Raw genomic sequence first — 127,171 nt, forward strand, 5'->3', positions numbered from 1 at the left:
CTCAGCTCGTCCATCACCGCCGGAGGCTGCCGCTCAGGCCCTGCTGGGCCGATTTTCATCAAATAAAGAGCAGCACACGCAGCCGGCACTTTGCCAGCCGCGTGTGCTGCCCGATCGCCGCCGCTCTGCGGCGATCCGCCGCGAGCAGCGGCGAAAGAGGGTCCCCCCAGCCGCCTGAGCCCAGCGTAGCCGGAACAAAAAGTTCCGGCCAGCGCTAAGGGCTGGATCGGAGGCGGCTGACGTCAGGACGTCGGCTGACGTCCATGACGTCACTCCGCTCGTCGCTATGGCGACGATGTAAGCAAAACAAGGAAGGCCGCTCATTGCCAACTTTCAGTTGGCTGCATGAAATAGTTTTTTTTTTATTTAAAAAAAACCCTCCCGCAGCCGCCCTGGCGATCTTAATAGAACGCCAGGGTGGTTAATTGTCCTTTTCCACTATAGCAGTTGCTGTCAGTTATGACTGAAAGGGCAACTGATGTACAAGGTAACGTTCATGTTTCCCTATAGCCTCTTTCACACTATATGCTAAAAAACTGAAAGCTTTCCACAATGTACTGCTATGGAAATGTAAAATGCATACGTATTTAAGTGTTTAGTGTCAAAGAGGCCTAAAGGGAAATCTTTTGTGTTTGTAACTTCTGTGTCATTGTGTCGGAAGCATATCAATAAGTGTCACAGATTTTGATTATCAAAAGAATTACAAGAGTTATTTCTGAGTTGTGTTTAGATCGTATTTCCTTTAAAAAACATATGTTGACATATCTGTGTGTTTAAGGGTAAGGGTGATCAGAGTAGACCATATTGCCCAAGACATGGTACATATGAAAGCAATGCAAAGGGGTGAACAGAAAAAAACATGCATGCACGCAGCTATGGAGATCCCAATCTCCACACAAAAATATGTAAACGGCGCTTAAAGAGAATCTGTATTGTTAAAATCACACAAAAGTAAACATACCAGTGTGTTAGGGGACATCTCCTATTACCCTCTGTCACAATTTTGCCGTTCCTCGCCGCATTAAAAGTAGTCAAAAACAGTTTTAAAAAGTTTGTTTGTAAACAAACAGAATGGCCACCAAAACAGGAAGTAGGTTGATGTACAGTATGTCCACACATAGAAAATACATCCATACACAAGCAGGCTGTATACACCCTTCCTTTTGAATCTCAAGAGATCATTTGTGTGTTTCTTTCCCCCTGCAGCTCACTGAAGAGTTACAAGCTGATTGTTTACTCTTGCAGGCAGCTCTGCCCAATTGTCTGTAATTCTGCAGTATGTGACTCATCAGTATGTGAACAGAGGATTTAACCAGCTTGTAAAAGATAAGAGAGCAGAGAAAAGCTGGCTAATGTAAATAACACACACACACAGGGGAGTGTGCATAGAGGACAGGGGGCTTGCATAGCAGATCACACTGAAGAGTTGGCAGCCTTCCAGACACAGGACGACAAGTCCAACAGGGGAAAGATAAGCTGATTTATTACAGAGACAGTGATAGTATAAAGTGCTGCAGTAAGCCAGAGCACATTATAATAGGTTTAGGAACCTGTAGGATGGTAGAAAACACAATGACATTTTTGTTACAGAGTCCCTTTAAGCTGAAAGCGTCTCAAGGAAAGGAGCTATTAACCACATCAGTAAATACTTTTAGCAATGCTTTAGTATATCAGATAGATGGCAGCGCTTTCAAACAAAACGTATACCTCCTGAATGATTTGTTTGCATTGATGTGCAGAGCTCCAATAACTACTGGACTAAATTACACACCTAGCACTCATTACAGGCAAAGGGGGGTGCTAGCTTCAGTGATAATATGTGCACAGATTATTACCTAATAGACTTCCCCACGGCAGTGACGTACCCCCTCGGAGAAGACCTCTGCACATTAATGCAAACAAATCATTCTGGTTAAGGTTTTTTTTAAAGCACTGCCATGTCTCCCGCTGTGCAAATTGAATGTAAGTATACTAGTGGCCAGCTACATTCACTTTTCACTTCACGTTTCAAATTCACTTTCAAAAAATCTTAGATTAGAATTAGCACACAATTTGCATCTGTTTTGCATTCAAGGCATGTATTCAGTTCCAGAAGGGCTCAGCAATGCCTCGGTTGGCTTACAATTCAGATGCATCCTTGAGCGCCGTCACTTGTCTGTCTATTGGTTTTATGAAATGTGTATACCATTTTTATGATTAGCAGCACGGGGAATATTGTGTTTTTATCGCTAAATTAGCGTTAGGTCTTCCCCGAGGGGGTACGTCACCGCCGTGGGGAAGTCTATTAGGTAATAATCTATGCACATATTATCACTGAAGCTAACACCCTCCTTTGCCTGTAGTTAGTGCTATGTGTGTAATTTAGTCCAGTAGTTATTGGAGCTCTGCACATCAATGCAGATACATTTTTCAGGTATAAATTCACCCCTCACTGAAGCTATGCCCCCCAACCCTCCTTTTTGCCTTAAAATATCAGCTTTAGGAGCATGTTTTCAGCAAGTAACTCACCGTTTATTTAACCCGAGTTAGAATAATTTGATCCGTTACAACACAGTACTGTGAACAGGCCCATAGTCGAGTTGTATGGGCAGTGAGTTGGCATGCAGAATTATTCTGCAATGCAACTGACCAAAGTGAACTTTACTGATTTTACCTGTTATTTACTTTAATTTTAGTTTTGTTTTTTAACTTTCATTTTTAGCGCCTATCACAAGGTGCTTGCTTGGCCTCTATAGGAAAATATGTCCAAGTGAATAGTTTTCTTGGTGGTCAGATTGGACCCCTGGTGTCCTACCTGTCTATGATGGACATCATAAATTCACAACTCCTAAACTACTCTAGGTCTGGCACCCACTAGCAGCACTTTCCTAAATGCTTGTAATTTGAAAAGCTCTTGCTAATGTAATGCTATGGGTGTGAACCCACTTGAGGGATGTGATCTTTCAAAAATTACTCATAGCATTACATTAGTAAGAGCTTTACAAATCACAAGTGCTTAGAAAAAGCCCTCCCAATGGGTCCCAGGCCTGACATCGCTGCAGTCACATCATTGAGGTTGACCAGGAAATGCACAGGACAGTACTTTCAGGTTCCAAAGTAGAAGGTGCAACTCAGGGCCGGGCCGAGGCATAGGCTGGAGAGGCTCCAGCCTCAGGGCGCAGTGTAGGAGGGGGCGCACAATTCATTCAGCTGTCATTCCTAATTGTGTTTGAAGCAGAAAGAAATAAGAAAATGGATACATAGCAGTGACTGCAAGCCAGATAACTAGATATTAAGGTGTTGGGGAGGTTGTGGGCCCTGGGGCACCTCTTAGTCTAATAGCAATCAGTGTGTGACGGCTAGGGTGGGAGGGATGGAGGGGTGCACTTTGGTGTCTCAGCCTTGGGTGCTGGAGGACCTTGTCCCACCTCTGGTGCAACTTGAAGCGTTTGAGAGGAGTTGATGCCGGTGATGTGTCTGATTGAGCTGCCTGTAATTTTGCGCTACCCTGTCTGCGCAATAAGAGCCTGTGCTGACACACTTCCTATTTAATTATGCTGCTTGTGCTACCCTCTCTCCCCAAATATCTCCGAAGCCATGACTCCTACACTTCCCAAATGCTGCCCGGAAGCTACCTACCACACTGAGTAGCACGCATGTTCAGTGGGAACTCAAACATAAACCCCAGAAATATCTCTGCAGCCACGTCTCCTACACTTCCCAAATTTTCAGGGTAGGAAGGGGACCCCCTGAACTACCTCTGTGCCAAATTGCAGATAGGTTTCTGAAATATATTTCGGGAATCAGCAGGGCTTGGGGGCTGCAATTTGCCACAGAGGTAGTTGGTGGGGTCCCCTGTCAACCATGAAAATTTGGGAAGTGTAGGAGACGTGGCTGTAGAGATATTTCTGGGGGTTTATGCTTAAGTTCCCACCGAGCATGCGTGATACTAAGCGTGGTAGACAGCTTTCGGGCAGCACGATCAGACATTACACCGTCATAAGTTTCTTTTAACCCATAATTAGTGGTTGCCACAGAGATGGTAAGGAACAAAATATTAATGGCAGCTAAGGAGTTAAGACATGTGCAGGATAGGAGATGGGATTACTAGAGTCTTGAAAGAGTCTTTTTCCTTGTTTGTAAAGCTGTGCAATATATGCAGTATAATTTGTCAGACAGAATCCCATTTCCTCTTCCTTCCGAAGCACTGCAGAGCATTCTTCTCCTCTTCCTGCAGAGCCGGCTGCCATACATGCTTTCTCATTTACTCACCTACATGTTTATCTTTTCTCACAAATATTTGTTTGATGCCCTGTTCAGTAAATACACTCTGGGGAGAAAGCAATACATGGCAAGGATGTGTTCTTATTTATAGCCACACTGCTGGTAATTTGTCCTCACAAAGTGCTGAGCTTTAGACATGTCTCCATCTCAGAATAACCTGTCATTCCTTTACAATAGCTCATGTAAAATACAACATGCATGATCAGTTCCAGCTTACTGTGCAGGTGCAGTATGGCTGTGCTTGTGCTTGGAGTGTGGCCCCGATCAGATGACCAACAAGTCCTTGTCAGTAATCTTTGGAGGGTCCGTGAGCGGCAGCGGGGGCCAGAAGATGCCATGGGAAGCCTCATTAGGATCCAGAGGCTTCCTTCTTCTTAGGTAGGTATGTAATTTTGTACCTGAGCTTCGGGTTGGGTACACTTTAAGGCAGTATTACTGTCAATATTACCCCAGCCCCAAACGATTGGCCATACTTTAATAGCTATCACTAAATATACTGCTTGTAAAAAAGTGCCTGAAATGGATAAAAATTACTTTCACAGTCTCCTGGAGCCTTGTAGTATGACTGCACAGATAAGGCGTACACAAAGCAGAGAGTAGGAAGTAGAGTTGCTTAGGAAGTAGAGCAGAGATAATACCATGATGACAGCTGCAGTGATCAGTAGCAGCAGAAAGCTTTTTTTCACTCTCATCCACGGCTCTCTGATTTAACTGTATCTGATTTATCATGTAATATAGCTGCTTCCAGAATTAGCTGTAACATATGCTGGGAGAATTGTGATGTCTACACAGATGACATAAAAGCCTGTATACATGCCAGAGAGTTCTCAGTTCGGTCTATCTCTGCCTAGAATATAGTATGTGTAAAGCCACCTCAACCAAGAGCTCTGGAGTGCTGGATTGTCTTGGGCGAGCACAGTGTTCCCTTCCTTGTGCCTCCCACTGCCACACAGCTTGTCTGTCCTCCTTCCCTTCCATAGCATCACGACGTCACACAGCTACAAGCTGTAGGGGACTTAGCCCAGAAATGCAGGGACATGTGTACACAGCTAAAAGAAAGGATGACTATAGAGGTAATAAGCATTTGGGAGATTTTATTACTGTATGCTATACCACATTGTAATTATGCTTTGAATAGCAACTATCAATACATGTTTTTTAAATTGGGAATAGCTTCTCAAAGTGTTAAGTACTATTGTAAATCTATCCCTGCTTATCTTCCTTTCATGTTATAAAAGACTTATGAAAGACCCCATTTCGTTCACTGACAGCGCGTCAGACCAGAGGATCAGCCTCTTTGATAATTTCTTTCCCATACAGGGCATACTTGGAGAATATTGAGCCTGATCCATTTCACTTCTTCTCCTGGGTGATATTTCATATCTTATTAATAAAATTCCTTTTAAGCCACCAGAAAGCAAGAAAATGAAACATTATCTCCTAAGAGAAAACATTGGAGAAAAAGTGAACTGGATTGAGACCAATGTCTTTTAAAGGATACACAATCTAATAATGTTGAGAAACACCGCTGTAGAGAAATGGTGAGCTCAAAGAGGATCTCAGAAGCTTCCCGGTACTTAGGCAAGTATCCAGCTTCACCCCCACCTTGTAACAGGTTTGATTTAAAGAGACTCTGAAGCCAGTTTAAAAACGGCTTTTTACCTTATATTTATCTGAGGCATATTTGCCCCTGCTAAAACGCCGCTATCCCGTGACATAACGAGAGGTCTTTACCCCCCAAATCCCCTGGGGCAGACTCGGAGAGCGCTTCCTGTAGAGGCAGAGCTTTCAGCAGAAGCTCGGCCTCTACACGCATCTATCAGCGCGTATCTTCGCCTCTCCCGCCCTTCTCAGTCTTCCTTCACTGAGAGGGGCGGGGGAGAGGCGGAGATCCGCTAGCTGATAGACGCGCATGGAGGCAGAGCTGCAACCGAAAGCTCTGCCTCCATGAGCAGCAAAATCCACAACCAAGAAAGTTGTGGAGTTTGCAGGGGGGATTTGGGGGATAAAGACCCCTCGTTCTGCCACGGGATAGCGGCGTTTTAACAAGGGCAAACATGCCTCAGATAAATAAAAGGGAAAAAGCCATTTTTAAACTGGCTTCAGTGTTTCTTTAAAGTAAATCTGTAGCGAAAATATGTATAAGCAGACAGAGGCGCCAAAAGGATAAAATATTCTAAAACGTTTAAAATGAGAGGAGGCAGAGGTGGACTTACCTCCTCCAAGCAGAGACACACGAGTGTTGTGTATATTCAAAACAACAAATGTATTTATATACTCCAGAAAGTGCAAGTGCAATGCGTTTTGCGGGCATCTCCCGCCTCATCAGGCAATAGAAATGGAGCATAAAACTCAAATAGGTCTGGTTCAAAGCTCAGCGCCTCACCTGCTGATATACTGGTTACCTGGATGGTAACCCATGTTTGTGAGTATAAATAGATACTTACTTGTCATATCCACATACCAGTACATACTACACTATATTGGGCTCTCAGGGTCTCTATTCTCTGTAGCGAAGATAGACTGATGAGATAAATAAATGTATCTCTCTTAATCATGAATAATCCTTCCCTGTAATCCCATATTTTAGTTTAAAAGTTTAAAAATGCAACCTTAAAGAGACTCTGTAACACAACTTTCAGCCTTATTTCTTCTATCCTGTAAGTTCCTATACCTGTTCTAATGTGGTCTGTCTTACTGCAGCCTTTCCTAGTTGCACAGTGGCTGTATTATCTCTGTTATATAATCTAATCTTCTTTCCTTTGCCGGCTCAGGCAGGAATGTGCTGCTCTGCTGTGATAGGTAGAAGTTATACACACCTTCTCCACGCCCCCTCCAGGCTCTGTATGAGTCACAGACTGAGCTTCTCTCAGCCTATCACATGCTGGTTAGCAGGCATGTTTTTTGTTTGTAAACACTGCCTAAAACTGGCAATTACAAGCCAGGATTGCAACAGGAAGTGGCAGAAACAGCAGAGGGGCCCAGGAGAACATAATGAATGGAATGGTATGCTTTTTATTGTAAGAATTTTAGAGTACAGATTATCTTTAAAGTTTTGACTGCCTCAAGTGAATGATGATGTTTATTCAGCTCCTATACAGACAAATCTTGAACCTTCAACCTTGTATCTGTTCCCTGAGCTTACAAGTGTTTTCTCGGCCACACAGGAGTTTTATGACCTATAATTATTAATCACTGAGAGTTACACTGTTCTGAATGCAATCAGACTTCAAGACAAGACAAGACACAGAACATTTATATCAGACTTTTCTTCTGGTGGACTCAAAGCGCCAGAGCTGCAGCCACTTAGGGTGCATTCTGCGGGCGACCAGGATCATTAGAGAGCCTTGCCCAAAGACACCTTACTGTTTTACGTACTGGCTTGAGCCGGGGTTCGAAGCCTGGTCAAACCCTTACCAGTACACTATCCAGCTGACCGAGAAATTGTCAGCTATAACACTGGATTCTTAACACTTACAGTGATAAAAAAAAACATATTAGCACAGACAAGATCTACGTAGGATTGGGACTGTACACATACATTTATTTCCTTATGTCATGTGTTATTTCAGGGAACCTTTAAGCAGATACTGTACATTAATATACACCAACCGCTCAGAAAATAATTATTTGTAAAAATATTTTTATTTTACATTTGAATTAAAACTACTTCTTACAACAAACTGAATTCACATACATTTTAACAAAGGCTAACGGTTCTTGATGATAAATGATGTAAATATTCACTAAATATAGCTTATCTGAAATGCAGCATCAACATTCCACTTATCGCAAAATAATAATAACTACACTATGCTGTACACATGTATGACTTTCTCATCCATCAGCTGTTACATGTAAGATGTTATTACATTCGGAAGCTTAACGTTTAATGAGCTTAAAAGTGAAATACAAATAGTTCCATGAAACAGATGTACCTGTAATATTCACAAGTAGTATAATACAGTAGTTATGCAACAATTATTGAAGACATTTCATATCAGGAAGCTTGGTCTGTATTGCAGAATCATATTCCTTATAGCAATGTCTTCATTTTTCACCTATACAGCTACACATGTAGATGCTTATAAGGCTTTGAACAGAAACGTATGCTGTGGCCTTCCTTATTACTGCATCAAAGGGAAGCTTTTATTTTAGTGCTAGATATCTTAACTATCATATAGAGGAATAATTCAGCCTACCTGTTTTATTTTAAAAAAAGTGGTTTTTTTTAATTAATATTAAAAAAATTAACTATGGCGCAAGTTTGTAGATCATGATCTCCTTCTCAGGGACCTACAGCTGCTCAGCTCACTACCAGTTTGTCTGAAGCACTCCCCCTTTAGTAACATGGACATGCAGGTAGAGATACCGTAGTTATTGCCCTGTCTCTCTGCAGGATTCTGACTGATTGGGGGGAAGGGGAGGGTAACAATATCAGCTGGTATTTTACATTTTTTTTACTTTGCTACTACAACATTTTTTTATAGAAAACATTTTATATGTAACTGAATTACAGCAGCGTACTGTTAAGTGCATATAATAACTGTTCCTTGGCTTTGATCCAGGTACGCCACAAATCCACATAGACTATTTTTGGTGCACATGGGCCCATATGCAATTATCTTTTTCTCCTGAGTTTTCTCCGAAGAGATCATTTTTCATCTTGTATGTAAAATAATTTTTCAGCACTCTGCAATTAAGAAAGTACCAAAGTAGGTGAAAAAGTACTATCAACATTATAAGTATTTTCTTGCTTGTTGATGGCTTAAAAAGTATTTTGACAAGATATGAAAATATTACCTAGGAGAAAACTCAGGAAAAATAGTGAATTGCGTTTGGGCCCTGGGCCTATATGCAATTCACTTTTTCACCTAGGTGATATTATCTCCTAGGTGATATTTTTAAACTTGTCAATAAAATGCCTTTTAAAGAGAACCCGAGGTGGGGTTCTCACAACAAAATCCCCATACAGAGGCTGGCTCTGCCTATCGAGCCCAGCCTCTGTTGCTAATCAGATCCCCCCTAAATCCCACCTGCACTCAGCCAGACCCCATAAATCATAGCCGCGCTATGCGGCTATGTTTACCTTCCTAACGTCAGTCTCGGCGCTCCCCCCGCCTCCTGCAAAGCTCCGGTCCCCGCCCGCCCGCGTCTCTTCCCTCCAATCAGCGTGGAGGGAAGGGACGTGGGCGGGGACCGGAGCGATACAGGAGGTGGGGGAGAGCGGAGACTGACGTTAGGAAGCTAAACACAGCCCGCTGCGACACGCTGCGTGTCGGCAGCGCGGCTGAGATTTATGGGGTCTGGCTGAGTGCAGGGGGGATCTGATTAGCAACAGAGGCTGGGCTCGATAGGCAGAGCCAGCCTCTGTATGGGGATTTTGTTGTGAGAACCCCACCTCGGGTTCTCTTTAAGCCATCAACAAGCAAGAAAATACTCAAAATAATTTTTATAGTACTAATTTTTCACCTACTTTTTGGTACTTTTTTAGTTGATAAGAGCTGGAAAGTTATTTTAAATCGAAGATGAAAAATTATCTCCAAGGAGAAAACCCAGGAAAAGAGTGATTAGCATATGGACCCTGGTGTTTAGAGCGACGTGAACGTGCATTGATGATGCAACTCTTTCACAATGCATCAAAAACAGTAAGTCCCCCCCCAAGGGAACCATATCTACAGGTCTGCAGCAAATACTGCTATAGAGCTATTTGCATTTAGATTCACTCAACACATTGGAAATAAAAATACAATTATAACTGTTAAAACCATTGAAATGGCAATACCATTAATAAATATTTCAATTAGTCTAGATATTTACAAATAAGGCACTCTCATCCTTACATTCATAAATTACATATATTACATTGCCTGCCATTAGACTGATCTATTAAACATGGTTTTTATTGACTTAGCTAGAAAATGTTGACATACATTTCATATTGAATTATAGCAAAGTTATTGTATGGGTATATGTATATGTTTGTACCTATTTAACAGGCACCTCAGTCATAAGTGCCTTGCTTCATTTGGCACTAGCATTTCTTATTTACATATGGCAAACGTTCTGTAACTCCCAGTGTCTCTGTATTCTATACAGTGCTGCAGTTGGGGGCTACAATGGTTTGTGACATTTTGTAGTGGAGCTACCACAGTTTGTTAATGATTTGAGTTATACCATTGAAAGAGTACAGGAAGTACACAGCTAACTAAAAGCTCTTTTGTATGGCATGCAAATATAAACATAAATAAATGGACCTTGCATAGTATTTAAAGTGAACCTATCTTTTCCACTTTCCCTGAGTAACAAGTAACAGTAAAGGCTGCATCCAAGCAGGCTAAATGTTACTCTCTGCTGCCTCCCACCACTTACATAAGGGGGAATCCATGGCTCCAACTCTTCTCCCCACTAGTTCTTTACAAGCTGCACATCTGCCCACAGCCTGAGCATACAAGCAGCACATACATCCGCCCACAGCCTGAGCATATGAGCAGCATATACTTCCGCCCACAACCTGAGCATATGAGCAGCATATACTTCCGCCCACAACCTGAGCATACAAGCAGCACATCCTTCCGCCCACAGCCTGAGCATATTAGCAGCATATATTTCCGCCCACAACCTGAGCATATGAGCGGCACACACTTCCGCCCACAACCTGAGCATACAAGCAGCACATCCTTCTGCCCACAGCCTAAGCATACGAGCAGCATATACTTCCGCCCACAGCCTGAGCATATGAGCAGCACATCCTTATGGCCACAGCCTGAGCATACAAGCAGCGCATACTTCCGCCCACAGCCTGAGCATATGAGCAGCACATCCTTATGGCCACAGCCTGAGCATACAAGCAGCACATCCTTATGGCCACAACCTGAGCATACGAGCAGCACATACTTCCACTCACAGCCTGAGCATACAAGCAGAACATACTTCTCCCCACAGCCTGAGCATACAAGCAGCACATACTTCTGCCCACAGCCTGAGCATACCAGCAGCACACACTTCTGCCCACAGCCTGAGCATACAAGCAGCACATACTTCCACCCACAGCCTGAGCATACAAGCAGCACATACTTCCGCTCACAGCCTGAGGATACAAGCAGAACATATTTCCGCCCAAAGCCTGAGCATACAAGCAGCACATACTTCCGCCCACAGCCAGAACATGAATGATAGGGATAGGAGTGGTGTAAGGCGAGTGAGCAAGGAGCATGGTCATGTGGGGAGAAGGGGAAAAGCCACCTCAGCTCAGTTCAGTGGCTCTCTTGTTATTTAGACGGAGGAGCCATGGAGGTACATTGATTTTATCTTTCTCTACGTTTGTTGCATTTTAACACTAAACATCCCCTTTATTTGCCAGCCAAGAAGTGTAAGCAGAATCAGTATAGGTACACGTTAAAGAGACAATTTTACTTTAAAAGGCCCTATTGTTTTATAACATTAAGTTAAGAGTTATGGTAGCGTTAGCTGTATATTTCGCATCTCTCACTTTGCTTATATAATGTATCACTGCACTGAACAGGCATACAACACGTCATTAAGCAGAAGAAACTTTAGTGACCAGTAAATGCCCAGCCCTAACTTTATCCCCTTCTAACCAGTGTATACAGGTTGCCTAAATCACTGCAGTCATTTGACCATGTGAAGATAAGCATGTACCCAGTGTATTACAGCTGACTCCTGTTCCATGACTGACGACAACACACAGATAGGCTTATGTAATAACATTGCACTGAGAGAATGTGGCTGATGAATAACGTGGTGCCAAAAATAGTTCAAGTTGCTGATTGGCAGATCTTTTGGGACCTTCTTGGAATTCTTGCAAGTCACATGATCCACCTATAGTAGATGACGTTATATTTCTATAACTGTGTGATGTAACAAGCGGGAAATTACACTCCGTCATTACAGAAGGGTTGCTTTCCGAGCATTTAGCAAATTGATAAAAATCACGTGACATACTAGAGGTCCACTCAGTAAGAGATTAATTTGATTGGCTATATGGTTCAGTGGAGTAAAGCATAAATGCTTCTTTGGGCACTGATCTGCTCAGCAAAAAGGGTCAGTTCACATTGACGTTTACATGGGAGTAGACGACTGCCATGTCGTATGTTGTTTAAGCGCTGGCTACAAAATCTGAGCCTGTTATAAACGGCAACTGGCAAAACCTTGTGTATACTCTCTAATAGAGCAAAAAGTATAATGGTGAGTTACCCCCCCCCCCCCCCCTCCTCCCCCAATGGAAGCCACTTTTATCTACAATGCCTAAAGTTATTAGATAAGCCTAGTTGACCTATTTTACAAGATATTTACAGACGAGCTGCACTGTGAATATTAGAATAAATGTGATATATCTGTGGTTGGGTATATAACTAACAAAACAATCAAAAATCAACATTCTGTATATACAGATATTATTAGCATGGGTTTCCAGGAAAACTTTACCACAGCGGTGCTTGTTTTGGTGCCGTCTGCGCTTTATAATGTCCATCTGTGGTCAACATGTGGATGGCGGTTATTATGCAAGCACACTGCTAGCCTCTCCAGTCTTAAGGAAACCTTGTTGGCAGACACTCAGTGTCCAAATATTACATATGGCTCGCAACACTCCATACCCTGTTTCTTTAACAGCATAGTAATGTCTCATCACCATCATTAAGGCAATGCTTGGCGTGAAAGCACACTCAATGCTCATAGCCCCATTCAGAAGTATTAATGTGCTCTCCATAGTTACTCCACTGAAGAGTAGATTCTGTATATTCAGTCTATGTTAGTGCATTGCGTAAAGGCAACAGACAAGGTTCTGAATGTCTATACGTCAGTGCTTAGCTGGATGACAGCCTGATGGGGGATGGCTTCCAAGTAGTGGATGTCAGATGAACTCTCCCTTTTAAGCAGTTGTGTTTTTTCACTGGTGTCATTGGCAGTTTCTGTGTCTTCGGAATGGTACCCAGACTGATAATCACTGGTTTGGTTTGAAGATCCTGATGTCACAGATTCCTTGCTTTTACTAGGCATCAGAATGCTGAAATGAACAAGAAATACGGTTTTGGTAAGTTGGTAGCTGGCACTTAGCTTTCTGTGTTCAGCCTAATTTGAAGGCCGTCGGGTCTCATAACAAGGATAAAACGTATTAAACAAGATCGGTCACACGGCTGGGTAATGGAACCATTTAGTAGGTGTCACTCTCTTGCGCAAATAATTTTAATGTGCGTACAAGAAGGCAGACCGGGCATCAGTCCCTTAAAGTTTCTTTAATGCAGCATCTTGCCAGAAAGAGTATTGCAGTGATACATTCATATATGGTCACAAACGGATGGATCAAACCTGCATTGTTGAGGGTGTTCAGGGAGTGCTGGGTACGGGTGACCAGGGGTAGATGGACGGCACTACAGCCGTTTCGCGCTCAGCTGGCGCTTGCTCACGTGCTCGCGTCCTTGGGCAAATAATTTTAATTTTAAATAATGTTTGTTTATTGAGAATTCTAATCCAGTATGCCTAGGCTAAACTTCAGTAGGAGGGCAAGGCTACATACCAATATACAGGAAGTGTTTTTGATGCTGAAACCAGGATATTTAACGTAAAAGTGGGTAAGTCCTTATGGTTCCTTAAAGAGACTCTGTAACAAAATGTTCATTCTTATTTCTTCTATCCTATAAGTTCTAATGTGCTCTGTCTAACTGCAGCCTTTCTTATTTGCACAGTGGCTGTATTATCTCTGTTGTATGATCTAATCTACTCTCCTCTGTCAGCTCTGTTGGGCTGATGCAGTCAAGCTGGAATGTGCTGTGCTGCTTGTGATTGGCTAGAGTACAGATTCTCTTTAAAATCTAACTCTAGGGAAAAATAGAGAAATAGGTTTTAGACAGTATGGGAATGGGTTACAAGTTATTTTATGGTTTTATTACTGTCTGTGCCCCCATTGGGGAAATTGTTCCTGATTTCCTGTTCCTTAGACCTCCATGACTATAAATGTGAATCAGAGTGACCGTGAGACAGAAAATAAAGGGCAGCATTACTGGCCTCCTGGATGGGGACACAGACCCCATCACAAACTTTAACCACTTTCTACCTAAAACATTTGTCTTTCCTGGATTTGCCCTTTAATCAGTTTAATATCAGTATGAAATAAAAGGATGGATGGAGGCCGGACAGGAGAAGAGGGTACATAAACAGCATAGAAACAATCTTTTATAGAAAAAGATCAATTATGGGAGGTAATAAAGTTTATTGAAGAGAATTCCCTCCAATAAATGCCCATCTACAAATAGATCTGAATTTCCTGAGCAGACTGTTATTTTGGCACTTGGCTACTACATTTTTGAAGTGCTGACGCTCAGGGTATCAAACAAGGAGGTTTCATTTAAATGGGGTGAACAGGTGGGGGGGAGGTTTGGGGTTAGTTGTCAATAAAGTTTAAAGTCAGGAGTGGGGGTATTAGGTTGGGCATTTGGATTGGTCAATGTTGAGGGAAGGTTAAAGTTAGGCATCAGTTACATGGCTTTTGTTACACGGGATTGGTTATGTTAGAACAATGGTAAAAAAAAAACCTTCGGCCTGTATTCAATTAATTTTTTATTTTAAGTTTTCTGCTAAGTGATATTTTCACACCTTATCACTAAATGCCTTTTAAGCTACCAGTAAGTACAAAAATACTTTGACAGTACTTTTTCACCTACTTTTTGGTACGTTTTCTGTTGCAGTGCGCTGAGAATCTCTCAGGAAAAAACGTGAATTGAATAAAGGCCATATCTCTTTCACTATAGCATACACATAGCTGAAACGCAGCACTGAAGTCAAAGTTAATTACATATTATGTGGAATGTGAATGAAGTAGGATGTTTTGAATAAAGTTTATCTACCTAAAGAACTGGGTTTCATTCTGCGTGTCTAGAGCCCTCAACTCTTCAGATGGAAGAATCATCCCGCTGTCTGTCTGGTTGTCCTACAATGAGAACATGAGAACAGCAGGTTCAGTAATCCATGAACAATGAAAGAAATACTGTAATATATCAATCAGCTTGTAGCAATAAGTCATCCTTACATCACAGGCTACCATCACTGTCGGCTCCACAGGGATATCCTCAAAAGTCTTCACACTCACAGGTCGGCTATTCCTCTTTGTGTTCTGCAGTATCCTGTAGATAATAATCAATATTAAATAAAGTGTCAATTAATAAGGTGTATGTATATGCAACCCAATAAAGCAATTATGTGTTGCTCCCTGCAAGTTATGGCCTGATTTCCTGGTGACCTCCTGAGCTGGAGAACATTGGGGAATATCAATGGTCCCACAAAACTAGACTGTGAAAGGTTGTCTGCTATTAGGTGGCAAGGTTTGCGAATCCTGACACATGGAGGGTTGCTGAAGGTTGGCAACCTTCAAGAGCAAACATTTTCTCAAATATTCTCCAGCTCAATAGTAAATCAGGCCCAACATGTAACAGTAAAATAGAGTCTTCTGGAAGAAGCCTTGTTTATTAATAAATCATCGTGTAGCCTGCGGCTTGACCTATACCAGCTTTCACCATGAAAAATGTAACTTTGCCTAAGTGGTGAGAAGGAAGCAAGCGATTGGATGTACTGACAGCCAATCAGCTAGCTTCACTTCTGGATCACATTTAATGAACTTTACACTAATCATTATCTCAATCTATTTAATGAAAGGAACTGGTCTTAGTCTATACGTACATCTGTATAAAATGTATTACAAAACAAAAAGAAGTAAAACATCTCAAATGGAAAAATAATCAAAAGCTTTATTTATAACCTAGGGTGGAGTGAGGCAGGAAGGATTTGAAACCCTATTAGGTTTTCATTGTTGCTGTGCCAGTGTAGGGATAGACAAGTACGACAGGGAGAGAGCATGTCACTGCTATCATGCTACAGTATTTGTATTATATATTTTTTTAATTATATTTTTTAAAGGGGAACTGTAGTGAAAATAATGAATAAAATTGCTTATTTTTTTAACATATTAATTTATAGATTATTTAGGCAGTGTTTGCCCGTTGTAAAATGTTCCTCACCCTGATTTACATCCTGAAATTTATCACAGGAGGCGACATCTTTACTGCGGTTAGGTGAACTCTGCTAAATGTTTGTTTACTGAGAGTTCCAAAGCCAGTAGAAATATACTTAAAATGCTGGTTGAAGGGCGGGATTTACGCAGATCTAATCAGCTAAGCATCACTGGGAGGGCGGGGCTACATTTGATACACCACTATAGACAGATAAAGGAAGCGTTTCTGGTGCTGAAACCAGGAAAATTACAGTAAAAGTGGGTATCCTGATTAATGTACTGCATTGTAATATGTGTCACTAAAGTGCCTCTTTAAGGTTCTCTAAAGATTTAAATTAAATTCATAAAACATTGTTAGTGATCGGTCACAGCATTGAACCGTGGTCTGTCTTTCTTGAACTCTAAGGTACATACACACGTCGGACTTTTCCAAACGACCCGTCTTTGGACGTCCAAACGACCGGCCGTTTGGACGTCAAATAACTGACTGTACACACGCCCGATTTGACGTTCAATTTAGAAGCCCTTACAGACATTGAGCAGCAGTTAAAGAGAGTCTGAAGCGAGAATAAATCTCGCTTCAGAGCTCATATTCAGCAGGGGCATGTGTGCCCCTGCTAAAACGTCGCTATCCCGCGGCTAAATGGGGGTCCCTTACCTCCCCAATCCCCTTGTGGAGTCCTGGGCAGCGCTTCCGCATTGAGGCATGGCAAATGGCCGCAGCCCTGCATCAAGCGCGTATCTCCGCCTCTCCCCCGCTCCTCTCAGTCTACCTTCACTGAGATGGGCGGGGGAGAGGCGGCGATGCGCCGCTGATAGACGGCGCTGAGAGGCAGGGCTGCAGCCGTTAGCCCTGCCTCAACAGCAGCAAAATCTACAACCAAATTGGTCGTAGATTTTGCAGAGGGGGATTTGGGGGGTAAGGGACGCCTGTTTAGCTGCGGCATAGCGGCGTTTTAGCAGGGGCACACATGCACCTGCTGAAAATAAACACTGAAGCGAGATTTATTCTCGCTTCAGTGTCTCTTTAAGACCATCTGCTTGACATAATCAATTTGTGCAGTATGTAGGATGTGCAGGTTATATTTAGGTCAGTACCGTGTTCCAGCTGCATTGACATAGTGGAATTTCGCATCACACATTGCCTCCCCTTCTATACAGGAAGCAGGTGACGTCGGCACTGAGAGCCCAGAATCGTCTTCAATGTTTAAAATCGCTGTAAGTGGAATATAGTCTTTCCCATCCTAAAGTAAAAATGGGACACATTTTACTAATGTCTCAAGTGCAGTTCTGTTTTAAGCAATTATTACATACTTTCTGTCATTGGTTCTTATTGATTTAAGATTCTGCATTTAAACAAATTGTGGAATTGGTCAATATAAAAAAATATTTACCAGCTGAACATTTGCTTGCAAAACATTTCCCAGATGTTCGACTAATTCGGAAAAGGTGGGTCTTTGTAGGGGGTCTCCCTGCCAGCAGTCAAGCATTGTCTGGTATCTGGAATGACAAAATCATGTCAGTAAAAGGCACGTTTCTCTGAATTAGATGCCTCAGCTCACTGTGAGTCACAAATCCCCACTGCTGGCCAAGTGACTTACATTTCCACTGTTGCATAATCTGGTGCTCTCATCCGTGTCCCCTCTTTTAGCCGTCTGCAAAAATCTTCATCAATCTGCACCCCTGGATATGGAGAACCCCCTAAACAAGAGCATTTATCATCAGAACTGTGTAGTCTTTTTATATAATGTGTATGTTACACAGTTTCATATTGTACTCCAATTCCAGCAAAATTTAAGAAACCCTATCGATTAACAAGTTTTTTTAACCTGGGATTAAGAGAGTTCTGGAAGTGCTAGTAAATAATGATGCATACATTTCACCTGCTAATCTCTTTTGTTTACTATATCAAATTCCTTTCACTCTTAACTGAGGGTAAGTCTGGCTAAATTTGGCAGAGTGAACCATAAGGAGAGGGGGAATTCCCTCACAGTGCATCTGTTACCCTATATGTGAGAGAAAGCTCTCAGCAGCTGCAGCTGCCTGTGTCCTGTGTCTCTGACTGAAGTGTCTGAAGAAAGCAGAGGAAATATAAGATTATTATTATAAACATTTGTAATTGTCTGTGATACCTGACACCACAGATTTTCATTATTTTTTTCTTGCTTTCAGAGAAAAATACTCTGTAGTTTGATATGCAAAAAAACAACACTGGCTGTGCATTGAAACAGACACTTTTTGAGGATGATTTGTTCTACACATGAGGAATTAAAGCTTTTGCCTCTGATATTTAACATGGAAAGTAGGGAAATGTTTACACAGCTACTTAGACATCATTTGTACATTGTCATTTTAGAACACTTGGTTTGATAGTGTTCCTTTAACTAAAAAAAATGGACAGAATAGTAAGGAGTTATGTCTAACTGCAGTGTTCTCCCCAGGCTCTTTTAGCCGGGTGCTCCACCCGGCTAGATTTGGTGACCACCCGGCTGTCATCGGCTCACCTCTTCACCTCCTCCTATGCTGTAAGCAGAGTTGCCCTGCATTTTCATCTCACCCCACCCGGCTACTTTTTCATACCACCCGGCTACTATTTCATGCCACCCGGCTGGAAAAAAATTCTGGGGAGAACACTGAACTGATATCTCTCTTTCCAAAGGGATAATTGCTTGTACTGTCTTGGCAGGGCCAGATTTCTGCAAAGGTGACCCAAAGGACATTGGGAAACAACAACACAAGGAAGATAGGATCTGCTGCTGGAGGGAGCTGAACATGAAAGAGGGGACTGCTATACATGCATGTTACACATAGAATGGGAGGGGACTGCTGTACATCCTTCTCATCCGGTCATGTGCTGAATTAGTATCAGTAACCAATAGTTATAAGTAGTATCATAAGTATTATAAGTAGTGATTGTCAGGCAGATAATCTGCATAGGTACACAGCAGGAACCTAGCAGCTGTCAGGAACGTGTATGGCTGTAAGAAAGTCCTGCAGACTGGAATGGCATAGGTGGAGTGAGCTGGCTTTTCAAATGAATACATTATATCATTGCTTACTCTATACAAAATGTTATGTGCCAAAATACTAATAATAGGCATTACCTTGTGGGCAGAAATCATAATAGACACTATAGTATTGTGAAATCTGTCACTGGGCTACGCTGGTACAAAATACAACACTGCAGTTCCATACATAGGGAGTAACACTACTACTGTCTGTTGCCAGAAGTAACTGTGTATACATCATTAAAGTGAACCAGAGACGAAGCACCCTCATGTATTTTACTATATATCTCAGTGGGAACATTAGAGAAAACACCTACCCTGCTCTCTGTTTAATCCTTCACTGCTCACTCAGCCTGCATGTTATCAGCCCTTATAAAATTCCTGACTGAGCATTCAGTCTGGCTTTGCTCAGGAATCATTATAGCTGAGTCTGTCTTCTCTGATGTCTTTTCAAGCCCAAGCCTGCCAATACTGGCTCTGCTATAATGACATAGCTATAATGCTTCCTGAGCAAAGCCAGACTGAATGCTCAGTCGGGGATTTTGTCAGGGCTAATTAGAAGCAGGCTGAGCGGTGAAGGATTAAACAGAGAGCAGGGTAGGTGTTTTCTCTAATGTTCCCACTGATATATATGGTAAAATACATGAGGGTGCTTCGTTTCTGGTTCACTTTAAAGGGAACCTGAGCAGATGCCGTTGGGATGCATATAAGCATACGCATGGTTATTTGGTTAAGAGGAGACACTCACCGGTGCCTTAGGTAAGCGGCCCTGCTCCCGGGCTAGCCACTATCATAACCATTGAATCTGGCGACTCTGCCGAAAGTCGCACTGCGACTCTGAAACGGGAAGCCTGCGGGACCTCTCTGCGCATGTGCAGGCTTCTTCCTCGCCTCCGTGCGTAAACCGCAATATGACGCGTGCCAGAGGGAAGAAAGCTGGAAGTCTGTGCATGCATAGAGAGTACCCGCGGGCTTCCTATTCCAAGGTCACAACGTGACTTTTGGCAGAGTTGACAGATTCAATGTATATGATAGCGGCCAGCCCAGTAGCAAGAGTGCTTACCTAAGGGGCCGGTGAGTGTCTCCTCTCAACCAGCTCAGGGTCCCTTTAAGTCTAGAAAGCAAGCAATAATACAGTGTCTGAAAAACTAAGTGTTAGAAACATAAACATAGAGCTGAAAAAAATCTTTCTGCCTTAAATGTTCTCTACTAAATAATAATAATAAAAAATTCCAACATTTGTATATCGCTTTTCTCCTATTGGAGTTAAACCACTTAAGAGCTGCAGCCACTATTTATGTGCTCAATGGGCCACCAGGGAGTGTTAGGGATTCTTGCCCAAGGACTCCTTACTGAATAGGTGCTGGCTTACTGAATAGGACTTTTGACTGCATCTAGGAAGTCCGTGAAGAATGATATACAGTATCAGAAAATTAAAGTTGCAAACAATTCTTGGTTTGTGCATTTTTTTTCAAAAGGCGCAAAACCTGCTCATGAAACTCACCTAATGAGAAGATTTCCCACAGCAAGACTCCAAATGACCACACGTCACTTTGAGTTGTGTACACTCTATCAAAAATAGTCTCTGGTGCCATCCACTTCAAGGGAAGACGGGCCTACAGGAGAAACAGCACATTTCAGAACTTACACAACCTTAAATTGGCTCTAGAAAGCGGTGTAAGATCACAGAATGGAATTACTTACATCGCCCTTCCGGACATAGTCTGGATCTTTATAGACATCCCGCGCCAGTCCAAAGTCACAAATTTTTACTACATTGTTTTCAGCCAGGAGTATGTTACGAGCTGCCAGGTCCCGGTGAATACACTGCAAAGATAGAACAACATAGTATTTATTTGTGTCTAGAGATAAGTACTTCTCTTGTATAAAATGTCAGCCACTGTGAGAGGTGGAATCAGAGGAAAAGGAATGGTTTGATAATGATGACCACCATTCAATGCACAAGCAAAGGTGACCATCACCACTACAGCACTAATAAAGAGCTAATGTAGTGACTGGAAGAGGAATCCACATTGGACCAATATGTTGGGAACACACCATGAGATATTTTGGTAGCAGAAAAAAAGGCTGAGGGTGGAAAAAAGGGGCGCCGCCATAGACTTTAATGTAATTATCGTTATGGCGAAAAAAGCAGAAAAACGGGCGCCACGAAAAATGTTATTCATAACATTAGAACATTATAGTTTTTTAGGTAGTTATCGTTTTAGAAGTTTACAACGCTATCGTTTTTGTCATATTATGTCGTTAATAAGTACAGATTTTACATTTTCAATATATTCAATAACACGTTAATATATGTAAAAGGGTGTTTCTGCAGAGGGAGTGGTTAGGGTTAGGCACCACCAGGGAGAGTGGTTAGGGTTAGGCACCACCAGGGGGAGTGGTTAGGGTTAGGCACCACCAGGGGGAGTGGTTAGGGTTAGGCACCAACAGTGGGAATATTTATTTGTTATTATATCTCATTTCTTTTTTGCAACAGTAAATACAGTTATTAAAGCTTGACAACGATGGTTCTCGTTATCAAATTTCGTTAATACCTGGTGCCAAATTCGTTAATAAGTCGGGCCCTTTTTTCACGGCGCCCTTTTTTCATGCACGCTATTTTTTAGCAGATAGATAGTTCGATAGATAATTTCCGACAGGTCCGATCTTATTTTCGATTGTTTTTCTAAACGATTTTTCATAGAAGTGATTGTAAATTGATAAGAAAATCAATCGGAAAATCGATCGGACAGTAAATCTGCCTAAAATTCTCATCATGTATTCCCAGCATTAGGTCCAGCAGCCCAGGCGTGGTTGCAGTCTGCATTCTCTATTGCTATGCTCTATATCTTTGTAATATTAGCCTTAATCCAGGCGGCCCAGGAACACAGCGAAAGAGCAAACAGCCTGAAGGGGGCCAGACGAAGCCCCAGGTATGTATATATTTTTGTATTCCCCTCACCTCAGCTTTTCTTTAATTGCAAACATCTCTACACATTTATATTTCTTCCTTTCACTTCAATCTAAATAAAATAGATAGTTACATAGTTACATAGTTACTTTGGTTGAAAAAAGACATACGTCCATCGAGTTCAACCAGTACAAAGTACAACTCCAGCCTGCTCCCTCACATATCCCTGTTGATCATAAAATCCCTGGATTAACATCATTGGCATTACCTAGTAATTGTAGCCATGGATGTCATTCAACGCAAGGAAAGCATCTAAGCCCCCTTTAAATGCAGGTATAGAGTTTGCCATAACGACTTCCTGTGGCAATGCATTCCACATCTTAATCACTCTTACTGTAAAGAACCCTTTCCTAAATAAATGGCTAAAACGTTTTTCCTCCATGCGCAGATCATGTCCTCTAGTCCTTTGAGAAGGCCTAGGGACAAAAAGCTCATCCGCCAAGCTATTATATTGCCCTCTGATGTATTTATACATGTTAATTAGATCTCCTCTAAGGCGTCTTTTCTCTAGACTAAATAAACCCAGTTTATCTAACCTTTCTTGGTAAGTGAGACCTTCCATCCCACGTATCAATTTTGTTGCTCGTCTCTGCACCTGCTCTAAAACTGCAATATAGGGTGTGCTTCTTTAAAGTAAACCTGTCAGAAACCTAGAAGATAATAACTGAGAATTATATAATAATAAAATACAAAATCAACAGTTACGTTCAACAAAAAATGCCCATCAAAAATGACCAGCATAATAATGATCAATGTAACACAAAATTAATTTGAGCGGAAGAGATCTTGATTTCTGTTACATAGTTGGGTTTAAAAAGACATTCAGCCAGAAGGTAAGGTACTAGCATAACACTAGCTTGCACCCTACATATCCCCGCTAATATGTTGTTGGTCAACAAAGCCACACATAAAATTACTGGAACAACAGGAGTATTTGAATAAGGCGGAGATCAACTTGACCTTCCCATGAAAATGCATATATGACTACAATTGGGCAAGACGGTAAGGTAGTGGATAGCACTCTCGCCTTGCAGCGCTGGGTCCCTGGTTTGAATCCCAGCCAGGGCACTATCTACAAGTAGTTTTATGTTCTCCCTGTATCTGTGTGGGTTTCCTCCGGGCACTCTGGTTTCGCTCCACATCCCAAAAACAGATAAGTTAATTGGTTTCCCCCTAAAATTGGCCCTAGACTATGATGGACATATGGCTATGGTAGGGATTAGATTGTAAGCCCCTCTGAGGGACAGTTCAGTGACAAGACTTAATACTCTGTACAGCGCTGCAGAAGATGTTGATGCTATATAAATACTAAACAATAATAAAATAATAATTGTTGCAGCAGTGTGTATCTGAGAAACAGCCACTTTGGCACTCTTTTGAAGAGATAATAGAATACTTACTTTACGTGAGGCCATATACTCCATGCCCCGGGCCACCTGGAAGCTGTATGAGATGAGCTCCTCCATGCTCAGCTGACTCTTACACACTTCTTCAACTTCACAAAGGAAAAAGGACATATTAAAGAGGGATAACATTCAGTAAAAACATACACAAGTATTATTGTCTGCTTACAAATTACAAGTTCCCAAAGTACAGTTTATCTGCACTGAAAGCTGCCATTGTGTTTTATTGCATAGCTACTGTATTTATATATTACAATGTATCCAGTGAGAATGTGTCTTCTCCTGTGTACAACGCTGGCTTGAATTCAGCTGATACACTGCTAGCAGTGTTTGTTTTCTAATGAGCTACTATTGTAATCTCTTTTTCAAGTTCGTCAACTGAGCTTCCCACTGAAGAAAAAGTGCTGTGTTTAATTGTTTGAATGCTGTTCTGCCACCTGTTTTTTTTTCTGGTACAGTAGTACCTTTTCTGGCTGTAAAGAATCTTACAGAGCAAAGAAGAAATTGAGTTCCATACTACTTCTCTCTATACTTCTGATGTACAATTATGCCTTTCCAATCTTACATGCACCAAAAGAACTATACTATAAGTGACTGGTTTATATTCAAATGTACGCAGGACGTATTGCTCATTACTGTCAAATTAATATTTGTTATGCATTCGAATGAGGCAATGTCTTACTTTCTTCCTCCTCCACATCACTGAGAGATTTCTCCTCTGCAAATCCAGAACTAGCTGAGCTCTGGCTGCTGGCAATGCTGTCCAGTCTCTTCTTCAGATCTCTGGGTGTTTCTACATAGTGCTGTCTGGCCTGCCTGTACCGTACTGACTTGGTCTGCCAGGGGAAAACATAGCATTGTCATTTAGTAGTCACAAAGACTTGCCATTGTGTTATACTAATGGTTCAAGCAACAGTTACCAAATATTTACAATACTTTAATATGACATAGTGCACAGCGCATTCTATTAACCACTTCACCACTGAGGGGTTTTACCCCCTGAGCACCAGAGCAATTTTCACCTTTCAGCGCTCCTTCCATTCATTCGTCTATAACTTTATTATTACTTATCGCAATGAAATGAACTATATCTTGTTTTTTTCGCCACCAATTAGGCTTTCTTTAGGTGGGACATTATGCCAAGAATTATTTTTTTCTAAATGTGTTTTAATGGGAAAATAGGAAAAATGTGGGGAAAAAAATAATTATTTTTCAGTTTTCGGCCATTATAGTTTTTAAATAATGCATGCTACTGTAATTAAAACCCATGAAACGTATTTGCCCTTTTGTCCCGGTTATAAAACCATTTAAATTATGTCCCTATCACTATGTTTGGCGCCAATATTTTATTTGGAAATAAAGGTGCATTTTTTTCAGTTTTGCGTCCATCCCTAATTACAAGCCCATAGTTTATAAAGTAACAGTGTTATACCCTCTTGACATAAATATTTAAAAAGTTCAGTCCCTAAGGTAACTATTTATGTATTTTTTTTAATTGTAAATTTTTTAATTTTTTTTTAATTACAAAAAAAAAAAAAATGGGGAGTGTGGGAGGTAATGAGTTAATTTTATGTGTAAAAGTCATTTATTTGTATGTGAAAAATGTGTAGGGTGTAGTTTACTATTTGGCCACAAGATGGCCACAGTAACTTTTTGTTTTAATGCGACCTCCAAGCTTCCTTCCGGAAGCTTGGAGGAAGTATAATGAGCATGGACACGTGAGTTTTTTCTCACAATGATCGCGCTGCCCATAGGAGAGCAGCTGATCATTGCGGGGCTTAGATCAACGAACGGGAATGGATTTTCCCGTTCATTGATCTCTGGGCGAGCGGGCGGCGGCGGTTTTACTAGCGGCGGGCGGCGTGTTTACGAGCGGGAGCGCGGGCAGCGTCGGGAACGCGGAAAGTACGTGTTTCTCCGTCCCTGGTTTTTAAAGGATGGAAAAAGGGGCGGAGAAATACGTACGCGCGGGGGTAAAGTGGTTAATGTCTAGTAATACCTACCATATATACGCGACTGTAAGTTTATAAATGTAGGTCTGACTCACTAAATAAAAGTATAGGGGTCGACTTGTACACGAGATGGTATCAACTTATACACAAGGTCGACTTATCTTCGATCATATACAGGTATTTCCATGCGGTGGTGTTGTGGGTGAATGTTTAGCAATTCTGCCTTGTAGCTCTGGAGTCTTGGTATCTACTTCTACTAGAGGCATGATCATGGAGTTTGCATATTATCTAATTGCTTTTATAACTTTTCCCCCACAGTCTAAAAGCATACTTAAAGCGGATCCGAGATGAAAAACTAACTATAACAAGTAACTTGTCCAAATATCTTATCTAAAGTTTAGATAGTTTACACAGCAAATCTAGCTGCAAACAGATTTAATAGAAAATGATTATTTCTTCCTGTGATACAATGACAGCGGCCATGTTGTTTGTAAACATTACACAGAGGCAGGCTTATCTGTATCTTGATCACTAAGCCTGTGAACAAAAAAACGAATCCACTCCCTCCTCCCCTCTGCCTCTGAAATCAATGGCTAGTAACACCTCCTCCTCCTCCTGCCCAGACTGAGCTCCCATGAGCCCTTGCTACTGCCAAGGCTCTCTGAAAACCTGTGGGCGTGGTTTATTTAGTTTATAGGGAATTAGAGTATTAAAACAAAAACAAAAAAGTATTTGGCTTGAGGAATGCTCTATAAACAATAGGAAAGGAACACAATTATGCAATGAGTAAAAGTTCATCTCGGATCCACTTTAAGGGGAAGGTTCAGGGACTGTTAACAAAAAATAAAAATCCGCATCCACTTACCTGGGGCTTCCTCCAGCCCGTGGCAGGCAGGAGGTGCCCTCGGCGCCGCTCCGCAGGCTCCCGGTGGTCTCCGGTGGCCGACCCGACCTGGCCAGGCCTGCGGCCAGGTCGGGCTCCTTCCGCGTTCCAAAATGCTCCTCACTGCGGCGCGCTGACGTCATCGGACGTCCTCCGGGCTTTACTGCGCAGGCTCAGAACTACTGAGCCTGCGCAGTACAGCCCGGAGGACGTCCGATGACATCAGCGCGCCGCCGTGAGGCGCATTTAGGAACGCGGAAGGAGCCCGACCTGGCCGCCGGCCTGGCCAGGTCGAGTCGGCCACCGGAGATACCGGGAGCCTGCGGAGCGGCGCCGAGGGCACCTCCTGCCTCCCACGGGCTGGAGGAAGCCCTAGGTAAGTGGATGCGGATTTTTATTTTTTGTTAACAGTCCCTGAACCTTCCCTTTAAGGTTTTTACCAAAATGGGTGCAGTATGCAAATTTGTGTGACTGTGCAGGAAAGTTTTATTGTCAACTCTACCGAGACAGAAGTGAATGGTTCTATGTATGCAGGAAAGACATTAGACATAAAATGCTCTGAAGCTGAGGTATATATTTTTTTGCACAAGAAATTTGATTTATGGATACCTTGTCAGTGGTCTCATTGTCTCTTGCAGTATTCGAGAGAAAGCAAACAAAGAAAGCAGGAAAGCTGGCACTGCTGCAAGTGTTCAATTTATTTTAGTAAAGGTAAAGTGCAAACGTGCAACATCTTGCAAAAGTGGCATGGAGTGAAACACATACCCTTGTGAGAGGAGGCGTAGGTGGTGGGTGCTGGGCACAGGATGCCTCACAGCCGTTTCGCGCTAAGCAGCGCTTTTACCGAGGCTGCCTCCGTAGAAGCGCTGTTTAGCGCGAAACGGCTGTCAGGCATCCTGTGCCCAGCACCCACCACCACCTACGCCTCCTCTCACAAGGGTATGTGTTTTACTCCATGCCACTTTTGCAAGATGTTGCACGTTTGCACTTTACCTTTACTACAATAAATTGAACACTTGCAGCAGTGCCAGCTTTCCTGCTTTCTTTGTTTGCTTGCTACATGATGTCTTTGCTTGAGCACGCTGAAGAGGTTCCAGAGAAGAGGTGTATTTAAGTCCTCCTGTGCATACTGCATGTTGCTTAAGCTGATTTATGCATGTCATACCGCTGTAGTGCCAACCGTTTGTTCTCTTTTGGTTTAGTATTCGAGAGAATGCTGGAGCTGGGCGATCATTCAGGCAGACTTATTTTCAATTATATAGCTTTATCTATAACCATGCATCAGACTGTCCACACTCTGGCCAATATGCAACTGCATTTTCACACCTGGTCATAAAATGCCTTTTAAACCACCAGCAAGCAAGAAAATACTCAAAATAATTTTGACAGTACTTTTTTTTTTACACCAACTTGTGTGTACTTTTTCAGTTGCAAAATGCTAAAAAGGTATTTTAAACAAAATATGAAATGTATCTCCTAGGAGATAACTGGGGAGAAAAAGTACACATATGGGCCTTTTAAGCTGTTAAACAAAGCAGAAGTAATGACCCTTTGAACTTTCCTGCAGTAAAACCTTATCACAAGCAGTTTCTCACTGCTTCTTGGCTGTTTAAGGCCTGTACACACGTCTGACCTAAAGGGGCATTATGGCGAAAAATTTTAAAATGTAAAATATGTGCAAACATAGACAAATAAGAAATACATTTTTTTCCAGAGTAAAATGAGCCATACATTACTTTTCTCTTATGTTGCTGTCACTTACAGTAGGTAGTAGAAATCTAACAGAAGCAACAGGTTTTGGACTAGTCCATCTCTTCATAGGGTATTCTCAGCAAGGATTTTATTCTTTATTAGGCGACCCAAGCCCATTTAAAAACGGGCTCAAGGTCTGTCACCGCCGTATGTCAACGCGCATGTGCGCTCGCCTGCCCGGCCCCCCGGCAAGTCCCCGCATCCTGTCCCAACTGCTGTCAGTGCAGCACATGCGCAGTAGCGCAAAAGCACTGACACAGGGACATGGGATGCAGAGACACTTGCAAGTTATTATATAGGATAAAGATATTCCCTAAAATGGTTTTAAACAATGATGCTGGCCAGCTTCCCTGCTCTCTGCACAGATTTTTGGCCGTTGGACAGACCAACTGCCATTCATTAAGTGCTTTTGAAAATAAATAAATAAATCCATGAGAATCCCTTCAATCCCTTTTGTCAGATTTCTACTACCTACTGTAAGGGCTCGTTTCCACCATAGCGAATCCGCATGCGGCGACGAGATGCGGATTCGCTTGTTACACTGAAGTGGCCGGGGCTGTTTCCACATGTGCGGCGTGCGGGAGCGATTTGGCGGCGGGCCAAATCTGCACGACGGGACCCACAGAATTCGCCTGCGTCGGGAATCCGTGCGAATCGCCGCTAATGTATTTAATAGTAAAAACGCATGCGTTTGTTACATGCGTTTTTACCCGCGATTTCGCGTGCGATTTCGCACCTTTTTCAATGTTATTTTGCCCTGGCAGGGTCATGGTTAATTTCGCATGGCACCCTGCCATGCGAAATCGCACGCGAAATCGCGGGTAAAAACGCATGCGGAAACGCATCCGCATGCGTTTTTACAAGCGTCGGAATGCCGGCGAAATCGAGTCGCAACAGTGGAAACGAGCCCTAAGTGACAGCAACATAGGAGAAAAGTGATTTATGGCTCATTTTACTCTGGACAAAATGTACTTCTTATGTGTATTTGTTTGCACATATTTTACATTTTACTATTTTTCACAATAGTGCCCCTTTAAATAGTTACTGCAATTTAGTACCTTTATTCAGCTACTTTGTGGTTTGTAAATGCAACAGTCTACCAAATTTCTGGTAGGTATGATTACTGTACCACAAGCACCTATGCATAGCTCCAGGTTAAAGTGAATCTGTCGTGACATGTGACATGATGAGATAAACATGTTCATGTATGGGTACTAGGCCTACCAAGAAATTATGTCCTTTTCTGTTTTCCAGTATAAGAAGAGTTGAGTTGTTAAGATGAAAATCTATGCAAAAGAGCTTCTCTGAGCTAGTCGACCAACTTGGTTGAACTCAGTCAGCTTTGAAGGTGCATACACACCTTTGACGAATGTCGCCCTTCGGGGATCAGGAGCTGGTTCATTTGAGCAACATTGCTGGCTGGGCCTGGCTGCACACATGCATGTGAGATGTGTAACTGACAACATGCTGTGTTGCTATGGAGTTGTGAGGGAGTGGTGCAAGCAATGGGATCGGCGTGGCTGGGGGTGAGTAGATCCTCCTGGCAGAACGCTCATGGGTTAGGGGTTAGATGCTGCCGTACACATGCCTGATTATCGGCTGAGGCTGCGGATAACAACCATCTCAGCCTAAAGGTGGCCACACACCATACAATTTTTTAAATATCTGTTCAATTTAAGAATTGCAATCAATTTGACTGATTGTAACATTTCAAAAATCTGACCAATGTACCACACACCTATGTTCAATTTTTTACCAATTTTTATGATAAAAATAATTGGAAACTCTGAGAAAATTGTGTGTGTGTGTATATGTAAATAAATTGACAATCTAACACACACCATACAATCCTTAGAGAAATTGAAGAAAAATATCTGGCATCCTGGATAGATAAAAATCGAAAAAAATGGGAAATTCGATCGGATTTTTCAGTCGAATGAAAAAAAAAAGCTTTCGATTTTATTTGGAGATACAATCGTTTTTATCAAATTGCCGTAAAATCGGATCATTTTATTGTATGGTGTGTGGCCACCTTTAAATTTAACAAAGATAAAACGCAAATGCTGGGGAAGACTGTTTAAAGGCAATACAGAATGATACATTAGGTGGGTAGCAGAATACATTTGTTGGCAACAAAGAGAAAAAAAATGCATGCATGAAAAAAATCCATATTAAACAAGGTGGTTCTGTGTCACCCACCGCCAGTGCCCTCTCTCTATGGCTATGACCCTGCAGTCTGATCCTTGTGATGACACAACTCTGCTCCCTGTGTGTGGCACCAGGCGGTGCAGACAGGAAGGAGCCCATGTAGAGTACAGTAATTAAGTACAATGATTTTAACAAGCTAAAGAATGTAAACAGGTTTTATGATTAAAAGAGCAAGAAATGCTATTGTGCACAATTAAATGAACTCAGAAATACCTTGTACACTACAAAATCATTCCTTTTACTTCTTAAATATGCTGAGAGGTTTCCAAACCGACAGTATTCAACAATCACCATCAACGGGCCTGCAAGAAAGACGATTTGTATGAAATCTCCCCATACTGTAAATATACTTGTATAAAATGTATTAAATTTGGATATTAAAGACAGCTGCAGTCTTATTACAGAAGCAAAGACAATTCTTAAAGGAAATCTAAAGGCAAAAAAAGAAGAAAACATTCAGTTTAACTTACCTGGGGCTTCTTGCAGCCCCCTGGACTCGTCCTGTGCCCGTGCGATCCTTCCGAGACCCACCGGCCAGCACAGGCTACCCCCTCAAAGCTGGCTAGCCAGGAGGGGTCCGTGCATGCGCAGTTCGTGAAAATCACTGCTGCGCAGAGCGTTTCCGGCAAGGGAGGAGCCTCTGACTGCCCATGACCGGCCAGCTTTGAGGTGGTCCCTGCTGCTCTCTGGAGGGTACAGGATAACTCCAGGTGGCTGAAATTATTTTTTTAGTAACCATTTAAGCTTGGATCTTGGGAGAAAAGTGAAATTAAATGGATCCATTTTCCAGCAGCATAAATCTGCATACAGAATTTGTATAATCCTGCATATAATGTTTTTACATCTCATTGACCATCCCTAACCAATTCCAAACTGCATACAATTTACATGGATTTTGCATGCAAGGTGAGATTATTTGCATTTTATTGAATCCCTATAATCTGCAAATTTGAAGTGCAATACAGGAGAAGCAAATAAGCAACTTTAAGCTCTTGTGTTTTTATTTTCTTTTGCCGTTCCATCTACTGGCTGCAAATGGCAAAAATTATATAATCATAATGTCATATTTACCTAATCATGAAAACGGTAAATAAAATAGCACTGAGATCAGTGCCGGATTTGTACTTTTTATTGCCCAAAGCCACTATCACCAGCCTCCCCCCTGACACACAGCAAACCCCCTATTCACACACACACACTTTTATTGATCCCAGTAATGAATGTATTTAAAGATGCTTGTACAAATTTACTGAATAATCAACCTTCCGATTGATTGGATTGGACAGTGTTGATGGTGCCAATTGACTACAAACAACCAATTTGTAAATTATCAGTTGTTTTATCAGTCTGTTTTGTGGACCGATTACAGCTGAAATGATCAGAATGCGTATCATTTTCATTCCATTTATGGGCTAAATCAATGCTTTCCGCTTCCGATTGGAGCTGGGTGGAGGGCGGAGTTGGACTTGAAGAGCGGCTGACGGTGATGATGAGTGACAGCTCAGGTCACAAACAATAAGCTGCACATGTCTGCTGCCCCATTCATTCCCAAGTCTTAGACACTTGCCCGACTGCTGCATTTCACACGTTTGGCAGCTTGTCTGCATGAGTATGTCACCCCGCCCCTTGCTTCCTGCTGCCCTAGATCATGGCCTCTGTGGCCTTGCCTGAAATCCGCCCATGAGTGAGATGACATAGGCCTAGTGCACACTGGGTGGATCCGCCGGCCGCATCCGCCTGAAAATCCGCATGGCTAATGTATCTCTATGGGCTGGTGCACACCGGTGGTTTAAGGTTTTTAGCAAGCCGCAAACGTGCCTCTTGCTGCATGTTTGCGGTTTGCTAAAAACCTCAAACCGCCGGTGTGCACCAGCCCATAGAGATACATTAGCCATGCGGATGCTGATGCGGCCGGTAAACACCCGGCGGATCGCATCAAGATCCGGCCGGTGTGCACTGGGACTAAACTCTGTCATCCGCACCCAAAGCCGCTAGCGTTTTGTGGATCTGCTAGCGGTTTTGGTGTGCACTAGGCCATACTGTTATTTCTGTCTGGTGACAATAGGCCAGGAGAGGAGCACTCACCTCCTGGTTTGGTGCAGGCCCCAAGCAAGTTCACCACATTCAGATGATGTCCAATGTGACTGAGTATTTTCAGCTCTGACATCAGTGCCCTGTATTCACTGTCAGTTGCACCTTCTGTGAAAGTAAAAGATATACAGTCACACACAAAAAATATCTTTTAAGATATTTTAATTTTTAACCTTCAGATTCGTGATTTACCTTTCAGCATTTTCACTGCCACCGTTTTGCAGGTACCCGTTTTGTCAATTCCAAATGCATCTGCTTCCATGACCTGCCCGAAAGCCCCACGGCCGAGAGGTTTACCTGTACGGTGCAACAGATTTATTTAGTTGTGGATAAAGGGGACCTCTACCAGAATTGGTGGCTGGTAATCAGTGCGCAGAGATGGCTGATGCACTGCTAATAATTTCATCTTACATTCAAATCTAATGCAAACTGTATGCATCTTAGAAATGGACCAATTCAACACTTTTTGATCTTTACTGGCCCAGTTCAAAGCTGCATACAATCTGCACTAAATTAGCATGCAAGTCAGAAATATTAGCATCTCTTTACCAATGAGACACTCATTTTTGTATGCAGTTAAAGTGAAACCAAACTCTGCATTTTTCCTCTGCTTTAAAAGATTAGCCCCAGCATGATAACCTTCATGGGCAAGAAAAAAATCTTTAATACAATTAATGGAAATCCTAAAATATTTACATTTAGAATTTGGTTTCACTTTGCAGTGAGCACTGAAGGGGTTAAAGAGACACTGAAGCGGAAAAAATGATATTATGATTTGTATGTGTAGCACAGCTAAGAAATAAAACATTAAGATCAGATATATCAGTGTAATTGTTTCCAGTACAGGAAGAGTTGAGAAACTCCAGTTGTTATCTCTATGCAAACAAGCCATTAAGCTCTCCGACTAAGTTAGTCGTGGAGAGGACTGTTATCTGACTTTTATTATCTCAACTGTTCCTGGACTATTTACTTTTCCTCTGCTAGAGGAGAGGTCATTACATCACAGACTGCTCTGAAAGACTCATTTTGAATGCTGAGTGTTGTGTAATCTGCACATATTATAGAATGATGCAATGTTAGAAAAAACACTATATACCTGAAAATAAAAGTATGAGAATATTTTCTTTACTGCTAATCTTCTAGTAATTATTCATAGTACACAACCAATTCACTATATCATATTTTTTTTCCGCTTCACTGTCTCTTTAAGGCTCACTATTTACTGCATGGGGAGAGCTGCCTCAGCAGTGCTCCGGCAGTCTATTCACAGTGGCTAAGAACTAATTAGGCACTTTGATCTGGCTAAGCAACCACAGAACACAGAGCAGTGGATTTCTTCAGCAACAATATGTGGAATAAACACTTTTCACTGTGGGTTGTGCAAGAGTTCAGTTCTGCTTTAAGAAATGAGCCAGGAAGTGTGTTTGATTGGCCCATTTCCAAGCCATGAAAGATTTGAACACATGTCAGAAAAATGAGAATCTTAGTGAGGGCTGAATGTAAAGCAAGACAGTCGGGAGAACGGTGCCATTCACTCAGCCATAAGTAAGACACAGTGCCACCAAAAACACAAAGAGAAAAAATCAATACTGCAGGCTAATTACAACATTGGTTGGGGCACTTTCAAAATATCTTATGGAAATGCTTTACAGGTGCTCTTATCCTTTAACAACCGTAATAATAATTATTAGACTGTTCTATTTGAGTGAACCTGAGGTGAGAGTGATGTGGAGGCTGCCATATGTATTCCCTTTTAAACAATGCCAGTTGCCTGGCAGTCCTGTTGATCTTCTGGCTGCAGTAGTGTCTGAATCCCAACCCTGAAACAAGCATGTGGCTAATCCAGCCAGACTTGAGTTAGAGCAACTGATCTGCATACTTTTTCAGTGTCTACGGCTTAAAGTATTACAGACATGGGATCAGGGAACAGCCAGGCAACTTGAATTGTTTAAAAGGAAATAAATATGACAACCTCTATATCACTCTCACCTCGAGTTCCCTTTTAAATAAACCTGAAGCGAGGACACTCACTTCAAGTTTGTTAGTTACCTATGAAGAGGGAAAGCTCTGGATCCTATAGAGCCATCCGGTCCTCCTGGTTATCCCCGCTGTCCCCCGTTCAAATGTATCACCAGCTGTGTGTCAGGGCCTACTCAGGGAGGCTTCAGATGTACTCGAGTCTCCAATTACTAAGCCTTCTGAGGAGACCCAAAGGATTGTTTGACGTTAAAGTCAAAGGCTCACAGTGCAATGTCTTTTAGCTACGACTAAGGACACGGTCAGGAATGCTGCCATGCTCTGTGTTAACTTTTATTGATATTCCAATAAAGCAATTAGATTTTATTCTACAGAAGGAAATGCAGAAGTTTTGCGTTTACTGGAACTTGCTTTGGACTGGCTATTTGTGTTTCACCACTCTTCAATGCTACACACAGCACGTTAGTGTACGGTGTGGTAGAGCTGTCATGTTTTGACAGACCCAAAGGCTTGTTTGACGTTAAAGTCAGACTACAACAATAGTGGGCCCAGCAGAGGAACCAGGGGAGGCAGAGAAGACCAGGAAGGTTCTATGGTATCCCGAGCCTTACCTCTTCTTAGGTAAGTATGTAACTTTTTTTTTGGGGGGGGGGGGGGGGGGGGGGGGGGGGCTACAGGTATCCTTTAAGGGAACACACCTAAATTGAGGCGTTCTCTTGGGAACTCCCATATCGCTGAGTCATAGAGAAGTCTTTCACACTGTTCATCCAGAGGGACTTCACTGGGGTCCATAATTATAGATAAATAGCCGGCCTTGAGTTCCTCTTCATTGGGCTGGAAAAAAAACATCTGGTCAACTTTTCATAACAGTAAGATTTTTTTTTTCTTTCAGAAATGCCCTTTTGTGCTACAGTGTATTGCAACAAGCAGTGATCAGCAGGGACCCTTGTAGTTCCTCTCTACTGTCCCACACATTCCCCAAGGAGAGTTCACACGGATCATAATTAATTTCTTTCTTCATAACAAGCATAGAACGCCCAAGAATGTTTTCCTTACGGGCAATTGCAATTAAATCCAAATTAATACATCTTTAGTCAACCACAGAAGAGTTACATGGCGCTGAAAGGGAAAATGTGTCTGTTGACATAAGTACAATGGGAAGAACATGGAACAAAGGGCTCCCAGTCACTTTTCATTTGTCATGCCAGGCAAATCCTAATGGGACAGTAGAGAAAGTTGATTCATTACCCGCTTTACGGTCCGGAGGATGATTACGAGAAGCATCCAGAAGAACAGGGCAATGACACCGGTGCCAACCAGGATAACAAGCTCCAGATTTGTTTTCTCTTCATTGCCTGCAGAGGGGGAACAATTGGACATTTGACAGTTTATGTCAGCTCTGTGTTTTAGGGTAGCTGTAAAGTCATCAAACACAGTCCATTAAGTCTGAGCAAAGCGGATTACTGAAGAAAATGAGGCATGCTGTTCTGTTGGTTCAACACAACATTTTCCCTGAGTGATGAATTCAATGCTCCATAGGCCTTCCAGGACAGGGGTAAACATTGTGGTGATTAGCGCCCCGAGGCTTGTGCTGCACTGTGAACAAATGCTATCCAGTAGGCCTGCACTAACCGCTGACATACATGTAAAGGTAGCCACTAATGATCCAATCATTTTCATTAAATTTTACCAAATCTATGTAGTAGAAGGGTAGACTGAGTGAATATAATGAATGGATAATGTAAGCAGTCTCTTATATAACATAGAAATGGTAAGATTGGATGAAAAAGATTGGATCATTAGTGGCCACCATAAGAAGCATTGCAGGAGATTAAAACATAGTCTAAGTAGTGGTGGCCACCATAAGAAGCATTGCAGGAGATTAAAACATAGTATAAGTAGTGGGCCTAATTGTTAATTAATATTTAACATTTATTGAACAGTCTCAAATAAAGTGGCATAACTATAGCAACTGTGGTGGACCTGCTCCTCCCCCTTCTGCAGAGTAGCACAGTGGAGCAGTTTTACATTTACCAGGTCTCTTCTGATATTCCTGACAGATACATGCTCTATCCTCTATATCCTGCATACCTCTGGCTCTGAATGCATGTCATGCTATCAGGAGCTGGAGGTGAGGAAGTTCAGAGCGGGCAGCTGCCAGAAGAACGGAAAAGACAAGATGTAGCACTGGATCAGGTACCAAATCCAGCGCATATGATACAGGCTCTGCGATTTGTGCTGGTCAGCAGAGGTCACTTATGTAGAGGTGCACATTCATTTTACTTACTGTTCACTGTAAAGTACATTTCTGCTTGTGCACATCCCAAATCATTACAGGCACGGCAGGAGTAGAAACCCTCATCTTGTTTTCTCACACGTTGGATGGTCAAAGTTCTGTTTTGGTCCTTTAATATAATACCTTAAAAAAATAAAACAGTGTAAAAACAGGGAAACAGGGTACATTTCTGAAAGCTATTATGTAGATCTTGAGGCATAAACTGACATAGTAAAGAGATGCTTTGACAATGTGCTTGTTTCCCTAAAGGTGCCCATACTTGGCGGTTGATCGAGCATCCCAATCAGTGCCGCCACAAGTATGTCTGATTGACGATTCAATCAATTTTGGCCTGAAATTGGTTGAATGTATCAATCAGACATGCTGCAAGATGTTGGGCTGACGTGGTAAATTGGGTGCACAGCGGTAAAGGCGTGTGGTATTAGGATGAGCAACGAATGCGACGGAACCCCGATGCCGTTTCCCCTAATATGAATGTAACCCCACTTGTGCATTTAATATTTTACCTGCCCGCCATGGTCCCCTTTCATCTTCCGCATTGCCGCTGGGCTTCCGTAAACCATGCGGCGCACGTGACTTCACACACGTTCCACGTGCTTAACGTCAGAACCCTGTCCGCAATGCTGAATGGGGACCATGGCAGGAGACAGCAGACATGAATAGGGACCACGGCAGGAGACAGCAGACATGAATGGGGACCATGGCAGGAGACAGCAGACATGAATAGGGACCATGGCAGGAGACAGCAGACATGAATGGGGACCATGGCAGGAGACAGCAGACATGAATAGGGACCATGGAAGGAGACAGCAGACATGAATAGGGACCATGGCAGGAGACAGCAGACATGAATGGGGACCATGGCAGGAGACAGCAGACATGAATAGGGACCATGGCAAGAGACAGCAGGCATGAATAGGGACCATGGAAGGAGACAGCAGACATGAATAGGGTCCATGGCAGGAGACAGCAGACATGAATAGGGACCATGGCAGGAGACAGCAGACATGAATAGGGACCATGGCAGGAGACAGCAGACATGAATAGGGACCCTGGCAGGAGACAGCAGACATGAATAGGGACCATGGCAGGAGACAGCGGACATGAATAGGGACCATAGCAGGAGACAGCACACATGAATAGGGACCAAAGCAGGAGACAGCAGACATGAATAGGGACCATGGCAGGAGACAGCAGACATGAAAAGGGACCATGGCAGGAGACAGCAGACATGAAAAGGGACCATGGCAGGAGACAGCAGACATGAATAGGGACCATGGCAGGAGACAGCAGACATGAATAGGGACCATAGCAGGAGACAGCAGATAGGTAACGTATTAAATGCACAGGCAGGGGGCGTATTCAAATTAGGACGAAGGCGGCGAGGGTGTGGATGCGGCGTCACAATCAGTCTTCTGGTGTATGGGCAGGTAACAAATCTATCTCTGATCAGATTCGATCAAAGAGAGATCTGTCTCTTGGTCGATCTGCCCATACATCATGTGACAGTTTCAGGCAGTCAGATCTATAATCAGTATGACTGTGTTAGTGATGTAATTAGGTGTTTATCCAATGCTCAATACTTCTGCATATACAGTCTGTGCGGTATGTGTACACTAGACACACTTCTACAGCTGCTGTACCACTTTGTACATAGATGGAGATCTGAGGACCTCAAGGACAGCACAGCCCATTTAATACCGAATTATTATCAAAGCTGGAGTAAAATGTTAGGTTCTGTCTGATTTCTGGGACTTATATGAAAAACATTGACTCTCTAGCTGTTGCCAGCATTGCTCAGGTCAGCTGTGATGAATAATATTTGTGCACAAAAGCTGGTTACCTGAATCTCCAACCAGAGCCTGGGAATTCTTAAACCAGAGGATCTTTGGATCAGGAGTCCCAGAGGCCTGACAGTGCATTTCTACTGTCTCACTGACATTGGTGGTCTGGTTCTTCGGTTGATTGAGAATGAAGGGGAGCTTCAGGGCTAAGCAAATATAACAAATATAAGAATATATGCATTAAAATCCTTAACTTCCATATACATATGGGTACACATATTGTATAATGCTATATAAAAAATGTTTACCGTTAACAGCTAGTTTTATGGTAGAGCAGTCCTTCCACTGTGTCTTCTTGTCTTGTGCTACACACATATAGAGGCCCTGATCATGCTGGGTGATGTTACGCAGGCTGAGCTCTGAAGTAACATTAACACCATCACTGTGCACAGTGGCGGCGTTCATTTTAATGTGAGTTGGCAGAAACTGGCAGTTAGCCTTTGACCCAGCTGTAGAGGAGCTAGGGGGCAACTTGAACCACACCGGGTTCTCATACATATTCCTATCTGCTGTACATCTCAGAGTCACGCTGTCCAGTTCATTGAGCTCGCCTTTCGGGTTCATACTGATGCCAAGATCGCCTGAAAAACAAAGAGAAATTAGAAACATTCAGCAGCCATCGGAAAACCAGCTTATTTTATATATACATTATATACTTTGGAGAGAGCACTGAACAAGCTACATCACACACAGGCACTTTTATGCGATTCACTTTCTCTCCTGAGTTTTCATCTAGACCAGGCATGGACAAACTTGGCCCTCCAGCTGTTACGGAACAACAAGTCCCACAATGCATTTGCCTTTATGAGTCATGACTGTGGCTGTCAGACTCCTGCAATGCATTGTGGGACTTGTAGTCCTTAACAGCTGGATGGCCAAGTTTGCCCATGCCTGATCTAGGATGATATTTTCATAGCTTGTCAATAAAATACCCTTTAAAACACCAGCAAGCAAGAAAATACACAAAATAATTTTGATAACAATTTTTCACCTAGTTTTTCGTACTTTTACAGTTGTAAAGTGCTGAAAAATTATTTTAAAGTGGACCTGTAATAAAGAGTAACAGGGTGTCCGCAACACTACACTATAATAATCATAAGAGTGTGCAAGGGCTCAAAAAGGCATATGAAAAGTTTCAAGGACAGAAAGCCCATAAAGATAGCACCACTCTAATGGAATAGTATCATTTATTCAAAAAGTATACAACATTAATACAAAATATGACATCTTTGAGTTTCAAACAAGATAAAAACAATTAAAACCGACCAAATGGTCCAAAATGGTAACAGCTGCATACAATCATGTCTTTTAGTAAGTAAAGGTAAAATCCACCATGTAAATATAATCACAGATATTGCCTATATATAATCGCCTCAGTGTGCATCTGATCAGAGCACACACAAGGATGAACCCGGGTTCAGCAAGAAAAACAAATAAATATACGCATCCACATACAGTAGTGTAAATAGCAAGTGCAAAAATATATATATATATATATATATATATATTTCATATATCAAATTATTCCTGTGTAGGAAAAATGTGCAAACCAGCAAGGACTGCTGTATAATTATGACACTGGGAGCAGCCTATAGAAAAGTGCATAAAGTGAAAGGTGATACAATAGAGGAAGATACTTAGCCCAGGGAGACCAAGGAGGCGAAGACAGTGCAGCTGTAGATAGAAGAGGTCCCTTCAGAACTGTTCTGAAGGGACCTCTTCTATTTACAGCTGCACTGTCTTCGCGGGTTCAACCTTGTGTGTGCTCTGATCAGATGCACACTGAGGCGATTATATATAGGCAATATCTGTGATTATATTTACATGGTGGATTTTACCTTTACTTACTAAAAGACATGATTGTATGCAGCTGTTACCATTTTGGACCATTTGGTCGGTTTTAATTGTTGTTATCTTGTTTGAAACTCAAAGATGTCATATTTTGTATTAATGTTATATACTTTTTGAATAAATGCTACTATTCCATTAGAGTGGTGCTATCTTTATGAGCTTTCTGTCCTTGAAACTATTAAAGTGGACCTGTACTCATAACTTCCTCGCTGTTCTAAAAGATAAGCAACAGCATAATAACCTTTAAAAAACATTTCTTTTGTTAAAGCTGATACAAATCATGCAATAAATCTGCAGTGTGTCTACTTCCAGCTTTCATGGAAGGAGACATAGGGTTAACATCCTGTGTTTATAAATTAGCTGCTCTGCTGAGGCAGCCAGCTGACACAGCCGCGAGATTAAATTACACTTGTGATTAGTCACAGATGGTGGGGAATTAGACAGGCTAAAAACTCTCTAAATACATACACGGTGCTTTTCTCTATGTTTCCCTTCTGTCTTGTGCAAGAGTTCAGGTCCACTTTAAATACAAGATGAAAAATTATCTCCTAGGGGAAAACTCAGGTAATTGCATATGGGCAACTGTCCCTTAAAAGGAGGAATCAGGCAGCCTCTGGAGGATCCAGAGACTTCCCCCTAATGAGGTAAGTATATACATTTCTATATCTATATGTCTGACCTGTAGGCCTCATAGGTTTGCAATAAACTGCAAAAGAACTTGCACAGTAATCTACATTTACAGCAATTTATGGAATTGAAATATCTCTTTATAGAGATATTTCAGGATACTTTCTGCTAGTCCTTAGAAAGGCAACATTTTGTAATCTGGAGAAAAGCGAGTCTCCAGTAATAACCTCTTCAAAATACATGAAGGGCCCGTTTCCACTAGAGCGAATCTACATGCGTTTTCTGCATGCAGATTCGCATAACCAATACTGTATAAATCAATAGGCCTGTTTCCACTTGTCAGAAATTCTGGGCGATGGACTGTGCAGAAAAAATCTGCACAGCAGAGCCATCAGCATTTGCATTTTCGTTATGCGAATTTTCCATGCAAATTTGCGTACGTTTTTAAAATCATTGTAAAAGCACACAGGCACTGACTTGGTTAAATTAGCATACTTACAAACAGATGCAAATTTAATGCGTTTTCGCATTAAAATTCACATACAATCGCAATACGAATTTGCATCTGCATGCAAATTCGTTTTCGCGTTTTCTGCAACGGAATCGCACCGCACTAGTGGAAACGAGCCCTTATGGTAAAATAAATGCATTACAATAAAAAAACAAAACTTTCTCTTTAACTTACGTGTGACATAAAAAGCGACGGTGTGTTCATCTTTACCCACATCATTAGTGGCCAAACACCTGTAAATAGCTGACACATTGGCTGCAGCTATATACAGTTTGCTTACAGTCTGAAGGAAGAAAAAGATACAGATTTGTTAGACTTGTTCATCCCACTGCAATATATACCTGAATAAAGCACACATACTATAACATGTGCATGTTACATAGTTACATAGTTATTTTGGTTGAAAAAAGACATACGTCCATCGAGTTCAACCAGTACAAAGTACAACTCCAGCCTGCTCCCTCACATATCCCTGTTGATCCAGAGGAAGGCGAAAAAACCCTTACAAGGCATGGTCCAATTAGCCCCAAAAGGGAAAAATTCCTTCCCGACTCCAGATGGCAATCAGATAAAATCCCTGGATCAACATCATTCTGCCTTACCTAGTAATTGTAGCCATGGATGTCATTCAACTCAAGGAAAGCATCTAAGCCCCCTTTAAATGCAGGTATAGAGTTTGCCATAACGACTTCCTGTGGCAATGCATTCCACATCTTAATCACCCTTACTGTAAAGAACCCTTTCCTAAATTAATGGCTAAAACGTTTTTCCTCCATGCGCAGATCATGTCCTCTAGTCCTTTGAGAAGGCCTAGGGACAAAAAGCTCATCCGCCAAGCTATTATATTGCCCTCTGATGTATTTATACATGTTAATTAGATCTACTCTAAGGCGTCTTTTCTCTAGACTAAATAAACCCAGTTTATCTAACCTTTCTTGGTAAGTGAGACCTTCCATCCCACGTATCAATTTTGTTGCTTGTCTCTGCACCTGCTCTAAAACTGCAATATCTTTTTTGTAATGTGGTGCCCAGAACTGAATTCCATATTCCAGATGTGGCCTTACTAGAATGTAATAGAGGTTTGAGGAAAATTGGGTGTCGGGTGAAGCCAATATAAGTCTATCCAATAAATACCATTGTGAATTGGGCGCCAAATGGAAATGGTAAAAAATATTTGGTTATGGTTATGAGGATAGTAAAACGTTGGTAAATGTTGACAATATTTTACTACAACTAATTCTAACCCTACTCTCACACAGAACGCTCCCCCATCCAATGCCCAACCCCAAAACCCCCCTTCCTGATGCCCAACCCTAAAACCCTTCTTCCAAACCTTATAATTTTCAAAACGATAATGTTCAAAAACAAAAAAATATTAAATACAAAATACAGCAACTTTCTAATTTTCAAAACAATACAATTTTAAAACTATACTGTTGTAATCTTCTCAAAACCATAAACATTTCAAAAACTATAATGTTCCAATATTCAAAACAATATTTACTGGGCACCCAAATTTCTGCTTTTGGAGCCTAATAGCCAATATTTGCAATAGTGCTTAAGGCGGCGCCCAAATCATCCATTAGCTGCAGGCAACCAAATTTCCTGCTTCCATTGTAACATGGTTTATGCCAAAATTCACTCACCTTCACTTTTCCTTCTATGGTGTCAGTGCGCGTTTTGGGCACTTCGACAATATTGCCTCCATGTCTGTCATGAATGCTCCGCCATTTTGAGCAATTGTAATTATTTTTCTTTTCATCGTATTGTCTGGGAAGATAAAGAGAAGAAATGTTTTATATATATGTAAAAATATATATGTGTGTGCATTTTAGCACTGAGGGGCTTTCTACATCAGTGGAACATAGGAAGATCAGTATATACGGTAAATAAACAGACACATCCAGGTTAAAGGTGAACTTCCTATATCCTTTCCAAAATTAGAGCTAATATTAGGATGGGAGGAAACAGAGGTTAGGGCTCATAGTGGATGAAAAAAAAATTCATTCATAATTTCTTAGCTCCCCATGTAGGAATATTATCGGAAGCTGAAGAGTCTCAGAACCCTGGGATTCTCTGAGAGATTTTCTATGGGATGGTAGGAAACCCTGCAGCTCCAGAGGAAGACGCTAAAGGAAATCATCTGATCAACAACAACAGGAAAGTGGATTGCTCTGGTCTCTGCTGCAGGAAGTCAGAGCCTGTGCAGGAGGCTGATAAGGGAAGCCATGTGGGCTTGGCGCATAATCCTTTTCTATCTCCCTTACATCAATCAGTACACTTCCTCTCAGATGGCCTTTCACACAGATAACATTAAGCACAGTAAGCTCCATAAGGATGGCTAACTACTTTGCCAAATAACTTAATTCACAGGGATGTACAGATTCAATGCACTGTGGAGGCCTGTGCTGGTCGTAAAATGACACATTAAACTTGTGTTTGCTCAAGAAACATGGGCAGAACTGCACTGGACCACTTTGCTGAACCAAACCCCACAGCAGTAGAAATATTCTTTTTGTCTCATAATTAAGGTGCCGGTGTGCAGAATTATCAACACACAGGAAGATAGGGACATATTGCAGAAGGATCTGGATAGGATGGTTGTATGGGATGTAAATGGCAGACAAAATTCAATGTTGAAAAAGTGTAGTCATGCATTTTGGTCGCACCAACCATCTAGCACACAAACAAGCAGGTTACAGATGGGGACATCAACAAGTGAAATAATTCTATTCAATGCCAAGCAGCTGCAGCAAAAGCAAATGAAATTTGGGGATACATTAAAAGGGAAATACAACTTTGGGATGTTAGCATAATACTGCCCCTTTTTAACTCTCTAGTAAGGCCACATTTGGAATATGGAAATTAGATCTTGGCACCGCATTAGTGCTTGTTTCCTAGTGCGGCGTGCGTCTCGTAGACGCACGCCGGCACTGAGCGGGTGGGCAGGATCGCAGGCGAATCCCATGAGCCGTGCCATGCACGGCTATGGGATTCGCAGCCTCCGCGGTGAATTCTGCGGGGGGTTCCGGCCGAATCGCTCCCGCAAGCGATTCCGCCACGGGCCCCGTCGTCCCCTATGGCAGAGTTTCCCCGTGCGAATCATGTGCGGGGAAACTCTGCAGAATCGCTGGCGAAATCGCCGAAGTGGAAACGGGCCCTTACAGGAAGGATATTGTAGTTTTAGGGCAGGTTCATAGCCGAGCAACAAAATTGATCAGAGGGATGGAAGGTCTCATTTGCCCACTGCCCAGAAAGGTTAGATAAACTTAGAAGAGATGTAATTAATATTTATAAATACATCAAAGGTCAATGTAAAAGCTTTGTGGATTAACTTTTTGTACTTAGACTTGTGCAAAGAAAGGACTAGGGGACATGATATGCTCATGGAGGAAAAAGTTTTTGCCATAGAAAAATGGTACTTCACCGTAAGAGTGACTAAAATGTGGAAAGTATTACCACAGGAAGCAGTTATGGCAAATTCTATATCTGCGTTTAAGGTGGACTTAGATGCTTTCCTTGCCTTGGAAGAATATTTAAATATAATAAGAATCACATATTTATAAGCATCTAAAACATTCTAAGACAATAAATACTGAATAGATAGAACTGATAGATATGCTTTCCCCTAAAGGTTTGTTATGTGTTCACTTACTGAGGTGATGTGTCGCAATCTTCCAATAGCTGCCATGACCACTGGATGTGCACTGAGGTTGGGACCCCAGAGGCTGTGCAGGTAAGAGTAGAACGTTTCCCAACCATGTTTGATTCCACAGGAGTAGAAATTGCCTTTTCACATATGTGAGGTGGGACTAGAGAAGCAAGAAAATAGAAATGGTTTACTTGATTTTTATTGTCTCATGCTTAGAGGCTTATGAAGTGTAGGTGGCCCCTTTACAAATATGTCAGTAATTTAGCTGTCATGTTGATTTGCAGACTTCATCAGTTACCAAGTGAGCTATCTGGAAGAAGCATGCAGCCAATGGTGTCTGCACATCTGACCATCAGTGAGGAAGAAAGTATATGAGGCAAAGGCACTGATCCACCGATTAGTTAGCTTGGATACACTGCCCACGGCTATACCAGGCGCAATGTAAATCTGCATAGGTGGCCATACACCTATAGCTTACCATCTGATGTGGCAAAACAATAAATTCCTAGAAAAATTTCTAGATTCCTTTTACACAATGAACACTGATTTCCAATAGATTCCACCATGAAATCTATTGAAGATCAATATGATGCAGTGAAAATGATGCAGTGAAATGCTATAGGCTGCCCCTGTTCCATGCAAATCTTAAATCATTCAATCAAAATTAAGGTGGCCACTAATGATACAATTTGCGGAATGATCATTTATGAATGATTCTTCATATGAATGATTGGAAATGATTATTTGGGACCAATGGACAAAAATCTCGTAACCAATCTGATCATATTAATGAAATTGACCTGATTTTTGTATTGATCCTGTCAATCTGATCATATTGGTTAGGAGATTTTTGTCCCAAGCAATCATTTCTGATCGTTCATATGAAGAATTGTATGTAAACGGTCCCTCAGCTAATTGTATCGTTAGTGGCAACCTATAGGTTGGTCAGACATGTTGGGGCAATAGTTTTCTGTCAGATTTGAGCAGAGTGATGGAATCTGCCAGAAATCAAACAGGAAAATTGATAAGCATTTGGCCACCTTAATAGTCTTTCATCTGAGATATACAGTACACTAGCTGGGAAAGTCTGTGAGTCCACAAAGCAACTGAAGTCACGTTAATCATTTTTAAACACAGGACAACTTCCTTTTCCTGGATGAGTTCTGAGAGGAGCCAGAATTCAAGAAATTGGTAACTTATATCTCTACAGTCCTGTAATGGAACATTTATATTCAGTGGGGAAAGAACTTTAAATCAGGTCATTTTGGTGCCTGGCGCTAAATGTCGAGCACCTAAGCTGGGAGTAGCCATAGCATTAGTGTTATGCCGTGCACCCAGCGCAAGGGTAATTCAGGCTTCCGGCGAACACCAGCCCCCGAATTACATCTACCTCTGAGTTGCTACAACTCAAAGGGGGAATAGAATTTAGCGCCGCCAGGGATTTGAGCGGCAGCAGGGAGAGCTGTTATTCGACCCACCCTGCACCCAGCTCACTCACCACCAAACAATACATATGCCAGAACTCACCCTGAACAATGAGCTGGAAAGTGTGTCTCTCGTAATCTTCTGTCCGCGGGTTAATGAGTTCAATGGTGTAATTCCCAGAGTCCCCTTCGCTACATGCATTAATCACCAGCCGGTCTCTGTAATAATTCGGGAATAATTCACCATTCTTATACCTGTAAGACAAGCGCCAGCATGTCACTCCTCGGAGAACAAAGATAACAACAGCACGGAATGACCTTAGTGCGGCGCACTCACCATCTGGCCTCAGGAGCAGGGAATGCTTTATATTTCACCGGTATCTTAATATTATCACCAATTTTCACCGTAAACACCTTCTCCATTTCATCATCGATTTCTATGAATGGCTTTTCTGAAAAAGAATGATTGATTTAACCAAGAACAATTCCAACATTTCATACTAAAGCAGAGAAGAATTACTGCATGTACCTAAGTCATTTATTATGTACTAGTCAACAACATACACACAATTTCCTAAAGTTTATTACCGAATCAATATGTAGTATGCAAGTTCTCATTTTGGGTATGTGTACAGCACTGCAGTCACAATTGCAAATTTAGTAGACTTTAACCAGGTAAAAAAAAAAACAGTTGTAAATTTTCTTAGTTAACTCTCTCCTCACTTATGGTGATTCATGCTGACTGCTCTCTGTGTGCAGTCCTCTGCTCTTTGCCGGCTTGCTTACCTGAACACACAGAGCAGCTGTCTTGTTTCTGCACACAGACAAGAGACAGCATGACATTTTATGCATGGGACTGAGGCAAACATAAGTGGTTATATTTAAATGTCATGGGTGAAGTCAGTATACCTGAAATAAAATAATGATGCTAAAAATATTAATGTAGACATTAGCAACCAGTGCATGCAGTAGAGAGTTCCTGTGAGTTTGAAGCCATTTACTCATACATATGTGGTGCATGTGATAATAACAGGAGAGAGCTCCCTGCCAGGCCTTTGCCTCAGAAGTGAGGCAACATGATATACCCACCATGCACATGGACTGTAGTGCTGTTAGTCTTATTCATTCTTCCTGTATCACCTGTGCATGTGTACTTCCCAGCATCTCTCAGACTTGCCTCTTCTATGATTAACGTACTTGAGTGTTCAAGTTCACCCAGAAAAGCGTTGTATACCCGTGGACTTTGCACGATTCTCTTATCCTAAAATCACAGATAGCAGAAACCACACACTTCAATTATCACCAGCAGGATACTAGGGTTTTTATTTCCTGTTCCAGGCACAGAGAAAATGTACCATTATTTTCATTAACTGAAAAGGTTGACATATTAGAATAAAGGACATGTACATTAATTGTGAGTATAATGTCAATTGTAAGAATACTTAACCCCCCCCCCCCCCTGCACCCTTGCACGCTTCCCTCTACTGGCTTCCTGATTTTACACAGCTACAGGTTTCAGTGCACGTGAAACAGCATCACAGATTGTGGTCCCTCTATTCCGGCTATTCCAGATATATACACATTTGTGTGCCTCTGAGAAAGCGGCTTTTTGGCCGTGAAACACGTGTCAGGCATTGTTTTTTTCTGTGATTGGATCCTTCGTAACTCATCCATACTTACATGACTGCAATTAATGAGATTTATATTGATGAAGAATAAAGACTGATGCTGTTCCTTTAAAAAAAACAACAATTGTCTGTTTCGTATATATTTACTTATTGTGTATCCTGGGGTGGATCTGTACTGACATATTTTAGCTTCAGTTATTGGTAGTGCCTACAATGAGTTTCTAGTGTCCCAGAAGGTTTTCAAATTAGTATGAGGGCTCTGCACTAAGTCTGTGATCTGTAAGTAATAAGATGATCTGATAATATAAGATTATAGGCTAATCTTACAATAATATATAGGAAGAAAAGCTACGAACTGAAACATTTAAATTACCGTCATGGTGGGACAGTCCCAGTAGTGCGAGACTCTAGCATTTGCTGGAGTGCGAGCTGTGCAGGTTAGTTCCAGCTTGTCCCCTACAGCTACATGGATCTGAGGAAAGGGGTTAATTGACAAGCTGTTGATCCTGTAATCTGTAAGTGATGAGAGGATTAAAAAGAAAAAAAAACATTAATAACTAATGGAAAGGAGATTACACAAGCGATATATTGTTATTGAAAAACAAATGCACGGGCCTTACCTATAACTACAATAATAAACTTGGGAGACTCGTAGGTGTTTGCGTTGAGTGTTGTTTCACAATAGACCATATTGGCTGTCCTCACCGAGCTTGTGGAGATGGTGAATCCCTTCTGATAATCCCACTGCATACTGTCACCATTAGGAACATACGTGTTGACTGGAATGGTCTTAAAAAAGAAAATTACTTATTACTTAAAAAAGGAATGGTTTGTTAATGATTTCCACTATTCACAACACATATAGAGGTGATCACCACCACTATAGCACCCATAAAACTGCCAATTCAGTGACTGTAGGAGGGCCCTATGTGGGTCTCTCTATTCCATAGGCCCACAACTTCTGCACCGCCTATTGCTACACCACTGCATTCAAGAATCCCCTGAGCCCAATGTAAGTACCTCTTCGGAGTGTTGGGAACCTGGGTTTTAAACTACAGAATGGACATCAAGACGATATATATATATATATATATATATATATATATATATATATATATATATATATATATATATATATACTGTATATTCCGGCATATAAGACAACTGGACGTATAAGGCGACCCCCCAACTTTTCCAGTCAAAATATAGCGTTTGGGATATACTCGCCATATAAGACTACCCCTCTTCCAAAAATCATATACTGGTGCTATGTATGAACAGATACTGGTGCTGTACTGTACGTTGTACCAAGTAAATAACAGTATACAGGCAATTGACTGGTTAGATTGGTCAACTCTTCGTAAGTGGATTGGTCAGCTCTCCTTGTCTACCTGTTGATCAGAGCGGTATGGAAGAATGGATCACACTGTGCCCATAAAACACACCTCTTTCATCCTTCTGGCCCACCCCTGTATCCTATTTACCTCCTTCTCTGCCTCTCAGATCTCGCACATGTGCACCTGCGCCGCTTCCCTACAGTCCTCAGCAGTGAGATCTAACAGTTCGGTAGTAACAGGGTAGGGCATATCTCCTGGCATCAATGACACCCGGCGTATAAGACGACCCCTGACTTCTCAGAAGATTTTTAAGGGCTAAAAAGTAGTCTTATATGCCAGAATATATATATATATATATATATATATATATATATATATATATATATATATATATATATATATATATATATATATATTTATTCCAAAGAGATCTAGAGATTTGCAGTTTCCATTGGAAGTCCAGACATCTTCTCCAGTGCTTTACATACCACATAGTCTTTTAACTAACTGACAAGGCTATATACTTATGATCTAACAACCCCTACCATAGTCATATGTTACTGTCATAGTTTAAGGCAAATTTTGGGGGCAAGCACCACCCATGAACTTCTCTGTATGTTTTTAGTATGACGGAGGTAACCAGGGTACCCGGAAACCCATGTAAGCACAGAGAGATGGCACAAACTCCATGAAGATAGTGTCCTGGTCCAGATTTGAATGGGGACCCAAAAACTGCAAGGCAAGAGTACAATCCACTGTGCAACTATGCCGTTCAGGTCATGTGATAGGTAAAACATCAGTGCTACAAGAGTATGAAATAAACACTTTAATGAATCATCAGCATATTGCTATATAGGGTCTTCAAGCAATACAATATATGTCAATACATGTCTTACCGTCCGCAGAGTCACATTGAGATCGGGTCTTGAGGCCAGGCAGGGTATCACTAGAACATCATTGCTGCTGTCTGTGCTTACAACAGTCACAGTAAGAGGTTTCTCACTCGTGGAAGGTATAAATGGAGATAGCTGATCTAAATAGAAAATATTGTATTAGAGACGTCATTTAATTCTATTGTTTCAGTGTTTCATATCTATGATGTTACTAGCTCAGAGGAATTAGCCACATTTTTATTTTAGCTTTGGATAGTGCTGTATGCGAATCCCCAGGATAAATCTTCACTTAGTCCCAGGAAACTCCATGGCTTTTATATGAACACTGATGATCCCAGGAACAGGAAGGGAAGGGCAGCAATGCAAATGAAAGACCTAATTCTTCCACACAATAACGTTGGCTGCACTCCTTACTCCCTGTATGCTAGTGATGGTCATGTCTAGGAGAATTCATGAATAAGCATGTGATAAGTTTGGTCAGGTGATAGACATGTAAATCTCTGATTTGCTAGTCATGATCATGTGCTAAAGCTGGATGGAATCACAGGGAATTAGAGATTTTCAAATCTATCAGATGCTCAAACTCCTAGACATGACCATCACTATTGTACACATTAGATGATTGTCGACACTTGTACCATATAATACTGGTTTTGATTCTTAGAGGATTACGTTTTAGTCATACAACTTCCCTTGTATGCTCATGGATTTGACAATGGGAAGTTATAATCCTTAATGCTAATCAATCAAGAAACTACTATTAGAGCGGATAAAAGAGCACTACAAACAATACTCAATACTTCCACTTTAAAAATAATCTCTACTCAACCAGGGTTTTCCTGGGACCCCAGGATTCCTTGAGTACTCTGCAGGGGTTCCCTGGCATTTTATCCCATCATGGGGGAAGTATAATAGTGCACATTATAATAGGGACTACTGTAAAAAAGAAGCACAAAACTGAAACAATGAGCACATTAATAAAAAGCACTAGAATGAGGAGACAGTATAATGAATGACAGTGTAATAGAGGGTAGTGAAAAAATAGCCACGTATATTGTCTCCTGCAAAATAAATGCAGGGGTTCCTCGAGATCAAAAAAATGTTTGTAGGAGTTCCTTTGGATCCAAAAGTTATTTGCAGGGTTTTCGCCGTGTAAAAAGGTTGAGAAAGGCTGCTCTAAGGTAAGTTAAATCTGCCTATGAATGAGTGATCTCATTTATGCAGTAAGTGTATATAATTGCCACATGCAGAGACCATGCACTGCTGATGCACAAACCAGTGGCAATAATGGTGTGCAGAGACAGCCCACAGAATATTATAGTTATTACCGCCAGCAGTGTATCGCAGGTTAGGCTATTAGAGTAACCTGTGGTACTGGAGTGGTGCTGCGGTAACACCCATTACTAACGAGCGTTACCATAGCAATGCTTGCAGTCCTCGAGTATTGTGGGTCGCACTAATAATTTGACTAAAGGTACACTGCTGGCGGTAGTAATGGTAATATTGCTGTTCGCTGTCTCTGCACAACAATATTACCGCTGCTTCGTGCATCAACCACGATGTCTCTATGTCTCAGGGCACCCTTCAAATGGAGACATAGCTACATATTATGTGACATATTATGTGACACTAGCAAAGGGGTCCCCAGCACTCAGTTCATGCCAACAATGACTCTTACCTTCTTCCCTTCCTATTGATATGACTGGACCTGACAAGATGCCATTACACGCAACACAGCATACAATGGAGGGGGACATGTAGCCTAATGCTAGCATAGGCAAGTTAGAAACATACTGGGGTCCCACTTTCTCCTGGCTCCTATAACAGCAGCTATGGCTATTGCTATGCCCTTGCCCCTTGGCAACAAAAAATGCCGGCGGATCGAGATATTGGGTCTATCTATGAAAATATAATTCCTAAGAGATCTTTGTGTTCAAATCTGCCTCTGGGGGGCATGGAACAAACACAAGGTTCTTAAAGAGGAAATCCAGCCAAAACTATTTTTTAGCATTGTATAAAGTCTGTAAGGTTTTTATTACTGTCTATATCCTTGCTGGGGAGATATCCCTTTCCTTCCCATTCCCCTTTTCTGGGGAAGACAGGAAACAGCAAAGGTTCGGATGCTTTCCCACTTTTGTCTGGAAGATAACTTTATTGATGTCACTTTTATACATGAGGCCCTGTCAGCTGACAGGAAAATCTGTACAGCAGTAAGAAGTGTAGGGATTTTGGTTGCATATGCTTAGAATAACAAACATTCATGAATATCTATAGAAGCAGAACATTTATGTACTTACCCACAACAGAGACATGAACACTTGAGGTAGCATTGGTGCCTTCATAGAAGCAATTGTACATTCCTGTGTCATTTGCTGTGAACCCCGTCACTACAAGTGTCTGGCAATAGGCACTGTCATTACAGTCACTCAGTGATACGCGGTCATCAGTAGAGCTCAGGTTCTCAGGCCACGACCACTCTACTGGCTGCTTCCCACTACAAAATGAAAGCACAGATACAAAGTTACTGATCCTGCAAAAGAGACAGAGCACCTCAGCTAAAGCAAAGTCATAAATGGGTGCATCAGGGGTGTAACTACAAATCATGGGGGCTTCCTGCAAAACTTTGATGGAACCCCTTTAATAACCACAAACCTTTCCTTGCCACCCCTTGGTGACCCTTACAGCCCGGAGGCCCATCTTACAAGGGCCATAAAACAAGAGTGGCCATCAGGATCTTCACACCCATAACATGTAGCCACAAAAACACCTAATCTGGAGTAATCTGGAGTATAGGGATGGTTAGTACTTGGGGCCTCCCCACAACTCTGGGCCCCCTGCAGTCGCAGGCACTGCTCCCCTATAGTACTTACGCCCCTGGGGTGCATTTCTACTTATTAACTTAATTAAATGAGCCACAATGAACACATTAGTCTATAGCAGGGTTTTGAAAACTTTCAAGTTTATCCATGATGGATAATTTGTTCTAATCTGCCAAACAGCACATTCTACGGAGAGGAGTCGGATGAGCAGTGGTGCTAGGTACACACGTTGCGTTTTTGCGGTTGATAGATGCGTTCGATTGATAATTTCAGTCATGTCCGATATTACTTTCGATTGTTTTACCGCTCGATTTCTCATAGAAGTGAATGGAAATTGATAAGAAAAGATAAGAGAATCGAGCGGAAAATCGAACGGAAAAACGAATCAAAAATTAATCGAATGGGAAAAAAAACGCATCGTGTGTACCCAGCATAAGGGTCTTGCTACAAAATGCTGGATCTTTCAGAAGACAGACTTAGAAAATGCCTAGGACCTGTGAGAACCAAGGAGCATGCTGCAACTTACCCCAATTTTCTTCTTACTAAAAAATGTCAGATGGCAGAAGAAGCCAAACCCGGTACCTTGTCCAAGGTCCCATTACACCAGGGCTTATTTCTACTGGCCGCGGTGCATGGTCTTCTGCATAGCCCCAGCCGGAATCGCTAATCCTTGCCATGCATGTCTATAGTGATTTGGCTGCGTGCTGCAGAAATCTCACTATGCTACCCAGATTCCCAACGAAGAGCGATCTGGACAGCAGATCATTTAAGAGATAGGCAGCACTTCCCCACCCCTCTCACCAATAGGGAAATGCTGCAGATTCACGCCGAATTTGGCTCTAGTGGAAATAGGCACTTATACATATCTGAGTAGGAATTACAATAGCAGTCACTCATCTATACACCAGGTATGAGGGTTGCTGAAGAGGCAGTCAGTAATAGGGGTTACTTGTACCCATGCTAAGCTGTCACCCAAAACACTCACTTATGATTGCTTTAGGTAATGAAAATCTAGCATGTAGCTTAACAACATTATTTCTCCTTGTCTACAAAGAGTGCCCCCCTTACTGTGCTGTAGGAATGTGACTGGATCAAAAATATCCAGTATGTCCCAGAACAAAATAGTGCTGTGCTCTTAAGGTGTAAACAAGCTTCTGGAAAGAGAGCTAGAGAAGCAGAGATAACCCTTTGGCATCTGAAGAAGCTGTCAGAGCTCACTCCAGAATATTAGCTCTACAGATAAGGTAATTTCCAGAATTTCTAAAAAGCAAAATGGTTGCCCCATAATCACAGAGAGAATGTTCTTCAGCTCTGTGCAAGTGGGGGTAAAGCTGTGCACTACGAAGGTAGTATGGTTCCACTTATGCACTGCGCAGTTCTGAGAGCACACTGCTGCATGCATTGCGTGTTCCTGCATGGGCTCAGCTCTCCAATGGAGAGATGGAAAAACCCACAGTACACTTTGTTCTCCCCTTCGAGGTGCTGCTGTGGCCTCTGTTTAAAAGCGCCGACCTTACTGGGTTTGCAGAACCGGCACATGCTTTGTCTAATCGGTGCCTCCTTGATTGCGCTCCCAAGCGGCTGTGCACAGGAGCCGCGGACAGAAGTGCTATGAGCATGTACAGCTTGAAAATAATGATGACTGCTCATAAGACGAATGCTCCCAGCCACTCCTGCTGTGCACATCAAGGAGCCATGCGGACGGGACAGGGGCCACAGCAGCACGATGAATGAGAAGACAAAGGAACTGAGGGCCACTTAGATTATGGTGGGCTGGAAGAAGCCCCAGGTATGGCTAAATATTGAGGTTTTTTTTTTCTAGTTCAGACCAATTATTTAGAGTCCCCAAGAAGAAGGACCTCCTCCTGCCACTTGGGGACTTCCTTCCAACCCTCCTATCAACAACATTACTTCTCCTGTATATACAGTATCTCTCATTCTCTACTACAGATTTCACTGAAAGTAAGCTCTTTATCAGCATATGATCAGTTAATGTTGCTCATGTTAATTGTAGGGTCACATTAAGGCATAGCAATGCCTCTATGACTTTCTAATAGAAGAAGAATATATTAAGTTTGCCATTGATTTACCACCAGGTATATTTTACATTTCCACAAGTTATATTCAGTAAGAATTTCTGGGATTTATGGAAAGGTGAGAAGGGAAGATCACAGATCCGTGTGATAGAAAGAGTATTTCTGTGACCTATTTACCAAATCCAAATGCCATAGCTGGCAAGCATTTGTGTGCCATTTATGTTGCTGGGCCCAGGGCAAATGAACGTATCACTCCTCTGTTACACTAGCAACACTATATACGGCATACAGTACAACATATCTGAGTGAGGAGAACAAACAAAACATAATTTGGTCTGCAAGGAAACCTGGAGCAAAAGTGAAGCAATTGCTTACAGTGGCCAATCAAAATCTTTGTTTTAGTCAACAGCTGAAACCTATTTGCATAGCACCCAACTGTCTGTTTTTTGGAGGGACAGTCCCTCTTTGGTAACCAAATCCCTCCAACCCACTTTCTTACTCATTTTTCTCTCTTTCAGTCCTGATGCACAGACCAATGTAAATATATGTATTTTTCTACAGAAATGTGCATTTAATTGACTCTAAACTTTATTTCCATAAATTAAATTGATATATTTCTTATTTTCAAATGTTAAAATGAAGAAAAACTAATGAAGATAGAAAGAACCGGTGTGGTTTGAATGAGAAAACTACATCTTTTGATTTTTAATTCTTTGTGAGATGCAGGCGAGGGGTATGGTGGGGGCGTGGCTAGAGCTGGGGCGTTTCTTAAAGCGTCCCTCTTTCTTATCTCAAAAAGTTGGGAGGTATGCTATTTGGGCTCCATTATTACCCCCAGTTTTCCCAGCAGCCTTCTGGATAGATCTACCTCAGTATTCAGGAGGCTTATCTGACATACCTGCATGTGATGTTCAATGCTTCGTTGGAAGATAATACCAGATTACTTTTCTCAATACTTAAGGTTGGCAAGTCTGCAAACAATCAAAAACACAACAATATAATACACATCAATACAATAGCCACATTGCAGTGTAACAGTTGTGTGTGTGACACATAGTTGCATTATAAAGTCTAAGCTGTGAGCCTTCACTACTCAGATGATCATAACAGGAAGATGGTGCAGATGGGCCACTGGTGAAATGCAAAGCAAATCAATTCTGAGACTTGGGTGGAGTTCCTGTTATTCTACCAGGCTGGTCTGAAGGTCTTTTAGAAAGGATGTGGGACACATGGAATGAGTGAACCAGCATCTGATGATCTCACTCCCTTTGTACCAGAACTAGAATACTTCTGCTGTGATAGATGAACTGGGCTTCTGATTACCCCCATCCATCTCAGTACATGACCAGGGCCTCAGTGGCACTCAGAGGCAGCAAATGATCAGCTCTGTGTCTCTTTCCATCCACTGTTTCCCAACACCCTTCCTCTGTACTCTGCCACACGTCATAAGTACACGCTGTACTATCAGCATCTTTTCCCGTAATGTTGTGCAACATGTCACAGGATTCCCATTAGGTGATAACAATGGGAAGCTATCATCATCATTTATCATCATCATTATTCTGAGGGAAATCCATTAAAGTGGAACCGTATAACATACAGTAAAAAGCAGCAAAGTATTCAGAATACCCACGATTACGTTAAATAACCTGGTTTCAGCATCACAAATTGTACCTATAGCTATATGTTGCTGAGGCTTAGCTTAGGCTGTTTATTATATGGAATTCTCTCCCTGAGCATTCTGGGAAACCACAGATCTTTCCTACTGGCTTTAGAACTCTGAGCCCCCTTTCACGCTGTTGCGTGTTCATTACAATACCCATTTTTAACTCAAGGTCACGCTAAAGCAATGGAAGTCTATGGGACATTTCAGACTGGATGTGGTGTGGAAGCATCCAATCTGATGCTAGGTCATCAGCGCGTTATGGCACAACATCTGCCGTGACGCACGTTGACCCTTCATGTGGTGCCGCACATATTTTTAACTTTTTCATGGTAGCGTACAGACGCCAATTTAATCTGGCTTTGCAATGGAAAAATTGCTTGCAATACCTATTTACGCCACAGGAAGTAAGCAGTAGAGAGCCTCACTTATGGTGTGTTTTGCTGCCAAGAATTACATTAACGTTCATTAGTGCAGGTAACTACGAGGCTTGTTTTTAAAGAAAACGCTGGCTGCCGATGTGAAACAGGCCTCAGTAAACAAACATTCTGCAGAGATTACCTACCAGTACTAAAGAAGCTGCCTGTGATAAATTTCAGAAAGTAAAATCGAAGTGAGGTAAGATTTTACAATGGATAAACACTGACTAAATATTTATAAATTAATGCTGTAAAAAAATAAATACTTTATTAATTATGTTATTTTGACTACACTTCCACTTTAACATAGATGGCTCATAATTTCTTCAGTAAGGGCTGTTTCACACTACTAGAGCTCTTCTAAGCGCTCTGTGATGTGAAAAGCTCTTGCTTATGTAATGCTATGTGTGTGTTCCCACTGTAGCGATGTGATTTTGTATAAATCCCCCATAGCATTACATTAGCAAGAGCTTTTCAAATCACTAGTGCTTAGAAAGCTCTTTCAGTGTGAACCAGCACTAAAGTTTAATATGCCTAAACTTGTGAACCTGGTAACTCAGCCTCATATACTGGCACAAACATGCAGAATATACACATGCTTGACCTAATCTCAACGGTTACACCTTCAGTGCATAAAGTGCAAAAAGGTAAACCACTGCTGAGCAGAGCAAGAACACACTTCAGGTAGTAGTAGGATGATCTACCAGCGATCTGTGCATCTGTGCACGTTCCTGTGGATGGAGAAGGGGGCGGGGGGGGTGGGGGGGCTGAGGCACGACATTCCACTGAGGCTTTGTCACAAGGGAAAACATGAGCGATTGTCTTGGAATATCCATTTAGAACAATGATTTTATCCCCAAGCAATGACAGAGAGGGAATGCTGAGCAGGATGTTCAGGCGGTCACTGGTTTCCCAATCTGACGATTAGGGCCTGTTTCCACTAGCTGTGAATCTAAGCTGTTTTCCACGTGAGATTTCAGATGTGGAAGAGAAGTGGCTGCATCCGAAATTGCGCGTGCCCCCCCCAAAAAATAGCGCCGGTTGCAGTTTTCCACAGGCCACCCCGAATTTCTATAGCCATGCATAATACAACTATAGCGATTTGGCTGCAGCTTCGCAGCACCAGGGGTGCCACGTCCAATTCGGGAATGGATGCGACACCCAGTGGAAATAAACCCTAAACAGATGGAGCAGAAGACAATCACTTAAGGGCCCTTTTCCACTAGCAATCGTAATCACAAACGCCAGTGATTGCGATTTTCTATTAATTCTGTTATGCGATTGCGATTTTTCATTTGCATTGCATTATCACTCAAAAAAAAAAAATCGCTCCAGAAAGCGATTGCGATTTCCAAATCGAATCACTATAGTGGAAAATACTTCTCATGATTTCTATGATAAAGTAACAACCCTAGCGATTTAAAAATCACTAGTGATTTGCGATTTTGCGATTCAGCTGTGTAGTGGAAAAAGGTGTAGGGTACCAAATGATATAAAGCAACAATTGTCAAACATGTTTTAAGTCACTCTGTTCATTTAAGAAAAATCAACAGAAAATATCACCAATCTACTGCCCATTTTTATCTGCCTTCTCCACTTCCCTAATATAACTGAGCAAATGCAGCTCCTTGTCCATGTGGCCACATTCTTTCAGGTGAAAGATGGGGCACAGATGAGCAATCAGCCACAATCTGAGACAACTTCAGATGAATAATGCTGTACTATACGTTTGTAGAAGATGCTAAAATTATCTTAACTTCCCATGGAGAAAAAAGTGACTTTCCAGCCTTAGGTAGACTATATATTTATACTAACCATCTATATTTACTGCCTAACTTTTTAAATAATATTATTAAACCTTCATAGTGCTCTGAAATGTTTCCAGTTTTGTACAGAATACACTGAATAAAGGGGCCCATACACTCAGACGATTTTCTGGCCGACCGAGCGATCCCGATCGATCGATCGCAAATCGGTTGGCCAATCGACCGATCGATGGCCGATTTCGATCAATTTCGATGGATTTCCATCGAACTGGCAGGGTGGAAAATTTAGGTCCATCTGATGAGATTGCTTATCAGTTTGCATTGGCCTTAATGGAAATCTGATGGCAAAAAAATGCCATCAGATCGAATTTCAATAGATTTCAAACTGAAATCTATTGGAATTCTACCCTGGTAAAAAATGTTCTAAAAACGCATCAGATAGATCATCAGATGCATTTCTTATCTATCTGCTGCCAATCTGACGAGTGTATGGGCCACTCGTCAGATTGGCAGCAGATAGATAAGAAATGCATCTGATGATCTATCTGATGCGTTTTTAGAACATTTTTTACCAGGATAGAATTCCAATAGATTTCAGTTTGAAATCTATTAAAATTCGATCTGATGGCATTTTTTTGCCATCAGATTTCCATTAAGGCCAATGCAAACTGATAAGCAATCTCATCAGATCGACCTAAATTTTCCACCCTGCCAGTTCGATGGAAATCCATCGAAATTGATCGAAATCGGCCATCGATCGGTCGGTTGCAATCGATCGATCGGGATCGATCGGTCGGCCAGAAAATCGGCTGAGTGTATGGGCCCCTTAACTCATGTCACTAGTTGTCCCTCAAACAAGTTCACAATCTAATGTAGCATGGTGGTGTATGGTTAGCATTCTCGCTTTGCAGCACAGGGTCCCCAGTTTGAATCACAGCCAGGGCAGTATCTGCCTGGAGTTTGTACGTTCTCTCCATGTATGCGTGGGTTTCCTCCGGTCTCTCAAGTTTCCTCCCACAACCCAAAAACTAACAGATACGTTAATTGGCTTCCCCCAAATTGGCCCTAGACTGCAAAACATATGCTACATGATACATATATAGATATATGACTATGGTACAGATTAGATTGTGAGCCCCTCTGGAGGACAGTTAGTGGCAGGACAATATACTCTGTACAGTGCTGCCAAAGATATTAGCGTTATATACGTAAATACTTAATAATAATAATACCCAATATAGTCACAGGCAAATGTCCCCATATTTCAATGCAAGTTTGGGGAAAAACTAATCAACTACTGGCATGTATTGTTTTAGATTATTTAAAGAAACTTGCATGGCTGGAAATAAAATGTCGCAAACACGGTAAGAACATTCAGACTCCATGCAGATTGATTCCTGGCTTGCTGTCAAACCTGGAACTCCAGTGCTGCAGGATGTCTAGAGTGCCAGTCGCTTACCCACCATGCTGATCTACCACAATATACAAAGAGCTTGGGGATGACATGAAGATAAGCAAACTATTCACACTGTCAGCAACATGCACAAGTTCAATTGCCCATCAGTATTGTGCTCTTGTTAAAACATATAGCTGCCAACATGCTATAAACCCAGGGAAACAAAATACTTCATATACTAAGGCGTGTCTGGTCTGCAGAACTTTAGACATCATAATTGTTCTTGCAAATCTAGCCTAGATAATTTAAATCATTGGTCATTAGGTGGCAAGGGTTATATCAGACCATGGAGAGGGACACTGAAGGGCTAGTGAATTACAGTACATGCCACAATTTCTCCATGGTTTGTGACAGAATACGTCCCATCGGCTACTACTCACATTGCATGTCCAAATGACGTTGTAGTGCTGTTAGTACTATTTCCCCCTGAAATCTACTCTGTGGATGCCCTTTGCTGTGTCCATGGGGCAATGACTTGTGTTGGGTGTACTACCTGAGCAACCATGGGACAATGGAAAATATTGTAACCCTTTGGAAGCTATGCGTTGCTTGTTGAAGGAAACACAAGGTGAAAATAAACAATCGTATCTATCCTCCTATTCATAAAAATGACTTTTTTAGATAGCCCAGAGTTTCATTTTATATTTAAATCTATTTTTTGAAGCAAGTGAAGTGTGGACTGGTGTTAGTGGAAGAGCAGAAATGCAGACATCAAACCAACAAACGTTGATTGTACGGTTCTGACCCAGTTCTGGACAATGCTTGAAGAAGAAACTTAACGTTTCGAAAGCTTGCAATGATCCATGCATATTTAGTCATTAAGTTTTTACTGTTTCACTGTCTCTGTTCAATGACACAGGAATATGCCAGAGCTAAAATCTATGAACTATTCACCAGTATGCTCTCCTTTCTGCTCTCAGAAGCCATTTTTTGCTAGGAAAGTGTTTGATGGTTGTGCTACAGAAACTGTTATTTGCATACCTGATGTTTAACTCTTTCAGGCAGAAAAAGAAAAATGGAACACAGCCTAGTTATTTGTATGATTGGCACTGTACATACACATGTCTATCTCATCTTGTCACATCACCTTGTGTATAATTAGGTTATATAATACTGTAATTTTATTTCTAGAATACCAGAAATATCCATAATAAAAAGAGGGAGTCTAAAGTTGAATACAGTCCCTGGAAATAGAGTAAGCATACAAGCAATGTTAATCATATCTTCTATAACTTCACACCACTGCTTTGAGGCATAGGTTGAAATGTTGACTGGCCCTCCCTGAATCGACCCAAAAGCCACTAAAAGCTGATAGAAGTTACTGACAAGTGCAGTTTACTAGTTTTTATTTGTTTTTTATTTGTATAAAGACGAAATAATAATTATCTTACCAGATGCCACTAAGAATCCCACCAGATAGCAATGCAGAAATAAAGCCAGCATCATATTAATCCTTCTATTGTCCATTGGAAAAGTTATATCCCAGTCCAGAAACAGAGAGAAAGTGATTCCTCAGCTGCGGTCACATACAGGAGACATGAGCAGTGATGGCTCAGTGAGACCTTCTGTAGAGCTCAGTATAGTAATGCACAGCAGGAGATGCTCATCCAGCAAGCATTCAGCGCCTCCATCAGCACCAAGGCTAGGTTATACTGTGCACAGCTCAGGCACGCAAAACTTCTAAACAGTAGTCCCTGAACTTTTCACCACGCCCACAGAGCGGATTCCCGCCCCTTTCCATTCACTAGCTTGCAAGTTTGACATCGACTCCGCCCCTTCTAATACTCGCGTATTGTGGCTAGATGCTGCCCAGAAGCTCCGCCCTCACACTCTCCTTGCTTGCTTGCAGCCTCCAGCTCTCCCTGGAACCATGTTGTAGCTCCTCCCTCCACGTGTAGCTAGCTACAGACTCAGACTGGGGGCCAGGCAGTTCCCTTTGGCGGGGATGCAGTGCATGCTGCATGAAGAGGCATAGTACAGGTATACAGTAGTTCACGCTCACTCTTAGTAGCTTCACTAGGTCATTCTGAACCACTGATGCTGTTCCCCGAACCTCCTTCTCTCTCCCCTCACTAGAATTTTCACCCGTCTGACATACTCGCTACCTGCCTGTTTTGTGATTACTTACAACGTGAAGCAAGTGAGTTGACTAGTTGCTGCAGAGCAGAGGATGGGGGCTCCTGGCTGCTGGAGACGCTGCTAGGACAGATCACACACGGGCCATATGCAATTCAGGTTTTCTCCTAGGTGATATTTTGTCATTTAGGGCCTATTCACACTAGAAGCGCTTTTCTGAGCGTTTTGCGATTGGTTAGTGTTTTTTAAAATCGCTCCCATTCACTTTCATAAAAATTGTGGAAAACTTGCCATGATTTTTGCATATGTGATCGTATTTGCATATACGTTCGCAAAATCGCAGCAATTTTCCATGATTTTTACCTCATTTTAATGAAAGTGAATGGGAGCAATTTTAAAGAGAGTCTGAAGCGAGAATAAATCTCGCTTCAGACCTCATAGATAGCAGGGGCGCTGATAGGAGGGAAGTGACGCGGGCGGGTAGCGCCGATGCGGAGGAGGCGGGGGAGCGGCGCTGACTGACAGCGCATAGGTAAACATTGTGCTGGCGACGTGCTGCGTGTCACCAGCACTGCGAGGGCTATAGCGGCGCGCAGGGGGGACATGGAGGCACACCATGGGGCAACGGAGGCTGGTCTTAGTGTGGGCCCTGGATACATGAAGGACTTGCTGAAGCTGCACCACACCTCTCACCACCTCAGATCAGCAAGTTCTATAAACTTGGTCACTCCCAGAGTGCACCTCAAAAAATCTGGAGACAGAGCCTTCTGTCATGCTGCCCCTACTCTTTGGAACTCCCTACCACACCCAGTAAAGACAGCACCATCCCTGGAGCTATTCAAATCCAGACTGAAAAGCCACCTGTTTAGCCTGGCATTTCCAGACTTATAAAATTCTTCCTCTGTACCACGATGGTCGGAGCCATGCTTATGCGCTTTGAGTCCCACGGGAGAAAAGCGCTTTACAAATGTTATTTGTTGTTGTTGTAGTGTGCACAACCAGCCTCTCTGCCCCAGTAACATAATTAAATCCCACCTTGGGTTCTCTTTAAAAGTGTGCTGCTGACTCCATCCCCTGTCCATCCAAAATTTTGGGTGTCCAGATTTTTTGGGGCTTTGTTCGTAAAAAAAAAATAAAAATAGAAATTTTTCTGCTATTTTTGAAGATCTCACCATTTAATTATATTGGATAAATCGTAATCAGCTGTATGTGCTGCATTATGCAATACAAAAGGAAACCTGAGGGCCCATTTCCACTTGTGCGGTGGGAATCGCCGCGGTAAAAATTCACATGCAGATGCGAATTTTGTATGCGGTTATATGCGAATTTTCATGCGAATTCGCATAAGATTTCGCATGGATGACTATGTATGCGAATTTAACCATGGCAGTGCCTGTGTGCTTTTCCATTGATTCAATGCGAAATTGTATGCAAATTTGCATGAAAATTTGCATACCAAAACCGCAATCGAATCCCCTATTAAATACATTGTATGCGAATCGCATTGCGGTATGCGAATTCTGATGGCTCTGCCGTGCAGATTTTTTCTGTACAGAAAAACGCAAAAGAAACCTGACAAGTGGAAACAGTCCCATCCACTTGTATTGGCTATGCGAATTCGCATGCGGCAAACGCATGCAAATTCGTGATAGTGGAAATGGGCCCTGAAAGTCTTCTACTAAAATTTAAAGAGATGGGGCCAAGATCCAATTTACTATTCTATGTTGTTGTTTTTTCCACAAACATTTTCACATCTTATTGATAAGACATCATTTAAGCTGCTATTGTAATAAAAAAAAAGTGCTCAAAATAGTTTTTTTAAATGTCCTTATGCTACTGTCACACTGGGGCGTTCCATCACACAATAAAATCATGTTCGTGCGGTGCAACAGAATCTGTTGGCTTAACATGCATTTAAAAGTCGCAGTGAAGCATACTCTGCTGTATGCTTCACTGCATGTGTCGTGCTTCAGGTCTAACGTGCAATGCGACTTTTTACCTTTGTTGGGATCCTGTTTTTTGGGGGTTTTTTTTTTTTACAGGAAACTCAATGTGATAGTGGCCTTAAAGTGTACCTGAAGGGAAGAAAAGTGCCCATAGGGGGTACTTCCCTTGGGAGTGGAAAGCCTCTGGATCCTGAAGAGGCTTCCCCCTTCCTCCTCAGAAGAGCGCTGGGACCACTTGTCAGCAGCCTTGTGCAGGCCCAGTATCGGCTTCCTTTCGGGCTCTGGTGGAAATGGCTGAGCCCTATAGGGTCTACCCTACTGCGCAGACACAGACGTAATGTGCATGCGCAGTAGAGCGGACCCAGTTGAGTTTGGCTAGTTCTGCCGGAGCCTGGGGGGAAAGGCACTAGCGAGCGCACCAGTGACAAGAGCAGCTGGATTTTATTATTGTTTTGGTTGCTCTGGGGGAGCAAGTGTTGGAACGGGGCTGCTGAGGAGGAGAGGGGGAAGCCTCATTAGGATCCAGAGGCTTCCCCCTCCTGAGGTAATTTTTTTTTCTCTCTCTCTATCTGGGCACTCCAGATCCTTCCCCATCCCTCATCGAGCTCTCCGCTTCTCGTAGGGACCCTCTGTGAACAAGCATGGCGGCACCGTGCAGGCGCCAGTAAGGTTCACGCTTGCAAAGTAGCCTGAAGTCACTAGTGCACAGCTGCAAGCTAACATAAAGGTTCCCAGCGCAGGAACGGAGGCGCGTAAGAAGATCAGAGACTTCCCTCTACTGAGATAAGCATCTAACCTTTTTTTCTCTCACATCAGGTACCCTATAAACTTGATATTATATTTGAATTACTTTTTAGTACATTTTTTTTCTAGGTGCTGAAAATTGAATCTGCAGATTGGGTGAGAAAACATCTCTGATAAAAGTTCAAGTACACTTAAGTTCCGTATGTCTCACCCACTCCAAAAGCGGTACGTGCTACTCCATTCAGGCTGCTGAAAGTAGCTATAGTCTCCCCATGAATGCAGTGATCATACTGTGCAGGCTCTGATGTAGGCCCCCTTGCTGGTATAACTAGATGAAAGCCGGTTAGCCAGGCGTGTCCACAGATAGTGCACACAGCAGTGAGGTAATGCCAGCCTCTACCGCTATATTAACAGGAAGCTGCCGTGTGGATTGCCCTGCATGCTTCACCGGTCTGGAGGTAGTAGCTTTGGACCTAACCATTCCCAGAGTGAGTACATCCTCCCCTGCTCATGAAGTAAGCCACAATCCATAGCTGAGTGCAAACATAACCTTTTTTTTCTGATGCAGCTGCTGTGGGGATTGATAAGGGGGACAACCTGCCACACATTTGGACCATAAGATGCACCGACTCTCCACCACCACCACCTTTCACACTATTGGGGGAGAAAAATGCGTCTTATGTTCCAGAAAATATGGCAATTACATTGCAATGGTACTATTCGCATCAGAGCGTTTTGCAGATGCTATGAATCCGACCGCATTATTGTAGTGCGGTACTGCATAATGCAGGCATTAACAGTTACAGTGAAGCATACTTTCTATGTACTGTATGTGTCTCACCACAGGCATAACCTATGATCAATTTTTCCCCTTCATTGCGATCCTTCCAGGGGAAATAACACAACTCCTAAGGGTGAACATACTAACAACTGCTACAAACAACTGGAAAAGAACTACAGTATATGTAGTTTATTAAGTATTTGCAGCTACCTCTAGTGCAACCATGGGCAAAGTACGGCCCACATGCTGTAACCAGCCCATTTACCTTTTTAATCCGGACCAGCCAGATTCGCTATGTCTGCCACCCTCCCCTTCTCTCTATCTTTCCCGCTGTTAGCTTCCGTTCCAACGCCAATCTCCCTTCAGCTGCATGACCAGTGTCCCATCTCCATGACTACAGCAGTGTCTTGTCATATGACCAGATACGCCACTGTGGCCGTAGAGAGGACGCTGGTTGCATGGCAGAACAGGGCTGTAAGATAAGAGCAGGTGAGTAACCTCATTAATATGCTCTGCTCGCAAATCTGCTACCTATACTGCGAAGGGGGCTTCCTAATACTGGGGGCACAGCTGGCTACCTAAACTGGGGTAGGGGCGAGATAATACCAAGGGCACACCTGGCTACCTATACTGGGTAGAAAAGCTACTTAATAATAGAGGCACACCTGGCTACCTATAATGGGATTGGGGGGGGTGGGGGTAATTGGTTTTATGCTGCCAGCTGGCCTAAAACTGCTGTTTCCTGTGCACTGAGGTGAGCATAAGACACAAAGGGAGGATTTCTGGCGGTACTAAGTCAGAGGTAGAGGGCTCCGCCGTACATTCTGAATAAATGTTTTGTGGAAGGCATTTTACCTGTGTTTCTTTGGGGGGGGGGGGGGGGGTGTATGCTAACTGGTTCGGATTGCTGGCTGCATTCATTTGGGACCAAATCCATTAATTAACCTAAAAATTGTGACCACACCAAAAGGTAGCCTCCCCTACAACCTTCTAAAAGTGTGCTGCTGACTCCACACAATCCATGAAAAATTTTGGTTGTCTAGAATTTTTAGTCCTATTGTCAGTGCAAAATTAAACATTAGGTTGGCAATCCTGATTGCAGTGCAAAGTCTAATGAGGGAGTTGGCCCATAACCCACCTTGGCATTTCGTAAAGTTTTAAAGACGTCCTCATTGAAGAAGACAGGGCCCATATGCAATTCATTTTTTCTCTCGCAATTTTCTCCTAGGTGATATTTTCACACCCTGTCATAAAAGGCCTTGTAAGACCACCAGCAAGCAAAAAAATATTTTTGTTAGTACTTTTTCACCAGTGTTTGGGTACTTTTTCAATTGTAAATGCTTAAAGAGAGTCTGAAGCGAGAATAGATCTCGCTTCAGACCTCATAGCTAGCAGGGGCATGCGTGCCCCTGCTAAAACGCCGCTATAGCGCGGCTTAACGGGGGTCCCTGTCCCCCCAAACCCCCTCCGTGCAGCGGGGGAGCGCTTCCTGGTTGGGGCAGGGCTAACCGCCGCAGCCCTGCCCCATGCGCGTCTGTCAGACGCGTATCTCCGCCTCTCCCCCGCCCCTCTCATTCTTCCTTCACTGAGAGGGGCGGGGGAGAGGCGGCGATGCGCGTCTAATAGACGTGCTGGGAGGCAGGGCTGCAGCCGTTAGCCCTGCCTCTAGGAAGGATATCTCCAGCGACCATTTTCCGACCAACATTTGCGGGGGGTGGGTTGGGGGTGAAGGGACCCCCGTTAAGCCGCGGGATAGCGGCGTTTTAGCAGGGGCACACGTGCCCCTGCTATATATAAGACCTGAAGCGAGATTTAGTCTCGCTTCAGTGTCTCTTTAAAAGTTATTTTAAAGAGAATATGAAAATTATCTCCTAGGAGATAATTCAGGAGAAAAAGTCAATAGCATATGGGCAATAGTGTTGTTAAATATCCTGAACACAGTCCCATTTACTGCGACAGTTTGCTCAAAGGGAAATAAGGTAACCGCATCCCATTTGCTTCTTGCCCAAGAGGGTAATGGGAAATGAGACTATGGGTATAGTAAGCTCTCCAGCATTTCTTAACAAATGAAGTACCGCTTTAGGGTGAACTGACACTCTGATATGACTGTGCTCAATTCTCTGAGCTCTTAGTTCAACTGAAATATTCTTTCTGCTGTTCTGTCAGCCTGCAGAACAGATAAAGGCTGGTTGTCGTTACACAATGTTCATCTTCTGAATGGTGTATTCATCACATCCTTTTAAAGTGCAACAGACAGAAAAGGTGCTTAGTGCATGGCTGCAAGGGATCCAATAAGCACACTTACAAATGTCAGTTACCTTTCTTCTTCCTTGTCAGAAGATCACTGCTTTTTGTACTACATGCACACTTTTAGTGGTTACGCCATTCATCACCTTTACAAATGGATAGAGTAGCAACATTTCAAGACAATGTTTGCTAATTCTGAGTAGCATTCACTGTATGTATGATCGCGTGCTTGTTTTCGACAATATGTAATGTTAGCTACTTCCATCTTGTGTTCGTTCGTGTGTATAAAATGTCTTCTCTTCTAATTCACTTATGTATATTATTAATTATTGTTAGTATGTATGTATGTATATTAACATGTGTTCCCAAAGCCAATCAAAGTTCCTGATCCAGGCGCGTCGCTAGTGCTATTTGTTCGTGGCCAGTGCCCTGGATTGGCTCTGGGGTGCCCTGATATGCCGCACTGGGATGCCCAATTGTAGTACTCCGAATTCCTGGTAAACACGGTCGCCGTTCGCTCAACACGGTGGCCGCCATGTTGTGGGTGGCGCCCGTCGCACGTCACCAGCGCTACGTTCAGTGAGGGAGCACAGCAGCATCTGCCCCCATGCCAAATCACAGCTTACAGGGGGTGTGAAATGTCACTGAAAAGGCAGAGGGCTGGAGAGCGTGAGTAGCTCCGCCGGCTAGGCTAAATAGCGTAGGCGCCATTTAGCCGGCTGGTGACCCCGCATGGCGCTATCCTGGCTGGTGTCCTGGACTGGTCCTCCTTCCCCTGCCTGGCTGCTGGCTCCCTGCCACCCTCCAGTCCTGCCAGCAGCATTTACAGCCGCCAGGCCCGCCACACAGGCCGCCACACCATCAGTCACCACCGCGGCCCACTGCCCTCAGCTGCCCTGCCATGGCTCCCTCCCTGGCCAGATTCGGTCCCCGGGCACAGGCAGACAGCCACAGACCGCCTCACCACCACCTCAGGAGAGAGACCACCAGGCACAGACAGCCTGTAAAAAGTAAGTAATTGCCTCTGCGTGGGAAGCACAGCAGCATCTGCAAGGGGACACAAGCCAGCCCAGTAGTAGCCACTAGCCAGCATAAACAGCACCTCGGACTGGTCTGGCTGGGCCACAGCTAGCCCAGTACCTCAATTATGTACAGTATAAGCTGTTACTCTGTACCTGCAGTGATAGTAATTGAGCTACAGCGTGTGCTGACCTCTGCTGCCTCCAGTATGTATATTATAAGCTGTTACTCTGTTCCTGTACTGATAGTAAACTAGCTGCAGTATGTGCTGATCCCTGCTACCTCCAGTATGTACAGTGTAAGCTGTTACTTTGTTCCTGTACTGATAGTAAACTAGCTGCAGTGTGTGCTGATCTCTGCTACCTCCAGTACGTACAGTATAAGCTGTTACTCTGTTCCTGTACTGATAGTAAACTAGCTGCAGCGTGTGCTGATCTCTGCTGCCTACAGTATGTATAGTATAAGCTGTTCTCTGGTGCCTGCACTGTGTGTGTGCTGATCTACCTCTAGTATGTACAGTATAAGCTGTTACTCTGTGCCTTTACTGATTGTAAACCAGTTGTATTCATACACCGTCTCCGCCAGACTGAAAAATGCATGCCCTGCATCCAAGACAAGTGCTAACATTTATTAAACTAGGAGGAACTTTAGCTTCCAATATGGTTTGCATGCAAAGTATATTATACTAGATACTTGCGCCACGGTGAGGCAAACCTCCAGGCAAGTGACCTAACCTAAATTTAAAACCTTGGGAGCAGCTAAGCAAAAAAATGTGTAACTTACATTTGGTTGAACAGCGAGGAGAACGCCAGCGCATACCACTAAGGCTGCATCTGAAATGACCACCAGCTCAGTGTTCAGCACCTAAATAGATTTTCTGCACACTTCGCATTCAATTCAGATGCAAATCATATGCAAATCTGCTACTACTTATCATGCAAACAGGAAACTCAGGAAGTCCTGAGCTGGTGGTCATTTCAGATGCAGCCTTAGGGGTATGCGCTGGCGTTCTCCTCGCAGTTGTATTGTGTGTTGACCCCTGCTACTTTCAGTATGTACAGTATTAGCTGTAAAGACACATACACACACACACACACTTTTGATTCGCCAAGTTTAGCTCTGTTCATCATATTCAATTTCTGTTGGCCCTCTTACTACATGGGAGTGGTAAAATTGGTCAGTGCTTGACCAATCAAAATTGTGTGTGTGTGTATGCATCTTTAATCTATGACTATACCAATTGTAAACTAAATAAAGGACAGAGGGCTCCATCCAATATTTTGATGGGTAGGCCCATTATCTTTAGCTTACACCGCTGCTAAGTTCATGTACATTTGGCCCCACCCATGGCCATGCCCATTTCTTTGCTGCGGCGCCACATATTATGCCCACCTGGTGCCCATAGGTGACCCAGATCTCCAAGGAACTGAGCAATGCTTCAGCGAGTAACAGTGATCATTCATTGAAAGTTTGCAAACACATACAAACTTTCAGTTCCTGTTAACTCAGAACACTGTAATTCAGTCGTGTGTCGGCCGTCGGGAACATTCTGGCGGTGTCACATGATCAGGGCAGCATGGGTCGGGCCAGGGTCGGCAAGCTTCCAAAAGTGAAAACGGGACCCTGGAGGAAAATGGAATGTCAGCATTGGATCTCATAAACTTCTAGCTGTAAAGCGTTTTTGTTTTTTTTTTACCTCGGAATTTCTTTAACCCCTTCTGCCCCCTCCCCGTCCCTATAGTTATCAAAATAGAACACCTGGAAAAAGAAAAAAAAAGAGCCTAAGTGATGGCATTTGAAAAAAGAATACATAAATAATTACCGTACATCAGGGACTCAGATTTTTCAATATGTATAATGAGAAAATACAAAAATACACCTTTATTTCCAAATAAAATTATTGTGACCATATATTGTACAAAAGACATAACTTACCATAATCCTAAACAGACTCAATTTATTTCGCATTTACAAGGAATTTGTCTTGGCAGTTGCTTAACAAACAAAAACAATACAAGGTCAGGCAGTATGTATATTGCAAGTCAAGGACAGTATGCAAGTATAGTGGCAGTAAGCAAGGTGAGAATTGTTCATTTTTAGTTCTGTGCTGATTACTTTCGAATCCTTGCAGCTCTAGTGTGGTAAATGTTGTAATAACCAAGACAAATGGAAAATAAAATGTGTGGGTTTTGTCTACTGTAGCTTTATTATTTTTTAATTATAATTGCTGAAAACTGTAAAGTAATGGCCCTTATTCAATTAACTTTCTCTCCCAAGTTTAAAGAGAAGCCGAGGTGGGGTTCTAAGAATGATATCTGCACACAGAGGGTCTGCCTATACAGCCCAGCCTCTGTTGCTATGTAGTGTCCCCCCCCTGCGCTCTGCTATGCCCCCATAAATCACAGCCGTGCTGTTGACACGCAGCGTGTCACAGCGGGCTGTGTTTACCTATGTAGTGTTACTCTCGCCGCTCCCTGCATACCTCCGGTCCCCGCCCGCGTCCCTTCCCTCCAATCAGCGGGGAGGGAAGGGACGTGAGGGGACCGGAGCTATGCAGGAGGCGGGGGGAGCGGCGAGAGTGACACTACATAGGTAAACACAGCCCGCTGTGTGTCGACAGCGCGGCTGTGATTTATGGGGGGATAGCAGAGCGCAGGGGGGGGCCTGGGGGGACACTACATAGCAACAGAGGCTGGGCTGTATAGGCAGATGCAGCCTCTGTGTGTGGATATCATTCTTAGAAACCACCTCGGGTTCTCTTTAAGTTTCCTCCTAGGAGATAATTTTTAAACTTCTGTTAAAATAAGTTTTTAGTATTCTGCAATTGAAAAAGTACTAAAAAGTACTGTCAAAATTATTCTGAGTATTATTTTTGCTTGCTGGCGGCTTAAAAGGCATTTTATCGATAAGGTGTGAAAATATCACCTAGGAAAAATCTCAAGAGAAAAAGTGAATCGAATAAGGTTAAGGACCAATGACTTTTCATTTTTTTTCTTTTTATTCCCTTTAAAATTATTGTCAATATGTAGTGTTTACTGCCTTTACTTTTATAAATGATGAGCTCTGCTGATCTCCAGAAAAGTGACATTTTATTTGCAAAACATGTGGTACTTATATGGCAATTGATTGGCCGCCATCTTTATAAACAGACACCATGGAAAATAAAACTACCGTATATACTCGCAAGCAAGCTGAATTTTTCACCCCCCAAAAGTTGGGGGGTCGGCTTACTTGCGAGTTAGTTTCCAGTATGGGTAGGTGGGTGGGTGGGTAGGTAGTGCCGCTCCCCCCGCGGCCGCCGCTGCTATTACCTTAGGCGGCGTCGCTTCCTCTATCCCCGTCCTGCTCCGGTAACTAATTCACAGCAGCGCGCCCCTCGGCGGCTGCTGTGTGATGACGGAGGAAACCATAGAGAGCGGTTCCCATAGTAACGGCGATACATATCGCCGCTACAGGAAGCCGCTATCTATGGTTTCCTCCGTCATCACACAGCAGCCGCTGAGGGGCGCGCTGCTGTGAATTAGTTACCGGAGCAGGACGGGGATAGAGGAAGCGGCGCCGCCTAAGGTAATAGCAGCGGCGGCCGCGGGGGGAGCGGGGAGGGGCACTAACTACCTACCCACCCACCTAGCCATACTGGCCACTATGCTAGCTATACTAGCTATACTAGGGCACTGTGCTAGCTATACTGGGCACTATGCTAGCTATACTGGGGCACTATGCTAGCTATACTGGGGCACTATGCTAGCTATACTGGGGCACTATGCTAGCTATACTGGGGCACTATGCTAGCTATACTGGGCACTATGCTAGCTATACTGGGCACTATGCTAGCTATACTGGGCACTATGCTAGCTATACTGGGCACTATGCTAGCTATACTGGGGCACTATGCTAGCTATACTGGGGCACTATGCTAGCTATACTGGGGCACTATGCTAGCTATACTGGGGCACTATGCTAGCTATACTGGGGCACTATGCTTGCTATACTGGGGCACTATGCTAGCTATACTGGGGCACTATGCTAGCTATACTGGGGCACTATGCTAGCTATACTGGGGCACTATGCTAGCTATACTGGGCACTATGCTAGCTATACTGGGCACTATGCTAGCTATACTGGGGCACTATGCTAGCTATACTGGGGCACTATGCTAGCTATACTGGGGCACTATGCTAGCTATACTGGGGCACTATGCTAGCTATACTGGGGCACTATGCTAGCTATACTGGGGCACTATGCTAGCTATACTGGGGCACTATGCTAGCTATACTGGGGCACTATGCTAGCTATACTGGGGCACTATGCTAGCTATACTGGGGCACTATGCTAGCTATACTGGGGCACTATGCTAGCTATACTGGGGCACTATGCTAGCTATACTGGGGCACTATGCTAGCTATACTGGGCACTATGCTAGCTATACTGGGGCACTATGCTAGCTATACTGGGGCACTATGCTAGCTATACTGGGGCACTATGCTAGCTATACTGGGGCACTATGCTAGCTATACTGGGGCACTATGCTAGCTATACTGGGGCACTATGCTAGCTATACTGGGGCACTATGCTAGCTATACTGGGGCACTATGCTAGCTATACTGGGGCACTATGCTAGCTATACTGGGGGACTACCTACCCATACTGGGCACTTTACTAGCTATACTGGGCACTATACTAGCTATACTGGGGGACTACCTACCCATACTGGGCACTATACTAGCTATACTGGGCACTATACTAGCTATACTGGGACACACTGGGGGGGGGATCACGTGGCCAGCATTTCATACCCCCGGCTTATATGGGGTCAATCATTTTTTCCTGTTTTTTTCAGGTAAAAGTTGGGGGGTCGGCTTGCTTGTGAGTATATACGGTAATCTCCCTGTGCTCAAAGGTCGTGTAATATTTGCAAATATTAAACATCTTCCCAATAAAACAATACAGCCTACTTTTTTATTTTACAAAATATCTGAAAAATTCCAGCTGACTTGCTGAGAAAAGCTCTGATGTCCCACTTGGCACTTTTAGGGTAGGCAGTTTGAGGACCTATCCAAGAATGACCTCTGGGGTCACACTTCCCATGAAAACAAGGCCTGTAGCTTCTGGCCATGTGATAACGCCTGATAGGCACTACGCACACTGTAGTTATTGGCAGACAGAAATGTTTTGCTTCTTTGCAATTCTTTTCTTTTTGTGAGAATAATATACCGTATATAAAAAAAATCTCACTGGCCAGTTTAAAATAGTTTACCGTACATAAATGTATTTTACACAGCCAGCTGCCTCCTTATTTCTTTGGGAAAATGTGTGAAAGATCAATACTTCCATTTCTAAATAAAGCCATGTTTCAGGCACAAATGTTTTCAGAGGCAGAGCTGGAATTTGTTTCTCTATAAGTGCCTTAATTAGCCAAAGCCAAATAAATCACTAAAGTACTTGGTCAGTAGCCCCTGCACCAGGCACTTCCTGTACCCCATTCTTCCACAGTTGTCGTCTCAGAGAGAGGTTTCTCTGCCCAGCTATAATGCAATCTTAAAGAGAAACTCCGACCAAGAATTGAACTTTATCCCAATCAGTAGCTGATTCCCCCTTTTACATGAGAAATCTATTGCTATTCACAAACAGACCATCAGAGGGCGCTGTATGGCTGATATTGTGGTGAAACCCCTCCAACAAGAAACCTGAGTACGTACTCTTGGCAGTTTCCTGTCTGTGAACCTTGCTGCATTGTGGGAAATAGCTGTTTACTGCTGTTTCCAACTGCCAAAAAAGCATGCAGCAGTAAAAATGCCACCTGCCAACAGTAAAAATGTCACCATGTAATACATTTCAGAATGTAAATCAGGGATTTAAAAGATTTTACAATGGACAAACACTGACTAAATCATTTATACATAATTATTGTAAAAATGGAAGCACTTTTTTTATTACATTATTTTCACTGGAATTCCTCTAACTACAAGTTGGTAGAAGTTAATGTGAACCTTAAGTGAAAATACTTAGACAATACAATACAGAGGCGCCAACAGAGTATAAGTATCAAGTTAAAAAGGTATAAAATGAGGGGCAAGTTTGAACTTACCTCCCCGGCAAAAACACAACTATTGTATAAGATCAAGAAAAACGGTATTTATTCTTACTCCAAAAAAAGTTTGCAACGCGTTTCACGGGTCTCAAACCCGCTTCCTCAGGCAAAAATACACAAGGAGCAACTTTGAAGTTTTGCACGCTTTCCAGAAATGTATGGATATTGTATAATTTCAAGAAACTGATGTATCCCACAGACGTGTTATGATTTTACCTTGTTATAGCAAAGTTATATTTATACTTATACACATTTGGACTGCAAAAATAAGCTGTTTGTCAAAAGTTTAAAGTTTTTGACTGTATGTTATAAAATTTTTCAATAAAAAAATATCGAAACCGAAGTTGTGCACGCTAGTGAAACGCCTCTGATAAGTGGGCTTGAGACAGTGAAGAAAAAAAATTATTTATATATATATATACAGTGGTTTGCAAAAGTATTCGCCCCCCCCCCCCCCTGAAGTTTTCCACATTTTGTCATATTAATGCCACAAACATGAATCAATTTTATTGGATTTCCACATGAAAGGTCAATACAAAGTGGTGTACACATAAGAAGTGGAACGAAAATCATACATGATTCCAAACATTTAACAAAAAATAAAAAAACTGCAACGTGGGGTTTGCGTAATTATTCAGCCCCCTGAGTCAATACTTTGTAGAACCACCTTTTTCTGCAATTGCAGCTGCCAGTCTTTTAGGGTATGTCTCTACCAGCTTTGCACATCTAGAGACTGAAATCCTTGCTCATTCTTCTTTGCAAAACAGCTCCAGCTCAGTCAGATTAGATGGACAGCGTTTGTGAACAGCAGTTTTCAGATCTTGCCACAGATTCTCGATTGGATTTAGATCTGGACTTTGACTGGCCATTCTAACACATGAATATGTTTTGTTTTAAACTATTCCATTGTTGCCCTGGCTTTATGTTTAGGGTCGTTGTTTTGTTGGAAGGTGAACCTCTGCCCTAGTCTCAAGTCTTTTGCAGACTCCAAGAGGTTTTCTTCCAAGATTGCCCTGTATTTGGCTCCATCCATCTTCCCATCAACTCTGTCCAGCTTTCCTGTCCCTGCTGAAGAGAGGCACCCCAGAGCATGATGCTGCCACCACCATATTTGACAGTGAGGATGGTGGGTTCAGAGTGATGTGCAGTGTTAGTTTTCGGCCACACATAGCGTTTTGCATTTTGGCCAAAAATTTCCATTTTGGTCTCATCTGGCCAGAGCACCTTCTTCCACATATTTGCTGTGTCCCCCACATGGCTTGTGGCAAACTACAAACGGGACTTCTTCTGCTTTTCTGTCAACAATGGCTTTCTTCTTGCCACGCTTCCATAAAGGCCAACTTTATGCAGTGCACGACTAATAGTTGTCCTTAGGACAGATTCCCCCACCTGAGCTGTAGATCTCTGCAGCTCGTCCAGAGTCACCATGGGCCTCTTGACTGCATTTCTGATCAGCGCTCTCCTTGTTTGGCCTGTGATTTTAGGTGGACGGCCTTGTCTTGGTAGGTTTACAGTTGTGCCATACTCCTTCCATTTCTGAATGATCGCTTGAACAGTGCTCCGTGGGTTGTTCAAGGCTTTGGAAATCTTTTTGTAGCCTAGGCCCACTTAAAATTTCTCAATAACGTTATCCCTCACCTGTCTGGTGTGTTCTTTGGACTTTATGGTGTTGTTGCTCCCAATATTCTCTTAGACAACCTCTGAGGCCCTCACAGAGCAGCTGTACTTGTACTGACATTATACTGGTAGGTGATCAGAGGCGCCAGCAGAATAAAATTAATATAAAATTGTTAAAAATTGCCGAGAGGGAAAGTGGTGGACTTCCCCCTCAATAATTAGACACCAAGGTCTGTCATCAAATCAAACGAATACATTTATTCAATAGTACCCCAAAATCTGCAACGCGTTTCGTGGGAACAGACCCACTTCTTCAGGCAATAAAACGGGGACAACAAACACAGCAATCAATGTGCAGTGAATTTAGCACCTCTGTGAGGTGCTAAATTCACTGCACATTGATTGCTGTGTTTGTTGTCCCCGTTTTATTGCCTGAAGAAGTGCAGATTTTGGGGTACTATTGAATAAATGTATTCGTTTGATTTGATGACAGACCTTGGTGTCTAATTATTGAGGGGAAGTCCACCACTTTCCCTCTCGGCAATTTTTAACAATTTTATATTAATTTTATTCTGCTAGCGCCTCTGATCACCTACCAGTATACTTGAGTCCACCCCAGGTGGAGGGGTGATCCTACCCCATTTTTTCTGATCTACAGAGAGTGACTTCTTAATCCTGAGTGAGGACAGGTCTAATCTCCTCACCTGCCTATACAGTGGTTGCCTGAGCGGTAACCCATGTTTGTGAGAATAACCATCTCACTTATTCATTTCCCTTCGTATCTTTGACCTACTACACCATATTGGGCTCTCGATTTCTCTCTTTTCTACTTTGTACTGACATTAGATTACACACAGGTGCACTCTATTTAGTGTGATGATTTGCTCAGCTGCCTGTGCAGGCAGGCAGCTTTTTGACCATTGTGTAGGTTTGCATGCTGCAGGACTCTGGAAAGAAGAGCTTCTGTCAGTTTTGCAGCTTGTGCTTGCTGAGGAATTTGCATACGTTGTCATGCAAATTGCCTGGCCACATTCATTGGAGGCGTGTACTATAAGTACTATGTGTTTCCCACAATGCTTTGCTGTTCATAAGGAGTCTTCCTGTGAAACACTCTGGAGAGTGTCAGCCATGCTCTTTGTTTGAAGATCGGCTTAGAGTAATTCCTGGAAACTGTGCTAGGCAGATTCCTTAGTGCAGTTAGGATTGTTTATCTGTTTGTTCTGTTGCCATTGTCCTGTCCCAACGGTGGTCGACAGGAAATGGTTCTGATCTCTGTTCTTGGAGTATAGCTGGTGCAGTGGTTGCTACCAGCTATCTCTTCTGATCTGTCTCTTTGGATCGCGCTAGCCACTTTTCGCTAGCGCTGTGGATCCTTCTGTTCTGTCTCCTGGGATCGCGCTAGCCACTTTTCGCTAGCGCTGTGGATCCTTCTGTTCTGTCTCCTTGGATCGCGCTAGCCACTTTTCGCTAGCGCCAACCCAAAACCCCAGTGTAGACGGAATTTACGATATGTACGATTTTGTCGAATATGGCTCTTGCACCTTTAAGAGATTTAAAAAACTTGAACCTGAATCAGCAGACGAATTTTTGTCTGAGTGTACGAAACTGTTAGCGAACCCTGAATTCCAATGCACCCCAGTGTCTACCTGGGCCCCCCAAATGGTCTACATTCTGTTGGGGGGTCAAATGTCAATGTGGGCTTATGATGTGTTAGATCATACCACCCTGAGTCAAAGACCCCTGGAATTCTTGGCCTTTTTAATTCACAATTGGCTGAGATTACCTCAATTACCATACCCCTTTAATGAGTTGTTGTCAGCAGCTCAATCAGCTGTTCCATCTACTCTTTCATCCATAAAGCAGCCATCCAAAGCCTCTAAGTCTAAACGTAAAAGATCTAGGAAGGCTTCCCAGCGGAAAGATCTGTTGCCCATAGCAACCACAAATAAAGAAGTTATTTCTGTCAAGTCTGAAATGGGCAAAACCATGCAGTATGATAATGATGTTTATAATGCATTTGCTGATCAGTTTCCAGGTTTTTTGCCCCAATCCAAAGCTTATGTGGATCCTGCTATAGGTAGGATCGCACATTACATTAAAGCAGTTAAAAAATCTGTTCTTGTTCCTGAACTCCACCCCTATGGAGATTATCTGCATACTGGCCTGTTTGAACCCCCATTTGCTTCCTGGGATGTTGGGGCCTTGCTGGAGGAATTCGATTTTGATTGGAAAGCCTTTTGCGATTTTTACATCGCAAAAAGCGAAGATGTCTTGAATGCTTGTCTCGATTCTATGTACCTTCTGATTGATTCCGATGAATGTGACAAGGATGATGTGGATCTGGTGATCTATGTATGGCAAACGATTTTGGATGAGTTGCACACACACCAACCAATTGATTCCAATAAAGAGACATCGTTGTCGGATGATTGTTCCTGCCTTTCTGGGGTAAAGCATGAGAGTCTTGACTTTGTGCAATCTGAAATGAATGAGTATGCCGCTGTGGTTGATTACTGTGCGAATCCTGAAGGATTCTCTCCTGACAGTGTGCAGTTTGAATCTGTGCGATCTGATGCCTGTTTCTCGGATGTTCCTGCAGATTGTGATCGGCATGAGTCTGCCGGTTTCCTCAAGGATGTGTGGGATCCTTTTTCATTTAGAAACAGCTCTTTGAGATCTTCCATCGCTGACCCTGCTATGGGGAAAATTTCTCAACTATGCAGCGTTAAAAGTAAAATTAATATGCCTAATAAAGTTTATCCTGTTGATATTGCTATTTCTTCTGCTAATGAGTCTCTGTCTCACCCTGTTCACACTTGTAAGGGCCCGTTGCCTGGTGACAGTTGCTCCAGTGTTTCTGTCCTGAACACCTTACAGTCTGCTCCGCAGATCGCAGAGGTTTGCGCTATGGAAGCGTCAGTTTCACAACCTAAAGTGATTTTTGATTCGCAGGTTTTGCGTTCTGACTCCTCGGATTCGACATTGTTAGCCGAATCTAAGAGTGAGAAAGCGCTTCGGTTTTGCGACTCTGATGCTGAACCTTCTTTGCCTTGTTCAGAGACGTTTTCTCTGAACCTGCCCTGTACCATGAATGAAAACATGTTTTCCTTTCACTCTGACATTTGTGAGCCCCTTTCTTGCTCTGAGGGAAGTGCTGATTCTGCACCCTGTACTCTGGATGAGTCAATGTGGCCTTGCTTAGAATCCCATGCAGTGTCCCTAGAGGCTCGTCTGGGTATTGCCACTATACTCACCTGTTTTTCTGCAGTTTTGGAGTTGCAAGCTAGTTTGACTGCTACGCAGAATTCTGGGTGCAGCGAGATTAAAGTTAGGGAGTCAGTGTGTGGTCCAGTGAATATTCCTGTACGTTCCGCTCATGATGATGAAATTCAGTCTCAGTTTATGGTGGAACCTTCCCTGGGACATCTGCCCTGTTCACAAAATAAAGTTCCAGTTTTGCCCTGTAACATGGATAGTACAGAATCCTTCTTAGAAAACTTGAAAAATGATGTTCCTGAGGTCTTGTTTGATGTTCTGGAGGTCTCCGAGTTCCTCCCAAAGGGTGCAGAACTTGTAGGAGATGTCTTCTGCCCCCCAAGTCCTTCTGAGGTGTTGCCCTCTTCCGTAGGCATTGCTGCCTTGCTGGCTACCTTTTCAGCTCTGGTGGAGCTTCAGTCATGTGTAGTCAATGATGATATTGCAGTCACAGAAATTTCCGAATTTGAATCCGAGTCTTCTTTTGAAAGTCCAGTGCTTGAGACCATTGCTCGTGATGATTCTCTGCCCGGTCCTGGTTTTGGTTTCCTCGTGTCGGACTCTGAGGTTGGCAGTTCCCCAACATGTCCTGAGGTTTCTCCTGTGCTGGTGTACCCCAATGTGCTCTGTGACCCAGAAAGCCCAAGTGTGCCTCGGTTACCAGCATGTTCAGATGCTTCCTCGGTGGAGACATGTTCTGATTTAGCCTGCCTGTTTGCATGCCCAGAAGTGGTCCCTGAAAGTCTTGATCTTGATGGGTGTCCTCGTCATTCTGAGTCTGGAATTGTCATTGGTTCCATAGGGGTTCTTGATAGTTCTCCATGTGAGCCTGGTGATTGTTCTGCCCTCTTGGGATCTCTGTGGAGCTTCAAAAGGTTCTGGGAGATTCCGGGAGAAATTTTGCTTGGTACCCTGGATAAGATCAACGGTGGCTTTTGTGTTGTAAGGGACACTTCGAACAGGTTTTGTGGCAGATTTGGTATTTTCGGACGCTCCTTGAAAGGTGGTGGGTATTGTCTGGAGGGTTTCGGTGGCTTCTTCTCTGGTATCCACAGTCCTGATGGGTGTTACGCTGAGACTTGTCGTGCTGATGGGCATGTTTCGGTGGCTTCTGTTTCCTGGAATTGGACTTTGTCGGGCTGTCCCGACCTTCATGAGTCTTCAGTTTGAGTCTGTTGCTAATAGCACTTTTGAGGGTCGTCTGGAATTCGACCCTGGAGGGGGGGGGGGGGTACTGTGCAGGCAGGCAGCTTTTTGACCATTGTGTAGGTTTGCATGCTGCAGGACTCTGGAAAGAAGAGCTTCTGTCAGTTTTGCAGCTTGTGCTTGCTGAGGAATTTGCATATGTTGTCATGCAAATTGCCTGGCCACATTCATTGGAGGCGTGTACTATAAGTACTATGTGTTTCCCACAATGCTTTGCTGTTCATAAGGAGTCTTCCTGTGAAACACTCTGGAGAGTGTCAGCCATGCTCTTTGTTTGAAGATCAGCTTAGAGTAATTCCTGGAAACTGTGCTAGGCAGATTCCTTAGTGCAGTTAGGATTGTTTATCTGTTTGTTCTGTTGCCATTGTCCTGTCCCAACGGTGGTCGACAGGAAATGGTTCTGATCTCTGTTCTTGGAGTATAGCTGGTGCAGCGGTTGCTACCAGCTATCTCTTCTGATCTGTCTCTTTGGATCGCGCTAGCCACTTTTCGCTAGCGCTGTGGATCCTTCTGTTCTGTCTCCTGGGATCGCGCTAGCCACTTTTCGCTAGCGCTGTGGATCCTTCTGTTCTGTGTCCTTGGATCGCGCTAGCCACTTTTCGCTAGCGCTGTGGAGCCTTCTGTTCTGTCTCCTGGGATCGCGCTAGCCACTTTCCGCTAGTGCTGTGGATCCTTCTGTTCTGCTACTCTGTACCTGGATCGCGCTAGCCACTTTCGCTAGTGCTGTGGATCCTATCTCTCGCTTGTCCCTGTTTTCGTGTGTCTGTCTTGTCTGCTACGCTTGCTGGAGGCTCGGTGAGGTAACCGTTAAGCAAGCGCTCGCGTCCTCTGTTTCATGTTTGTCTGTTAATGGTTAGTTAGGCGTGCTTGTCTCTATTGTGCTTATCACGTGGAGACCGCGCATAACCGCATGCACTGTTGCGAATGAGTGTGGTGTTCGCGGTTAGCTAGCGTTTGTTATTTTCCGTATCTCCTCATTGTATTATTTGCTGTGCCTTTGCTAACCTCGTATTCTGTTCTGATCTGCCTTGTGTCACGTCTGGCGATCGCACCTCTCGAGATCGCATTCCTGTTTCATATCTGCTCTTGTGTGTGCACTGTCACGGGGGTGGCGACTAGGTTGGCGCACACACAAACCTGTCCCTTTGCTCGTTCTCATTCGCAATCGCTTCTCTTGCGATTGCGTTCTGCGCTTCGTACAATTCCTGTCTGGCATTTGTGGAGATACAGAGGATTGGTTCCTCTGCACTCCCCAGCGCCATCTGCCAACAGGAATTTCCCTCTACGGGTGCGTAGCACCTTTTGCTGGGTGCCTGCAATTATACGCTTGTGGAGGATTTCCGCCGTATCAGCGCACGCGTTGTGCGCTGCTCACGGAGAAAGTTCCACAATCGTTACATTTAGTCATTAGCACTCATCAGGCAATGTCTATGGGCAACTGACTGCACTCAGACCAAAGGGGGCTGAATAATTACGCACACCCCACTTTGCAGTTATTTATTTGTAAAAAATGTTTGGAATCCTGTATGATTTCTGTTCCACTTCTCACATGTAAACCACTTAGTATTGGGCTTTCGCGTAGAATTCCAATAAAATTGATTCATGTTTGTTGCAGTAATACAGGGAGTGCAGAATTATTAGGCAAATGAGTATTTTGACCACATCATCCTCTTTATGCATGTTGTCTTACTCCAAGCTGTATAGGCTCGAAAGCCTACTACCAATTAAGCATATTAGGTGATGTGCACCTCTGTAATGAGAAGGGGTGTGGTCTAATGACATCAACGCCCTATATCAAGTGTGCATAATTGCTAGGCAACTTCCTTTCCTTTGGCAAAATGGGTCAAAAGAAGGACTTGACAGGCTCAGAAAAGTCAAAAATAGTGAGATATCTTGCAGAGGGATTTAGCATTCTTAAAATTGCAAAGCTTCTGAAGCGTGATCATCGAACAATCAAGCGTTTCATTCAAAATAGTCAACAGGGTCGCAAGAAGCGTGTGGAAAAACCAAGGCGCAAAATAACTGCCCATGAACTGAGAAAAGTCAAGCGTACAGCTGCCAAGATGCCACTTGCCACCAGTTTGGCCATATTTCAGAGCTGCAACATCACTGGAGTGCCCAAAAGCACAAGGTGTGCAATACTCAAAGACATGGCCAAGGTAAGAAAGGCTGAAAGACGACCACCACTGAACAAGACACACAAGCTGAAACGTCAAGACTGGGCCAAGAAATATCTCAAGACTGATTTTTCTAAGGTTTTATGGACTGATGAAATGAGTGAGTCTTGATGGGCCAGTGGCTAGATTGGTAAAGGACAGAGAGCTCCAGTCCGACTCAGACGCCAGCAAGGGAGAGGTGGAGTACTGGTTTGGGCTGGTATCATCAAAGATGAGCTTGTGGGGCCTTTTCGGGTTGAGGATGGAGTCAAGCTCAACTCCCAGTCCTACTGCCAGTTTCTGGAAGACACCTTCAAGCAGTGGTACAGGAAGAAGTCTGCATCCTTCAAGAAAAACATGATTTTCATGCAGGACAATGCTCCATCACACGCGTCCAAGTACTCCACAGTGTGGCTGCCAAGAAAGGGTATAAAAGAAGAAAAACTAATGACATGGCCTCCTTGTTCACCAGATCTGAACCCCATTGAGAACCTGTGGTCCATTATAAAATGTGAGATTTACAAGGAGGGAAAACAGTACACCTCTCTGAACAGTGTCTGGGAGGCTGTGGTTGCTGCTGCACGCAATGTTGATGGTGAACAGATCAAAACACTGACAGAATCTGTGGATGGCAGGCTTTTGAGTGTCCTTGCAAAGAAAGGTGGCTATATTGGTCACTAATTTGTTTTTGTTTTTGAATGTCAGAAATGTATATTTGGGAATGTTAAGATGTTATATTGGTTTCACTGGTAAAAATAAATAATTGAAATGGGTATATATTTGTTTTTTGTTAAGTTGCCTAATAATTATGCACAGTAATAGTCACCTGCACACACAGATATCCCCCTAAAATAGCTAAAACTAAAAACTACTTTCAAAAATATTCAACTTTGATATTAATGCGTTTTTTTGGGTTCATTGAGAACATGGTTGTTGTTCAATAATAAAATTATTCCTCAAAAATACAACTTGCCTAATAATTCTGCACTCCCTGTATGACAAAATGGGGAAAACTTCAAGGGGGCGTGTGTGTGTGTGTGTGTGTGTGTGTGTGTGTGTGTGTGTGTGTGTGTGTGTGTGTGTGTGTGTGTGTGTGTGTGTGTGTGTGTGTGTGTGTGTGTGTGTGTGTGTGTGTGTGTGTGTGTGTGTGTGTGTGTGTGTGTGTGTGTGTGTGTGTGTGTGTGTGTGTGTGTGTGTGTGTGTGTGTGTGTGTGTAGATTTCTTCATTTTATGTTGATTGATAAATTGCTTTAGTTTCGTGAGACTGAGTTACTTATACTGACATTACTTAGAGCTCCATTTTTTTTTTTCTTTTAAGACTTATCTACCTGAAGAAGTGGCTTCAGGCCATGAAACGCGTTGTTTTTGTCCTTAATAAAACTAAACTTTGAACGTTGTCATAATTGAAGGTAAGCTATATTTTAGGTTTGTTTTTTTTTTACACTTTAATTGGGTGCCTTCAGTCACTAGCTACATCTCAGAGAAGTGGAGTGTCTAAAAAGTAAGATGGGAAAGGGTGCACCATTTTGTAAAACACGATGGAAGTACGTCCTTTGCAAAATCCTGTTTTTACCCTGCCTCCACAACTTTCCAACCGTTTTACAAAGGGGGTGATGCCTTTATATCTGGGATAGGTCAATATGTTGCATTGCGCTATGTAATGCACTTACTGTATTTTAGTTGAATAGGGTTTTAGAAATTTCTCTACAAAAGCAGGTGATGTACGTATGTGGCTCGGTAGGCATCTAATTGATGCCAATGCCAAATATCGGTTATCAGGTGCCCAGGTGGTGAGTCGGGTGCCTGATGCAGGTGTAGTAACCGATTGATACGCTATTGGCTTTTATAGCTGTAGCTGATCAGCTACAAATAGCAGGCACCAGAGGGGGAGGTTAGATTTAGGTATTAGGAGGGATTAGGTTTAGGCCCGGTTCACATTAGCGTTCCCTGTCCGGATTTTCCTGATCTGATCCGGACCGTATACTGTACAAACGGAACGTACGTTCCGCATAGCAATGCAAAGTCTATGCAGACGTTCACACGTGTCCGTTCCGTACAGTACGGAGCCGGATCCGGACTCCGGACACCTTTCCAACATGCGCTATTTTTTGGGTCCGGATCTCCTGCCCACGCACCCGGACCGGAGCCGGACCTGAGCCTGACAGCACCATCCAGAACACAGAAACCAATGGGAAACGGAAGGCACAGAACACACAGCCTACAAAAACCTGATGTTCTACCCCACTTCCTATGCGTATCCAAGCGGCCATTTCGGATGGGGACACATGGGCCAAGCATGTCTGGAGTGGAGCAGCAGTGACAGACGTGCTGGAGCTGTTTGGCAGAATGTCGGAGGAGGAGGTGAGGCCTACAGCGGAGGAACCTGATTCTACAGGTGCACCTTCTGCTGACCCCAACATTTTTTTATTTAAATTTCACTATTTTTTTGCCCACAGATCCGGATGGCAGCCTGATGCATGCCTGATACAAACGGATCGGAACCGTACGGTTCTGATCAGGATCAGGTCCTGATCCGAACAGGATCCGGTCCGTTTACTTGCCAAAACGCAAGTGTGAACGGGGCCGTAGGCATTATGCTAGGTACACATGTTGCCATTTTCTCAAGATATACTGTCGATCCACTATTTCCAACATGTCTGACCTGATTTCTGTTCGATTTTTTTTTTTTTTTTAAAGATTTTTCATACTGTAGAAGTGGATGAAAAATCAATCGGAAATCAGATTGGACATGTTGGAAATAATCGATCTGACAGTAAATCTGTCAGAAAATTGCATTGTGTGTGGATTAGGTCTAGGCAGTAGGTGAAGGGGTTATTTTAGGCACTATGGAGGGGATTTGTTTTATCAATTAGGTGGGGGGGGGGGGCGTTTTTAGGCACTGAGGGAGGGTTCAAGTGTGAATGGGCAGCCGGTTGGTCTATAGTGACCTATCCGTAATTTAAATTACTAATATTTTTACTATCGGCAACTCCTGTGCGCCCAACTCATGCAGCGGTGGCTCTTTACCTACTCCTTTCTCCAGCCTTTAACCAGCACAAAACCTTCTCAAGTATAAACATTAACAACCTTGCATTGGACTAAGTATGTCATGCATAATAAAATGACAATGACCATTACAACTAATCTGGTTCGTCTGCAGAAGGCTGAGGATAGCAGCTCTGCTGGGACTGTCACTTGAGGGTTTCTACCAGCTAAGGAGAGCCCAGTGAATGACACTCCTGTGCTGATAAGATTAAATGTCTCCACATGCTTAAGCCTGTCTTCCTGTGTATTGAGTAGATGAGTGGAGCTCTACAAAGTGCCCCACACAGGTGCCGCAAAGGGCCAGCTACTTTGTGATATGGACTTGAGACAGGAAGTATTCTTTTTTTTCTCTGTTATACACATTCATCTAAACATCCTGTGTTATAATGACAGGATAACTGATGATAGCACAGAATATAGACAGTGCATTTGGTTTATTAGGCTTATATGCAGACAGTATGCTATAGGCAAAATCCTTCTACATATATTGTGGGATTTTTTCCACAAGAAAGATAAATGCTGTATTTTCATGCAAGAAAAGTTTGCTTAAAGACACATTTGGACTTGACTGTTAAAAAATATGTTTACTTCCCTAACTAATGAGATTTCAGATCGCGAGATTCCCACTCAAGGCAAACCGCTACAACATGTAACACATGGCAGTGTTAACTGCAAACGTGTTACATGCAGCGGTTTGCCAGCGATTAGCGATCGCGACTAGCATACATAGCACCGCTAATCGCGATCGCTCCAAAGCCGCCGCAGTGTCCATTTATTTTGCTTTTCTCAAATGCTTTTTGTATTACAACATACACTAATGAAAGCCAATCCTTCTGTCATTATAGATAAAGCCCTCTGAGCCCTGAGGAGGAACCTGGCCCCTCTTCCCACCATCTCTGTTCCCCATTGTCTCATGACAAAGCCCCTTCCCCATTTGAGCACAATGGTCAAATAAAATATAATACATGCACTCAATGATTCATATTAATAACACAGAAAAAAAAATATATCACAAACATGTTAAAGGACAACTTTATCCCCACATTTTGCCCCCGGGGATTTGGGGGTTATAAAGTCCTCGTTTTGCCGTTTTCACCTCTGCTCATAATTCTTTAAAGGGCAACTGAAGCAAGAGGGATTTGGAGGCTATCATATTTATTTACCAGTTGCCTGGCAGCCCTGCTGATCCACTGCCTCTAATACATTTAGCCACAGACCCTGAACAAGTATATTCAGATCAGGTGTTTATAAAGCCTGGTACACACCATGCAATTACTTGTCAGGTAGATGGGTCGAATAGATAATTTCCGAAAGGTCCGATCTAATTTCCGATCGTTTTTCTGATCGATTTGAATAGAAGTGATCAGAAAATCGATCAGAAAAACTATTGAAAATCCGATCAGATCTGCTAGAAATGATCTATCGACCCATCTATCTGATGGGAAATTGCATGGTGTGTACCAGGCATTATATTATTGTCAGATCTGACAAGATTTGTTGATGGTGTGATTTAGACACTACTGCAGCCGAATAGATCAGCAAAACTGCCAGGTAACTGATATTGTTTAAAAGGAAATAAATATGGCAGCCTCCACATTCTTCTCACTTTAGTTATTTACTATTTTAGGGTTTTGGTCACATGAGCAGAAATGTGGCTGCAATATGGAGCCATGAAAATGGAATGCACTAACCAGAGGAGGAAGAAGGAATGAGGACACCAAGGGGAAGAAGAAGAGGACACAATAATTTGGGGGGAAGACATCTACAAGATGCGTCTGCACTATACACACACCAGGTTCTGAATAAAACTATGTATATATGTAGATATATATATATCTATATCTACATATATACATATATATGTGTATATATAATTAACTATAGATAGATATAGATAATATATTTTTATTTTTTAGGTTTTCGATGTACGGGAGCTGATTGGTATAGATCTTGCTGGACCATTGCCTGAGAGCCTGGCTATAAATACATATTTACTACTACAGATTATTTCTCGAAGTGGCTGGAAGCATATACTCTGAAGACATAGACAGCAACAGAGATGTGTAGAAACATAATGGTTCCTATATTGACACGGTTGTCCTTCGAAAATTCTTTCCGACCAAGGGAGAGAGTTTGTAAACGAGGTTAGTAGTATATGTAGTATTGGATTCTTTTAAAGAGAGTCTGAAGCCATTAAAAACACTTCTTTTTACCTGCTATTTATCTTAAGCATTAGGAGCAGAGGTGAAACGCCACATTCCCGTAGCAGAACAAAGTCTTTATATCCCCAAATCCTGGGGCAAAATTCCACGACTTTTGCCGCGGATCTCAGCGGAGATTGACTCCAGTAGAGGCAGAACTACAAAGCAAAGCTCTGCCTCTACCTGGAAGCGATCCCTGCATTTTGCCCTGGGGATTTGGGGGGGGGGGGGGTATAAAGACCTTGTTTAGCAGCGTTTCACTTCTGCTCATAATGCTTAACCACCCTGGCGTTCTATTAAGATCGCCAGGGCGGCTGCGGGAGTGTTTTTTTTCAATAAAAAAAAAAACTATTTCATGCAGCCAACTGAAAGTTGGCTGCATGAAAGCCCACTAGAGGGTGCTCCGGATGCGTTCTTCTGATCGCCTCCGGCGGCCAGAAGTAACACGGAAGGCCGCAATGAGCAGCCTTCCGTGTTTCGCTTACCTCGTCGCCATGGCGACGAGCGGAGTGACGTCATGGACGTCAGCCGACGTCCTGACGTCAGCCGCCTCCGATCCAGATCTTAGCGCTGGCCGGAACTTTTTGTTCCGGCTACGCTGGGCTCAGGCGGCTGGGGGGGACCCTCTTTCGCCGCTGCACGCGGCGGATCACCGCGCTGCGGCGGCGAACAGGCACCACACGCGGCTGGCAAAGTGCCGGCTGCGTGTGCTGCTTTTTATTTGATGAAAATCGGCCCAGCAGGGCCTGAGCGGCAGCCTCCGGCGGTGATGGACGAGCTGAGCTCGTCCAGACCGCTCAGCTGGTTAAAGGGCAACTGAAGCAAGAGGGATATGGAGGCGACCATATTTATTTCCTTTTAAGCAATACCAGTTGCCTGGCTGTCCTGCTGATCCTCTACCTCTAATACTTTTAGCCATAAACCCTGAACAAGCATGCAGAAGATCAGGTGTTTCTGACATTATTGTTTAGATCTGAAAGATTAGCTTCATGCTTGCTTCTGGCATTATTCAGACACTAATGCATCCTAATAGACCAGCAGGACTGCCAGGCAACTGGTATTGTATAAAAGGAAATAAATATGGCAGCCTCCATATATGTGTCACTTTAGTTGTCCTTTAAGATAAATAGCAGGTAAAAATAAGTATTTATTTTCGCTTCAGACGCTCTTTAAATCTTTGCAAAAGTTGTGCACTTGAATCTGGCACAATATTGTGTGCATTTTAGATTGTGATTGGGAAAAATTCCTTGTTTTTTTTTTTCCTGGCAAAACACCTGGGCAGAGTAATAACATCACCCCCACCAATTGTTTTTTGTTTTGTTTTGTTTTTTGTTCCTTTTTACAGTTAAATTTTCATCTATGCAAAACATGAACTATTAAACGCAGTGTAAGGGCCCTTTTCCACTAGCAGTCGCTAGCGTTCGCGCTGAACGCTAGCGATTGCTGAATCGCAATTCCGCCGTTTTCCCGACGTTTGCGGCCGCGATTTTGCTATGCTATGCACTGCATAGCAAAATCGCGGGAAAAGTCGCTCCGCGGCGCCATCGCGATCAAGTAAAAAACGAATCGCGGTAGTGGAAATGACCTACTGCGATTCCTATGTTAAAAAGCAAACCGTAGCGATTGTAAAATCGCTAGCGGTTTGCGGTTTTGCGATTCAGCTAGCGCAAACGCGCTAGTGGAAAAGGGCCCTAACAGCTGCATATCATCTCCAAACAAATGGGCTAGATGAGAAGACTAATCATAGCATCAAAAGGTAATTAGAAATGTGATAATAATATGTTCATCGCAATTATACACTGGGATGTGAAGGTTTGGGCAATCTTGTTAATCGTCATGATTTTCCTGTATAAATCGTTGGTTATTGCGATAAAAAATGTCAGTTAAATATATCATATAGGAGACACACACAGTGATATTTAAGAAGAGAAATGAAGTTTATTGGATTTACAGAAAGTGTGCAATAATTATTTAAACAAAATTAGGCAGTTGCCTACATTTGGGCACCACAAAAAAGAAATTAAAGAAATTAAATCAATATTTAGTAGATCCTCCTTTTGCAGAAATGACAGCCTCTAAACGCTTCCTGTAGGTTCCAATGAGAGTCTGGATTCTGGATGAAGGTATTTTAGACCATTCCTCTAATCCGCTTTGCAAAACATCTCTCGTTCATTCAGGTTTGATACCTTCCGAGCATGGACAGCTCTCTTTAACTCACACCACACATTTTCAATTAATTTTCAGGTCTGGGGACTGAGATGGAAATTCCAGAACGTTGTACTTGTTCCTCTGCCTGAATATTTTAGTGGATTTTCAGCAGTGTTTAGGGTCGTTGTCTTGTTGAAAGATCCAGCCCTGGCGCAGATTCTGCTTTGTCACAAATTCCTGGACATTGGTCTCCAGAATCTGCTGATACTGGGTGAAATCCATGTGTCCCTCAACTTTGACAAAATTCCCAGTCCCTGCCCTAGCTACACAGCCCCACAGCATGATGGAACCACCACCATATTTTACTGTAGGTAGTAGGTGTTTTTCTTGGAGTGCTGTGTTTTTTTCCTCTGAGCATAATGCCCCTTGTTATGCCCAAATAACTCAATTTTAGATTCATCAGTCCACAGCACCTTATTCCAATATGAAGCAGGCTTGTCCAAATGTGTTTTAGCATACCTCAAGCGGCTCTGTTTGTGTTGTGGGTGGAGAAAAGGCTTCCTCTGCATCACTTGCATAGAGTGTAAAGTGTGCCGAATGGTTGAACGATGCACAGTGATTCCATCTGCAGCAAGATGATGTTATAGGTCTTTGGTGCTGGTCTGTGGGTTGACTCTGACTGTTCTCACCATTCATTGCTTCTGTCTATCCAAGATTTTTCTTGGTCTGCCACTTTGAGCCTTAACTTGAACTGAGCCTGTGGTCTTCCATTTCCTTAACCCTCCTGGCGGTAACCCCGAACGTAGTTCGGGGTAAGCCGCTCAGGAGGATTTCTCAGGCCCTGCTGGGCCGATTTGCATAATTTTTTTTTTGCTGCACGCAGCTAGCACTTTGCTAGCTGCGTGTGCACACCGATCGCTGCCGCTACCCGCCGCACCACCCCCCCAGACCCCATGCGCTGCTTGGCCAATCAGTGCCAGGCAGCGCTGAGGGGTGGATCGGGACTCCCTTTGATGTCACGACGTTGATGAAGCCCTAATGGAAATCCCATTCAGAACGGGATTTCCGGACGGGCTTGATCGCCGGATGCGATTGCAGAGGGTGGGGGGATGCTGCTGCACAGCGGCTACCATGTAGCGAGCCCTACGCTTGCTACACAATTTAAAAAAATAAAACTGCTGCGCTGCCTCCTGGCGGTTTTTAATAGACCGCCAGGAGGGTTAATATGTTCCTAACTTTGGAAACAGACAGCTGAAATCTCTGAGACAGCTTTCTGTATCCTTCCCCTAAACCATGATGGTGAACAATCTTTGGGCTTGATTCACAAAGCGGTGCTAACCTAGTTAGCACGCCTAAAGACTTTTGGGCGTGATGATCATTGCACTAAGTAGGTTAGCACCGCTTTGAGGGAAAAGTTTTGCACGCGCAAAGTCCGGTGCGCACGAAACGTTGCATAGGGTTTAATGGCGTTGCGCGCGTAAAACTTTACGTGCCTAAAACTTTACGCGCAAAACTTTGCGCGCGAGTTTATTTTATCACGCCTAAACTTAGTTTAGGCGTGATAATGGGCTTTTCACCAGCGTGCTAACAGTAAGCACGGCTTTGTGAATCAAGCCCTTTGTCTTCAGGTCATTTGAGAGTTGTTTTGAGACCCCCATGTTGCTACTCTTCAGAGAAAATTAAAGGAGGAGGGAAACTTACAATAGACCCCCTTAAATACTTTTTCTCATAATTGGATTCACCTGTGTATGTAGGTCAGAGGTCACTAAGCTTACCAAGCCAATTTGAGTTCCAATAATTAGTTCTAAAGGTTTTGGAATCAATACAATGACAACAGTGCCCAATTTTATGCACCTGCTTAATGTTATGCAAACATTTATTACACGATTTCTGTAAATCCAATAAACTTCATTTAACTTCTCAAATATCACTGTGTGTGTTTCCTATATGATATATTTCACTGACATTTTTTGCTGTAACAACCAACAATTTATACAGGAAAATCATTACGATTACCAAGGTTGCCCAAACTTTCGCATCCCACTGTATATACATATTCGATGTTGTAATAGATTTGTTTATTTTCTATTTCACAGAGCTCTGACTAAACTTGTGGCAGATTCTCCTTAATTATGGGATGATTACCATGATGCTCTGTTGTTTGACCTTTGTTCAAAAATGCATACGGTAGTAGAACCACACTATTCATGCTGATGTACGGCAGAGAAACGTCACACCCTTCACAAGTACAGTACCTACAGAATATCCAGTAAGATATGCTTAGTAACTTGCTTTAATTCATGTATACTGCTGTACATTTCTGAAAATGTTTGTTTTGCTTTCTATGGTTCCCCACTGTTTTGGATTTGATGTTCCTATATAGTCTTGCCACTTAAAGGACCACTATCGCGGTAATAATATAAAATACATGTAAACACATACGAAAAAGAAGTACATTTCTTCCAGAGTAAAATGAGCCAGAAATAAAGTTTCTCCTATGTTGCTGTCACTTACAGTAGGTAGTAGAAATCTGACAAAACTGACAGATTTTGGACTAGTCCATCTCTTAATGGGTAAACTTAAGTCTGGGAATAATAAACTCTTTATTTCTATTTCTCATTTGTTAAAAGTATAAATTAATGTATTACGAATTTACATACATGTATGTTTTTCTTTTTATAGCTTGCAAATATCATTCTGCCAGATGAAGCTTACTATTTAGGGTACCAAGTAAAAAAATTAGAACAGAAGTGAAAGCAAGAGCTCATGAGAACCAGGAAAAGGCAAAGCAAAGGCAAAATCAGGCACATACTGTATGTCTTACCAACTTAAAGAGACTCCGTAACAAAAATTGCATCCTGTTTTTTATCATCCTACATGTTCCAAAAGCTATTCTAATGTGTTCTGGCTAACTGCAGCACTTTCTACTATGACAGTCTCTGTAATAAATCAATGTATCTTTCCCCTGTCAGACTTGTCGGCCTGTGTCTGGAAGGCTGCCAAGTTCTTCAGTGTTGTGGTTCTGCTATGAACTCACCCTTTCTGGCCCCTCTATGCACACTGCCTGTGTGTTATTTAGATAAGAGAGAAGCTGCTCTAATCAGCTGGATAAATCGTCCTCTGAGCTGGCTGGGCTTTCACATACTGAGGAATTACAAACAAGGGCAAAGCTGTTTGCAGGAAGAAAAGAGCAGCCTGAAACTTCAGTGCATGGGGGAAAGAAACACACAAATGATCTCTTGAGATTCAAAAGGAATGCTGTATACAGCCTGCTTATGTATGGATGTATTTTCTATGTGTGGACATACTGTACATCAACCTACTTCCTGTTTTGGTGGCCATTTTGTTTGTTTACAAACAAACTTTTTAAAACTGTTTTTAACCACTTTTAATGCGGTGAGGAGCGGCGAAATTGTGACAGGGGGTAATAGGAGATGTCCCCTAACGCACTGGTATGTTTACTTTTGAGCGATTTTAACAATACAGATTCTCTTTAAGAAGTATCGAAAGGTTAAGTTTAATGTTGACGAGGAGATTCTATTTTTCAATAGTAAAAAGTACGAAAGAAAGGGTGGACGAATGCAGCAGGACTTTAGTGGTCCACATGTAATCTTTACTTTTGCAAATCAGTGCCCTACAAAATAAAAAGGGAGAAATCTTTAGGAACAAAGCAAATGTAAGGCAACTGAAACCATACAAGAAGCCTTGGCCGACTTCTCTGGCAATAAAGTCAACAAAAAGTCTTCAGCTTGAAGAAAAAAATCTCATGTATGAAGACAAAAAGAAACCTGCTGATGTGGCAGAAGGTGAGGAGGATAAAATACGGATTTGTGATGATTGATATGAGAAAAGCCAGGTGGCCAAGATTGCCGAAAGTAATGCATCCTTACAAGTAGAAAGTAAAGTCAAGAGTCAACAAAGAACGGCTTAATGAAAAGAGAGAAAATAACTCAAGAATGGTTGTTTGCAGTAAGAAAAAATATGATAGATGCTCAATATTTGAAAAAAGGTTATTCAAAATAATCCTCAAGAATACTGTACAACTTAGAGTAGGAATGAAAAATGGATCACCTCTCATTACATGATGAAGGTGTTGTACAGGTTGTTGTCCATGTGTAACGATTGTGGAATTCTCTCCGTGATCAGCGCACAAGGCGTGCGCTGACACGGCGGAAATCCTCCACAAGAGTATAATTTGCGGGAACCCAGCACAAGGTGCAACGCACCTGTAGAGGGAAATTCCTGTCGGCAGATGGAGCTGTGGAGTGCAGAGGAACAGATCCTCTGCCCTGCCACAGACGCCAGACAGGAATTGTACGAAGAGAAGAAACGCAGGGCAAGATAGCCCTGAAAGAGCGAGATCAAAACGACAGAGGGTATGCGTGTCCACCAATCTAGTCGCCACCCTGCGACGATGAACACACAACCAGAAAGATAAAGTGAGAAGGCAATCGCCAGAGATGGCGATTGCTGACAGTGACACAAGACCGAATAAGCACAGATGAGGAATGTATGTATGTCCACCAATCTAGCCGCCAACCTGCGACGGTGGACACACAACAGAAGAAACCAAGTGAGAACGCAATCGCAAGAAAAGCGATTGCGAAAGAGAATGAGCACAGGGACAGAATGTATGTATGTGCCCCAATCTAGTCGCCAACCCGCGACAGTGCACATACAACAGCAGATATGAAGTAGGAACGCAATCGCGAGAGAGGCGATTGCCAGAGGTGACACAAGGTTACAGCAAGGCAGAGCACGAGAGTAGCAAAGGCACAGCAAATCATACAATGAGAAGATAAGGAAAATAACAAACGCTAACTAAACGCGAACACCGCACTCATTCGCAACAGTGCACGCGTTTATGCGCGGTCTCCGCGTGTTAAGCACAACAGAGACAAGCACGCCTAACTAACCACCGACAGACAAACATGAAGCAGAGGACGCGAGCGCTTGATTAACGGTTACCTCACCGAGCCTCCAGCAAGCGACCGTAGCAGACAAGACAGATACACGAAAACAGGAATAAGTGAGAGATAGGATCCACAGCACTAGCGCAAGGCAAGTGCGATCCAGGCATAGAAACAGAGCGAGCTGGATCCACTGCTCTTTCCGCCAGAGCAAGTGCGATCCAAGTAATATAGATCAGAAGGGGCTACCAGTAACAACCGCTGTTCCGGTAAGCACCACTGACACACAGAACGATTTCCTGTTGACCACCGCTGGGACAGGACAATCGCAGCAGACTAACAAACAGATATGCAATCCTAACTGCACTAGGGAACTTGCCTAGTGCAGTCCCAGGAATTACTCTAAGCTAATCTTTAAACAATGAGCAAGGCTGACACTCCAGGAGTGTTTCACAGGACAAACACTTATGACCAGCCCAGGTCTGTGATATCACATGGTATACAGGATCTTCTCAAAAAATTAGCATATTGTGATAAAGTTCATTATTTTCTGTAATGTACTGATAAACATTATACTTTCATATATTTTAGATTTATTACACACAGCTGAAGTAGTTCAAGCCTTTTATTGTTTTAATATTGATGATTTTGGCATACAGCTCATGAAAACCCAAATTTCCTATCTCATAAAATTAGCATATTTCATCCGACCAATAAAAGAAAAGTGTTTTTAAAACAAAAAAAAGTCAACCTTCAAATAATTATGTTCAGTTATGCACTCAATACTTGGTCGGGAATGCTTTTGCAGAAATGACTGCTTCAATGCGGTGTGGCATGGAGGCAATCAGCCTGTGGCACTGCTCAGGTGTTATGGAGGCCCAGGATGCTTCGATAGTGGCCTTAAGCTCATCCAGAGTGTTGGGTCTTGCGTCTCTCAACTTTCTCTGCACAATATCCCACAGATTCTCTATGGGGTTCAGGTCAGGAGAATTGGCAGGCCAATTGAGCACAGTAATACCATGGTCAGTAAACCATTTACCAGTGATTTTGGCACTGTGAGCAGGTGCCAGGTCGTGCTGAAAAATGAAATCTTCATCTCCATAAAGCTTTTCAGCAGATGGAAGCATGAAGTGCTCCAAAATCTCCTGATAGCTAGCTGCATTGACACTGCCCTTGATAAAACACAGTGGACCAACACCAGCAGCTGACATGGCACCCCAGACCACCACTGACTGTGGGTACTTGACACTGGACTTCAGGCATTTTGGCATTTCCCTCTCCCCAGTCTTCCTCCAGACTCTGGCACCTTGATTTCCGAATGACATGCAAAAGTTGCTTTCATCCGAAAAAAGTACTTTGGACCACTGAGCAACAGTCCAGTGCTGCTTCTCTGTAGCCCAGGTCAGGTGCTTCTGCCGCTGTTTCTGGTCCAAAAGTGGGTTCATGCTTCCATCTGCTGAAAAGCTTTATGGAGATGAAGATTTCATTTTTCAGCACAACCTGGCACCTGCTTACAGTGCCAAAACCACTGGTAAATGGTTTACTGACCATGGTATTACTGTGCTCAATTGGCCTGCCAACTCTCCTGACCTGAACCCCATAGAGAATCTGTGGGATATTGTGAAGAGAAAGTTGAGAGATGCAAGACCCAACACTCGGATGAGCTTAAGGCCGCTATCGAAGCATCCTGGGCCTCCATAACACCTGAGCAGTGCCACAGGCTGATTGCCTCCATGCCACACCGCATTGAAGCAGTCATTTCTGCAAAAGCATTCCCGACCAAGTATTAAGTGCATAACTGAACATAATTATTTGAAGGTTTACTTTTTTTTTTTTTAAAAACACTTTTTTGTATTGGTCAGATGAAATATGCTAATTTTTTGAGATAGGAAATTTGGGTTTTCATGAGCTGTATGCCAAAATCATCAATATTAAAACAATAAAAGGCTTGAACTACTTCAGTTGTGTGTATTTGAATCTAAAATATATGAAAGTCTAATGTTTATCAGTACATTACAGAAAATAATGAACTTTATCACAACATGCTAATATTTTGAGAAGATCCTGTATATAGAGCAAGCCTAATAAGAATGTGGCTAGGCAATCTGCATGACAAACGTATGCAAATTCCTCAGCAGCAAGCTGCAAAACTGACAAAAGGTCTCTCTTCCAGAGACCTGCAGAATGTAGACCTGAACAGTGGCCAAAAAGCTGCCTGCCTGCACAGGCAGCCGAGAGGATCCTCACACCATGTAGGAAAAAATCGGAACTGTGCACTTAGTACAAAGTGTACTTTGAAGTAATTTTGATTATCACTTTTCCTGTTTGGTAGGAGACAGTGAAATTATACATTTCATTGTTGTGATAGTAAAACATTTACCAATGATTATCATAATATCTTATTACTTCAGGTAGGCTATAAGGATGTATGTGTACGTGGCCCTGTTAGTCTAGTAGCGAATGGCTAGGTATTTTGCCCTGTTGGCCATTGTTAGGTTTCTTTTAAATTTAGTTGTTTATCATCTGAATATATTTTTAATCGCTTATTTCACTTTTTAGTTACTAAAATTTAGTCTGATGTAGAATCCATACCATTTGAGATTAATATTGGCCCATACAAATTAGATGCCGTGACGTTTATGGCTCCTAAAGGTTTAAATTGGCTTACAGATGAGGTAATTGATTTTTACTATGGTTTCTTTTTATTACTCTACCCTATTCGAATTTGTATTTCTTTTTATCTTTCTATTTTCTCACTTTTAGTGATTGATCCATTCATATTTGTGGACATCCAAAAAAGAAAGCCATGTAATTATTTTTCCTATCATTTGGTACCTGTACACATGTATAATTTTTGGAAAATGCAATGTTTGCAAATAATTTTTTTGTTTTTGGACAATCCGTTCCTGACAGAAAGTTATACTTTGCATGTGGTATTGAAAGAAATATGTTAAATATTATAATTTTTCCCATTTTCCTGACAGAAAGTTATACTTTGCATGTGGTATTGAAAGAAATATGTTAAATATTATAATTTTTCCCATCAATTTTAAATATAGGCCCGCATAAATTCAATTTTTCTTTAAAGTTTTTTCCCCTTCTAGGTGATTTCACGTAGTTGCCTGATTTCACTAAGTAGGCATTTGGAAAGAATCCAATGTTAGTTGAAATACCAAATGCAGGATTTCAGATCTTTTTAGTGCACTTTGTTGCTTTCCATATGAAGGAGTCTCATAGTAAATTTACCATCAGGAATTTTCAGATGCAGGTAGTGCAGGATGTAGGTGTATATATTGCACTACTCAGTTTCTCGTGGACACCATTCTGAGTATTTTTTCCTTTATTGCTGTATGTGTGCTTCCTTTCTCTTTCCTCACCTGCCACCTCTCTCAGAGCACTGTTTCACTGGGCTATGACGAGGCTCTTAACCACCCTGGCGTTCTATTGAGATCGCCAGGGCGGCTGCGGGAGGTTTTTTTTTTAATTAAAAAAAAAATATTTCATGCAGCCAACTGAAAGTTGGCTGCATGAAAGCCCACTAGAGGGCGCTCCGGAGGCGTTCTTCCGATCGCCTCCGGCAAGCAGAACTAACAAGGAAGGCTGCAATGAGCAGCCTTCCTTGTTTGGCTTTCCTCGTCGCCATGGCGACGAGCGGAGTGACGTCATGGACGTCAGCCGACGTCCTGACGTCAGCCGCCTCCGATCCAGCCCTTAGCGCTGGCCGGAACTATTTGTTCCGGCTGCGCAGGGCTCGGGCGGCTGGGGGGACCCTCTTTCGCCACTGCTCGCGGCGATCAGGCAGCACACGCGGCTGGCAAAGTGCCGGCTGCGTGTGCTGCTTTTTATTTCATCAAAATCGGCCCAGCAGGGCCTGAGCGGCACCCTCTGGCGGTAATGGACGAGCTGAGCTCGTCCATACCGCTAAGGTGGTTAAGGTACCTATACATCTAGCGATGATGGGTAGATTCATCCAAGTGACAAATCTCTCTCTAATCTGATTAGGGAGAGATCTGTTGGCTGCCCATAAAGCTCTGGCCTATTCTCGATCAACTTCAGCATGAAATCTCTTGGAAATAGGCCAAGCCCGCCGTCTCATCAACACTGTCCCACTACTGTATAAATGTTACCCATGTGCATTTATACATTACCTGTCCTGTGTTGCTCACCACATGGTGCCCATCCGTCTTTGGCTTCCTCCGTTCTTCCACTAGCATATACATGCAGCCGGTGCAGAGCACGGCCATCGTGCTATTCACCGGCTGCGTGTATACCGCTAAGGGAAGAGTGGAGGCAGCTGAAGACAGATGGGAACAATGGAGGAACAGAGTGGCCCGGGAGGATAGTGAAGGAGCCAACGGCCTATCTGTGCAGAGTACGTATGTGAACTTTCTAAAAAAAATTAAAACCATCATTGGCAGTTTATGTCTTTATGTCCTAGAACAGGGGTAGGGAACCTATGGCTCAGGAGCCAGATGTGGCTCTTTTGATGGCTGCATCTGGCTCGCAGACAAATCAGTAGGGGTTGATTCACTATGCTACACTGCTCAAGCAGCGCAGCTTAGTGTGGCAGCCAAGTAAAATTTTTAAAGTAATCACACTACTGCTGTAGCATGCACTACTAACTTACTCGCGCTCCCCCTAAAACGAACAGCTGCTTTAATTGTCCCACTCTGGGCTCCGTCAGGTCCAGTGACTTTGTAGGACGAGATCCCCACACTTTGCTTGGCCCAATAGGCTGCCTGTCACTTGTCCTACAAAGTGAATCAACCCCCAAGTCAGCTAGCTAATTGTACAAGCTGTTAGTCGGCATTTCTCCTGTATGGCCCTTGGGGGAAATTGCTGATGCTGCTAAAACCCAAGAGAAGCTAAAGACGTGTCTGACATTTCCGCTGCTTGGAGGATCAACTGTATACACATCACCATGGCAACAGGGCCCTCTGCTGCACATGCGCATTGTCCCAGTTTGAAACATTGTATGGCTTTCACGGAAATACATTTTAAGATATGCGTCGTTTATGGCTCACTCAACCAAAAAGGTTCCTGACCCCTGTCCTATAAGATACTGAAGGTATAGAAAGGTTAGTAAACCATTTGTTTGGTAAACGACATAACACTGTGTCAGATTAAAGTTTTCATCATGAATGTTATAGATTGTAATCATTAAAACCATAATACGGTGAAAAAGTGTTTTTATGCCTAAAGTTAGTATTAACAACACTTCCCTGAAAAACACGATTAACTTGTTAAACTCCTAATTTCATCAGGAAATGGTTCTGCAGTTTTCATCTTCAGTGGGTACTGAGTTGTACAACGGGCACATAGACAGTTTGGGCAAGGTAATTTTTTTTCATTATACTGTTTATGAAGATGTAAATGTATTTCAGTTGAAAATAGATTTTATACAATCAATGTTGTCAGTGTACAAATTACATGTTGAAATCATTATCAAATGTGTATTTAAAAATAATGTAGAGCACTTTCATCATGGGCAAAAAGAAATTGTACCATGTACTGTACAAAGTAGATAGAGATGTATGTCACTACTGTCAAACAATTGTTTTATTTTTCATTTGTAAAAGACAGCTGATGAAAGTATCCTTTCTGTCAACTTCCATTGAATGCATTGCACACAGTTTTGGTAGAATACTTAAAGGAAACCAAAGACGCTGCAAAAGAAAGATTTGATACTTACCGGGGGCTTCCTCCAGCCCCATAAGCACCGCTAAGTCCCTCGCCGTCCTCCTGCTTTCTTCCATTCAGCCACGTTAACTGTCTAAGTCACATTACTTAGGGTTTTCTGTGCATGTGCAGACCTCATCGCATGTGCAGAAGACCCCAACTGATGCGACTTAGACAGTTACCCGATTGCGGCTGAACGGAGGCACGCAGGAGGACAGCAAGGGGCTTATGGGGCTGGAGGAAGCCTCGGGTAAGTATCAAATCTTTCTTTTGCAGCATCTCTGGCACACTTTAACCGGTTCAGCGCCGCAGTGCCGAAAATCTCATGCATCCGAGCAACGTTCACCTCCCATTCATTCGCCTATAACTTTATTGCTACTTATCACAATGAATTGATCTATATCTTGTTTTTTCCGCCACCAATTAGGCTTTCTTTGGGTGATACATTTTGCTAAGAATTATTTTTTTCTAAATCCATTTTAACAGGAAGATTAAGAAAGAAATGAAAAAAATTCATTATTTCTCAGATTTTGGCCATTATAGTTTGAAATTAATATACGCTACCGTAATTAAAACCCATGTATTTTATTTGCCTATCTGTCCCGTTGATTACACCATTTAAACGATGTCCCTATCACAATTTATGGTGCTGATATTTCATTTAGAAATAAAGGTGCATTTTTTCAATTTGCGTCCATCACTATTTATAAGCTTATGATTTTAAATAATATAATAACATACTCTCTTGACATGTATATTTAAAAAGTTTAGACCCTTGGGTAACTATTTATGTTGTTTTTATTTTTTTTTAATTGTATTTTTTTTATTTATTTTTTTTAATAAAAATGTATGTGGGTAATTTTTGGTGTGGGAGGGAAACTGCTTATTTTACATGTAAAATAAGCAAATTCTTTTAATTAAAAATGTGTGTGGGTGCAGTTTACTATTTGGCCACAAGATGGCCACAGTGAGAAAAGTCCTGGATGCGAACGATCTCGCATACAGGAACCAAAATTCAGAGGAGTTGTTTCCTGGGGGCAGAAATACCACGCTCTCTGGAGAGAAAGCGTCGGTATTTCTGCGGGGAAGTTAGATCGGTGAATGGGAATTATATTCCCATTCACTGATCGGGGGGCTAGAGGCGGGCGGCGGGTGCGCGCCCGATCGCGCGCACCACGCATTGAAAGCAGCAGTGCCTTTCTGGACGAGAAAGCTCGTCCAGAAAGGCCGAACTGGTTAAATAATATGAATATTATGTATGACAGCTGTGCTGTGAATCTTTACCCAGTTTGTACACTTTGAAAGACCAAAGTATGTACGGTATGTCAGCTGCAAAATGACACGGCCATGGCCTCCTTCTGCAAGACCCCAACTAGGTTATTAAATGAAATCTATGCAATTAATTAAAACCTGACATTCCATAAAATATTACAGAATACACAATCAAAATATTGCCATATTCTATATTTGTATTTTGTAATAAGTTATTGATTAGTACCTTTCCTCCCCCACAGATGAAATTCCCAAAAATATATTGATATGCCCTGCTAATACAGGAGGACATTGGATTTTGTTGGTATTACAAATTTTTAAATACTGTATACTTTTATATGCATTGATAAACTTATCAGATATGGCTTTATTTAGTAAATTGTATACATGAATGCAACCATTCTCTTTTTGAACAATGATTTTAATATTTCTTTTTAATTTGTAGATGATACTCCTCTCTTCAAGAGTCATAATAGTTTCTAAACCTTTTGGCAATTAAATGGTTTACCAGCAAGCTATTTTCTTCTGTTATGTATTACATTTTAATTGTTCCACTGTCAGATATATTTATTTGTCTGTTTACATTTATATTTTTGTGTAAAGTTTTATAATAAACTGACAATCTAAGCGTCCCAGTTTTGCATAGTTCTAGATTTTTTTGGAGTCTACGCTAAGAATGCACTGTCCTTCAAGGGGGGGGTTGAAGGAAAAGGCATACTTCTCGGCAGCACACGCAGCCTGTACTATGAGACTGCCATCACAAGGAGGGGGAAAGCAGTGGGATGTTAGTGCCGAAGGAGAAGGACCAGACCATCAAACGGCCCTCCAGGCCGCAGCAAACAACCACAAAGGAGAAATGAGACGAGGCCTTTGGGTAGGCCCCATGAAGGCCCAGGGTATTCAGCAGCAGTGGCAAAGTGAAAACTAGCACCGGTCAGGGTGTCAGTGTACACAGGCGCAGGCAAAAGGCTAATCAGACAGGTTCCATACTCGCTCTCCAAACCCAGCGGGGTCCCTAGAGCGTCCAGTGCTTCTAGATCCAAGCCTGGAGCCGACCCCTGAGGTATATCCAGGGAGCAAAAGAAATCTTGCAGCTCTCTGGGGTGCTTCAGGGTGGCCGACCTAGTACCCTTCTGAGCCTGCAGGTGGCAAGGGAAGCCCCAGCGATAGGTCATACTCGGAGCAGTGCTTTTCAGCGCTGCTAGATTTGGGCGCAGCCGGCGCCTCCATAGACTACACTAGGAATCATTCTTATTGAAGCGCTCAGTGAGTAACTTCGGAGCCGTCAGAAGACGGAGCCGAGGTTGCTTAAAAACATAATAATTCGGCCTCCAGCAATCGCTGGAAGCCGAATTATTTAATTCCCCCACTATCCATGGCGGCCTGGAGGGGAAATAGTAATTAATACGGCCCGGACTTGTGCAGAAACAGGATCAGCCTTCTGTATCCTGCGCCCAAGTCTACCGGCGCCGATTTCAAATGTACTCGGTCATACTTACCTCCTGTTTAGTCTACTCCTCAATCTCTCCCGTGTCCTGTTTGTCCACTGTAATCGCTGGAATTTTCTGTCCTCCATTTTAAAGGGGAACTGAAGAGACAGGTATATGGAGGCTGTCATGTTTATTTCCTTTTAGACAATACCAGTTGCCTAGCAGCCCTGCTGATCCTCTGCCTCTAATACTATTAGCCATAGCCCCTGAACAAGCATGCAGCAGATCAGGTGTTTCAGTGGTTCAGACTTATAAGTCTGATCTGACAAGACTAGCTGCATGCTTGTTTCTGGTTTTAATCAGATACTACTGCAGAGATATAGACCAGCAGGGCTGCCAGGCAACTGGTATTGATTAAAAGGAAATAAACATGACAGCCTCCATATACCTCTCTCTTCAGTTCCCCTTTAAAAATCTTAATGACCCTGTAACAGCTTCCGGGTCAGCACACTGTTAAACTGGAATATTGCCCACTTGAGCCATAGGGAAACATGGACATTACCTTGTTCATCAGTTCTCCTTTCAGTTATACCTGACATAACTGACAGCAACTGATATATTTCAGTTCTGACAAAATCTTGTCAGAACTGAAAGGGATCATTGTTAGAAGAAAAATGGTGAGCTTCTGAGAGGAACTGACAGTGAGGTTAATATGTAATATTCGTTTGCAGGTCCATTGTGTTTATTTTAAATAATTTTATTCTGTTCAGGTTCCTTTTAATAAGTCCTTAATGTAACCTTTTGCGGACTGCATGTATTAAATCCTACGCCGCATTTGTGGCTGCCTAATCCTAATGTGGCGTAGGATTTACGCCACCTGCTATTTGCGCTCCCGATGCAATCGTGCGTACCCGAGAGGGGAGATTAAGCTGTCATATGACAGCCCATCACGATTGGCTCCTGATCACGTGATCAATATGATCACTGGCGGATCGTAATGATCCCAATTGGCAGCGGGGGTCTGAGGGGAAGAAGTGGACTCACCTTCCTGATGTTCCCTCGGCGATCGTTGCTCCGCTCTGGCCGGCATCCCCATTCGCTCTGCATTAAGTGTCTGGTCCCGGCTTGATGACGTCATCAAGCCACGACCTGGAACTTAACGACAGTGCAAGCGAGGATGCTGGTCAGAGTGTAGGGGGCTAGAGCTGCTCATGGCTGGAGCCTAAGATCACCTCCCAGGGGAAGGCTGCTGGCAAAACAGGGACACCTGGCTACACTGGGGACACCATGCCTAGCTAGCCAAACTGGGGATCTGGCTGCCTGACACCCCCTCCCCCCGCATGTAAAATGGCCTGGTCCTTAAGGGGGGTTAATTATGTGCAAAAGCTGTACAAAAATATGTTTTTTGCAAAATAAATAAGAGAAATACTTGGTGCACCAGTTGATACCTTATCCACTCCTTAGCAACCACCAGATGCCTACTCACTTCCATTCATCACCAGTCAGCTTGTAACTATGCTTCCCTTCAAAAGAGTGCAGGATATGATAGGCAAGCACTCAGCAGAGATGCGTAGCTTGAACTGTCAGAGCAATCATTCTCTTCCCTTGCATGCACATGTGACTGAAAGGGGAGTGTTTAACGCTGAGTGGGACTGAGCAGGTACCTATGGGGTGCTGAGGAGGAGATCTGTTTGGTTCTTATTAATACCATCCCCTTGTTTCGAACAAAAATCTGATTAGCCTCATGCATGTTTCAAATGTGTGATTCAGACACTACTGCAGCTAGAAAGATCAACAGGATGCCAGGCAACTGGTATTGTTTAAAAGGAAATAAATATGGCAGCCTCCAAAGGTCTCTCGCATCAGGTTCCCTTTAAGGCATATCACAATGGAGTAATGTGTTGCACAAGCGGGTCGAGACGCAACCTAGGGGAAAAGTCGCATTGTGCAGTATGCTTGTGTTGTAACACATACAGTGAAGCATACAGCAAATCAAAAGTATGCTTCATTGCAAATGTAATTGCACACAATATCCGGTATCGTAAAGCATGTTTTGTGGTTTTCCACCGGATTCCATCGCACCACACCTCAAATGCCTTGATGTGAACATTTATAGCATTTGCTATGCGATTATACAATTATATTGTGCAATGCGCTGTGTGAAAGTAGCTTCAATTGACTTTTACAAGTGTTTTATACTCCCAGCAGTGTTAAAGTGGGATGGAACGTGTCAAGAACGTACCGTGAAAAAAGCAATCACAATCAGTTTTCAGATTGTGATTTAAGTTACAATTCAGATTGTATGTGTAGAGCTGAGCTCCTGGGGTTACTTCAGGAAAAGCTCTATTCTCAGATGACAAGTGTGTGTGTTTTTTTTTTTTTTTAATTACCTTGAGCAAAAAGGACATTCTTGCATCAGGCACCTCACATATAGGTGTGAATAGTGATGGTCAAGTAGATGCAAATAACTTTGAGTTGATTCTAATTTTTATGCAAATCTATGCAGCTTGAAAATGAACCAATCAAATAACCTCACCAGGATTTTGTTGGTTCATTTTCAAGCTACATAAAATACATAAATTTGCATCAGCCCGAAGTTATTTGTATCTACTTGACCATCAGTAGGCGTTAACACCAGCTTGAAATAACCATTTGGTAGTACACTGCAGAAGCAAGCTTTTAGCACAGCAGGGGGCACATACATAGTGGAGCCACTAGGACCAGATATTAAATAGCTGTATTGTATGATTTTTGCCTTTTTTAAAGATACCGTACTTGTGATCTTTATGAAAAGTGGATCATTTAACTGCTAACATCCAGCCGCACATTTCCATATTCCTTTTAAGGGGCTGATGTAAGCTGCTGCCCCATTAATACATTTCTCAGGAAAGGAATGTCACACACTATTCATGTCTGGTATTAATTAATGTGAAGAGTGACCGCCACTCAAGGAACTATAAAAGTACAAAACTTTTTCTCAATAACCAATTCCAAACCCTAGCTGATTCCCCAGACCTATTGCCTCCCCCCCATTAAAATACTGCATAGACTATCGTAACAGGAGCGCTCCTGTTTTTGGTCGCCTCCTCTTGGAATTCCTCCTCTCTGGAGCAATTCCGTCGGACCCGTACGAGCTGACCATACGGTATCCCCTACTTTTGACTCTCAAGGTGGAAGCTTGTTCCATGCAGGTAAGTGTTACCTGCTGTTTTCTTCCTGTACAAAACTGTCTCTAGTTTTTTATCTCTCTTTCGTATCTCTAGATCTAAAAAAGAAATCTTCTCCATGCTTACAGTGAAAGTGACTTAAATTCCTCCAGTTTACATTTAATCCCTCCAAGAATTCCATCAGAGTATTGTAGGGGCCCCTCCAGACGAGGAGGGCGTCGCCAATGTAACGAAGCCAGAGGGCCGCGTGCGCACCGAACACCTGCTGGCGGAAGACATCATGTCTCTCCCACGCCCCAAGATGCAAACATGCATAGGCCGGCGCGCACGCGGCCCCCATCGACGCCCCCCTCGTCTGTCGGTACATCGCCCCCTCCGGCAAAAAACAATTGTAGGTCAAAACCAACTGTAGGAGGTCAATGACCACCCGGTTTCTGTCGCCCATCCAGCCCCTGTATTGATCAAGAAAGTAGTTCACCGCCTCCACTCCAACCCTGTGGGGTATGGAGGTATACAGGGACTCGATGTCGATCCCAACCAGATAGTCAGAGTCCTCCACTTCGAAATCTTTAATCAAATTTAACAATTCTCTGGTATCCCTAACAAAGGAAGGCAATTCTTCCACCAAACCTTTCAAGTTCTCGTCAATAAGTGTCCCGATTTTTTTCCAGCGGGCCATCGATTGCTGCCACAATGGGGCGGCCTGGAGGACGCTCCTTGTTTTTATGTATCTTTGGGATTAAATGCAAAACTGGTATCTTATAATGATCCGATTTCATAAATTGATACTCACTAGCGGAAATTGCTCCTTGTGACAGAGCTATATTCAGGATTTTATCTCTTTTTTTGATGATATCTGGAAAGGGATTCTCCCTTAATTTAACATAAGTCTCATTACAATCTAGTTGTCGATTCATCTCTTCAAAATAAGCCTCTTTGCTCCATAGGACAATATTGCCCCCCTTGTCACTCCCCCTGATGATAATGTCATCAGCCTCCTTAAGTTCAAGCAAAGCCTGTCTCTCCCGTGGGGAAAGATTATCAAAACAACTACCCCCAATAAAGTTTTCCTAGATCTCTTCCGACCAGATCGGAGAAGATCTGTACACTTTTATTCATGGAGAGTAGAGCACTCCTGTTACGATAGTCTATGCAGTATTTTAATGGGGGGGAGGCAATAGGTCTGGGGAATCAGCTAGAGTTTGGAATTGGTTATTGAGAAATAAAGTTTTGTACTTTAATAGTTCCTTGAGTGGCGGTCACTCTTTTTTGTGCTATTTAAATTGATTTGGAGACCTACCTTCCCCTTAATCGGGTGAACTAATGTATTAAGGACTTGTGCACCGGATTATACTATATTTGATTAATTAATGTGATCCATATTCTTGAGTTTTGAGTTTGCGATTATTATTTGCGTGAAATAATTGTGGCCCGATATATAAAAATGTTACACATTTGGGATTCAAGGTTCCCTCCAAAATAAAGGGACGCCCCAGCTGTCCCTGGGTTCCGCCCTCAAGACCTCAATCGTACATAAGGAACAGGCTGAAATGTACCGTATATACTCGCAAGCAAGCCGAATTTTTGACCCCCCAAAAGTGGGCAAAAAGTTGGGGGGTCGGCTTGCTTGCGAGTCTCGTTTTGGAAGGCCGCCTCCCCCCCGCCCTGTGTTCGCCGCCGCTATTATTAGCTTACTGTGCGGCTTCCTCTATTCCCCTCTCCGTCTCCCGGCATGTAAATAGTTCACAGCAGCTCACTCCACGGCGGCTGCTGTGTGATGACAGAAAGCTGTAGCCAGAGCGGCTTCCTGTACGGGCGATGTGTATCGCCGTTACTATGGAAACCACTCTGCCTCCAGCTTCCTGTCATCACACAGCAGCCGCCGTGGAGCGAGCTGCTGTGAACTATTTACATGCCGGGAGACGGAGAGGGGAATAGAGGAAGCTGCACAGTAAGCTAATAGCAGCGGCGGCTGCGGGGGGGGGGGGGGGGGAGTTGGGTGAGGCGGGGGCGCTATACTAGGGCACTAAACTGGCTATACCGAGCACTATACTAGCTATACTTGGGCACTAAACTAGCTATACCGAGCACTATACTAGCTATACTTGGGCACTAAACTAGCTATACCGAGCACTATACTACCTATGCTGAGCACTATACTAGCTATACTGGGCACTATACTAGCTATACTGGGGCACTATACTAGCTATACTGGGCACTATACTAGCTATACTGGGCACTATACTAGCTATACTGGGGCACTATACTAGCTATACTGGGCACTATACTAGCTATACTGGGGCACTATACTAGCTATACCGAGCACTATACTACCTATACTGTGCACTATACTAGCTATACTGGGCACTATACTAGCTATACCGGGCACTATACTAGCTATACAGGGGCACTATACTAGCTATACCGAGCACTATACTACCTATACTGTGCACTATACTAGCTATACTGGGCACTATACTAGCTATACCGGGCACTTCACTAGCTATACTGGGCACTATACTAGCTATACTGGGCACTATACTAGCTATACCGAGCACTATACTAGCTATACTGGGGCACTATACTAGCTATACCGAGCACTATACTACCTATACTGTGCACTATACTAGCTATACCGGGCACTATACTAGCTATACCGGGCACTTCACTAGCTATACTGGGCACTACCTACCCATACTGGCCACTATACTAACTATACTGGGACACACTGGGGGGGATCACACGGCCAGCATTTCCTACCCCCGGCTTATATGAGGGTCAATCATTTTTTCCTGTTTTTTTCAGGAAAAAGTTGGGGGGTCGGCTTATATGCGGGTCGGCTTGCTTGCCAGTATATACGGTAATCTCGGTCCTCCATTTTTGACTGCCTGGCTGAAGCCAGCTAGAGGACCGTGAGTCTGGCTCCCGTTTTTACTACATTTTGAAGAAAGGAACTTTCTTAGATTTTCACACAAAGGACATCTTTCTACCAAAACTTTAAGTATACCTTTTGTTTCACCTGTGGCTATTGTTTCAATAATTGTTACTTGTAATAATTTTCTGTATATATTAATTATTTATATTGCATTTACAATAAGACTTATGGTCATTTTTTTTCCCGGCTACATACCTGGTTTGAGCACCACAGATAGAATCTCATGCGCGATCGCAACCAGGAGTGCTCTTTGCGTGACGTCACTATTACATCATGCACAGAGCATTTCTGGCCGTGGTTGCGCGTTGTAGGACGCCTGCAGCCGGGCCAGTGCAGGTGCGGTACTGCCTGACTCTGGTGATCCAGATGAGGTTGCCGGGGGAGGATTTAGCAGGCAAAGGAGGAGAACGGGGGAGCGGTGGCCATCAGCACAGCTCATCGTACATGCCTGCTCCCCGTTCCTCATTATATTTTCACCTCTGGTATACTTTATGATAATTTGCTATTGGAATTCACCCTGACTGACCGCATGGAAAAAGCAATAATTTCCTATATCTGTGACTTGACACATACTTGAACTCCATGGTAACAGGTCTTAAAACCCAACAAAAACGTATCTTTGCTCTAGGTAGTTCTATCAAATGAAATAGGTCTCACCTGCTTAAGTGCAGTGAGTATATTAATGTGCAAACTGAACAGCAGATAGAAGCGGCTGATTGGAGTACTCTGCTGTAAATTTGTTGGCAACAGCGCTATGTGGAGGGGTCCTCTGAGTACGCTAATCAAGCACTTCTGACTGCTGCCTGCCCTGCAAACTAATCTCCTCCTGTAATTAGCCACCTTCTCATACAGCTGGCAATGTGTGAGTGTATTATAACAAATCCAATCACAGCACACAAGTGCTGCGGATTTATAACCATTGGAGGGCAGCTTTGCAGAGGCACAGTCTGAGCTGCGCTGTGTCTGATTGTGCTGCCAACAATCGTGCTACCTCAATGCTGCCCTCAATGACAGACATCACTTACTCACTCTGCAGAATAAGGAAGTGATGTCTGCGATTGAGGGCAGCATTGAGGTAGCACGATCAGACATTACACTGGCCAGAAGCCTGTGAGGTGAGTTACCTCTCCTTCAGACTCCATTACCTACTCTGTATGTCCTGGCCCAGCGCAAGCCCTTCCAGGAGCTCAGACCCTGTCACAACTGTGACCCCTGCTACATCATCACTGTCCCCTGCTGCTACTGAGCCACTGCTGCATAGCCACACACAAGGGCAATAAACTGCTGGCTCAAGGCTGAAGAATAGCATGGTACACTACAAAAGGCTTACCATTCATTATTCCAAAATGATGTTGGTTCTATAGACTTGACAATTCAAATAAAACTACTATTTAAAAAACAGAAAACCTTTCCTTGTCTCAGCTGCCACATGTGCCGTAGTATCATTAAGGGAGTGGAATTTGCAAACCCTAGGTCTGGTAAGTGATACACTGTGCCGGATCAGTACGGTTATCGTTCCTGATATGTTGTTTATATGTTGAAGTGCCCGTGTGGCAGCTATTGCATTGGAGAGACCACACAGGATCTCAGGGACTGGATTTATTTCCAGAAAAGTGCGATCAGAAACAAAAATACTGATCAAAACGGTATCTGAACTTTAATTATGGACATAATGTATCTCAGTCATAGATGGGCTGCCACAATCTTTTCGAGGAGACAGGAAAGGAGAATTGTTGAAGAGGGAGGCCTGGTGGATTGGAGAGCTTGGTACTATTGGGTTGGGGGCTTAAATTGTGAATATGACCTTATTTTTGCCTGGTAATTGTTTTGTGTCTTTTTCCTGTGTGTTGGTATACACTGATTTACCAATGTATTCTATGCAATTTCTCTTATTCGTTTTTTGTTAGACTTAGTTATATGTGTCTAGAGTGGTTCACTTCAAGAGGTGACGTCTGTAACTTTGTTGCCGTCAGGCTCGACACCCATTCGGATTTACGATCCACTTGCAATGCTTGTTTTGGATTAATGTTGACTATTGGAAAAAAAAATTGAACTAAAGTCTATGTTTTCATGCTGCTGTTTTCATAACTCTTCAGGATCTCTGAACATAGTTTTGTTGCCAAAATGCAGGTGGGGAAGGGTGGAGGAGTGAGTGGATGAAGTTGCATCTATTTGGGCATGTGCCAACTAGAAATACTTTTTAAAAAAACATGCATGCAGGTCTTTGCTCATTACCATTGCCATGATTAGATCAACAATAGCTGTTTTCCCAAATAAAAAAAACATAGACAGATAAAACAGCTTGCTGATGGCAGAATTCAGAAATATTGAATAGTTGTCCAATAAGGTTGCAGTGTCTTTTCTACAGGAAATTGTAGGTTTAAGCCCCCAAATAATACTGTTAGCAGAGGTGGCAGTGCATGAATAACTGTAATTCCAACAAACTTCTCAAAATGAGTTGGGCACAAATAAATGTTGGCTTCTGTGAATTACACAGCATAGAGCGGTAAGCAAAAAAATTGTCTAACATGCACCTCCTGTACCCCATAGACAGAATTCAAATTTAGCCAATCAAAACTGGGCAGCACTGTGGTGTAGAGGTTAGCACACTCGCCTTTTAGAGCTGGGTCCCCAGTTCGAATCCCATTCAGGGCACTATCTGCACTGAGTTAGAATGTTCTCCCCATGTCCGCCTGGGATTCCTCCATGCACTACTGTTTCCTCCCACATCACAAAAACATACAGATAAGTTAATTGGCTTCCCCCTAAATTAGCCCTAGATTATGATACATACACTACACGATACGAACATAGACATATGACTATGCTCGGGATTAGATTGTGAGCCCCTCTAAAGGGGCCCATACACCTAACGATTTTCCCGCCGATACACAGCCGTTTCGATCACAGTGATCGAAACGGCTGTGAAATCGCCGTGCACACCGCTGACAGAACGATGGATTTCCGTCCGAAATCCATCGTTCCCGTCGACTCCCATCATCCATCCGTGCGGAAGATTTTTTTCGAGCGCCGGCGGGTCGGGAGTGCGTCAATAGTGGCGTTCGAATGCCCGACGACCGACGCAATACAGCGGCAATACATTAACTGTTCGCCGGCGCAAGTCCCGCTGTCACCGCTGCTCCGTCTCCGCGCTGGTCTGGTCTGGTCTTCGGCATGCTTCACTTCTTCCTGCCCGGCAGGAAGTTTAAACAGTAGAGCGCCCTCTACTGTTTAAACTTCCTGCCAGGCAGGAAGAAGTGAAGCATGCCGGAGACCAGACCAGCGCGGAGACGGAGCAGCGGTGTCTAGGGGACTCGCGCCGGCGGAGCAGGTAATGTATGCGGGGCGGGGAGCGGCGGCAGCACCACCACCACCACCACCACACATTGTGAACGGTTTCAGGCTGAAATCGGTTCACAATCTGTTTGCAGTAAAGGTGGCCATACGATCCCTCTCTGATCAGATTCGATCAGAGAGGGATCTATCTGTTGGTCGAATCTAATGGCAAATCGACCAGTGTATGGCCACCTTAAGGAACAGTTGACAAGATAATATACTCTGTACAGCGCTGCCGAAGATGTCAGTGCATTATACATAATAAATATTATAACCAGGGCCGGATTTACAGCTCAGGAGCCTATAGGCACATAAGCTCTGGCGCCCTAAACTCCGCCCCTTAACACAGACCACACCCTCTAATGCCACACCCCTTTTTCTTATTTACTAAAACCACACAATGTAATGTAAATATCCAGATAGGTAGGTGGGAGAGCCCTGCAGGTAGGTATAGAGGGCACAGAAAGAAGTCAGTGGGGGGTAAGTCAGTGGGGGTAGGTGGGAAAATACAGTAGGTAGGTATAGACAGCACAGAGAGAAGTCAGTGGGGATAGTTAGGTGCAGGGATGTAACTAGAAATCACTGGGCCTCCCTGCGAAAATTTGGAAGGGCCCCCCCAATAGGTGCCAAATAATCATAATGGGGCAGCGTTTCACTATAAAATAATTGTAATGGGGCAGCGTTTCACCATAAAATAATCATAATGCCACAATGTTTCACCATAAAATAATTGTGCAGCATTTTACCAGAAAATAATTGCAATGTGTGCAGCATTTCAGCAGAAAATAATTGTACAGTGGGCAACATTTCACCTGCAAAAAAAATAATTTACTCATCTGGCAGAAGTCTTCTCTCCTGGCCGGCCTCTGGTGCGCAGCTCCCCCGACGATCCTCCTGCTCAAATCTCCCGCGCTGAGAAGAATAGCAGGGCTACAGGAAGATGGCGCCCGAAGCCCTATACTGGAGACACAAATAGTCTCCAGTGCAGGGCTTCGGACGCTATCTTCCCGCAGCCCAGTTCTGCTTCCCGGAAGAGTCCCGCAGGCTGAGGTGAGCTGCGGGTAGCTTGGAAAGAATTGGTGCGGTGCCGCGGCCAGTTAAACACTTTAGGGGTCCCACAAACGGGTGGCAGCGCTCCCCCCACACATGACGCTTCTGCTGCTGGTAAAGAGAGCACATGCAGAGAGCAGTCAGTGGAAGGGTTAAAGCAGACCTGAACACAGAACTTCCGCTCTGCTCTAAAAGATACACAACAGCATCAGGGCTGTGATGTTGGAGTCGGAGCAAATTTGGATTCCCGGAGTCAGATTTGAAGTCGGGGGTTTCATAAACTGAAGAGTTGGGCGTCAGAGTCGGAATATTTTTGTACTAAATCCACAGCCCTGAACAGCATAATAACCTTTAAAGAATTGTTACAGCTGATACAAATCATGCAATAAATCTGCAGTGTGTCTACTTCCTGCTTTCATGGAAGCAGACTTTGGCTTAACATCATGTGCTTTCAAATGAGCTTAAAGGAGACATCAAACAGATAATGCTACCCCAGTACTACTTACCCAGGGCTTCCTCCAGCCCCTCACAGCCGCTATGTCCCTCGCTGCAGCTTCGTGCTTCGCCGCTGGCTCCCAGTCCCTGACAGTGCCTCACCAGTGTCCTCTACTGCGCCACTGTCAATCACCTTTACATGGTCCGGAGCGTACTGCACAGGTGCAAAACTACTGAGCCTGTGCGGTACACCCCGGGCCATGTGGAGGTGAAAGACAGCGGCGCTCGCACAGATGCAGTAGAGGACGAGCTGGAGGTCTGGGACCGGGGGGCAGCGGCGGAGAGCGGAGCTGCGGCGAGGGACATATCGGCTGCCAGGGGCTGGAGGATACACTGGGTAGTAGTATTGGAGGTAGCATTATCTGTTTTATAATGACTCCTTTAACTACTGTGGCAGTCAGGTGACACAGGAGAGAATTGTGATTAGACACATACTAGCGGAAATTAGACAGGCTAATACATACAGTGCACATTCATGTTTACCTTCTGTACTGTGCACAGTTTAGATCCAGGCAGCTCTTCCAGGAGTTGGAGCGGGCGGAGCCACAGAAACTTCAAGTCCCTTTTCACCCAAATATGCCGCGCGGCTCCAGGCAGCGGCTGCGGGGAACTTGAGGGCAGAAGGCAATGGCAGAGGAGACCAGAATGGGATACGGAGGAGCGGCGGCCGCCCAAGTGTCCCCCTCGGCGGTAACAGGGATGGTGCTATCTCCTCCATGCGTTCCAGGCAGCTAACGACACTCCAGAGCAACGCCCCCTGCGTCCTCTCCATGGTTACACACAGCGTGACATGGAGCATGGAGAGGATGCAGGGGGCGCTGCTTAGGAGTGAGATCAGCGCTGGCCGCTGGGTCTGGAACGCAGGAAACATTAAACATGTGCCGCTCACGGAAGGATGGAGCCGCTGCCTGCTGCGCTGCCACATTTTTTAAACAGATGCAGGGAGGGAGGGAGGAATACAAAGAGGTACTTTGCGTGGTTAGTGATCCGCCCGCCCCTCACAAATGGCTCCGCCCCTAGGCACGTGCCTACAGTGCCTAATGGTAAATCCGGCCCTGATTATAACTATTGGTTAATTAATCAGCTGACAGTTAGTGGATCAGCAGTTGTTGGCTGGCTGTGATGGATTCAGTTTCCATCCTTTCATGCCGCATTCACAGTGGCCATTGGGTTGTGTTCCCTGTGACAGCAGGAGCAAAACACAATGGATCAGGACAGCGGTGTCGCATGTTATGCTTGCGTTTGTGTCAGGTTATCGGTAATGCACTGCATGCAGTGCATAACGATGCCGCAAACTGTTATACTGCAGCACTCCCGCCGTACTGTGAACATTGCATAGGTGGTGCATTGGACTGCAGTAAGCCGCATTACAAAGTGGCCGTTACACCGCATTGTAATGCACCACTGTGAACATGGCCTTATTGATCAGTGGATATTTGCAAATTTAACGCATTTATTTTTTCTCGTCACTACATACTTTTAGAACTAATTGGATGAAAATACTATATCTTCTCTGGTCAGTGGCGTACCTAGGGTATTTGACACCCGGTGCTGGATATCTACAGACACCCCCCCCCCCCCCCCAAAAATAAAAATGTAAAGTAGTGAGCGTGACAGCTAGGCATGGCTAGAGATGGTAGGATTAGCTTGTAAGATCCCCTGAGGACAGTCAGTGACATGACTATGTACCTTGTACAGCGCTGCAGAAGATGTCAGTGCTATATAAATACATTATAAGAATATGGTAGGACATTGGACTATGACTATGGTATGATTAGATTGTTAGCTCTTCTGAGGATAGACATGACTATGTACTCTATAAAGTGCTGCAGAAGAGGTCAGTGCTATATAAATACATAATAATAATATGGAAGCACATTAGACTATGGTAGGATTACATTGTGAGGTCCTCTGAGGACAGTCAGTGACATAACTATGTACTCTGTAAAGTGCTGCAGAAGATGTCAGTGCTATATAAATGCATAATAATAATATGGTAGGACATTACACTATGTCTATGGTAGGATTAGAATGTGAGCTCCTCTGAGGACATTCAGTGACATGACTATGTACTCTGTAAAGTGCTGCATAAGATGTCAGTGCTATATAAATACATAATAATAAAGTAGGGCAATATGCTAGGCATACACGGTGCGTTCCGGTGGCTCGATTAGCCGCCGGATCGACTCCCGCCGCGTCCCCGCTTGTGCGCCCGAATCGATTACCGCTCGTCCCTGCCGGCACCGCTTATCTTCCGCTCGATTCCCTGCCATTGTCCGCCCACGGGAATGGAGCGGGGAATCGATCCATTCGTGATCGGACCTGTAGGATATTATCAATCGAGCCAATCAGCGGCTCGATTGATAAGAAAGAAACGCACCGTGTATGCCTAGCATTACACTATGACTATGGTGGGGATTAGATTGTGAGCTCTTCTGAGCATAGTAAGGGACGGGACTATGTAAGGACCCTTTTACACTTAGCACAATCTGTTACGGTGCAATTACACCACAACTGCAGAGTAATCGCACCACAATGGTCCCAAAAGGTTGCATCGCATGGTATTGTTGCGGTATGACCATAAAGTGACGCGTACTTTACAATAAAAGTATGCCTCACCACCAGGTTAAGGGCGCATGACGCTCTGCAGTTATTGTGTCACCCCAATGAGACCCGCCACAACAAGCTACACCGCAATCAGTTTGATAGTCACATAGGACTATCACTGCTTTTGTGACAGGATGCAGCATTTCTTTTTAAAGCAATGCAGCGGCGTAAGTGTGAAAGGGGGCTATAGGTCCACTTAAATGTTAGCGCAATAACAATTATTATGGCACGTAGTATTTTTAGGGGTGGCAGAAAATAAACAGAGAGAAGAAAGGTGAGGGGGATAGGGGAGTGAGGAACAGATGGAAGATTGGAGAGACTGTATTGGCAATCTAGCAGGCCAGGCTGATACAGAATACTCAGCAGTCTCCAATCTCCCTGCAGCTAGGATGTGTGACAAGCTGCCCATATAGAGGGGACATGGCTCACTATACAGTGCTGAGCACTGGCAGGACAGCTCTCTGTGCTGCTGTAATCAGACACATAAGCACTTATCTGATTGTCACAGCAATAAACTTTAAACTAGGAGACCTGGGAAGGGAAGTCACCTGAAGCAGAGACGTTCACAGGGCTGTTACTGTGATATGTATAAGCTGGCCTGATCCTGTCCTGCAGCCCGCACTGCTGTCTTTCCTCTGCTTCCATAATGCAAGAGAGTGCAGAGCTCTGCAGCCCCTGTAACGACCTCTCCTCTGTACATTCCTCTGCCAGTTGTATCAGGCTGCAGGCAGCTCTTACCCTCCTATTTATAATTAATGTTAGCTGGATACCTGCTCTGGAGTCATGTGATCTAATGAGGATACAGGGTGATCTGTCACTGCACCACACTGGACCCTCACGGAGCTCTCATACACTAGTCTCTGTCTCTGCTGCTGGCTGCTGCCGTTGCTGAAAGTTGTAAAGGATGAGTGGGCGGGCTCACTCCACAGTCTCCCTCTCTTTCATTGGCAGGAGAGAGGTGCCTGTGCAAAAGAGCCTTATGCTGATTGGAGGGCGGGAGAGAGAGAGGGAGGGACAAACAGAGGAGGATGCCTGGAACTTTTTCTGGCTCAGCCGATCGTTGATCAGCCTCCCTCCCTGTACTGCGGTGCGCATTGTTACACAGTTTAGTGTCATTTGGATGGTTGGCAGCCCTGTTATGAACTAGTCTCTGGGCTTGCCTTTTTGACACCCCTTTGTAGGCTGACACCCGGTGCGCCACGCCCCCTGCCGCCCTATTAACAGAACGCCACTGTCTCTGGTACATATAATGTTGGCCCAAAATAATTACAGTTACTTGAGATTAGTGATGAATAAATATGGCTGAATGATGAATGAATATATGAATCATTTTCTTTTTGCTGTAATTTTTGCAAAAATGTACATTTTTCGCAGAGATGAGAATATTTGTAAAAAAATACTTGGGCATGCAAAAAACACATTTCTGCCAACTGCATTGGAGTCTAAGGGCTTGGGAAAAGTCATTTTTGCATGAATGTGAATATACACAGAAAAATATGAGCATTTAAAAATACTTTTCCGCAAAATCAATTGGCATGGGAAAACGCCATTTGTAAAAAGTTATAATTTTCGTGAAAATGTAACCTTGTGAAAATTCTAGCTCATCCATATTTAAAGGACTTCCGAGGCCAAATCAAAAAAAAAGTTAAATACCTGCATCACATTTGAATGCACGGAGGACACCGTCCACGTCCTCCGTGCCGTTCCGCCGTGTCCCCACCGCTCAATAGCCCCCCTGGCCGGCTCCCGACCGCACGGCCCGGGTCAAGCTCTCCTGCCTCCACCAACATGGCCGCATGAGCTGGCCGATGCTGCGCAGTCCGCATATCCACGAGTGCAGTTCTAGGGCCTACCCCCCGATCCACGCTACAGGAAACGGGTTGGCCCTAGAATTGCGCAGCCGCACTCGTGGATATGCGGACTGCGCAGCATCGGCCAGCTCATGCGGCCATGTTGGTGGAGGCAGGAGAGCCCGGGCCGTGCAGTCGGGAGCAGGCCAGGGGGGCTATTGAGCGGCGGGAACCCGGCGGAATGGCACGGAGGGTGCGGACGGCGTGCTCCGTGCATTCAAATGTGATGCAGGTATTTAACCTTTTTTTTTTAGATTTGGCCTCGGAAGTCCTTTTAACAGGTCAGGAAAGTTTATAGTTATAACTCATTTGTCTTTTTTATGTAATATTGAAAATGTATATTTCTCTAGCCAAATATACTGATCACCCATTTTTAATATATTGAAACTGGTCAGTCACCTTTACGATGACTAAGTATGAGCAAAAAAACACAGGAAACAGAACACTCCATGTTCCTGTTATACAGACTACCTCAGCAACTTTTTAAAGAAAGAATGAGAACATTTCAAGAAAACATCCCATCTGCGGAGTTGGCTGTAAAGTTTTAACATTGGTCATCCTGTGCTGTGTGTCGCTCTTTGACCAGAATCATTAGAGCTTTGTGTTCTGACTAAATTGAGGTAAAAGGTCACACGGTGGCTATACTTACATATGGTGACACTAATGAGTTATTCCATCACTATTCTTTATGTATGTTTTCATTTAAAGATCAAGCTCAAATGCCAGACAGATAGTTAAAATACATGTTTTGTGAAGTAAAGTATCTGTCAAAAGTACGAGTATTCTAATTAGTTCAACCACTTGTGATTGGGGATCTCTGCAATACTGCGAAGATGGGTCTATGACCTCACTTGTACTGTATACACTGTTATCTCTACTGTATATCGTGATATAATTTGGCCACCAACCTCTTGACTGGACATAGACAATAAAGGTAGCCATACACTGGTCGATTTGCGATTCGACCAACAGATAGATCCCTCTCTGATCGAATCTGATCAGAGAGGGATCGTATGGCTGCCTTTACTGCAAACAGATTGTGAATCGATTTCAGCCTGAAAACTATTCACCATCTGCTGAGCTGCCGCTGTCGCCTGTCCCCCCCCCCCCCCCTACATTACCTGAAGCCTGGTCTCGGGCATCTTCTCCGCATCACCTCCCGGCTGGCATCATATGTAGTCCCCACTCATTAGGCAATGGCTCACATCTTCCATATACAGACCCTCATGTCTATGCACACTGTTTTATAAATCTGGCCCAGAGGGCTACAGGGCACTGTTAGGCACAAAGAGTTCAGACTTAGAGGCTACAGGGCGATGTTAGGTACAGAGAGTCCAGACTTAGAGGGCTACAGGGCGCTGTTAGGCACAGAGAGTCCAGACTTAGAGGGCTACAGGGTGCTGTTAGGCACAGAGAGTGTGCATCATATATAATGGTAACCTTCCGCAGTAATGTAGGGCAGTGTTCTGCTCATTGCACTGATTTCTGCTAAGACTGATGGTTATCTCTGGTAAAGGCTGTAGCCACAGTACAGCATGGATACTGAGGATCATAAAAATGGCTTTGTCCTATGCAAGATAATGCGTTGCAACTTTCCAGCAGTTGGACACCTACAAATCAGTGGGAGACTGCAGACCCAATGTTGGTGATATGCCCCTTTATAGAGTCCAGAAATTCTGTGTTCTTTGTCCAGTTTTTAACACCTGTGTCCCCGACCCCACTCTTCCTTCCTGAATGGGGCTGGGGTAGAGCCTGGATTATTGGGTAGATTGCACATAGTTGCCCAGTAATGTTGGTAGTCTATGTAAAACATTTTAGGCCTCTTGCACATTACATGTGATTCTGATTTTTAACTGATCCGATTTTTTTATTCCGATTAAAAACGCACTGCATGCTGTTACATTTTTTAATCGGAATAAAAAAATCGGACGTATAAAAATCGGAATCGCATGTAATGTACAAGAGGCCTCAGACTGATGTTTTATCTAACGCAAGACAAAACCTAAATTTAACATTTAACATTGGTTAGCATACCTCCCAACTTTTTAATATAAGAAACTGACACTTTAAGACACACCCCTGCCACACCCCTAATCAAGCCCCCACCACACACCCCTAGTCACTGATATAAGATAGAATTCAGAAACAAAGTATTAAAATTCAGACCACACTGGTCCTCTCTCTATCATTATTAGTTCTCTTTCATTTTAACATTTAAAAGTAAGAAATATATTAATTGAAATCATAGAAATAAGATTTAGAGTATATTAAACACACTTTTCAGTAGAAAAATACAATATATCTACATAGATCTGTACATGAGTCCTGATAGACGGTTAAAATAGGAAGAACGAGGGGCAGATGGATTTGGTTCCCAAAGAGGGACCTTCTGAAAAAGGGACAGTTGGGAGCTATGGGTTTGGTTATTTGATGTGGTTATTGGCTATTTATCGGTTATCATGAAAAATGTAATAACATTTAAACCCAAATAAAGGTGCCCACAGCCATTAAACTGGCATGAAGTATTATAATGAATTTGACATGCAATGTCAAGTAAAATGTTCATGTTTGTGGTTTGTAATCATACCACTGTATGTAGTTGCTACAAGCTAATAACAGGAAAGGGAGTGGCACATGACATTTCCTGCGCTTTAATACTGGGAATATACAGAGGACATGAACAGTGAAACTCGTCACAGAAACTGGTCAGTTTACTGAAAGTGAAATACAGAAAAAACAAACATGTTCTTCACCTGATGGGTTTTAACAGATTATAATTAGAATATTTACCGTGCAAGGAGACCGCTGGCCGGATGTAGTGTGGGCTGTGATATTTCTATATAATATATTATTCAAAGATTAACTTGCTTAAAAGCTAAAAGCAAAAATCTGAGAAAAATAGGCTTCAGTTTCAGGCTGGGCAAAGGATTCATGGGGTAAAAAGCCAAAGCCATAAGCTTTATACACATACTAGATGGTATTTAGCCCTGACCAGCTGCCTCTGCCAAGAATCTAGTGTATTTACAGTGGCCAATGATGCCCCTCAGCATGTCGGCAAGCAATCGGCCTCGACTTAGTCCAACTCAGCTGAGCGCTGGCCAAGGGTATTGTTCTGCTCACTCACCCCATCTGCTCTGTGGCACTCCGTCAGCCCTCCAATACCCTCCATGGCAACAGAATGTGTCGCTAGCCTGGAGGCTAATGACGCATCTGTACAGCCTAGGCCAACCCGATCCCTCCTGGTCAAAAGTCCTTGTACGTTTGTATGAGGCTTACGTATGTCACCTCCCATTTAGCTCATTGTATATTACTTTCTATAATACTACCGTGTTTGTGTATTTTTTTTTTTTTTTATTAATAATAAAAATGTTAAGCGCAACAGAAACTAGGTACATTTATGAATCAAATAATAATGAGAGTGTATGTATAGATTTATAATGGGTGATAAGAAGAACCTGCTTTGCTTATTGACCTGTTTCTAATTTTAACTTTGTACATTTTAATATATGTTTTCAATATTTCAGGTGGGGAAAGGTAATCAGAGGCTCTGTGCCCCGAACACAAAGAATCCAGCGCAGGAGATTTGGGTGCAGCCGGCGCCACATTAGACCGTAGTAGGAATTACAGCTATAGCGGCGCACAGTGTGTAACTTCGGCGCCATCAGAAGACGGAGCTGAAGTTACATTTAAAACACTGTAATTCGTCTGCCAGCAATAGCTAGAAGCTGAATTACATCATTCCCCACCATCCACGTGGACCTAGAGGGGGAATAGTATTTAACACGGCCAGGACATGTCCACTTATCTTGTACGCTCTGTGCCCTACATTTGCCTCCGTGGGACCAGAGAATGTGAGAAGGAGCACTTGTTCTCCTCAGAACTGGACTTGTACTTTTTACTGCCCAAGGCCACTATCTCCAGCCATCTCCTTGCCAACTCTCCCCACATACACACATTTTACTGGTCCCATCCTTGTCTCTCTCCTCCTCTGCTGCAGCTCCTGGTTAGTCCCTCATGAAGCAGTGGGCATGCCGTTGTTATTTACTCTTCTGCAGGTAGGTCACTCTCTGCGCTTACACGCTGGAGTTTCTCCAACCGATCTGTCAGCTTCAGCAATGCTGATGTAACAAACTTTCCTGTCTGTAGCAGAGTGCACAGACAGTGCAAGCATTAGGAATAGCTTGGTCAGGCACTTGCCACTGTGGTCCTCATAATTGGAAGTTTAACTACTGGAGTGTTCCAGCCTGCTGCCCGCCCCTTGCTTCCTGGTGTCCTAGGCCATATGGCCTTGCCTGAAATCCAGCCATGGTTACCCTGACATATTTCTCTTTCTTTCACCTGTCATTCAAACAGCAGTGATTTGCAATGGAAATAAATAGTACTGGTTGCTATGGGCGAGAAGCACATATACTTCCCACATATGTGGCTCAGGGCTGTCATTTTATCTTTCTTACAGGGAAAGCTGTCAAGGCTGGATCGCTCAAGGCTGGATCGCTCAAGGCGGATCGCTCAAGACCAGTCTTATCACCCGAAAGACAGTCTGTACACACACCCGATTTGGCGTGTGGATGACTGAATGACGGGACGTTCAAACAACCTGCCGTTCGCAAAAGTCCGAAGTGTGTATGGGCCTTAATTGTAGTCGACTGTTACCAACTAATAGACTTTTATCTGATGTGTGTATCTAGCTTCATTGTGCCATCAAGATGATATACAAAGGAAGAAAAATGGTTACAGCACAGAAGAAGGATGTATACAGGAGTAGAAAGATGCTTACCGATAAAAACATGAGTACATATGAATTAATCAAATATTTTTATTAAAACACTGTAATTCTGTATTGGATTTTTTTTTTAATTTCAGTTAATCTTTACACTTAACCTCCTTGGCATTCAGTTTCTGCTGTATTTCAAACAGTGGTTCTATTTATTTTCATGAAATGTTTGGCCGTTTCTTACCAAATGAGTCAGGCAAGGTTCCTGTATACATCCTGTAACACAAAATCATGTCAAAAAATAGATGTAATTTTCCCTTTTTGCCAGGCCACAATTGTCTCCTCTCCATCTTTTTTGGCAGAAAAATTTGCATGTAGTTTTTTTTTTTTCATGTTTGTGTGCAGGTTTCCATAGCATTGTGAAAATTTCTATACGAATGCAAATTTTAATGCAAATAAATAGATGTGAAAAAACAGAACTTTGCCTTAGAACTGCTGGACGGGCCTGACTTGTCAATACCGCTTTCAGGTATTTTCCCTGGATCAGTCAGGCTTGTCCATACCACCAGGAAAGCTTTCGTGGCTCTTCATTATAAATTTTAAAAGGATCAACCTTGACTTCCTGAGGATATTTGAAGGACTCTATTATAAAGGGGGCTCCTAGATTCTATGATGAGCCTCCCACGTAGAGCCTTCTCTGTCATGTGGGGTAACGTTGGACAATGACAATATGGAAGGGGGGAGGGAGGCTTTGTTGCTGTCCTTTATCAGATTTCTCCCAATGTTGTGAACCATGTGGATTGGTATTATAATGGGGAGGAGTCCCATGTCATGTTTTCCACAACACTTGGGTTTCGGGTGTAAACAAGGTCGATTGAAGCTCACCGCACTACACTGCCTCTGACTACAATGTTATGCGGTGCTGTCCCAGTATAATTGAATTGGGCTGCATTTGCAGCACATCATATGCTGATGGATTATTTTAGGCTGTTGCACCACAGAACTGTCCAGGAAACTTCAACATGTTCATCATGAAGCTTTGCTAATCTGTAGAAGCAATAGGGTATTGCACCGTGTTAGCCATCAGTAAAAGCAAGACGTTTTGAATCAGGAATTCGGCTGTATAGCCTTCGTCAGGCTTCAATCCTGTTGAAACAGGAAAGGCTATACAGCCGAAAGCTCACTTACTCTTATTCTTGTAGATTAGCCAATAAATGGTATCATCCTCATGCAAAACTTCTTGCTAATCTGTAGAATACATGACTTTTTTTGTTGTTGCAAAAAAACTAATTTGAAATCTGATGCAGCTGTTCCAGAAAAATTCTTTTTAGATAAGTCAGTCCCATGACCCATGTTCACAAAGTTACTTCCTCAGTACAGAATCATCACCTGCAATTACCCACCTCCTCCCTCTGCTCTCTCCTGAGGAGTACAGAGAGGAGGAGGAGGGTCTGTGTTCACAGGAAAAGACTGGTGCTCTCTCACAGTTCCTTCCAGACTATATCACGTGATGTGGGAGGAGTTTGGACAGAACATCCACTGATGTTCAGATAAGGCAAGCAGTATCTATTATTAGGTCAAGAAGTCTGTTTTGCAAACCCCACTTGCCAAGTGATAAAAACATATGAATAATGCAATATGGTGTATGTGCAATGCGCAAACCTTTTCAGCATTGTAACCTATAAGATATTCCACACAACATGCATTACAAAACAACACAAGCCTGAACTACGGCTTAAAAGATTTTCCATGTATTATTTCTTGTTATCTGCAGTAACAGCTTCCAGCCATTCCTTACTTATTGTGTCTTTGAAAGCAAGGAGGAGTTGCTCAGGAAATGTGTTTGTAAGGCCAGTTGGATTTTGTATGGAAATATTCTTATTATAGTTTGGAGAATGTTTCTACTCCAGGGCACTTTGTTTTGGAACAGAGCACATTGTGGGATGGGTATAATGGGAGGCACTGATCTTGTGTGGCTTATCTGTTGTGATGTCTGTCAGCTGGCAGAGGGGGAGAGTCTGGGCAGCATGTCACTGGCTAATTACGCTATAACTTCCTGTGTTGGATTGCAGTCACCTGCACTTCAACCAACCACTACAATAACATACATGAACCAAATTCTCCATGCCAGAAGACAACTTGCAGAAGGGAAAATATGTTATGAACCTAATGTCTTTTTTCTATTTAGATTTTTCCACAGATCTAAGACCTGTGTCACAAAAGAGTCTAAATGTGGTCATACGCTTTCCCATCGATATATGGCAGATTTGATCAACAATGTTATATTTAGTTTAGGGGTAATCTTGATTACTCCAAGCCAAACTTGTTACCGTATTGATCTCATGAGGATGTATGGTCTTTGGATATGTTTTGACCATATTTATAACTGTCATGCAGATTGATTGGATGGTCCTAATTGTTTTCCATAAGGATTA

The 127,171-nt window shown here is 43.1% G+C and overlaps 1 protein-coding gene and 1 long non-coding RNA gene across 3 annotated transcripts; one reads left to right on the plus strand and one right to left on the minus strand.

Moving 5' to 3' along the window:
- Positions 1-12,507: 12,507 nt before the first annotated feature.
- Positions 12,508-62,393, minus strand: KDR (kinase insert domain receptor). Its single transcript, XM_068278571.1, has 30 exons — positions 62,150-62,393; positions 56,353-56,425; positions 52,897-53,093; positions 50,603-50,739; positions 48,990-49,158; positions 48,743-48,882; positions 47,831-48,002; positions 47,079-47,193; positions 46,845-46,996; positions 45,321-45,477; positions 43,312-43,435; positions 41,840-41,948; positions 38,925-39,257; positions 38,676-38,822; positions 36,824-36,955; positions 35,785-35,891; positions 35,235-35,370; positions 32,752-32,856; positions 32,554-32,667; positions 30,682-30,770; positions 24,356-24,509; positions 23,671-23,765; positions 21,001-21,123; positions 20,801-20,912; positions 17,890-17,989; positions 17,683-17,788; positions 17,387-17,532; positions 15,311-15,404; positions 15,129-15,211; positions 12,508-13,291 (listed from the first exon to the last, which is right to left on the minus strand). The coding sequence occupies exons 1-30, from the start codon at positions 62,223-62,225 to the stop codon at positions 13,078-13,080; spliced, it is 4,011 nt and encodes a 1,336-aa protein (XP_068134672.1). The 5' UTR covers positions 62,226-62,393; the 3' UTR covers positions 12,508-13,077.
- A 274-nt stretch (positions 62,394-62,667) lies between these two features.
- On the plus strand, positions 62,668-103,680 carry LOC137546263 (uncharacterized). Of its 2 annotated transcripts, XR_011026206.1 has the most exons (6): positions 62,668-62,738; positions 85,216-85,306; positions 88,859-89,086; positions 93,388-93,560; positions 101,466-101,537; positions 103,598-103,680. It is a non-coding gene; the product is annotated as an uncharacterized lncRNA (long non-coding RNA). The 2 variants fall into 2 exon arrangements; XR_011026207.1 differs by lacking the exons at positions 101,466-101,537; positions 103,598-103,680 and adding an exon at positions 93,974-94,725.
- The last annotated feature ends 23,491 nt before the right edge of the window (positions 103,681-127,171 follow it).

Source organism: Hyperolius riggenbachi, chromosome 1, assembly GCF_040937935.1.
Source record: "Hyperolius riggenbachi isolate aHypRig1 chromosome 1, aHypRig1.pri, whole genome shotgun sequence".
NCBI lineage: Eukaryota > Metazoa > Chordata > Amphibia > Anura > Hyperoliidae > Hyperolius > Hyperolius riggenbachi.

What these genes read in the sequence shown, in the direction of transcription:
- KDR (XM_068278571.1), bottom strand. Translation starts at nt 62,225, where the DNA reads ATGGACAATAGAAGGATTAATATGATGCTGGCTTTATTTCTGCATTGC. An exon ending in TGCAAGCAAATGTTCAGCTG is followed by an intron (nt 17,533 to 17,682) that starts GTAAATATTTTT and finishes TTTTTACTTTAG; the next exon opens with GATGGGAAAGACTATATTCC. An exon ending in AATGAAACCCAGTTCTTTAG is followed by an intron (nt 13,292 to 15,128) that starts GTAGATAAACTT and finishes TGTTCATTTCAG; the next exon opens with CATTCTGATGCCTAGTAAAA.